This window comes from Camellia sinensis, chromosome 4, assembly GCF_055761805.1.
Source record: "Camellia sinensis isolate YWXY chromosome 4, ASM5576180v1, whole genome shotgun sequence".
In the NCBI taxonomy this organism is placed as follows: Eukaryota; Viridiplantae; Streptophyta; class Magnoliopsida; order Ericales; family Theaceae; genus Camellia; species Camellia sinensis.
The window spans coordinates 153,570,277-153,714,455 of NC_138964.1; the positions used below are offsets into that span (position 1 = coordinate 153,570,277).

The 144,179-nt window shown below is 34.9% G+C and overlaps 7 protein-coding genes and 1 pseudogene across 13 annotated transcripts in view; 3 read left to right on the forward strand and 5 right to left on the reverse strand.

Annotated features, from left to right (window-relative positions):
- Nucleotides 1-1,656, forward strand: part of LOC114271145 (F-box/kelch-repeat protein At1g74510) — a 2,670-nt gene extending 1,014 nt beyond the window's left edge. For both annotated transcript variants that reach the window (XM_028212757.2, XM_028212756.2), the window contains exon 2: nt 1-1,656. This exon is cut by the window's left edge. In XM_028212757.2, the coding sequence (XP_028068558.1) occupies nt 16-1,344 (1,329 nt within the window). In that variant the 5' untranslated portion in view covers nt 1-15 and the 3' untranslated portion in view covers nt 1,345-1,656.
- Nucleotides 1,657-5,066: 3,410 nt separating this feature from the next.
- Nucleotides 5,067-8,961, reverse strand: LOC114271144 (small ribosomal subunit protein uS4y). Its single transcript, XM_028212755.2, has 3 exons — nt 8,747-8,961; nt 7,372-7,753; nt 5,067-5,468 (listed from the first exon to the last, which is right to left on the reverse strand). Exons 1-3 carry the CDS (start codon nt 8,772-8,774, stop codon nt 5,285-5,287), a joined length of 594 nt encoding a protein of 197 aa, XP_028068556.2. The 5' UTR covers nt 8,775-8,961; the 3' UTR covers nt 5,067-5,284.
- An 8,697-nt stretch (nt 8,962-17,658) lies between these two features.
- LOC114271816 (transmembrane 9 superfamily member 3 pseudogene) lies at nt 17,659-24,893 on the reverse strand (annotated as a pseudogene). Its single transcript, XR_014365931.1, has 5 exons — nt 24,876-24,893; nt 21,162-21,230; nt 18,972-20,223; nt 18,747-18,858; nt 17,659-17,816 (listed from the first exon to the last, which is right to left on the reverse strand). The product of XR_014365931.1 is annotated as a transmembrane 9 superfamily member 3 pseudogene (transcript).
- Nucleotides 24,894-32,045: 7,152 nt separating this feature from the next.
- LOC114271143 (microtubule-associated protein RP/EB family member 1A) lies at nt 32,046-36,783 on the forward strand. Of its 2 annotated transcripts, none has more exons than XM_028212754.2 (8): nt 32,046-32,355; nt 33,412-33,480; nt 33,578-33,664; nt 34,960-35,066; nt 35,167-35,297; nt 35,409-35,467; nt 36,163-36,276; nt 36,453-36,783. In XM_028212754.2, exons 1-8 carry the CDS (start codon nt 32,248-32,250, stop codon nt 36,567-36,569), a joined length of 792 nt encoding a protein of 263 aa, XP_028068555.1. In that variant the 5' UTR covers nt 32,046-32,247; the 3' UTR covers nt 36,570-36,783. The 2 variants fall into 2 exon arrangements, with proteins under 2 accessions (XP_028068555.1, XP_028068554.1); XM_028212753.2 differs by having other exon boundaries at nt 32,131-32,355; nt 35,167-35,309.
- A 3,400-nt stretch (nt 36,784-40,183) lies between these two features.
- LOC114271142 (PH, RCC1 and FYVE domains-containing protein 1) lies at nt 40,184-70,366 on the reverse strand. 3 transcript variants are annotated; one of them, XM_082866584.1, is made up of 11 exons: nt 70,041-70,366; nt 69,595-69,747; nt 69,296-69,460; nt 67,984-68,070; nt 67,331-67,420; nt 65,834-65,914; nt 64,554-64,742; nt 62,353-64,446; nt 44,318-44,464; nt 41,315-41,609; nt 40,184-40,541 (listed from the first exon to the last, which is right to left on the reverse strand). In XM_082866584.1, exons 3-10 carry the CDS (start codon nt 69,341-69,343, stop codon nt 41,376-41,378), a joined length of 2,970 nt encoding a protein of 989 aa, XP_082722710.1. In that variant the 5' UTR covers nt 69,344-69,460; nt 69,595-69,747; nt 70,041-70,366; the 3' UTR covers nt 40,184-40,541; nt 41,315-41,375. The 3 variants fall into 3 exon arrangements, with proteins under 3 accessions (XP_082722710.1, XP_082722711.1, XP_028068553.2); XM_028212752.2 differs by lacking the exon at nt 40,184-40,541 and adding an exon at nt 42,708-42,754 and having other exon boundaries at nt 41,492-41,609; XM_082866585.1 differs by lacking the exon at nt 65,834-65,914 and having other exon boundaries at nt 70,041-70,363.
- Nucleotides 70,367-98,634: 28,268 nt separating this feature from the next.
- LOC114271141 (HVA22-like protein a) lies at nt 98,635-102,731 on the reverse strand. The gene is made up of 5 exons (XM_028212751.2): nt 102,443-102,731; nt 101,838-101,864; nt 101,330-101,452; nt 99,765-100,011; nt 98,635-98,906 (listed from the first exon to the last, which is right to left on the reverse strand). Exons 1-5 carry the CDS (start codon nt 102,508-102,510, stop codon nt 98,844-98,846), a joined length of 528 nt encoding a protein of 175 aa, XP_028068552.1. The 5' UTR covers nt 102,511-102,731; the 3' UTR covers nt 98,635-98,843.
- An 8,607-nt stretch (nt 102,732-111,338) lies between these two features.
- LOC114271138 (uncharacterized) lies at nt 111,339-122,165 on the reverse strand. 2 transcript variants are annotated; one of them, XM_028212749.2, is made up of 10 exons: nt 122,032-122,165; nt 119,907-120,073; nt 119,754-119,818; nt 119,478-119,518; nt 119,034-119,122; nt 118,840-118,953; nt 118,421-118,498; nt 117,889-117,954; nt 111,905-111,982; nt 111,339-111,778 (listed from the first exon to the last, which is right to left on the reverse strand). In XM_028212749.2, exons 1-10 carry the CDS (start codon nt 122,153-122,155, stop codon nt 111,671-111,673), a joined length of 930 nt encoding a protein of 309 aa, XP_028068550.2. In that variant the 5' UTR covers nt 122,156-122,165; the 3' UTR covers nt 111,339-111,670. The 2 variants fall into 2 exon arrangements, with proteins under 2 accessions (XP_028068550.2, XP_082722716.1); XM_082866590.1 differs by lacking the exon at nt 117,889-117,954.
- Nucleotides 122,166-140,588: 18,423 nt separating this feature from the next.
- Nucleotides 140,589-141,761, forward strand: LOC145824142 (L10-interacting MYB domain-containing protein-like). The gene is made up of 2 exons (XM_082923745.1): nt 140,589-140,999; nt 141,132-141,761. Exons 1-2 carry the CDS (start codon nt 140,589-140,591, stop codon nt 141,759-141,761), a joined length of 1,041 nt encoding a protein of 346 aa, XP_082779871.1.
- The last annotated feature ends 2,418 nt before the right edge of the window (nt 141,762-144,179 follow it).

The following is a 144,179-nucleotide window of genomic DNA, read 5'->3' on the forward strand; positions in this document are numbered from 1 at the left end:
ACAAAATTGGGTGCCATGTTGGAGGGTCCATCATATCTTATCTCCCGGGACCTGCCGAGTTCCTGCGAGCATGAGAGCAGGTGGATTTACAACACATTCCGCGTGATTGAACTTTCAAATGGTAAGCGCCGTGTGGAAGATGGGGAAGGGGTCTCACTGAGAAAGTCATCCAAGCCATCAGATGTCGTTGAGAGAGAGGAAACAATGCAGAGTCTTCATGATCTTTCACTCTCTCAAGCTGACCAATCAGATAATGGGGATCACAATGGGGATCAATCGGATTCAAGTTCACTCATCCAGCAAATTGGCCGAGACATGTCAATCAATTGTCTAGCTCTCTGCTCAAGATCAGATTATGGCTCGATTGCATCATTGAATCAAAGCTTTCGATCTCTAATTCGGAGCGGCGAGCTATATAGGATGAGACGGAACATGGGTATTACCGAACATTGGGTTTATTTCTCTTGCAATCTTCTTGAATGGGAGGCCTTCGATCCTATTCGCCTTCGTTGGATGCATTTGCCTAGAATGACTTCAAATGAATGCTTCATGTGCTCAGACAAGGAATCATTGGCTGTCGGTACTGAACTTCTTGTATTTGGAAAGGAGATTATGTCCCATGTAATTTACAAATATAGCATATTGACAAACTCATGGTCGTTGGGTACAGAGATGAACGAACCGAGATGCTTGTTTGGGTCTGCAAGCCTTGGGGGAATTGCAATTGTTGCTGGAGGTTGTGACCCAGAGGGCAATATCTTGAGCTCTGCGGAGCTTTATGACTCAGATACTGGTATGTGGATGACCCTTCCAAGCATGAATAAACCGAGGAAAATGTGTTCCGGGGTGTTTATGGATGGGAGATTTTACGTTATTGGGGGAATTGGAGTAGGCAATCCAAACTTGCTTACATGTGGGGAGGTGTATGATTTGGACACAAAGGCATGGCGCGAGATTCCTAACATGTTTCCTGAACACAACGGTGACGCTGTGGCTACTGAGGCACCTGCTACGGCCAAGGCACCTCCCTTGCTTGCAGTTGTGAAAAATCAACTATATGCAGCATATTACGCAGAAAAAGAAGTGAGGAAGTATGACAAGGAGAGGAACATGTGGCTTACGGTGGGGAGGTTGCCTGAGCAAGCAGCGTCCATGAATGGTTGGGGCCTAGCATTTAGGGCATGCGGAGACCGGCTTATTGTTATTGGTGGACCTAGGGCTTTAGGTGGGGGGATCATAGAGGTTAATGGTTGGAATCCCGATGAAGGCCCGCCACAGTGGATCTTACTGGGAAGCAAGCATTCGGGAAGTTTTGTCTATAATTGTGCCGTGATGGGTTGTTGAGGTGTCTGATTTTGATGACGCTGAATGGGATTTACAACAGGAGCTGGGATTCTGGCTAGTGAGCTAGTCTCTGCCTTCCTTTTATAGGGGAAAATTCAGATTTTACTCAAGCTTCATAAATATTTTCTTGAAGGATGTCTGGAGGTTTCTCTGTCTTCTAATTCTATTTGTCCTACTCATCTTCACTCATTTTTAGTTTCTGTGATAGTTTATTTCCAAAGTTTGGCACCATGTAGGACAAGCATAGACTAATAATTGAAGTACCAGTACATTTTTATGTTTTTATAAATATTTGCAAAGCTTTACCTGAAACCATTTTGTTGTTTCATGATCTCAATTACTTGGTTTTTTTCTCTGAAGAATGAAATTGGTCGTTTTCCTTATTTTTGACTGCTCTAATAATGGCTGACATATCTATTATAGAAGCTTATAGGGTGCTAAATCTTTGCTTCACCAACCATGCTATTGCATCATCAATTTTTCTGTGTTGTTTATAATCCTTTAAAAGATCATTAGTGTTAGGCTTGAGCTGTTCTGGTGGAAAATTCTCAGGAAAATTTTTAGGAAAAGAAATTTCCCTTACCATCCTTTACAAGGGCATTAGTGGGAATGTTTCCTTGGGTTCTGTTAGTTTGATGGAAAATTCTTCAGTAAAAAATTCTTTAGGAAAAAAGGAGGGTAAATTAGTAGTGTCAATAGACATTTTCCTCACATGAAGAGACCAGATCAACTTTCTTGAAGCTTTATCCTCCACTGTAGTTCCTTTTCCAACAAATTCACTGAGCAGCATTGGTTTGTTAATAAACTGACACCTTATTCGGACCTCCAACTATGATAATCTCCTGTCTACATTTCCCAATGTTGGTCCCCACTAATTTATGTTTTGTTTTTTTTTTTTTCTTTTTATTTTGTATGTCCTTTTAGATAAATGTTAAAATTGAATTGGTGCTATGGTATCTTTGTTCATTACATTAGGACACTGGTTATTGATTATTTAAGCAGAAACGCACTATTTTGTCACACCTATGGATTGCCACTGCATTAACATTTTGCTAGGATATTGTGTTCTTTTGAGCTAAACAATTTCATCAAACCACATGAAGCTTGGAGTATGGCTTCGGCATCAAACTTGAAACTTAATCTAGGTGCGTTTCATTTCATTCACATAATTTTTTTTAGATGTGATAAAAAAATTAGTTTCCTTCTGTAAGAAAATTGTTAAGGATGTCTATAAATTCAACCGGAATTTGCATTTGAGGGTGGAGTAGAACACAGAATGCTGGTTTTGCTAGTTTATTGATATCCAGAAGGCCGTCTTCCTGAAAGGTAAATCTGGTTTCTTTGGCTCCCACAAAAGATGAATCCAATTTCTGTGTTTGTCAACTTAGTCCTTTTAAGGATACTTTCACATTTAGCCACTATATTTTGTAGTGCACAATCAAGATTGGTTCAGACCTGTGATTTGAGAGTTACAACATATCAATTTTCCTAGTTTTATCATAAATTGTAGGTGGGCATTTGTAAACTTCAATCTCAAAACCAGGGGATCTATTTATCCCAATCAATATTGGATGGTTGGGAATGGTAGATGCTGCTCTTTAGTGAATGTTAACATAACCTTTTTTTTCTGCATACTGATGCAAACCAAACATGAAACATATTGTTATTTGTAGGACTTGTTTTTCTGGGTAAAAAGTTTGTCCTGCATTTTGTAGGTGTGGATCAGCACTTCTATACTGTGTTTGGATTTACGATTTGAGAAAAGAAAAGAACAGGAAACAGAAAGAGAAATACGACAATAGTTTAGCTTCTATTTAATTCATTTTCCCCTTCTTATTTCCTTCCCACCACAAATACTTCATCCAAACATAGCCTAAGATAGCCTTAAGGGATGAGGGTGTTGGACACAGCAATTAATAATTCAGTTGTACTCCTAGAGAACTGAGGACCACCTAGATCATGTGGTTGTTAGTGCATGAGACCTAAATCATGTGGCCATGTGTGCATGAGTTAGGGACAAAAGGCTTTTTAGGTACAAAAGGTCCAGTACATGCATGGCTGCATGAGCTATGGGTGAAACTTAGGCCAGTCTAACTCGAACAACCTTAGCTTGCAAAACTTAAAGCCTTTGGTTAGTATAATTCCAAATTTAGAGCAAAAATTTGTCAATCCAAATTAAATTTGAACATTGCATGGGATCTCTCTAACCCAAGCAACCTGGATTATGTTTCATGTTTGTAATTTCTTAAGACATGTATATATTTAAAAACGAATTGCAATACATTGGTTTAAGATAATTGAGAAGTTTGTTGTATTGAGTTTGGATAACTTAAGCCGAGATGTGCTCAAATTTAGACTGGATGGGTAACTCAAGCCAAAATAAGCTCAAACCTATACTAGATAGGACAGATTTTCTCATCTTGTCTGAATATGCTTTGGTATGAAACTTTTAACTGTAATCGTAAAATTAACTAAGCTATTTCAGCTAAACTCGTGTTTAACTTGTTAAAATTTATATGAGAAAACAATCTATTTGAACTTGACTCATGACCAATTTGATTAAAACTCGTTTAGATTGAATTGAAACATAAAATAAACCAAGTTTCAAATACATTTTTAAAAATTTTCAATTTACTATTGCTCAATTCAATTTCACTTATTTCAATTTGATTCATTTGTATCCTACTATCTATAATAAATATTTGAGCATCCACATAATATGAGCTATGACTAGCAACACCACTTTTTTATTATTATTATTTAATTCCAATATTGTCATTTCTTAATGCTAGCCACCCACTACTCCTGTCTGTCCTTTATCACCAAAAATTCCTCCAAAGAATTGGTGTCTAGTCAGCCTTTTAATGCTTGTTTTTATTATTATTATTTAGCATCACTTTTATGCTATTAAAGTACTCTCTTTTAATCCCTTTTAAGTTTTAATATATTAAATTTTTATGCTCATCACAATCTTGGCCGGCAATTAAGGATTATAAAATGACTCAACCATATTTACTTTTTCAACGTTGTCCTTGTATATGTATTGATCAACTTGGATTATTATATTATGTAATTTTTTATTTGTTTGGTGGTGATTAAATATTGTGCTAAATGTTATCAACTACTGTAGATAAGTACAATCCTGGTGGGTATTGATTGTATGCAAGTAGTCCTGGGAATTTACTCCTCATTTTCCACTATTATCTTATAGAAGTTGCGGGAATTTACTCCTCATTTTTCACTATAATCTTATAGAAATTGCAGTTCCGTTGAGACTAGGATGGTTAATGAGCGGAGCTGCGTTAAGCAGATATTATTCAGTAATTTCAAAATATCTTATGTCATTATTTATGTGGTGCTTCAAATCAACTACGTAACAAAGGAAAAAAAATTACAAATAAGAGATATAATATCACATTTGTTAGATAATTGAAGGATAAAAAATGACTCTTAGTATTGTTGCGGTTTCTCATTAATCGAGAGTAACCGCGTAAACAATGGCACAAAGCTGAGTGGTAAGTTATTATTTAAGTTTTACATGAAAGCTGGAGAGATGGAGGATAATAAAACTCAATGCCTGGAAGTAACCCCGAAAACAATGCCACTTCAAGTTTTACTTGAAAACTAAACTAAACTAGTTTTAAATCAAATGTTGCCAAACAGAAATAAAATTTCAACATAAAACTTGCCTGACTAACCCAAACAGAAAATTAACAACCCACTTTCTGAAAAGAATATTTGTCAAAAAAAACCTGTGATCAAATACAACAAAATGCAAGAAAAACTTCATCCAAATCCCAAAACCAAGTTTGAAGGTCCAGAAACCGGAACAATATCGCAATGATGTAATTAAACCATCCTGATATAGGATTGTGTCAAATACAAGATCAGACACACCCTATTATTACTACTACTACCGAAATTCCATATCAGCAAGCACTCATTCGTCCTCCTCTTCATCTCCATCTCCACCAGAAGCCTTCTTGGCAGCTGCCTTCTGGTTCCTTCTCTTTACCCTACCGGGACGTCCACCTCCCAGTGGACTTGTCAGTGAGAAATCAATGTGCTTCTGAGAGTCAACTCTCACCAAGAAAGACGCGATGTTCACCACCTGCCTTCCAACCCTGCCCATCATAAAGAATCCCAACAGTGTAAAACAAGAAATCATCAGAAGGAAATACACGTGCCCTAAAAACTCTAGCATAATAAACAATCAGAAGACGGATAGTCCTTTAAAACAGGCACAAAACATTGGCAGTCAAAAATAAAGATGACCAGCACTATCGCAAACAGGCACCAAAATAAAATATGTTGGACTGGCTTAACCAACTTTCATGATAGCCAAATCCCAAGCAAAATTAGACCAAATTCTTCATGTGATAAAATGCTACTATTTGATGATTCACGGAGAAACAGACGAGGAAAAGGGTCCCCTTTTCAGCAGTTAAAGTGGACTGTTGGCATTGGTGACACAGATATGGTCTTTCAGGAGGTTAGTTTTTCTGTCCAGCCAAAGTGAATTAATATTCCTTGAAACTGTGCTGCTCACAGAAGCTTCTAATGGAGCGAGTCTGGTTCCATTTTACACTTGCAGCTAGCAAAGATGAGTTTCAATCGAATTTGGCATCAGCATGCCTGAGTAGTGAAACACTAGTGAAAGTCAATTTGAAATAGTTAGAACCATCCAACCTGTCCATTAATTTAAAAGGAGTAGGAAAACTTATGACACAGCCAAGAAGTCCTAGTTTCTTGACAGACAAATTACACAAGAATTGAACAAACCAAATGAGCAGATCTGAAATCCTTTTAATTTAGACTTACAGTACACGACAGTCTAAAGAGCAGGAAGCACAAGGAAGTATTCCGCTACTTTCAGAGAGGCTACTGAACTATCTAAACATGAAGTTTTATGCCAATACTAGAGGATTGGCTGCATGCTTATGTTGTCGTTTTTCTATCAGAGTGACAAATGATAGTGTTTGGTTCACTTATAGATTGACCCAGTGTTTTAAAAGGCTCTAGGCACACCAAGGTAATAAGGTCTCCCATAGCCCAAGTGCGAGGCGTGCGCCTCGCCAAAGCAAAGCACAAGTAGTAGAAGAAGAAAAATTATAAAATAAGCAAACCTTTTAACATAACAAATATATATAGAATTTCAAAAATCATAACCATTTCCGATAATCTATAAACACAACATTCAATTTCTAAAAATTAGAAATATAATATCTAACAAAAGATATAAAACATAACATTCAATCTTTTATCACTTTCTGCTCTCTTTTGATCACATTTGATCATTTTACATTGAAGAATTTTGAATCCCTGTGGGTATGCCCACAAAAAAAGCACTTAATCAATCGTTGGAGTAGAAAAATACGTAAAGCCCATGAAACTCACGCCTCGTGCCTCGAAAAAAAGCCTCACCTTAGCGCTGAAGTTGCGCCTTGCGCCTCGCCTCGACCTGTTCGAAGCACAAGGCCGCACCTCACACTTAGGCACGCGCCATTTAAAACACTGGATTGACCTATTAATACATGTCATAAAGCAAATACAACAATAATAATGTTTTCTACTGAATAGGTCTTGCATCTATAGATCTTTATCAACCAATTACCATAAACAATAATGCCAAGCAATAACCCCATTTAACACTATTCAGATCAGCCCTACATTCAACACTATTCAATACAAAAAGAAAACGACTGTCATTAGGAAACATAACTAAACATCAGTCAGTATTTTTATTTACTCACATTTACAAGGTATCTAAACTTTGGGGGTGTTTGGGAAGAAAAAAAATAGCCCAATTTAGACTAAAATTCACAAAAAGACAAAATAGGCTAAAATAGCTAATAAGACAAAATATCACATCAAACCCATAATCATTTCACTTTTTTTCTCATAAACATCACATCCAACCACAAAAAAATCCAATCATCTTCCCAAACATAAAAATTTTAGCCTACTAAAATATCCAAAAACTAAAATAGCCTACTAAAATAGCCACTTCCCAAACGAGGCCTTTACCTGATATGCCTCTGTCTGATGAGCACCCTGGCATGGTGGATAGACTTTGCCATACCTGTTTTGAACACAAGCGTTTGGAGGCGGCGCTCAAGGAAATTCTCCACAGTTAAGGCCAAGACATAATCGAGCTTATTCTGACTCTCATCCAAAAGCCCATAACGGTTCATCCTTCGGAGAAGAGCTTCACCCTCAAAGATACGGCGGGGGTTCTTCTCATCAAGGGTAAGAAGCATCCTCGCAGCATTACGAATACGGCTCAAAGCATATTGAACCCTCCATAGTTCTCTCTTGCACCGAAGCCCATACTCTCCCACAAGCTTCAGCTCAGCATCCAACCGCTCCTTCTCATAGGGACGGCGGGGCTTCTTAAATGTCTTCCCATCTAATATTATTCAGAATTGGGATTTTTTTTATTAATGGTTATATATAATATAGATATGAAAATCCAAAAGACAGCAAGGGGGTGCCAACTTATGTTACATGAACTCGGGTATGTGTCTAAGTGTCCAATTAATCTACTTCTCATGTCCAAATACAAGGGAGCATGAAAGTATATTCATATAATAGTGCTCTCGGTTATCCAAATGGTGAGTGTTTGACACGGGTGCTGTATACATTTAGAAGACATATACAAAGGATGAAAAAAATAATAATAATAACAACTATGTCATCTTTACATCAATTTTCTCCAAAATCCCTACAAAATTCAATATTCAGTTCAAAGACATTTTGACACCACCTGAGACCCAGCTTTACAAAATAGAAAAAATACAGCTTTTGAATCCATTCAACATTGGGAATTCAGATAAAAAAAATCAAACAATGAATCACTCTGTACATAGATGTCACAGGTTTTCCTTAACTATGCTGCATTTTGTCTCAATAGGGAAAACAAACACTCTAGTAATCTTGAATCCTAATGTCATCATCCAGTTTCTACGAATACAATTATACAACTATAACCCAGCTGATGGAGTTTCCACTCAGCTAGCAACCAAAGCAGCATACCCATGACTACTTTCTTTTCCTCTTATTTCTCAGCAACCAAACAATTGATTGACGAGCAAAAGAAAATGATTGTAACAAAATTAAAGCCCTAAAAATTCTGGGCTAAGTTGAGTAAAATCAATCTCGTTAATCTTGTCACCTATAAAGTTGGGTTTCTCAGCAAACAAACAGAATGACAAAAGGACACAATTTGCCATTACATTGAAAGGTCTAGCAGATCAAGATACGAGTTGAGAATTTAACAAACACGAGTTACAAATCAAGGAACAAAAGCAAAGATACAGTAAAGATTACAATGTGTGTGTATATATAAAGATTTATGGATCGATCGATGTGTAGAATGAATCAAAGAAACGGTAGATCTTACAGTTTCGGTAGAAGGAGACGTGGACCATGGCTCTTCTCTCTCCCCTCTGTCTATCTCTCTAGGGAAGAAGATGGGGAAGAATCAGAAGCAAAAAAACATGTATATGAACCCTAATAAAACCCTAACCAGTTACTGTGGAATTTGCTAAGTGGGTGAAGCCCATAGAATGGCCCATTTATGGGCTTTTAAACTCATGGGACTGAAACTTATGGATCATTATTGGGTCCAGCCTATGGGCTCCAACTTCAAACCCCATGAAGAGACTGTTTGCCTTCAATGACCCCCCCCCTAAAAAAAAGAAAAAAGGATGATCCTTATAATAAAATAAATTTTTAATTTTTTTAATTTAAATTTAAATTTTTTGATTTTTTTTTCAATTTAAATCATCTATCTATTTTTATTAAATAAAACTAAAATTTATCACTGATGGCAAATTTGTCCAAAAATAAATTAGTGTTTGCTTTATTAAAATAACACAGTTATCTTGTAGAAAAATAATATAACAAATTATAATTCAACGCAAGTTTTTAAAAATAATTTCAAATTAATTATGAATATTAATAATTAAAGTCTTAGACTTTTCCGTGAGTTATTAATTATTTTGTGAAAACACAATTCGCTCCAAAATAATAGGGAAATTACATTAAACTAGATTTAAGAGAGAGATAAAAAATGAATAATGTTTGGGACCCCCTTTTGGGGGTCACCCCTCACCCCCCTTTGCCACGTGGCAGGGGGTGATTGGTGGAGTAGGAAAAAAAAGAAAAAGAAAAAAAAAAGGTAACTAATAAGAGAGAGAGAGGGTCAAAGGGGTGGAGAGAAAAGGGAGATGAATCATTACTCATAAAAAATACTGCAAGTTTCACAAGGTTACAATTACAACTGGTTAAAGTTTAAATTTTCATAATATTTTGTCCGTTCACCATCAATCATATCGTTAGTAGTGCGGGTAAAAAATGATGATGTGATACGTTTTATACTGATATTTACATTTGATCTACAATTAGGCATGTGTCTATATATTGCCTACATTAATCACGCTTACTTTATTTTTACTACAAAAGAAGTTAACGTAGTTATATCAAATATATGGCCTTGTTTGCTTTATATTTGAGAAATATGTTTTGTGATAAAAGGTATGAAAATTTATTTGGTTTGATATTTTTTGAAAAGATGTTTTGAAAAATTATTTTGAGAGAGAGTTTTGGAAAAAGTAATTGATTTGATGTGTATGAGAGAGATTTGTTTGGAAAATTTATAAACCAAACAAGTTTTGAAAAAAAAAATTGAAAAAATTTGCTTGGTTTGATTACTTTTGAAAACTTATTTATAGAGAATTTTTCTCAAAATTTTTTAAAAAACACAAACCAAACAAGGTCATGAATTTTTTTATATTTTTTTAAAACTTTTAGAGGAGGTTCGTGTAATATATTAAAAATAAGGGTAAGATAAACGTACATTTTTTTAGGTTTGTTTAAAATATAAATTGATTTTTATGATTTGAAAAATTACAAATATCATTCTATCAAAAACAATTATTTAACTGAATTAATTGAAAAAGTGAAATTTTGAGCTATTTATCTATACAATAATAAAATTATCTAAATTATTAATTGAAATAAAATTTTAATATTATTAAAAACTGTTAATTAACTTTGATGATTTATTAATAAAATAACATATTTATTATGAAATTAAAAATCTTATGAGACATAATGTAATTTCTAAAACTATAAGGGATAATTTATAATTTAAGTAAATCTCAAGAAATGTATTTATAATTTATCCTAAAAATAAAAATATTATATGTTTACAATTTTTCGTCATAATTTATTTGTCATTATATTAATATAATGTATTACCTTTATATTGAAAGCAGAATAGTAAAGTCATTAAGGGGTAGTTTGATATGATCTAAATAAGTGTATTTTTTTACTTTTTATGAAATATGGATTATATATGGGTTGGGTTTAAAATGATGTGGTAGAGAGGTGATGTGATTTTTATGAAATATGAGTTATATATGGATTGAGTTTAAAATGATGTGGTAGAGAGGTAATGTGATTTAAATAAGATGATGTGACTTAAATAGGATAATAACTTTTTAACTTTTTTAAATTATGATAAATAAGGCCCAAATTGATAAAATATGAATATATGAGACGTGAAACAAAATATAATAGATAAATATAGTGGCCATTTGGGAACCAATATTAAGGCTAAGTTTGGCATCTTTAAAAAAAATCAAAAAGTTACTATCCTATTTAAGTCACATCATCTTATTTAAGTCGCATCATCTCTCTACCACATCACATCAAACCCAACCCATATTTCATAAAAAGTCAAAAAATACACTTATTTAGAACATCTCAAACAACCCCTAAAAGCTGCGTTTTGCAGCTTAGGGGTAAAAAGCTAGATTGGCTTTTTTAGCAAGAAGTCATTTGGAGAGCTTCTATTTGTACACACCCATTACACTTCATGCACATCTTTCTCAATAAATAATTTGTTCGGAAGTAGCATTTCGAAAATTATCATTTTTTTCAACAATAGAATGTCGATTTTTTTTTTTTTTTTTGACATTCAACTTCCAAATGTGTTTATTTAAATTGTGTATGATGTCCATAAGAGTAATTTCACTTGGGAATAAAATTGTAATAAAAATAATTATCATTAAATGTGTGCACAGAGTGAAATGGGTGTATGCGAATAGAAGCTCCCAGTGATTTGGAAAGTCCAAAAAAGTTGTATGTGAAATTACCATTATACCTTTGTTTAGGGTTACATATGAGTGAAAATGTAAATTTACTAAATTAGTTGGAGTATTTTAGTCATTTGATTGTGATGTAATATCATAAACAACTATTAATTAAAAAACCAAAAGCATCATTTTACTAACTTTTCAAATTACTTTCTAAAAAAATCAAAAAGTTAAAAAAAATGTCAAAAATTAACTTTTTATCATTTTTCCAAAACACCTCATAGTCATTACATTGTAGTATTATCGATATAATAAAAATAGGTAACTGTAACTAGTGGTAAAGTGTTGAACATTGATAATTGTCAAGTTCTCTTATTACAAGCTCTTAAAAATATCTAGATAAATATTCAAAACAATACATCTTTGAATCACAATCATTCTGGATAGAGTATACATTAAACTAATTTACATCTACACCATGCAACTTATTTACAAATAAATTTTAAAATATATTTTCATGTTTCATGTGGTTTTTATATTAGTACTAGTAGTTGGACACGTGATTTTTCATCGATCACTGTTACTGTAATTAAACGTATTTCTTAAATTGATATGCGATATATATACAAAATATAGAGACTTTTATGGGTAAATTGATCTCTACCCAAAATACAACTGATGGGTCGTTGAACACACCAAAATTAAATACTAAACTATACCAAATTCTATTAGAATAATGGTAAGTCCAGGTATCGATCCACAGGGACTATTGTGAAATTAAACCAATTTAATTGTTAAATTCCTAAATTAATTTTGATATAAAGATTGAATGATCATAACCTAATTTAATTAACAAATAAATTAAACTAAGGAATTAAATTATCAATATTAAATGAAATTGGATTTACTAAATTGGGGAAAAATCCTAGGGTTGAGAATTCACCACTAACCACATAATGAGGGTTTCCAATTGAAATTAATTATGCTATGGTTTGAACGAATTAATGCTTCACAACTACAAGCTCAAAGCATTTAACAAGAAGATCATCACATTCAATGTACGAGCACGAACCATCTCAAGTAATACGAATCGTTCACTCTAAACTAGGGTAGTGATACGACTCGTTCCTCGTAGCATGGTTCGTCCCATACCTTGAATGTGAAGGAATAGAAAACTCATGTATGGATAATATTCAACAATCACATAAAGTTAAATATTTGAAAAGATAATGAAGATCATATATAAAGAATTTCTAAAACACCATACAATGGTTCAAACCTTACATAATATAAAATCAAAAGAGAAAACTACATAATTACATGGCTAGGGTTTCATCAAAACCCTAGAAAAGAAGACTAGCCACTCATGGAGGAGTGGAAGGAAGTAGAAGGAGAAGGAATCACCATGGGAGACATCCTTGAAGCTTTTTGTTTCCTCCTCTTTTGCAAACCCTAGCCTCCCTCTTTAGGTCAAAACAATTTTAGAACCCTAATCCAGCCTTTTTCTCTTCTTTTTATACTTCCAATCTCGTCCAAACAGGTTTAAAACGTCGGTTTGACTTTTCCAGAAAAAGTCAACGCACGTGCGGGAAAGTCAACGCACGTGCGGAAAAAGTCAACGCACGTGCGGGAAAAGTCAACTCTGCCAAATTCTGTCTTTTTGCTCATTTTATGCTCCGATGATGTATAACCTGATTGACACTCAACACACATAAAAATATACGGTTTGACCAGCAAGTGAAGTTAAGAGATTCTAATTAACAGCCTCAATGATGTACATTTCGGCCTTAATCAACAACTAGGTAAGAAATGAATATATATTTGACTGAAAAATTTAAATAATAAATGAGAAATTTTATAGACATAAACTTTAATTTAGAAGTAGATTGTTGAAATTATAATCTTGCCTTAAATAATAAATAATAAACAAGTTCTTTAAACATGTAGTGTTACACAAATATTTTTCTATCAACTTCTCACTTCAATTTTTCATAATCCGTACCTATAATACAATTGAAAGTATGAAATGAATTGCACAATTACACATAATACAAATTTATTGAACTCACTATTGTATGTTATTTGCATATTATTAATTTAAGAATGTATTCATATCAATATTGAATATATTTTTATACATTAAGAGTTGTTGAGTCTCGTTTCATGTGCTACATATATTTTGCATGATGAAAAATAGGAAAATATTTGAGGGCCACAATTTTTGTGGCCACAATGGCTCAAAACTGTCAAACTGTCAAAATTTTGAGCCATTGTAGCCATAAAAATTGTGGCCCTCTAGCATTGTTGTGAAAAATATAATATTAGTTGTTAGTATATTTTCATTTATGTACAAAATGTGAAATAGTTTTTTACAAAAATGAAATGATATTATACCTTAATATTTCAATTGATATAGGAATTTTATAATTATTTTCACTTTCATGAAACTATTAAGTTACATAATTTATTATGTCATCTATTAGTAATCAGCATATAACAAAAATTGACCGAAATTTTTTATTTAATGTACTTACTTTCTGCATTATTGAGTTGTTGCAATAATATTTGGGCATCGTTTGATTTTTTTTCTTTGTAATTTGACTAAAATGTGTGCATGAGAAACATTGTTTTTCTCGAATTTCACAACAGATAAGACAATTCATACTTTAACTTGTCTAACTTTGCTTGGACAATATGTTGTAATAGATCTTCAGTAGTTTTTGTTTCACCATATTCTTGTTTTTTTTCTTACTCAACATTAAAACTCATTGTAATAAAAATGTTTTGATGAGAGAGTTTGAGACGATATTATATTTTTATGAATTTTAAAATTCATTTTTTTTCTCAATAGTGTGATTTTTTTTTTTTTTTATGAAGGGAAAAAAAGTACAATTATTGTTGATGTTCGTTGTAGATATTTGTTTATATGACATGTATGTATATATGCAATGAACATAAGTTGATAGGAGAACAACGCACAATTCCATAATTTTTTCTTAACAAATATAGCTATATTACTAAACGATTCATTTTAGAAAATTACAATATCCGATGGTAATATAGCATTACGGATTAACAATGTATGAATACAATAACATATATAAATTTACATATATATATATTTTTATATATTTATATATGTAGATACTGACATATATTCGATATCACAAAAATAATATGTAAAATCTTTTGTAATAATATAATATAGGAAACAATGAGAAATTAATTATTCATGATTAAATAGTTGGTTATAATGTAGATATTTTGTCACGACCCAAACCCGCCCTATAAGTTTAGCGTCGTAACCGACTAGTAATCATTGGATTACCAAAGATCTCTTAACAGAATAACATATAATTAGGGGTTGCAGAAGCAAATAGCAATTATACAACATCTATTGAGCTATGCAGACCTATATGAGACAGAAAAAATTTTAAACTTTATATACGTACATTTGCACATCATCATATATATATACATACATAAGCTAGACAAAAAAGGACTTAGCCCTATGTCCAAAATACACAAAGACTTGTCTAGCTGAACAGGAAAACAAAACTTCAACCTATGCACTTAGCCATAACCACTAGACATGTCCGGAACCTCCACATGAGGCACATAGATTGGCTGTCAAAAACTGATTCCAGGTGCCTTTAAGCTTGGTCACGCCCTGATCACCTACATACATACATATAAACAGTAAGCTGATGCCCAGTGAATAATAACAGAGTAAAGGAGTTTAATGAATGATGTCCATCATAAAGTTAGAAATCAGATTCTTATCAGAAACAGGGTCTTATGCATATTCAGGTTTCAAATCAGAGACAGATTCATATACATATTCATGATCATTTTCATATTCATATTCAGATTTGCATATAATCGTGCGTGGTACATCTATTTGGGCTAACAAATCCGATGACCCATAAAGAGACGGCCTAAAAGGCATTCCGATGACTCATGTGCACAGAGACGTTTCCGATGACCCATGAAGGGACCTGATGACCTATAAAGGGACGCATATCATATGATGTTAAGGATGCCACGAATAACTTTCAGAATCTTGGACAATCATTCATTCATTCAAAACATAGCGTAGCATTTCAAAAGACTAATCATTTCATGTCATAATGTTCAGAAAATATTTAACAGAACATAACTTTACAAAGTTATTACTCATAGATAGTAATAAAAGCAGATCAGGCAGATTAGGAAGATGAAGTAGACAATACCTACACAAACATATAACATATACACATTGAAGCACAATATTACTTCCTTGATCAAACTTGACTTTCTTGTTTTCTATCTAAATAATTCAAAGGTCCACTACGCTTATTCTTTCTTTAGTCAAATGAATTGGGTTTTCATTTCACAAACCCATTTTATTACTAAATCATTCTTTTCTGAATAAACCAATTCTCCCTTGGCCTCTTAATCAAGTACTACTAAGTTAATGACTTATTCTTTCAATCAACTAATTAATGTTGATTGTTAACTTATTAATCTTTATTGAGCCATAAATTATGTCTACAATGCTTTGGAAAGAGATGAGAATAAAAATGTTAACTAAATGTAATTTTTCAAAATATGCTGAAAATAGGGTCTTTACTCGAGCTCCACTTTGGTCGCTCGAGCGGACTGTAAAATTTGAAAACTTCTGGGAGCTCAATTTTCACGCTCAAGCGAGACTTTCGTCGCTTGAGCGGACAGTGTAAATTCTGAAATTTTTAGAATTGTAATTGAAATTCATATTCGATATTCAAAGCCTTAAAACATATATTTTTGGTACACAAATATGGAGAGCCAATGTATAATTTAGTAAACACTCTCAATTAAAAATTATTTAATCAAAATCATGCTCTAATTATTCAAATTTAGTTTTAACTCATTTCCTCCATATCAAACCAAATTCCAAACCCAAAGTGATTAATCTCCATAAATCGAACATGGCTCCAATTTCTCATTTTCTTTAGTTACATAAAATTGACTTCAAGCTCTTCCTATTTTCCTTCAAAACATGAAATTAAAGTCACAAACTCGTTATAAAATCATTCACTTGTATGAAATGGACATCAAAATTACTAATTTTATATTCTTATAAATTTTTCCAACCAATTTCCATAATCTTAAACTCAACTTAATTTGTAACCTCAACTTAATTCATATCTACAGATATTCCAAAATATGTTTGATTTAAATAAAATCTTAAATTACATTACATGCATGGATTAAAAATCTAATTATAAAATCAAAACTTTATCTATCATTAGGATTAATTCTAAATTTTCATAAACTTGATATTCATAAAACATTTCATTTCTCTCTTCAAAATATGAATTTAAATGGCTCAATTTCTTCAAAATCCATGATGCATGTAAATATAGATTTAAATACTCATAGAATTACCTCATGCATATAACAATGGAACTTAATTTCATATAAGACACTACAACAAGTTGGGCCTTGAATGACGAAATTTTTTTGTCTCCAAAGAGCTAATTTCGTCACTATAGATATTTGTGAGGAAATATTTTCGTCACCGGTTTCGTCATTGAATGTTTGTCACTAAAAACCACTGTGACGAAAAATAATTTCGTCACCAATGAGATTACTTCAGTGACAAAATTTTTTGTCACCAATAAAACAACATTTTGTCCCCAAAAATTCTCATTTTCGTCACCAAATAATTATTCAGTATCATATTTATAACTTTAGTTGACGAATAAATTTGTCACACATGTTGATCAATGATGAGGAAATAATTTCGTCACAGTAAGATATAAAGGTGACGAAATTTTTTGTCTCCAAAAGTCATACATGGGTGACGAAATATATTTCGTCACAAATATATATATACGTGACGAAATTTTTAGTCACCAAACAACAAAAACAATGAAATCTTTCATATATAAATTGCAATAAATTGTCACAAAAAATATTTATTAGTGACAAATAATCACTTAAGTTCAAATGACGAAAAAAATTCATTATTGAACTTGTTCCATATTTTATATTTCAATTTAAATTATTATTTTACAAATATCCCTGCTCATATTCCAATAGCTTTTTAAATGTACTAAGAAATCCACTAGCTATTATACACCAATCCACAAAAAAATTCAATAAACAATTTATATTATAAATGAAAATATATCTATCAAACAAATTTAATATTAATCCATTAAGTAAAATAAATAAAACCATCACAGCAAACAGCAAATTCCAAATGAACTAACGTGAAGTCCACAAGTAAATAAATAACACTCGACTAGGTTTAAAACTAGAACTAAGTATCAGTTCAGGAAAAAAAATTCAACACTTGATCTTGATTTGCAAGTATGCTTCCAAACATTATCAAAAATCAATCTGCAAAAAAAATAAACAAGAAAAATATTAATATATTATGAATTACATCAAAACTCATATATAAATAATTTTATTTTATGAACCAATTTAGTAGAAATGCACATAACAATCCAAAACTTTAAATAATTGAGGTGATCCTTGATGATAAAGCAACACGAATAAAAGAATTCCTTAATTGCTGCAACTGCTGCTTCTTTCCCTACTACTATTGCTTTCTATTCACTAGTCTCCTTCTCTGTTTCGAAGCTTAGTCTTAGACTCAATCTCATCAAGTCAAGACTTAATTAAATAGGTGAGAATATTGTTTAGGTTTGATAGTCATAACAAACAACCAAAGTCTAACAACCTAGGCAATATGTATATACAAACTTTTTCATTTACACTGGGGATTTAAGAATAGGTGGCCTTTCTGTAGAACACATTCTACTAATGGGATTCATCACTAGTGGAGGATTATATAAAAGTCCACATATTTTTTCGATTTTCCATTTACACTGAAGAGTTAAGAACAAGTGGACACTCTATAGAACACATTTTATTGATAGGATTCATCACTACTTCAGTAACTTTGCCAGTATTCATCATCATTCCATATTCTAACATTAGCATAAGCAATGTACATCAGTCAATAGGAGTATTTTCCACCACCAATTCACATCAATAGAATGCAGATGGTCTATCATAACAAATGAGCTCATGATATTACACAGAACAAAGCAAAGTAACCTCAAACCAAAGAAAAGGAACTCAGAAATATCAGTTTCAAAACAAAGAAAGGGGAAAACGTTTCCCATTTAAGACAAGTACATAAACATCCAATCTGTGCACAGGCTATAGCCTTAAATTCATATTCTAAGCATCTGAAGTGGTAGAGGAACAAATTTAACATAAGGTAAAAAAAACCTTACACAAATTTTATGACACACTTACCAAGCTTGGGCAGCATTGCACCAACAAATATACACATACAGATAAAGAGTGGACAAGGCCCAATTTTGAAATTGAGTCTTCCAGTGCATGATCAAATATCCTAGCAACAAAACTGAAAAAAAAAATAAAAATATCAGAACCATTTGGTGGGTTTCTATCCAATTAAAACCAGCAAGAGACCAACAACTAGTTACAAGGAGATATCAAAATCAAAACCCTACAAACCTTGGGCTAGAAAGTTTAGCTGCAAGAGTTGACGAGGCATTACGAGTTATAGCACTTAAAGTCTCTGCTGCATTAGCATGAACTTCAGGATGACCTTGTTCAATTTTAACAAAGTAGTCAACATGATTTGTTGCAAAACAAGAGTGGACAAGGCCCAATTTTGAAATTGAGTCTTCCAGTGCATGATCAAATATCCTAGCAACAAAACTGCAAAAAAATAAAAATATCAGAACCATTTGGTGGGTTTCTAGCCAATTAAAACCAGCAAGAGACCAAAAACTAGTTAGAAGGAGATATCAAAACAAAAACCCTACAAACCTTAGGCTAGAAAGTTTAGCAGCAAGAGTTGACGAGGCATTACGAGTTATATCACTTAAAGTTTTTGCTACATTAGCATGAACTTCAGGAGGACTTTGTTCAATTTTAACAAAGTAGTCAACATGATTTGTTGCAGAACAAGTGACATGGACACCTAATGAATTGAAAAATACTGTTTACATGCAAAAAACTATACCAAGCAACCATTTGAACACAAACACCAAAATCAAACAATAGAGGTGACAATATTTGTAGCTGCAATTGATCATTAGAAAATATGCAATAAAAATGATAATCCCTACAATATAATCACCTATGGAAAAATGATCATCAGAAAAATATACCAGACAAGAAAAAAGCATCACCACTTAACAGAATCTTTCAAAGCATGAGAAATATTTCACTGAGCAGAATAAATAAATAATATAAACCAGGGAACTGCACACATACCTCCACCACCACTCATGGTCTTCAACAAGAAGTTGAAAATATGTCAAAGCCACAGTGATGAAACCAGTAACAATTAGGAGAATGATGAGGACTATAAATAAGATGTTGTATATAGTGTAAATCCTGTGACCCAAACACTCACGAATATGTAATAGAGTTCAATATAGATTGCACTGAAAGGCAAAAACCCAGCCATTGCCATCTGAGGAAGTGCTCCATGATACCAAGGCAATGGCGGGATCTCTCTAGGATATTTTGTGGTGCGAACAGAAGCTTGAAACTCAACTGTGCTATTCTTTCCTGCGATACCACCCAACACTAGCAAAGGTGATGTGACAAAAGTTCATATGAAAACTATCACCACAATGGTAACAAATGGCAGTGCTGCTGTGGCATTGTAAAAAATTACAACAGTGTTGAGGAAACAGAATGTGACATGCAGAGGTCCGCAAAACAGGCTTCCAGTCAAAAACAAATTTCTCACCTACGAAGTCAGGGATTAAAAATTAGATCAGCATTTGATATGCACAAAAGTAGAACAAGGGAAAATAAAAAAATAGCAGAAATCCCAATTGTCTACATCTCTCTGATCATCATGATGGTACTTCCATCATGCACCACATTGATTGGGTGAAGAATATATTATTGTTGTCCCATTTCAAAACAACTCCCAAAAGAAAAAAAGAGAATTGAATTTTGATCATTTCCGACAATTTAAGTTTATTATTAGCTAGACAGTATATGCATGTGATGAATTTCATATTATTCACTCCAACATGAAGTAACCAGACCCCATTTTTAAAAATCAGTAGGAATGGCTACTCTACTTTCATCGTCCCAGGTAATGTTTAAAAGAAACCTACAAAAAAAAAATTACATCTTTCTTAACTAGACAATGCAAAAGTAGATTTCCCTACTAACCATTTTTTTTATAAGCTTTTCCATGGTACCAACTGAAGTTGTACAAAAGTGTATTACAATAAAATTTTTCTTAAATTTTCATTTTTCAAGATATCAAACTTCTCTCTCAGATACACCAATACAAAAATCCAAACTCTCTGCAAGTGTGTGTGAAAGAGAAAAACATCAACCACTTGATTGGTCAAAAAACACAATGTAAGCACATACTTTATAAGAATACAATATTTTCAAATGGCAGAACAGAGGGGAGCACTTTTATTTCATGAAAGCCCTGGTTCTCTAATTCTTTAATTCCAAGTAGAACAGGTTCTATATATTCAAATGTTAAAGAACAAACAACCTTAAAGCCAATATATTATAAAGGTACTAAAACAAGAAACAACTACAAGAAATGAGGCTATACAAAGTCTCCAAAACTTGGAGACAGGAACTCATGAGTCTTGGCACTAAATCTACACAAAATCATAATAAAAGTTAGAAGCAGAATCCAAGGCCACATACCCAATTTATTCCTTCCAGCTGGCAATAGAAAGAGGCTGCAGTATAGCCTGCAATCCCAGATGTAAGAGCCTTTCAAACCATCAAGCACACAGCGTCGACGAAGTTGACATCGATGAACCGATCGGAGATGCAATCAAACGTAGTTTTCAGATCGTTACAGTGAGAAGCTTCGAGGAGGCACTGCGAGACCTCCACTTCGCACCAGAAATTCAGATCATTGCAATCGATCGGTTGAGAGAGATTAGGACCAGAAACTCAGATAATTTCAGATCGTTGCAATCGACCGATCGAGAGAGATCGATTGAGAGAGATTGGGGTTTAGAGAGAAGTGAGAGAGAGTCGATCAATTTCCCTCAGATTCAGCATTTTTTTAGTAGTGGATGAGAGAAAACTGAAGCACCAAAAACGGGAGGGAATTAGTAGGGTTATTTTTTTCATTACGGCAAAATCTCAAAGTTCTTCCTTTAAAAGTGGTGATAAAATCACTAAAAATTTCAAAATATGAAAATTATTGACGATAAAAGTATATTTCTTATCAAATAATTTTAAAATTTTTAAAATTAATTTTTTTTAAAAAAAATATTTAAAATTATTAGTGACGAAAATATACTCATCACTAATAATTTTATAATTGGTGACAAATTTGTTTTGTCACTGAAGGTCTCAAAATTTTGGTGTCACCCAAAAATATTAGGAGGAAAATCTTTGGTGACGAAATTTAATTTTTTTTTCACCTAAAAAGAAGTATTTATTGACAAAAATAAATTTCGTCACCTATTATTTTTATTTTTTTATTATATGTGACAAAAAATTTTAATTCGTCACGAATTATTCTTGTTTAGTGACGAAATTTATTTTATTCATTGTTTTTTGTCACCATAATTACTTAGAGAGCTAATTAACTTGTGTTTTGTTTTGGGAGAGAGAGAGAGAGAGAGAGAGTGGAAAATTGATAAACAAAAATGAAAAGGAAAAAAAAGTTAGTAGTCTATTTTTTTCCATTACCGCCCAATATGTCAAAGTTTTTCCTCCCAAATTAGTGGCAAAATAATTTTTCCTCACTAAAAAGTCTCAAAATATTAAAAATTATTAATGACAAAAATATATTTCTCACCAAATGGTCTTAAAATATTAAAAATCAAGTTTCTAAAAAAAAAAATATATACAAAATTATTGGTGACGAAAATATATTCCTCACTAATAATTTTATAATTTGTGACAAATTTTTTTCTCACCAAAAGTCTCAAAATTTTGGCGCCACCAAAAAAAATTAGTGGGAAAACTTTCAATGACAAAAATTAATTTTTCCTCACCTAAAAATAAATATTTGTTGACAAAAATAAATTTCGTCACCTATTATTTTTATTTTTTTATTATATGTGACAAAATTTTATAATTCGTCACGGATTATTCTTATTTAGTGACGAAATTTATTTTCTTCACTACTTTTCGTCACCATAGGTTACTTTTGTTGTAGTGAGATATGCAAAATCAAACCCAAAATAATTAATTTCTAAGTTGATTTCCATAATCATTAACCTAACTCATTTGCATGGGTCAAATCTTTAATAAACCCTTGTTGCATGTAATTCATAGAATTAATTCAAGAATAATTCTCTAAATTGAACCCAAATTTAACAAATTAAAATAATCATAACTCATGTTTTTCAACCTAACTTGATTTAACATACAAATCCAATTTCTATGAATTTATGATTAAACTTCAAATCTTTATTTTTAATCTTCTCAAAATACACCTTGAATAAATTTTTATCTAGATCAAGTAAACAACACTAGACAGAAGATGAAATTTCTTATGTTATGATGAATTTTTCTTAATTTTTAACTTAAGTTTTGATACCCCACAAGGCTTTCTTCTTCCCTTTTCTTACCTTTTGTCTTTTTGTTCCTTCCAGCAACTCTCTCTCTCTCTCTCTCGGCTACAAAACAGAGGACACTTGTACCACCCTCTTTTGGTTTTTTTTTTTTTTTTTCTCCTCTTCTCTTCTCTTCTTGAGTTGAGTCCCCAACACCAAGGTATAAACAGTCACCCATACCAAGCCATCACACTACACACGTGCACAATCTGGATATTTCTTCAAATTAATTTATGATTAGAATTAACTTATTATACAATTATCTATTAACTTTATTAAACACAATTTAATCTTAATTAATCTTAATTAGTACACAATTTAGTTAATCATGATTAATCACAAACCTTACATAATTTAGGCCAAGTTTGGGAAGACTAAATAGGTGTACTTTTTGTATTTTTGGACTAAAAAATTGAGATTGAAAATATGGATGTTTGGGTTAACTTTTTGACTTTTTATGAAAAAATATGTAATAAAAAATTGTAAAAATTGGTTTGTAGAGGAAAATTTGAATTGGGAGTTGTGCAGCCGTAATTGTTGACTTTTGGTGAATAGTGTTAACTTTTTAACTTTTTGAGTAACTTTTTGACTTTTTGGCTTATTTGGGACTTCCCAAACTTAGCCTTAATTAATCTAATCGACTTCAATTGAGGCCTAATTAATTATATTTAATTTTGTCATTCTGAATCAAATTTTTAACCAAACTCCAAAATGGTCCATATATTAAGTTTATCATATTTCCATTATCAATTTTGATTTCTCAAGCCATTTGGGCTTTCAATTTCTTATCACACTTCAAATTTCCGTCAATAAATTACATATCCAAATTGGACATCCCATAAATAAATTTAATTCATAATAATCACAATTCTCAATCCTCATATTTAATTAACTAAATTTTCTCCAATTCGGACCCAATTAATCGGGTCTCAATGTTACTAAACTTAATCGAATATTTAATTAAACTCCCAAATGAGTTTGTAATTAAAATTAAATTGATTCAACTTTTTAATTCCACTTCCTTAAACCATTTGGACTCTTAATTTCTAATTCCAAAATAAATCCTTGATAGAATCATATACGAGTCAGGTTTCACAATTCTCATAAATCCTAAATTAAATTATAATACTCGGCAACTAAATTTTAAATCTTCTTAATTAATTAAGTACTAATCATTATACGTGGTGGGGTCGTTACATATTTAGTGTTACATTTGTGTATTTTTGTGTGTGTGCACTATTTTTTAATAGATTATTAAATTCACATAAAATTGAAAGGAATTTGTGAATAATTTGTGTAAAATTAGAGATTAGTGAATAAAGATTTAAAAAAAGTTTACAATGTTTGATTTGGTTTTTTTTTTAACTTTTGTTTTGAATTTTTTAGTTTTCATGTTTTTTTATCTTTGACATTATTTTTTTAATAATCATTTTATTTTATTTTTAGATTTACTTATTTTAATAATACTTTTTCATTTTTGAAAAAAATTATTAATATTAAATAATAATAATAACAAAAAATATATATAATAATAAATAATAGTAATTATTTTTTATTTTTCAATCATCATCAATGTAAAAAATAGGATGATGGATTTTTTTTTTTTTTTTTTGATAAGAAGGGAGACCACTTGTAAAAACAGAGTAGGTCATTTTTCAATGACTAACCATTGGGTTGTTCTTGAGTGTTGAACTCAAAAAATAAAGAGATAATTGGTTTATACATGATTTTTCATGACTTTTAGAAATATAGCAAATTTGATATAGTAAAATTGGGATTAAAAAAAAATTAGAAAATATGACAGGCTCTTCATACTTTTAAAATAATAGTAGATTACCCCAATATAATTATACATTAGTGGCTGACACACATGATATATGTGCAATTCAAATAAATAAAAATAAAACAAAAAAAAGTATTATATCTTGTGTGCTAATCAAGCAATGAGTGTGTTTTCAAAAATGTTGCATTGGAGTCTTGTCATTTTATTTTAATTTTAATTTTTTTTAAATTAAAAATATACTCAGCACATAAAAAAGTAAATTTTCAAAGGAAAAATTAGTCTAAGGTCCCTCTCCCATTTTTAGTAATGGAAGAAATCCACAATATTGTTTTATGATGTCTAAGGTCCCTCAACCCTCACACTCATATATCACAGAGAAATTGGACTCTTTCAAATCAAACTTCATTTCTCTCTCTCTACTTCAATACTGTTTAAACCCTAGCTCTCACTAATCTTCTCATTCTCTCTCTACAAAAATGGCAAACAACGGTCGACCACTGGTTGAGATTGTGATTTTTAAAGGTACGATTTAATATATTGCGAAAAAAAGGTCTGATCCACTTGCAGACATGAATGCTTATTATGATTTCATCAAGAAATCATTGCACATTGATGTTAGCAAGACCCAATTGTTTGAAAAAGTGAGGAGGTTGAAGAAGAAGTATGAGAACAATGTTAGCAAGAGTAAAATGGGTGAGGATCGGACTTTTCGAAGGCTCATGAGCAAAAAAACGTATGAATTGTTGAAAAAGATATGGTTTGGTGGAGCTAATTCTGTAGGTGTTGATAGTGCAAAGGTTAATGGGAAAGCAAGGAAGAGAATGGGAATTGGTTCTTGCTTTGTTTTGTTTCTGTGAAATTTTCCTCCCATATTTGGTCATATTGAATCTGAATTAAGTTTGTTTATGTTAGAACTTTTGCCAAATTTGTTTTCTTGTCGGATTGTTCTTCTTTACTCTTTTGAGAATTGTTTATTCCAAGGCATATTTTGAGAAGTGATTTTGTTTTGAAATTTCTTTGGATTCCCAGAATTTCTCTGGAGGAAGATGTTGATGAACAAAGAAGATGATGATGAAGGCTTTAGGAATTTCTCTGGGAAGTCCAGAATTTCTCTGAAGAGAAATTTCTCTAGACTTCTCAGAAATTTCTCTGGACAAAGAAGGTGATGAAGGCTTTAGGAATTTCTTTAAGAAGTCTAGAATTTCTCTAGAGAGAAATTTCTCTAGATTTCTCAGAATTTCTCTGGACAAAGAAGATGATGAAGGCTTTAGAAATTTCTTTGGGAAGTCTAGAATTTCTCTGGGCTTCTCAGAATTTCTCTGCACAAAGAAGATGATGAAGGCTTTAGAAAGAGAAATTTCTCTGAACTTCTCAGAATTTCTCTAGACAAAGAAGATGATGAAGGCTTTAGGAATTTCTCTAGGAAGTCCAGAATTTCTCTAGAGAGAAATTTCTCTGAACTTCTTAGAATTTCTCTGGACAAAGATGAAGGCTTAAGTTAGAAATTTCTCTAGAAAGTTCGGATTTTCTCTGAAGAGTGAAGTCCAGAGAAATTTTCAAATTTCTCTGAATCAGATTTTCTCTGAGCCGAATTTTCTCTGGATCGATGTTAAGGGACCTTAGACATTATGAAAATATTGAGCCTCCGTTTGGGAAGTGGGTTGGCTTTTTGGCTTTTTGGCTTTTTGGCTATTTTAGCCTGGGCTATTTTAGCCTGGTTTGGGAAGGGCTTTTTGGTTTTTTGGCTTTTTTGGCTTTTTTTATGAGAGAGGATTGTAATAATTAGGGGTTGGATTTGATGTTTTGTTTTTTGTGGCTAAAATAGCCTATTTTGTTTTTTGTGGCTATTTTAGCCCCAAACCCACCCAAACTTTCTTGCCAAACATAGAGTGTCTTTTATGCTATAAAATCTTAATATCAAGGACCTTAAAAAAAATCTCCCATTTTCAAAACACCAACTTAAGCATTCACGATAGATTTTTTTTTTTAATTAATTTATTTATTTATTTTGATGATAAGTTATTCACTACCGATATATAGATAGTATAGATAAATAATTTGTAAGTGATTGTAATATTTACTGATGTTATCTTACCTGAAATGTCCTTGTCATTAAAATAATAATAATGATTTTTTTTAGGAATTTTTTTGGGGAGTATTTGTAGTTATCAAGTGATAGTGTAGCTATATCTATTATTATTGTCTAAATTTGCTCATGATGAACGAAGTTATCCTATTTAATTCTAAATAATAATGATAGTTGATCAAATTAAAATTGATTAGTTTGATTGGACATCCTATCTTCAAGAAGGAATCAACATAATAATAATAATAATAATGAACCACACTACACATTCATGCAAAAAAGCTGTAGTTGATGATGAAAGAGACATTGATAAGCATAGAAATGAACAGGTTCATGACCCTTCTCTTTTATGGCCTTATATTTATGGGTTACGGCTTCTGTTCAGTTTGGGATCGAACTGAATCATGCTGTTGGACCTATAGGGGCCTATTATGGGTCTCGTTTTGATAATCTGAACCGTTCAATGTGTAGAACTTGTCGAGTACTACATGCCTGCAAAAAATCACATTGGTCGGATATCAATAGCTATATGATCAAATCAGTTTCGTACTAAAAAAATTAGATGGTGAACAAATTAACGGTTGACAAAAAACTGTTTTGATCACGTAGCTATCGATATCCAATCAACGTGATTTTTTATAGGCATATAGTACTTGACGAGTTCTACACATTGAACAGTTTAGAATATCAAAATCAGACCTGTAGGCCCCATGGACCCAACAGCACGGTCCAGTCCGATCCCGAACTGGATAGAAGCCAATGTAAGATATATATCATATGTATTTACATAAATTCTTATAAATATATATAAATTATTTTATAAAATTATATAAATTCTCATAAGTATATATAAATTGTGATTTTTTAAATTTTTATAAATTAACTTATATATATTTATAAAACTTACACAATTTTTTAAAATAATTTATATATATTTATAAAAATTTACATAAATGTATATAATATGCACTTCCACACCTAAGAATTACCCTTTAAATATAAAACTTGACCTAATACCAAACTTTCACCTTTATAGTTTATATTAGATCCTCTTATCAAATGATGATTCCTCTCCCACTTGGCACTAAACGCACCAATTAAAGAGTCGTTTGGCGAGGAATTATTTTAGTTAAAAAAATTTTAAATTATTTTTTTTAACTTCTTAAAAAAAAAAAAAAAGCTATATTCTATCACATTCATTCTATGAAATTTTAATATTCCTTTTTTCATTCATGTTATTTTTTGCATATATATATATATATATTGTAAAAAAATCTAAAAATTCTTCATAAATAAATTAATTTTTTACCTCATAAGTTAGCAAAGAAGTCACTCCTCAATTAAGGATTAAACATTAAAATTATAAACAAACTACAAAACTAAAGTAAACAAACAAAACAAAAATTATTTCTAAAAATATATAAGCTTGGCTTGTTTATTAATTTACAATATATAGTGGAGAAATTCTAATATACACTCCTTTAAAAAAGGTGTACCATATGTATTCATAGTTATGTCATTTTCATTTTAATTATGATTAATTTTCTTCTTTAGTTATGACATTATTTTAGTTATGACCCATAGTTATCCTTCATGTTGTATTTAGGCCAAGTTTGACATGTCCAGGAAAAGTCAAAAAGTCAAAAAATTACTCGAAAAATTAAAAAGTTAACACTATTCACCAAAAGTCAATAATTACGGCTGCACAACTCCTAATCCTAATTTTCTCTTACAAACCAATTTTTACAATTTTTTATTACACATTTTTTCATAAAAAGTCAAAAAGTTAACCCAAACATCTATATTTTCTTCCTCAATTTTTTAGTTCAAAAAGACAAAAAGTGCACTTATTTGAGACACTCCAAACAACCCCTTAGTTTGACAAAAAAATTTTTTTTTTAATTATGACTCAAAAAATTACTATTATGACGTCTTTTTTATTTTAATTATAAAATATATATATGATGCACTTCATTTAAAGGGCATGCACCACAGTACTTCCCTATATAGTATAGTATGATAAAACAAATTATTTTTTAGAGAAGGTATTGTGTGAGTGGCTGAGGGTTAATAATGAATAAATGTAATATTTATATATGTTGGGTCTTTTAGACTTTAATAAGTACTGTATATTGAGTCCTGAATTCAATAGGGAGTTTGGAGGGCTTCTCACAAGGAAAGGAGGGTCAAGGGGAATTACCATCGGCTCGAATTTTTTTGGATACTTTAATAATTTTTTGTTACTTTTGTGTTATCCTAATTTTTATACTTATAAAAATAATGAGGGAGCGCCGCTTGTATTGTAGAGAATTGTATCATTTGTTAATCATAACAAAAATTGCAATAATCATAGACGTAGCCCTATGCAAGGATGAATCATGCAAATCTTTATATTTTAATGTGTGCGATTTATTTGATTCGTTTTATCTTTGTTATTTGCAATTTTATGTCGTATTGATCCTAGTTAGGAAGATACAATTTCATAACAATAAAATATTAAAATATTTTATGTAGCATAGTTGAGAGTTAAAATTAAAAAAACTTAACAATTATTTATTTATTTATTTGTTTTTGAATAATGAAGTGGCTCAAGTACAAACAATTTCACTAGTACAAAATATATTACATATGGGAAGGCTTTTCTCCAATTTAAATCGAGCTAGAGGCTATTGTTGAGTTGTTGTAGATCCACCACAGAATTCGTATCGATAATCTAAACAATTTAAGTTGTAGGGCTCGTCGAGTACTCTATCCCTACAAGGTCTATCGGATATAGATAGCCACTTGATCAGATCATACTTGTGTTAACGATAAGTACGATTTTTAAAATAAATTATTTATATAAATGTGATATGATCAAGTGACTATCGATATCTAACCAATATGATTTTTACAAAGATGATGTACTTGACAAAACTTACATATTGAACGATTCAAATTATCGATACAAATTCTGTATAAGCCTACAGAGACCTAACAACCCTCTCCAGTTGGGATCCCAACTGGAGAAAAATCTCTCCCAATACATATATAGTAGTTGACTAAAAAATAAATAGCATTGCAATGGTGTTATTAATTAATAAATATTTACAAATAAAATTAAGCAAACACACTTTATCTTTCGCTAATTTAAATAATTTAAATATTACACAGTCCAGGTATCTCAATATGAGATTTCTCCTTCCTTAAATTCTCTCTCCATAAGTTGTGGTATCACCGTCGACTGAATTTTGATTTTTGATTTTATAATTTTGAATTATAAGTTAAACAATAATAATTAAAAGAAGTCAACTAAAAAATAATCCATTTTTTTAGGATAAATTACACTTGTACCCCTGAGTTTTGGGTTTAATATATATCACCTCCGACATTTGAAAAATTACATTAATCCCATGTCATTATAATTATTTAGAATGAATAAAAATATTGAACTCATATATTTATTTATTTTTCTTACTTTACTTTACTTCCTTATTTATTTTTTATTTTTTCCTTTGTTTTTTTTTTTTCAATGTAACTTTTTCTATTTTTTTATAAGAATTATGGCCTTTTATATAAGTAGGAATTTGTGAAATGAGACTATTAACCACAGAGTGAGAATTTAAATTTTAGAACATCAGAAAATAAAATGTAACTAAATCAAATCTTAAAAGATGCCAGCATAATTTGTCCCTTTTTTTTTAATACTTAGAGAGGCTTTTAGATTTGAAGCCCTAAAACTTGAAAAAATAAAAAAAATGTACAAGAAGTCCACTGAAAATTTGAAATAAAAAAAAACAGATGCCAAACGTGGCTTAAGAAATTTTCCATTGGTCAGGCCGGCCAAACCCTTCCCAATCGTCTGTTTCTGTTATTACAATAAACATATTTAAATTTTCAAAATAATTATTTTAACGGTTCATCGTTATCTTCCTATTTATTAGTATTATTAATCTCTCTTTTAAAATCCTTATTAATATTATTAGTTGGAGGAGGTGGACTGGATCATGTTCTTTGAGACCGTGGGCTCACTTCACTATTAGTCTCATATTGATAATTTGATTTGTTTATTTTTTAGAGAATAATGTATTAATTATTCATAAAAAAATAAATAAAATCAATTCGATAATAGTAGATAATCATAATCACGCTAAGTTATGACATTTATTTGTAAAAGAATGAATGACAAATATTATTTAAAAATTAAATAAACTATTTTTTAAAAGATAAATGTAATAAAATAACATAGATATGCTTATCAAATATATTTGATTTTTGTTTATTATAAATGATCAATACATTATAATGTAAAAAATAATCAATTCAAATTATTGAAATGAAATTCGTGAGAAGTCTTGCAGACTTAAATACTACGGTCCAATTTATTTTGCTAATTCGAGACAATTTACCTTCTTATTAATTAGTTAATTAATATAGAAGCAAATTTTAAACCTAAAATAAAACCCAAATTGTGCGCCTCAAATGGTTCAACAGCCCTATTGCCAGGACCAAAACAAGAGGCTTTATCCAGAAAAACATACTACACTCAAATGCAAGAAACAGGCGTACAATTGTCTGTCAATAGCAAGAGGCGGTTAACACCCCTCCCCTAATGTTGAAAAAAATAGGAAGAGATTTGTAAAGAAAAGTAAAAAATATAGGTGAAAAATAATATATATTTATATTTTACATAATTTTATATAATTTTTTTTTCCAAATATCTTCTTAAATTTCTTAATCAAATATAACGAAAGATTATTTTGAAAAATTAATTAAAATTTGACTTTTTAATTTTATTTTTTTGAAAAAACATGTAAAAACAAGGGTGATGGGATGAAAAACAACTTCAAAGTCAAAATTGAACTTTCAGTTCTGTTCTCAAATTGGCTCTAAAGAGAAGTTATTGGTTGATCTTCGATCATGGTCCGATATTGTAATTGATAGGAGGGATACGATTTACAAATTTATATTAATTAGTAAGGAATTATTTGTGATGATCTAAATAATTATATTTTTTATTTTTTTATAAAAGAATGTACCGAAAAAATAAAAAAGAATATGATAAAAAAAAATAAAAATATAAAAAGATGTATTATTTTAAAAATGTCAAACTTAGCACAAGTATGATAAATTATAATGAATGAGGGGGCATGATTACGTGACATGACGAATCAATAATTTGTCCTGAGCCACACGCCACATATTTTCACACATTTCTGACACATTCCCCCCCTCTTTCTCAATCTAAAAATGCATATATGTATAACGTCTCCTCTTGGCTTTCTCTCTCTAAAAGTTGTTTGAAATCTCATCTCTATCTTTGATCTGCACACACACACAGAGAGAGAGAGAGAAAGAGAAATGGCTTCGAATATAGGGATGATGGACAGTGCGTACTTTGTGGGGAGGAATGAGATTCTTCAATGGATCAATGCCAGGCTTCAGCTCAATCTGTCTCGCATTGAAGAGGTATACTACATTTAGGGTTTCATGATCACACAAATATATCTATATATCTATATATACACAAAATATACCTTCTTTTTTTTTTTTTTTGTATTCATTTTTTCTTCTTCTTTTGATTCAATCAAATATATACATGTATGTGCAATATATGTGTATCTCTCTGTAGTCGCGGATAAATGTATCCAATGTTAATTTTGTGAAATATCAGATATTTTTCGGAAAGTTTTGGTCACTATTAAAGTAAAATTATAATAAATTTTGCATACTATTAGAGTATAATCATTAAAATAAATTCAAGAATATTATTCGGAAAGTCTTGGTATCCTATTTGTTTTTTTTTTTTTTGATTTTGTCGTAGTATCGCCTTATCTGTATCTCATATTTGTATCCATGCTTCATAGTAAGCAAGGAAGGCTCTGACGCTACTGTAATTTTTGTTTACAATAATGTTATAGTGACCAACTTTCATAGTTATTAGGTCTGTGTTGTTTTAAGCAAATTGGAAGAGTATTGGGCCTGTATTGTTTGTTACCAATGCAATTATTATTATCTTAATAAAAGGTCAAATTTCATGGTAATGGTTTGCGTTTATTGCTTATCAATTGAATGAGAGATGATGTGGCTATTTGGGGAATTATAGCAAGAATATTGGTTGACCAATGAGAAAGTCCCCACATGACGTGTTAACATGTCCAAGGAACTGCAGGGATAATCTCCTCATTCAATCTATATGATTTCTGAATTTAGTTGGAGATTGGCAACAACCCTGCCAATATTTATTTCTATAGATACTGAGTTTTGAAAGTCAAAATAAATTTAGAGAAAAAATAAAAGAGAAATGGAGATGGACTTTCAAGCCTTATCTAGGATTTGGTTTCCCATCAAAGATTTATTTGACATAATTTGAACAGACTCCAAAAACTGGTTTAGAAACCTTGATACTCATTTAAAATGGTGGTTTCACTTGATGTAATAATGTAAAATGTGCCATTCTGGTCTCATCATTTTTGCATGGAAATATTAACTTTTCATTTGTATAATCATTCTATTTTGTGTTAGGGTGCTTCCGGTGCTGTGCAATGTCAGATGATGGACATGACCTATCCAGGAGTTGTTCCAATGCACAAGGTGACTACTGTACTTTTGTTTCGTTATGTTCCATTTATCTGATTCTTTGATGTTGTTCGTTGAATAAAAATCTCTAATCTAATGTGATTTATTGTAGGTGAATTTTGACGCAAAATCAGAATATGATATGATCCAGAATTACAAAGTGCTGCAAGAAGTATTTAATAAACTGAAAATTGACAAGGTAAATCCCTATTTAGAGACATTCCAAACTCGTGTAGTAGCTTAATGATTATTATTATTATTTTTAATAAATAAATATTATTAAAGGCGCCAAAAGGGGTTCAACATCTCCAAAATACTCTTAATGAGAGTAAGTTGGGTAATTATTCAGTATTCCCAGAGTATGGACACGTGGTGCTCTATAAAGTTTTGATTGGTAGATAGGGGTAGGGGCCCACTATTTATGTTGGGGATGGGGAACAACATGGAGGCTAAGTAATTGATGATTGGTTTGGAGTATGACCACGTGGTGTTTCGGGATTATTAAATAATTTCCCGAGTAAGTTTGCCTTCCTTAAAGAGACACTATCGCTTCCATCCAACTAGCCAAATTGCAAACCTTTTTACCACACCATCCCACACAGATGTAGCTTTAAACAAAAATCCTAGAGGAAGGACCAAATAAGTTGTGGGGGAAGAGCTAACCTTTAAACATTTGTCAAGCCTAGTACATTTCGCATCTCACCCACATGAATAATCTTGCTCTTTTCTAATTCTCACTTTCATTTTGGACACCATCTCCAAGAAAATAAGAAATCATCGTAAATATCTCGGGTGCTCCTCATCTCACCTACAAATGGATGTTGAAGTATTGAAACTAAATTTCCACCGCCAACTCTTTTTGGGTGGATAACCACCGCCAACTCTGCCGACATCTAAACCCCTAATCATGCTTCCTTGGACCACCCAGCCAATCGTATGCTGCAAAAAATTGTCCTTATTTATGGTACCATTCTCCTAAATGTCCCTGCATGCCATAGTTACATTGGAATATTTTACAAAGGATAATTTGCCAAATTCAAATTTTATTGATTGATTGTCTCAGTTTTGAGGTAATTGTGGGTGGAAAAAAATGAGATTTTTTTTTTTTTGGGTAAATCTGGTGATGCAATGCTAGCTATGCCTTTGTCACAAGCACAACCATGATGCCATATAAATGACTTAAAAAGCATGCATTCACATTGAGCATCATTCTCTTTGCAGTTTACGACTTCAAATGAATTGAAGCTACTCTTTTATTTTATTTTATTTTATTTGTTCTCGTTGCTGTGTTAAATGCCCTTGTGGAAGCCAAACAATTGAGGATAAGCATTCTAATCACCAATGCACATAGAGCAAAAGCTTCACAATTTTGGTATTGCTCTTACTCTCACTAACAATGACTTAGACATGCATAGGCAAAGTCGGTTATACAGGTGTTTGAATGTGGTTGCAAATTTTATTTGCATGAACTAATTTAATTTTTTTTGATTGCAGCATATTGAAGTCAATAGACTAGTTAAGGGTCGACCTTTGGACAACTTGGAATTTTTACAATGGCTAAAACGCTATTGTGATTCTGTAAATGGTGGCATTATGAATGAGTATGATGCTTATTCCATAATTCTTTGTACATGATTCATATGACAAGTGACAACCAGAATTTATTATACTTTTTCTGACATGTTTATTGGTTTCTTCCAGGAACTATGATCCTGTGGAGCGCAGAAGCAAGGGTGGTAAAGAACGATATCCGAAGGGTTCTTACAAGAACTCAAAATCACTGCAAGCAAACAATTTGCATAATTCTGGCTCTGGTTGTGGAATAGGTCTTGGTGAGACTTTTGGTCAGCCTGTACCACAAAATTTCTTCTTCCAAATTTTCGTTTATTTTTAATTTATAGGTTCAATCCTTATCATTGTTGTTTGGTAATCAATTGATATAGGGACTAAGCAAGGTAAAACAGGTGCTACTTCGGGAGAGATTCAAGCTCTGAACAAGGAGGTATTGGCATTAGAATTTCTTGGGTGCCTTCATTTTTTGGTTTAGATTTTGAATTGCATGCAAGTTTAATTCTCCAAGCTGCTGTGGTTGAGCATATCTAATTGATGGAAAAAGTCTTATTCAATTTCGGAGGATATGTGCTTTGGACAACATGCCACGGGTAGGGTTATAAAACAAATCAAGCTACTCGTGTTTGGCTTGTTAAAAGCTCGTTCACGATTGGCTTGCAATGTAAACAAGCCAAGCTTGAGCTTCCAAACCAAGTTTGAACAACCTATTGCTCAGCTCAATAAGTACATATACACTATAAAAAACCAAGCTACTTGAGCTCGATTAATATTCGGCTCATTAACAGCTCATTCGAGATTGAAAACAAGTCAAGCTTAAACATATGTTCAAAAACTTGTTATCAAACCAAGCTTAAACAACCTATTATTTGGCTCGACTCAGCTCGTTTACCAGCCCTAGCCACGAGTTTACCTGCTTAAAGATGGCTTTATAGATATGGTTCTGTCTTGCAGTTAATATATGTTGCCTGCAAATCTTTATTGAACTGCTCAATGATGTTCATTTTTACATTGCTCTTTTTTAATGGATGTCCTGTAAATTTGAAAGATATTATCTTAGTCTGTTTTGTCTAACTCCAATGAACAATGCTAAGTTGTAATGAGATTTGTTTTGTGCTCTCCATCCAGATCACTGATCTTCAGCTATCTGTGGATGTCTTGGAAAAAGAAAGAGATTTCTATTTTGCAAAGTTACGAGATATTGAAATACTCTGTCAGACTCCCGAGCTAGAACATATTCCGGTAAGATTTTCTCTATGTTTTTTTGTTTGTGCTTCTACAATGCCTTTACGACTCATATTTCCATATACATCAATCTCCATGATTGTTCTGCGTGGTTTTGACTCTGATATGCTTTATTGTCTTATCAATCTTCACGGTTTCTTTACTCTGGATGGCCGTGTTCAAATCACTGGCAGATGGCTGTGGCAATCAAGAAGATTCTGTACGCTGCCGATGAGAAGGAGTCGGCACTTGAAGAAGCTCAAGAAATCATTGGCGAATCCATCGATGAAGTTGACCCAAGCACTGACTGAAATAATAGAAATTCTTGCCTATGAAGGACACCGAGGGGCATTCTGGTAAACAAATCCTTGGTGTTCTTCGATTTCGTTATACCAGTGATCATTCATTCACCGTCTCTAGATTTTGGACAGATTTTAGAGTTAAATTTTGGACTTTCTTTTCGTGTATGTGTTGCCCGGATGATTGATTGACCATTGGAATGAAAAATTGCAAATTGTAGAAAAATACTTTCCATGGTTACAACTACCTTTCTTGGTGCTTGTGAAATCTTCATGTTGGAAATGGTTCCTTGTTAACTCACTATTCATTTAAATCACAGCGAAGGTGGTTTAGAATTTACAGTTGGTTTGATAAGAATATGATTTCTCACTATTTTGTTTACACTTCAAAAATTATCTGGTAAAATATAATAATTTTTTAAATTACAAATTGAAGATGTTAAGTGAAATCACAATTATATATATATATATATATGTATATATATTCTAAGACTTATTTCGTTACAGATTTTATGCGGAGTTGATCATATCACCTTTGCTATGTAGCTAATGTGGCTAACACAGTGTCACCTTAACTATGTAGCCAATGTGACTATTATGTTGAAGTTACATGAAACGACAAATTTAATGTGTGATTTCACTTAGTAAACCAAGTTGACTCATTTAGTTTCAATCCATTTTGTCGTTTTTCTCCATTTTTCTCTCTACTCATTGACTGTCGTGAATCCAGCTAATTTTATGAGGTAAACTCTTACCTTATATTTAGTTGAGAGATTTAAGAAGGAATTTGAAAAAAAAAAAAAAAAATGTATGAAATTAGATGAAATATAGATATATTTTATTTATATTTTACCAATCTTTTTTTTTTCTTTTTTAAATTCCTTTTCAAATCTCCTATGTAAAGCAATTCTAGGCATAATAAAGAGCTCTTTTTCAATCTTTTGCTATGAAAAGCAATGAATGACTTTACTTAAAGCAGACCATTGTCTACGAACATTAAACACTTCTATCTTGTGTAAATAACACTTTTGCACCATTGATGGGTCATTCTAGTTAGTAAGAAAATTTGTTCTTTTTTTCACAGATTAAGATTCGAATTCTTTACTATTTAAGTGAATCCCTTTCTATTTAAGTAAAAATTTGACGATTTGGGTAGATTGACTAGCTTTTTTCCAGTTTAGTTTGTAAGAGTGAATCTTAAGAGTCCTACATTGAGAGTTTTCTAGGCATTAAAAAAATGATAAAAAAATAACACTTTCGCAAGCCATAGTTGTCATTTACACCAAGACACAGTTGTCATTACATCCAATAGAGTTCATAACTACCTTAATTTTAAGGGAAAATTTCAAGGATCAAAAAAACAAACAAAACAAAAAATAAAAATAGACCAATTAGAGACCACTGGGCCCTGGCGGTCACCCCAGTGGGGTACAGACCATTTTCCTTAAAAATAATACAAATAAGAAAAATGATTTGAACCTCTAAAAAAACACCTCTAATGCACCTCTAATTTGTCTTTTTCTTCTCCTATTTTTGTCTTTTACTTCACTGTTTTTTTTTTTTTAATTCCCGAACAGCTCATTAGAGCTGTACGGAATGACCTCTAATTAGAGGTCTGTAGCAAGATTGTACAAATAAATGATAAATTTTATAAGTATTAATGATTAAAGACAAACTTTTTCACTAATCTATAATAACTTTTTGACAAATGCACTGATTAATAATTTTCAGGGCAAATTACATATACCTCCCTTGAGGTTTGGCTAAATTACAGATACCCTTGAGGTTTTGAAAATTACACCCCGCCCCCTAGGTTTGTATTTTCATAACAATTTACCCCCTGAGGTTTAAATTTCATAACAAATTACCCCCTAATTTGTTATGCAAATATAGCATTCAGGAGGAATTTATAATTTCTCAAACCTCAAGGGGTATTTGTAATTTAACCAAACCTCGAGGGGTATATGTAATTTGCCCTAATTTTCACTTGGAGATTACAAATAATGTTTTCTTTTCAAAAAGTGGTTTCAGAATATTTTGAGCAAATTAGGTCAATAATTCATGTACTTTGCCCTCTGTGATTTTGATCTTTTCCATTTGCTCCATTTTGATTTTAAATTTTACATTAATTTAATCCAAGTGATAACTTAATTTTAATTGAAAATTGGTTACGTGTGAATGACATGCGATCGTTTTTTAAGAGCAAAAAATATATTTTACTTGAGAAAATAGCAGTTTGTCCCCTAAACTTTCATGCATTTTTTAATTTGATCTCCAGACTTCAATTAATATCAATTTTACATCTAAACTTTCAAATTTTTGATTAGTTTGACTCATGCCGTCATATTCCGTCTACAATTGGATGAAATGTGCTGATGTGAGGGGCAAATTAATTTTTAAGGCATAGTTTAAGAGGCAAATTGATTTTTAATTTGGGGGCAAATTGATTTTTTTTGATATAGTTTAAAGGATAAAATAAAATTTCAATTGAACTTTAGTGTCATACTAGCACATATAGTCTGATTGAAGACGGAATGTGTCGGCATGAGCTAAATTGATTAAAATTTTGAAAGTTTGAATGTAAAATTAATATTAATCAAAATCTAAGAGTCAAATTAAAAAAATTCGAAAGTTTGAATGTAAAATTAATATTAATCAAAATCTAAGAGTCAAATTAAAAAAATTCAAAAATTTGAATGTAAAATTAATATTAATCAAAATTTAAGAGTCAAATTAAAAAATACGTGAAAATTTAGAGGTGAAAATGGTATTTCCTCATTTTACATTTCTCTTTCATCTCCTTCACCCCCTTTGCAATAGACATCCACATCCATCACCACTGCCACCACAGCACAGCGCAACCCACCATTCACACTACAAAAACATTTATCTGCCTATCACTTTACCACCACTCCACACCATCTCTCTGCCAAACAAATACCACACAAAATCATAAAAATTAAAAAAACTCGAAATTGAAACTTTGGATCACTAAACTCGCCAACTGAAACTATCCGAAAAACCCTGCTTGGTATATTGGGAAATAGAAAGAAGGAACGAGTTTGTATTGGGATGGTTCTTTGAAGAGAGTCAGCATTGCTCTCTAAGATGGGTCTCTGCCATACAAGCGTAATTTGCCTGAAAATTCATACCTACTCCAAACACACATCTCATTTTTTATTATGCAAAATTTTTATTTAATTGAAATAATTATTTTAATAAATATATTTAAAATTAGTCTCATTCTAAATGCAACATACATATTTTTTAATGATACTAATTTTATAAAATTCAAATCCAATGATTAAAAATACTTTTTTTTATCCAAATATAAGTATAAAAAGAGATTTTTAGTTGTTTAGAGAGAGAGAGAGTGTGTAAGAGAGAGACGAGAGAAGAGAGACAGATATCAAGATTGAGTCAGAGAGATGAGTGAGGAGCATTTTTGTTCTAGAATTCCTAGATTTCATGAGATTGTAATTATTTTAGACATTTCCACTCTTGTTGACCTATGAATATCACCTGTTCCAAAGTTCTGATGGCACTACCATCATGGCTCACTATAAATAATTAGTGATAATAATAATTAAAAAAACAAACAAGCGAAAAAAAAAAAAAAAAAGAGATATTGAAACAGCTTAAAGCATAACATTTTGGAACCAAAATTTGTACAACACTGCAGAGCTCACTCTAATAGGTAGCAGAAATATGTACACATGATTTACAATTTTTCTATCTACCACTTACTTCATTTCTCTCTTTACCAGCTAACCTCTCTTGGCTTTTTGTTGGTCCCGGATCCTTCGGGTAATTCTAGATCCATCAAGTGATCAAAATTCTTTTTCAAACAAGAATTACCTATTTATCAGCTTCCATTTTTCTGATGACATTGCTGTATGCAACGGATGTCCTTTGCACATATCTTGATCTTGTTCACAGCCCACCATCTGTCTCAAGCTTTGATCCTCGTCAAATTGGTTCCAACTGTCAATGTTAATAAAAGATTCGAGTGTAAGCATGAAATATATGGTAATGGCAGAGCTGTACAAACAAGTATAACCAAGGTTCTCATTAAAAAACAAAACAAAAAAAAGAAAGTATAACCAAGGTTCCTCTTGTTTCTATAGAAAATGGAATCATGGACAAAAGTAGTTTAATTGTGACCAATCACCACCCAATGTGGGCATTTCAATCAGTACCTTTTTCCACCACTGGGAGGAAAGTAATTAAATGTTATAGAATGTATCAAACTTCTTGTGTGGCAACTACAACGGTTACAAGAATCTTCTAGAAGCATATCCAAGAGGAAGAAAAGGGGAGCTTACGAGTTAGGATTGCCCTGGCTAAGGTAGTCTATCCATGTTTAATATTGGTCGTGGATAATAAGATTGTTTATAATCAAAGCCTTGTTGGTCTTTGCATGTCCACAAAACAGATAGAATTCGAGAAGCAACACTATACTGGATATTAACAGGAACAATTTGGTGATCAGCAAGCTTATCAGATAACATCAAAATTATAAATAGGATATTCAAAAGGTCGCATGTCCAACTATTCTTTAGAAAGAAAATGACAGCACAATTTTTATTTTTTATTTTTTATTTTTAAGAAGTCTAGCAAAAGTATCAAAATTACTTCAAAATTATGTTTTAGGTTAATATATTCCAGTTTGAATGGTCAAAGGCTACTTTTTGTCATAGATATTATTCTCAAAGCAAGTAATGAGTAAGTTTATAGAAGACAAAAGTTTGCAATACCTGAAGCAAACCCATCTGAGATCGTACTAGTGGAGGGAAACAAGTTGTGTATGCACTTGCACTACGCACCACTTTCATGTATATCCCACTCTGATTTTTCAGATTGTCCCACGGATCCATTGGACAACATTGGAATTAAAATGTGGCCATCAAAGGAAGGCTCAAGATGTGCATTGCTTGTCATATGGCTCCCAGTAGAAGATTGACTCGGAGTACTTGAGGTGGTTCCAACAAGCGAACTTGATTTTATGCCAAGAGAAGAATCTTGAGGCACTTTTTCAGCCATATCTTTCAGCTGTAAAAAAAGTTGAATTTTGACATAGTTAATATCATTTGTTGACCTTGAAATACAAGAAAAGGAATAAATTCTAAAAAACATGCATTCCCGACTTACACTATACCAAGTATCATCCTTTATTAGCATTTCATTTGGCTGCACTGACACTATACCAAGTATGCGATTTCATATTATTTTGGTACCCTGCATTGCAGCTAGTTTTGTTTTGAGGTTGCTGCATTGGCAATTCATCTCTGTGCAAATACTAGCACTTTTTGTTATATAAAAATTTAGTTACTTTAAGGGAAACATTAGATTAACCTGAATGACCATTTTTTAAATTTCATTACTGTGGGACTAACCAAGTATCATGCTAGCTTTGAAGGAAGCCACAATATGAGTCTGGTTCTCACTTAATGTAGTCTCTAATTTCTTGAGTTGAAAACAACTAAATTTTTTTCAGCAGATAAGGATGCATGAATAGCTTAAGCACGAGTATAGTTGACTAACAAATGAAACCTGTTAAGTGGATCATATACTATTTAAGGGGCCAAAAAAAAAAAATAGTAAACTAATTTGGTCCTTTCCCCTTCACCTAATACAATGTAGGCCCCGTTTGGTAGAGCTGTTGGAAAGTGATTATAGATTATAACTTAACAGATTATAGTTTATAGCTGTGAGTATAAGCTGGTAACCTGTTTGATGTAACTGTGGGATTATAGATTTAAGCAGTAGAGTAGTGTTTGGTAAATAAGCTGTAAAATAGCTTTTTGCTGTATAATTGTCCTTTTTGCCCTTATGAACAGAAAATTTTTAATTGTCATTTTCTTTTCTTTAAATTGTGAAAAAGTTATTTCATTAATGGAAGTTGATTAATTAGTACCTAATTTTGTACATTTCATGACCTCAAATTTATTTTCTTACTTTTTTTTTATTTTTTAAATGTTTTTTGTAATAATATTGAGTTGAAAAGGAAACAAAAAAATGTTTATTGCAATAAAAATACAAGAAATTACTATTAAAATAAGCCATAATCTATCCCCATAATCTGTACCAAACACACCAATCTAACTTAATTTAAGCTAAAAGCTGCTTTAAGCTGAATTTAAGTTTTACCAAACGGCCCTGTAGAAGAATTGCATCATGGTATGGATTGTCGGATGCTGCAAAATTTTTAATAATACATCATCACACCTAACAAAATATTTAAGGAGACATATTGGTATAGAGTGTGCAAAAAAATGTATGCACTTGTAGTTCAAAGATGGATCACCTATTCAAGAATGCATCTGATTTAGCAAGCATATAATGATAGAACAAATAAAAATGAAAAGGATAAAAGAAAAGGAACTATCGAAGTTGAATTTTGTAATAAGGCAATAAAGTTGAATATGGATAGAAAAGAGAAAAGAAAGAACACAAATGTTTAATGTGGTTCGGCCAATATTGGCCTAAATGCACACACACAAAGCCCTAGGGGGCTACATCTTTCATTCACTCAATTTTTATTTTTATTTTTATTTTTTGATAAATATTTCATTCACTCAACTTGATACCCTTTTTTCCATGATACACCATATATATAGAGTGGGAGACACAATCAAATCATTTCACTTTAGGGACTGAAATAAATCAAAGATACAAAATTCATGATAAGCACAAATCATGAGAAATCCACATATTCTGATATTTTTAACAATTTAATCTTTCTTCAACAGGAAGGGGAGATTGATATGGGGTTGGTGATCTGTTCAAATAATGAGTTTTTTAGTTTGAACAGCCATTTTTATGAAATGCATGAAAGTTTTTAAGGTCTAAAACTAGTGGAATTAAAAAGGTTGTACTCAATGCACAAGGCTCTCCCCTATAGCAGTTAACAGGGTGAAGGGAGGTAGTAGGTATGCAGCCTTACCGCCACTTTTTGGAATCTGGGTCTTCTAAAAGTTAAATTGTGCATTTATAAAGTAAGTAGTTAATTGGTTCACGTAATGGTTTAGACAATAACAAAATGCAAGTGTATGTATAACCATGTATTTCCTTGTTCCAAATCTTATGCCTACTCATGTTCATAATTAATTGATCAATAAAAAACTTGCTTTATGATTTACTGCAGAAATTAACCATAGAGGAGTCAGACTCCACTTTTTGTGGAGAGGCTGATTCTCTTGACTCTAATAATTCCTGTGACTCAAACCTGTGCCACAATGTTGGGGACAGATAACACTTGCCATTGTCCTGACTCGCGACCTCTTTTCAGTACTGATGGAACTCTTTCCATAATATGAGAAATTATGAGAAGTCAAAAGATTGGCTGGATATTTATTTATCAAAAAAAAAAAAAAGATTGGCTGGATACACCCATTTGAAGTGAAACTCCTCATATGATGTAACGAACATATCAGTTACTATTGATCAGTTATTAGTTGATTTGTGCAATTATGTTTTTTTAACACCTTGGCCTTATGGACACAACGTTGCAACACACTGCCTAATACATGCAGTTTCCGTAGACATTTGCATGTGCTCTGACACATGAGACTTCAGAAATGACTAGTTTAGCAGTTTACAACTCCAAATCCTGAAAGTTAAACCTACTTTAGCTGTCAATCTATCAAGTTCACATAATTATAAAGGAGATAGTTCTTATGAAAACCTCAACTTGACGGATCATGTAAAGCTCAAAGTTCAAACAAAGACACATTTATTGAATCGCAATATTCTTTCACCTGCTTGGTTAGAGATTTGATTACTTCATCTGCAACTCTGTTTTTGTCCGCTTCCTCCCTGGCTAGCATAGTTGCTTCTTTCAACTGCCGTGATGTTCTTTCAAGTTCTGCTTCTAGATGTTGAGATTTGTGAGTAAGATCTTCCACCTACATGAATATTTCAGCATGAAAGAAATTTTGTTGAAGATGTAGATTTTTCTCAATCCATTTTGAGTTGAAGGGATATATTTAATATACAGAGTGAGATAAGTTCTTGCAAGAGTAGAACGAAATTCCATTAATTTAATAGTTGGCTCTGGTCCAAGGGTGCATGTGAGCCACTTTGGGTGCTAGACAAAATCATTGCTTTATCATGACATTTACCATGATGGCCCTTAGCATATATTTAGCTCATTTGAGTTGATTCAGCTACTCAAATTACAAGGATCATTTCTTCACAGATGAGCTACTTGCAAGTGGAGTTCGGTCTTGCATGCTTAAAGGGGAAGACATCAAAGCTAACAAATCCAAGGTTGGGTTGTCGTTTACTTGACTGTTTGTATTAAATCATTGATCTAGTAGATTTTTTGCTCGGCAAGGGTGCTGTGGTAATTGAAAAGCCCAGCTTACACTTCTCCTTAAAATCCAAGTATTAAGGAGAGAGAAACTGGAGCCTTATAACCATCATAGATGGGGCAACTTCAGGTGATGTGAGACGCATTCCAATACACCCTCCTGGACCAAAACATATAGTAGCCGGACAAATGACACACCAGTCATAGGCCCAACCAAGCTCTGATACCAAATTGAAAAACTCAGCCCACACTTCTCCTTAAAACCCATGTATTAAGGAAAAGGAAACTGGAGTCTTATAACCTGCACAGATGAGGCAACTCCAAGCGATGTGGGACACATTCCAATAGTGGTTTTTTACCCAAAGAGATTGTTCCCCCACATATATAGCTGGGTTTATTATCTTGATTTATTTACCACGATACTTCGTGGATGGCTTATGCATAGTTGATCTATCTTGAGATTGACTAACTGAATTAATAATTCAATAGGTAAATTTTAATTGGTAATTTGTTTGAGTTTGGACTATTTTCCTCCTCTAGGCACAAATGTGTCCACCTCCATGATTTCAGTAGGAATGGACAAGTTAGTGAGATAATAGCAATAGCAGCTGTTAGAGATAAAATGAAAGAAATATTTACTAGGATTGGTCAAGCCTAGGTGGAACAAAAACCAATAACTCTACCCTACAAGGTACAATGATCTTTCTTACATTGAAAATAATGCTAGGGGAGGAGAAGACCAAAACTGAATGGGCATTTAGATAGTAAGGAAGGGCATTACAGTATCTAGTCTAATTGAAGTGGTCTTTGATAGAGCAAAATAACAAAGCAAGATTCATGTCCCAACACCATGCAATACAACAAGACAAGGCTTTGTTTCAATTGAGCTCCCCTGAGATAACTAGTAGCACCAGCATTGAGGTAGTTATAAGAGAATCTTTATAAAACAGTATTAGCTCCTGATGCAGAGTATAAAAAGTTCAAGGAAGGCTAAATTCAGAGAAGTGATGATACTTGGACATTGGCATAATTTCATACAAAAACTGATAGGAATTTTATATAATTATGTTTTTAGCATTATAAGAGTATTATTTTATGGTTATTTTTATGTTTTCTAGGATTTTTAGGTCAAGGGTATTTTGGTAATTTCTGGACATGGGTTATACAGGTCGCCATGGGTCGTTGTGTTGGTCAAGTTATTTAATTATGTTTTATTTATATTTCTTATTTGGTCTTAAATTAGTTTTGAAAGTCTAAAATATTATAATAGTTTTCTATTTTTTTGTTCTAGTTGGTTTAAGAAATCTCTTAGTCCTATATAAAGCCATGTAATGCAATTAATTCAATAGACTTGATATGTTAGAGAATTTTAGAGCTTTTAAAGTTTCTTTATGGATTGTGTGATGCAATCAAACCCTAGGTGTGATGCCTAAGGAATTCTAGGAGTGATTCCTAGACTTATCTCCTTCCCCTTTCCCTCTTTTATTTTCTGCACTTTAACAGCCCAAACTCTATTCACGGGTACTTTCACTGCCGCAGAACAGCTCTTACAGCGCTGTCCTGCATTAATTTTGGTATCAGAGCAAAAGATCCTATTGTTTTGTGGAAGTTCCGAAACATGTCTACACATCCTAGAACATCTCGGACGGGGAATATTTTTTGAAAACCAAAGAGATCAAATTCTTTTTAAAATTGTGGAGCAGTTAGATAGTTTTCAAGTTCGGCTTAATTCTTCAGAAAGACGAGCAGCCCAACAAAAGTTCGTAAATAGTCAGATTATAAGAGGAAAAAATAATCTGATTGATGAACCAAAAACACCCCAAGGGACACCAACTTTGAAGAAATTCGTCAATCCAAATCCTATGTGTTCCAAAATAGATTTTGTGAATGACAAGCAAACTTTTTCCATGGGGAAAGATGACCAAATTTTGAAGAATGAAAAAGCAGTTATTGATGATTCAGAAGAAATCCAACAATCACCTATAAAAATTGTTGTTCAAGAGTCTCAAGAACAAGTTGTTGGTCCAAAACCAAATTTGTCTTTAGATGTTAATAAGTTACTGGCTGAGCCCAATTTAGAGCCAAGAGAGTTGTCTTTGGAGCCTAGAGTTCTGGATATTGTCCAAATAGAAGATTCGGAGGCCACACAAAATGTAGGGATTGAAGAATTACAGCAACAAGTTGTTGATGCTGACCCTAATAAGGCCTTACAAGTCACCAATTTGCTGCTTAACTTCTCTCCAACAGAGCCAAACAAGAACAAAATGCACAGAATGAATTTTGCAGCCCAAGATTTTGATCAATTCAAGAATGTTTCAATTCCTTCTATTGATTTTGTCATTCCTAACATATTTAGTATTATGAAGGATAATATCAATTTCTCAAAATTTTTGTTCCTATCTCCAACAAAGAAAAGCCGGCAACAACTTAAAGATTTTAATATGAAGTTGTGGATGCAATTTTGAAGCTTGTGGATGCTTATACTTCAACACTTCAAAACTCTAGGTCAAGTTTTATCCAACCAAGGGAGAATGCTGCAGAGTATAAGAAGCTCAAGGAAAGCTAAATTCAGAGAAGTGATGATACTTGGACATTGGCATGATTTCATACAGAAACTGATAGGAATTTTATATAATTATGTTTCTAGTATAATTAGAGTATTATTTTATGATTATTTTTATGTTTTGTAGGATTTTTAGGTTAAGGGTATTTTGGTAATTTCTAGGCATGGGTTATACGGGTCGCCATGGGTTGTCGTGTGGGTCAAGTTATTTAATTAGGTTTTATTTATATTTCTTATTTGGACTTAAATTAGTTTTGGAAGTCTAAAATATTATAATAGTTTTCTTTTTTTTGTTCTAGTTGGTTTAGGAAGTCTCTTAGTTCTATAAAAAGTCATGTAATGCAATTAATTCAATAGACTTGATATGTTAGAGAATTTTAGAACTTTTAAAGTTTCTTTATGGATTGTGTGATGTCTAAGGAATTCTAGGAGTGATTCCTAGACTTATCTTCGCATTCTCCTTCTTTCCCTCTTTTATTTTCTGCACTTTAACAGCCCAAACACTACTCACGGGTACTTTCACTGCCCCAGAACAGCTCTTACAGCGCTGTCCTGCATCACATACTCAATATGGCAGCACTACTATCTAACTAATGCATACTTATTAATGTGCCTTCAGGTTACATAATCTTCACTGTGTCTCTTGTGTTATCATGCAATAACTTTCAAGCATTGACATTAACATGCATTTAAATAGTCACTAAAAGCATGTAAACGTAGATTTTTTTTCTATTAGGGCCAGGACAGCACATTAATTTAGACAGGATGAAATGATAGTTCCGTGATTTTCATGATTACATTCATGTTGTAAGATCATTTGAACAATTTAACCATCCTAGTAAAGATCATGCACCAGTTGAAGATAACTATCTTTCAAAATGAATCAGATAATCAAAAAGATTTTCTTCAAACACTTAATAAAGTTAGATATTGTCAACACATTGTCAAGCAGTCATACTCTTCAATAATACATCAAACAGTGAACAACAAAAAACTACAAAGGAGAGGCCTATTAGAATATTATAAAAGGAGGGTGACCTACCGATAATGTTGTAGTCTTTGTAACTAGATTGATGACTATTCTCAGGCAACAAAAAAGTAAAAGGATTAATAGATGGTTGAGAAGTGGTCTTTATGCATGTTAGAATTTACCTACACCTACCACCACCTACTACCACACCTACTACACCTACCACCAATTTACCCTCACCTACTCCTCACCTACTACCCAAATCCTCTTCTATATAATAGGACTCCTTGTAATATCAATAACACAACAATATATATCAATCAATAATACATGAATTTTCACATGGTATCAGAGCAAGGTTAAAGATCTTGGTGTTCTTCGCCTTCCGGCGGGCGGCAACCTTGCCTTGACCGCCCGCCGGATCTCAACCAATTCAACCCACCCCAGAACTCAAACCCACATTAAACTCTGCTCTATCCAACATTTCCCTACGTCACCGCACATTCTTCTTCCTCGTCATCCTCTTCCAAGTCTTCCTAGTACTCTACATCACCGGAGCTCCTCATGTTTGTCTCTCTACCCATCAATTCTCGCCGGTCTTTCACGCCGGCGATTGCGAGTCCCGTAAAATCTACGTATACGACCTCCCGTCCATCCATCAAGCACGATTTCCGAGGCCTTTTACAGACCGTTTGCCGCCACGTGGACTGCGCTCGGGAAAACTGTCTCGACGGCACGACGGCGATCATGGAAGCGTTCCTCGACTCCGACTTCTGTCTCCAGCCGAGAGGCAGATCTCAGCCGATCTCATCTTCTGCCGGACATTATGGCAAACCAGGCCCCCCCGAGAGTCAGATCTCATCGCAGCGTACCACCACCACTTTCTGGCCGTTGCGGATCGACGCCCGTCGTCCCAGCATGTGGGGCCGAGCATCCACCACCACCCGCCGAGCGCATTTTCCCGATCCAGACACCATTGCTTCGGCTCTCTCTCCCTCTCTCTGGACAAAACAGCGTGTAACTCTTCGGTGGACAAGCTTTGTACAACTCCATAAACTTTTTTTTTTTTTTTAATTCCAATTCTCTCTCTCATCTCACCGCCCACTTTCTGAATATAATATAACCCAATATGTTTGTCCTCCACAATGGACAACCACCCACATGCCTTCTCTCTCTCATCTTTTCACTTTTCAACCCACTTTGCATCCACCGTCACTTTCCCCACTTTCTATATTTTATATATATATATATATATATATATCTCTTTTTTATTATATATTAAAAAAAAAAAAAAAAAAAAAAAAAACAAACATCATCTCTCCTCCGTTTGATTTCACACTCCATTATTTTTATTTTCTCCAACCCACTTTCCTTATTTTCCCCATCTTTCATTTTTGATTTCAAATATATTTTTATTATTTCTTTTCTTTATTTTTCTTTCCCATTATTTTTAATCTCTTTCCAATTCCATTCATCCCATCTAGCTTTGCACACCAACCATATTTTATTCATCTCCGGGATCAACCCCGATCACAATTTTACACAAAAAAAAACAAAAAAAACAAAAAAAAAAACGACCACACAAAAAAAAAAAAAAAGGAAACAAACCAAACAACCACATCCACATGCGGGATTTTTCTCTACTCTGCCGCCGGTCTTTTCTTCTTGCCTCCGTCTTGGACGGCCCTTGACGGTGTTGCCTCCGTGCTTCCTAGACCACCAAGCAAGTTGCCTCCTCCCTGCTCCTCCACTACAGCGTATGGCGGACCTCCAAATCGGAACATCACGGTGGCCTTCCGCTTCAGCTCCTTGTTTTCTGCCCTTAGCACGCTTATCTCTGCTCGCGCATCCTTATACATGCGTTGGAGCAGAGCCAGCTGGGAGTTTAAATGCTGCACCTCATTTGTCCTACTCTGCAGCCGGTTCGATAAGTTTGTGACCGCCGTCATGCTTTCCACACATGCCTTCAGAGTATACTGATTGGCCTCCACATCCGACTGCCCTGCCATTCTTTGCTCCACAGACCGCATCGAAAAGTTCAACGGAGCAAACTCCGGGGCACTTGGTTGAGGTTCCAGTGCCACCGCACCAGTTCTCTCTCTTGTTGACTCGTTGAGGTCGGGAAAGAGGGTGAGCAGCCCGCGGGAAGACGATGAAGCCATTTTCTAGGCACCAGAGTGTTACACAGTATCTCTCTCAGAAATCTCTCTCAGAATATCTCTCGCAGGTTTTTTGCCTCAGCCTCAGCCTCTGTCTTATAGCCGAGGCAGCCACGCGCATCGCGCGCCTCTTACCACCAGCCGACAACACGGGCGCGCAAGCCAAGGCGCCCACGTGCCTCGCCATCATGTCCGGCACACCTTTTTATGAATTGGGCACGCCTTTTGATGGCACGCCTTTTGACAGATTGGGCACACCTTTTGAGGGTGCACCTTTTTCAACGGTCCGACATGACCCCATAAACTGTCCCGACATTGATTCCGGTTAGCATCTCCAACGGTCCGACATGACCCTATAAACTGTCCCGACATTTGATTCCGGTTAGCATCTCCAACGGTCCGACATGACCCCATAAACTGTCCCGACATTTGATTCCGGTTAGCATCTCCAACGGTCCGACATGACCCCATAAACTGTCCCGACATTGATTCCGGTTAGCATACAGTGTCCTCTACAACGTTATGAATCCACCATCCAGTGTCCTCTACCACGTTATGACACCACCATCCAGTGTCCTCTACCACGTTATGACACCACCATCCAGTATCCTCTACCACGTTATGACACCACCTTTCAGTGTCTTCACCAACGGTCTGACACGACCATACAGTGTCTCCTATCTTTTTTTATTTTTATGTATTTTCTTGTTTTGTTCCTCTCTTCAAACTCAAGTTGGTTAGTTTCTACAAACTCAAGTTGGTTAGTTTCTATCCTCCTTGAGTTTGCGGGGGGCTGTTAGAATTTACCTACACCTACCACCACCTACTACCACACCTACTACACCTACCACCAATTTACCCTCACCTACTCCTCACCTACTACCCAAATCCTCTTCTATATAATAGGACTCCTTGTAATATCAATAACACAACAATATATATCAATCAATAATACATGAATTTTCACAATGCACATTAGATATATCGAAAATATCAGTAAAATAAAAAATCATAAAAAATTTCCTTGGGGTTTCTTGTAACTTTTAGAACATTTTCATAATATATTTACATATATTTAAATATATAATATAGTTATATGAATGATTAAAGGGATGCGACTTATGGGTTTAAACCAAATGGTGTAACCATTGAGTTTAAACCATGGCCATTGAATTTAAACCAAAAGACATGACTCTTGGATTTAAAGGGTGTCACTTTTGAATCTAAAGGACACGACCATTGGTCTAAGGGATACAAACCCATGCCTATATAAAGACGGAATGGGTTAGCAATTATAGAAATCATCCATATGAAGTCCATGAAAATTCTCTCAATGATTCATATTGTTATTTTGCTCTTTACTTGGTGGATTAGAAAAATCCAAAGGTATTCAGGGATCTAATTTCATCCGTGCATAACGTAGTTGGACTTCAATCTTTAGACTAGGCTTCTTTGTATCCTGGAGGCGGATTCACGAGTAACCCGGTGCACACCATATTGGACAATATTGGTGGGAGGGCGAATATCGTCTTAAGGAAAGCAATGTTGTAATACGCCTTGAAACAATACTAATTATTTTATGTTTTATCTCTTTCCATCTCATTTACCAAATTTGCACCAACAATCTTAAGACGATATTCCCTAAGAGATGGAAGAAAATAAATGAAAATACGATTAACAACAAAGGCCTTGTTTGTCATAACTTAAAAAAGTCAAAAAATCACTATCCTATTTAAATTGCATCATCTTATTTAAGTCACATTACCTTTCTACCACATCGCTTCAAACCCAATCTATATTTCATAAAAAGTCAAAAAGTACACTATTTAAATCATCCCAAACCACTCCAAAGTATTGATCTAATTTCAATATTGGTGAGGTGTTAATTAAGGAATCGGTTCGGATACGGAAATGCTCTTTAAGTCACTAAGGAATCGGATATGGAATCGGTTCGCCTCAGGATGGTTCTGATGTTGTGATCAAAAGGTTTGAATTGTTCACTCATTCAAAAAGGTCACTCAATAAATGGTTTAAGGTATTTGTATCCTCTTTTACTAGAAAGGTACGCATTTATTTATGCAAATCTACATTTGTGCATGGTCATATATATAGATAAGTTTGTGCCAATAAATTTGTGATCTTTATGCTACTGGAAATTTATGTTCCTTTTTTATACTGAATACATGGGCATAAATATTGATTGGCAATTTTAGTGGCCAATATCATCTTTTATTTTTATTTTCTGTTTGTCATTAAAATGTTAGTTTGACTTTCTTGTCTACACAATCAAATTTATATTTGAACCAATTGGAGTTTCCAACTAGGCACTTGTGTGTATCTCTCGATCTTCATGTCTTGTCCTTAGTGTAAGAGGAGGTTGCTGTTTGTTTTTGTAACCGTCAGTGGTGAGGGGGTTTGACTTGGTGATTTAATATAAAAGCATTAAATTCTAATCAACATGAAACAAGATATATATGTATACATTTGATGAAAGTCAAATTGTAAGATATTAGTATTTCATATTCCGTTTTGAAATTAGTTTGTTATTGATCAATTTTGAATTTATGCCATAAAAGAAACTGTTATGAATATTTAAGTTTTGCTTTCTCTATTGCATAATAGATATAATTTTTGTTGGTATATGTTTACAATCAATGAGTAATTCAGAAAGTAAAATCTTTGTGGCTTTCAGTATTCAGTGATAGAACTTGGGTCAACTTTATTTCTGCAACATTTTATATGTTACTTGTGAAACACGTGATTTTATTATTTTATTTACATATTATCAATTTGCATGAAACTTCTAAGTTTTGTAAGATATTGTTAATATGACTTGTTTTAAAGTTTTATTAAACTATTTATATAGTTAGTCTATATGTTCGTTTATACATTTGGAAGGTGATATGTATGATCCTTTCATAAAATGACTCAGAACTTGGAAAAAGAAAGGCACAAATATTTGAAAAATATTTTGTGGGAGTTTTCGAGAATGTGTTTTTAAAATCAGGTTATGATTTTAATTATTAAGATCAAGGTATGATTTTTGCATTGTGATTTCTTGAAACTTGAGAAAATATAGAGTATTTGTTATATACTTGGTAAATTTTCTGAATAAATAATTTAGAATTTCTAATTTATGTGACTTCTGTTTGAATGAAAATTTTATATTGATTGGTCAATTTATGATTCAAAACAAATACAAGCACAAAAGTATTAGTTCCAAATATCTTTACTATTGATTGCTTAAGTCGTACAATTTAATTTTCTCAAAGTTATTGAGAATGGTTAATTTATATGTTAAAGTAGGTATCCGATTATTTGAAAGGATACATAGGTGCCTGTTTAAATATTTAGCATTAAAACTATGGCTTAGAGTAAATAAAGATTACTCTTGGTCGGGATTTATCTCTTAGAATTGAAGAGATGATTCTTAGTCTCTTGTAACAAAAGAGATGGAGTGACAAGGTATTTTTATCATGGATTTTTCTTGAATTTTTCAGGATGCAAACTCATCATTAATATGAGTTGATAGTTATGATAGTGATTGTTAGTCCAAACATGTTGATCACGTCATAAAATGTGGTAATACATAACTATGTAAGAATTTTGTCCACATGACTGTAAATTATCTTAAGAAATACTTGCAAGAGATTTGATGTGAGATAATCAAATGGGATGAATCTTAAGCCCAATTAATATATAACTCCTGGTGAAAACTTGACTCAACGCTTGAAGAAACATCAAGTCCTTGAGTTCAATGAGCCCAAGTACACCATGTGTCGTGATTGCAAGCACTTAAATTTTTATTTTTATAACCATCCCAAGGTATAAAGTGCTTAGGACCTGTAATGCAAAAAAGGAGGTTGAGCTACTTAGCTCTTAATAAGTTTACAACGGTGAGTTAGGGTACTTTCTTTACAAGAGTACTCTCAGTAAACTTACCTATATGAGTGTAGGAGGTGGTATCGCTTCCTATGAGTTCAAGGGCTTGATTCTAGAGCGCTTATGAAACAGGATATAGAGACAAGGCCAATCCATGTGTCGGCTTTTTGAATTACCCAAGGAGAAGAAAATTTGTGTGTAAGACGTGTCCGATTAATTGTATAAGATTGAAGCTTTGAATCATGGTATCAGAGCTAAACCTATAGGGTTTCGGCTCACCCTCGTTGGCAGACCTATTCACCAACAATACTCTAGGGTTCGAAGCTTACCTGGGTGATCTGCCTTAGCCGTCTTCCTCAGTCGCTCTTCCTCCGTCGATCTCCTCAACCGTCTTCCTCAGTCAATCTCCTCATCTCCTCAGCTCTCTCTCTCTCTGTCGCCATCGTCGCCCATCATCGACCATCGCTAGCTCATCGTCCCCGTCGCCAGCTCATCGTCACCATCGTCGGCCGTCAACTCTCTCTCTCTGTTCGTCCTCAGCTCGTCTTCCTCAGCCGTCTTCCTCGTCGACCTCCTCTGTCGATCGTCACTCGACCGACAGCTGGGCATGAGAGATATCTTCGCACCAGCTTGAGGGGGAGTGTTGGCATATTATAATCACCGAAAGTCTTAGTATTTTATTAGCCGAAAGGCTTGGGTCTGTAATCATTGTGATACCCTCAGGGATCATCTTGTAATTGACTTTGTTTGTAAACCCTAATCTTCATGTATAAATAGGGTATGATGAGATATCACCCCTTATTTATACATGAAGATTAGGGTTTACAAACAAAGTCAATTACAAGATGATCCCTGAGGGTATCACAATGATTACAGACCCAAGCCTTTCGGCTAATAAAATACTAAGACTTTCGGTGATTATAATATGCCAACACTCCCCCTCAAGCTGGTGCGAAGATATCTCTCATGCCCAGCTTGCCTAATATGTCATGAAACGGTTTATTCCCAATTCCCTTGGTGAGAATGTCAGCAAGTTGTTCACCAGACTGAACAAAAGGAGTACAAATGGTACCACTAGTGAGTTTTTCCTTAATGAAGTGGCGATCAATCTCAACATGTTTTGTCCTGTCATGTTGAACGGGATTGTGAGCAATGTTGATGGCGGCCTTATTATCACAATATAACCGCATGGAGTCCGTCTGAGCAATACCTAGATCACTCAACAATAATTTGATCCATAAAAGTTCACACACACCTTGTGCCATAGCTCTAAACTCAGCTTCTGCACTTGACCTGGCAACCACATTTTGTTTCTTACTCCTCCAAGTAACTAGGTTGCCGCCGACAAATGTGCAATACCCTGACGTTGATCTCCGATCAGTTACTGACCCGGCCCAGTCAGCATCTGTATAGGCTTCTACACGAAGATGGTCATACTTTGAAAAATACAGACCCTTACCAGGAGCAGACTTCAGATACCTCAAGATTCTCATGACAGCCTCAAAGTGAATCTGATGAGGAGCATGCATAAACTGACTAACTACACTGACAGCAACAGCAATATCAGGACGGGAGTGAGATAGGTAAATGAGCTTACCCACTAATCGTTGATAGCTCCCCCTATCCACAACTTCTCCTCCTGCATCATCTCCCAATTTTTGATTGGGTTCCAGTGGGGTGGCACATGCCTTGCAGCCAAGCATCCCAGTTTCCTTCAACAGGTCAAGCACATATTTTCTCTGTGAGATAAATATCCCATCCTTAGAGCGAGCAACTTCAATTCCCAGAAAATACTTCAAGCTTCCCAAGTCTTTGATTTCAAATTCTTTGGCTAAGTATTTCTTCAACAGAGGTATTTCCTCACTATCATTGCCTGTAAGAACTATGTCATCTACATAAACAATAAGCGCTGTAGTCTGACCGCATGAGGAATGTTTCACAAACAATGTGTGATCTGCCTGACTTTGTTTGAAACCATATTTAAACATAGCCTGAGTGAATCTTTCAAACCAAGCCCTTGGAGATTGTTTGAGACCATATAATGACTTCCGAAGTTTGCATACTTTCCCTTCTGTTTGATGATCCTCAAAACCCGGAGGAATGTCCATATATACTTCTTCTTCGAGGTCACCATGGAGAAAAGCATTCTTGACATCAAACTGATAAAGCGGCCAATCTAGATTAGCTGCGAGAGAGAGAAGTACTCTGACTGAATTCATTTTAGCCACGGGTGCGAAGGTCTCCTGATAATCAATGCCATATGTCTGAGTAAACCCTTTTGCCACAAGTCTTGCCTTGTAACGCTCAATAGACCCATCTGCTTTGTGTTTTACAGTATATACCCATTTACAGCCCACAGGTCGTTTGCCCGTAGGTAACTCAGTCAATTCCCAAGTGCCATTCTTTCTAAGTGCTTTCATTTCCTCAATCATGGCGAGTTTCCACTCAGAGATAGCAAGAGCATCCTGAAAATGGTTAGGAATGCTAACAGAGGAAATATTGGACACAAACGCTCTATATGAGGATGACAAATGAGAGTATGATACAAACTGTGAGATAGGATGTTGAGTACAAGATCTCACACCCTTCCTTTTGGCAATAGGAACATCAAGATCAATGGACTCACGAGATTCAAAGTTACCTAGACTCTCATCAGAAGCAGGAGATGGCAGTGGAGTAGCAGAAACAGTCCCTTGTATCCAGTTAACTTGTTTTCTGTCGATGTCCCGGACATAAACATGCCCATCCTTATTCTTGGTGACAGTGGGTTCTATAGTTCCAGTAGAAGAGGGGGGTGCAAGAATAACTGGTTCTACTATAGGAGGCACAGGACTCACTTCTACCAGAGGAGACACAGGACTCACTTCACACCAAGGCTCCCCCGGAAATGAGGACGGGGACACCGGAGAGGACAAGAAATAGGACTGGGATTCAAAGAAAGTGACATCCATGGACACAAACCACTTACGGGAGGAAGGGTGGTAACATTTATACCCCTTTTGAGTAGGAGAATAACCAAGGAAAACACACTTGAGGGAGCGAGGGTCCAACTTACCACGAGAGGGAGAGTGATTATGGACAAAACAGACACAACCAAATATTTTGGGAGGAATAGAAAACAAGGACTGAGAACCGAGGAGGACGTGAAGCGGAGCCTGTTTGTCCAAGACCTGGGTAGGGAGACGATTAATAAGATGGGCAGCGGTGAGAACAGCGTCGCCCCAATAGGATTGAGGCACGTTCATAAAAAAACACATGCACCGAGCCATGTCAAGAAGATGCCGATTCTTGCGTTCGGCCACCCCATTTTGTTGAGGGGTATTGGTGCAAGAGGTCTGATGGATAATGCCATGAGTAGAGAAATAGTTTCCTAACCCAGAATCTATGTATTCCCCGCCATTATCAGAACGAAAGATTTTGATAGTGGCCCCAAACTGAGTACAAATCATCTTATGAAAAGTGCGAAACACAGAGAAAACTTCACTCTTATCTTTCATGAGATACACCCAAGTAGCACGAGAAAAATCATCAATAAATGTAACAAACCAGCGATGACCTTTCACAGACAGAACACGAGAGGGACCCCAAACATCAGAATGTATTAATGAAAAAGGAACTAAGCTTTTATTCAAACTGGGAGCAAAAGAAGCTCTATGTTGTTTTCCAAGTTGACAAGACTCACAAAGAAAGTCAGACACATGATGATTTGCGAAACTAGAAGGAAATAAATGCTTAAGTAAATGAAATGAGGGATGCCCAAGACGCCGATGCCACAACCATACATCAGCGGGGGTAGTAGAAGACGCGGTGGAAGAATAAGCAAGTTTGTCCGGTTGATCTAGGAAGTAGAGACCATTTTCTGCACTACCACTGCCAATCGTCCTCCCCGTGACAAGGTCCTGAAAAAGACAATGATCAGGAAAAAACGTCACACAACAATTCAAATCCTGGGTAAGACGACTTAAGGATAACAGATTAACAGAAAACTTGGGAACATGGAGAACAGAAGATAGATGCATAGTGGGAGTGACTTGGACTAAACCTTTTCCAGAAATGGAAGAAACAGTTCCATCGGCAATCCTAACTTTGTCCTGACCTGAAGAGGGCTTATAGGCAGAAAAAAGATCAGGGGAGCCAGACATATGATCTGAGGCACCAGAATCAATAATCCAAGGCAAAGATGTATGACACAGGAAAGCACAAGGAACAGATGCTAAGTTACCTGAGCGGGCAAAGGACGAGGAAGCGGTACTGAGAGCAGTAGAAGATCGGCGGTCCAACAATTGGCGCAAAGCATCCTCCAACTCAGTATCAGAAGCTTGGGTAACAGAAGTGGAATTAGAATCAAGGGTATCCACGGCACTAGACTGATGAGCCCGGGAATAGGAACCACGTCCTCGAGAGTGGCCTGACCGACCTCCTCGAGAACCTGACCGATCACCTCGACCCCCAGATGGAGTCCCATGAAGCTTCCAACATGTCTCACGAGTATGCCGCGGCTTCTTGCAATAATCACAGAATACAGACTCCTTAGCAGCAGACGGAGGAGGCAGGCTGAGGCCATCTCGAGGAGTAGACAGTAATGCGGAACGGTCAGTAGAGACAGGGGACATCATAGCTGACCGACGACTTTCCTCATTTTGTACATAGGCAAATGCCTCCTGTAGTGAAGGAAGGGTGTCCATACTCAGAACTCGACCCCTAACTGGATCATACTCCATATTTAGGCCGGCCAAAAATTTAAAGACCCGTTCCCGAGCAATGAACTTCTTGTACCCGACAGAATCAGTAGGGCAAACGGGCTTATAGTCTTCCAGGTGGTCAAGGCGTTTCCAGCCGTTGGTGAGGAAAGTGAAGTACTGAAGAACAGTCTGCTCCCCCTGAAGTGTGCTTTCAATAGAGCGACGCAACTCAAAGGCCTGTGAAAAATTTCCTTTGCGGGAATAGGTAACAGCCACAGCCTCCCAAATGTCCTGGGCAGTCTCCATAGATAAGTAGCCCTCACCAAGTTCTGGAACCATCGAATGGATAAGCCAACTCATAATCAAAGAGTTAGTAATCTCCCATTGGTCATAACCTGAGTCAGTGGTACTAGGTGCCTGTATCCTGCCATCAACATACCCCATCTTTCCTCTGCTTTTCAAAAACAAAGTCAAACTTTGAGACCATGCTAGGTAGTTCTGACCATTAAATAGAGAGGTGGTGATTTTCAGACTAGGGTTGGGATTCTCAGTCATGGTAGTAGGTAGAATGAGACTCTCACTCTTTGGTGTTTGAGACGAAGAGGACACACTAGTGGAATCTGTCATGGATACAATACAATACTACCAAACCCACAACAAACTAGTAGAAATCACAAACCCGGAAGGTGGTAGTGAGATAACAGGCACAATGACCACTATAAAGTCATAACAAAAAAATTAAGAAATGATGAATTTTTTTTTTTTTTTTTTTTTTTTAATCTATATATATATATTTTTTATTTCATTTTAATTTATTTTATTTATTTATTTATTTATTTTTTCTTTTTCTTTTTTTTTTTTTTTTTTTTTTTTTTTTTTTTTTTGTAAATTGATTTATTTATACATGTCTTTATATATATATATAACTATATATCCTGATATATATAAACAGAGCCGGATATATATATATAGTTATAGATATATATATATATATATTTATAGACCACAGTGATCAGAGGACGAACAGAGAACAGAGAAGACGAGCAGAGAAGACGAACAGAGAAGACGAGCGACGAAATGGCTGGAGGAGGTCGCCAAGCTGCTGTGCTGTCGGTCGAGTGACGATCGACAGAGGAGGTCGACGAGGAAGACGGCTGAGGAAGACGAGCTGAGGACGAACAGAGAGAGAGTTGACGGCCGACGATGGTGACGATGAGCTGGCGACGGGGACGATGAGCTAGCGATGGTCGATGATGGGCGACGATGGCGACAGAGAGAGAGAGAGCTGAGGAGATGAGGAGATTGACTGAGGAAGACGGTTGAGGAGATCGACGGAAGAAGAGCGACTGAGGAAGACGGCTAAGGCAGATCACCCAGGTAAGCTTCGAACCCTAGAGTATTGTTGGTGAATAGGTCTGCCAACGAGGGTGAGCCGAAACCCTATAGGTTTAGCTCTGATACCATGAAGCTTTGAATAATCAGCTTAGGGTATGATGAGATATCACCCCTTATTTATACATGAAGATTAGGGTTTACAAACAAAGTCAATTACAAGATGATCCCTGAGGGTATCACAATGATTACAGACCCAAGCCTTTCGGCTAATAAAATACTAAGACTTTCGGTGATTATAATATGCCAACAAAGATCACTAATTCAAAGACAAGTCTACTATGTCATCTTGATTAACTTTGATGTGTTGTCACTATGTGAATGATTCAAATTGAAAGATATCTACATTTATGCATAAATTTTCCTAATCTATCCAAGTTGTTATTTTCATATATTTTGAAAATGGTAATGGAATGTTGGAACATTTTCATAATATATTTAAATATATAATATAGTTATATGAATGATTAAAGAGATGTGACTTTTGGGTTTAATCAAATGGTGTAACTATTGAGTTTAAACAAAAAAGTGTGTCTTTTGAATTTAAACCATGGGGTGTAATCATTGGATTTAAATCAAAAGACATGACTCTTGGATTTAAAGGTGTCACTTTTGAATTTAAAGGACACAGCCTTTGGTCTAAAGGACACAAACCCATGCTTATATAAAGGTAGAACGGGTTGGACATTATACAGAAATCATCCATATAAAATCCATGAGATTTCTCTCTAACATTCATATCGTTATTTTCCTCTATACTTGGTGGATTAGAAAAATCCAAAAGTATTCGGGATCTAATTTCGTTCGTGCATAACACAGTCGGACATCAATCTTTAGAGTGGGCTTCATTGTATCCTAGAGGCGGATTCGCAGGTAACCCGGTGCACACCATGTTCGACAAAATTGGTGAAGGCGAATATCGTCTTAAGGAAAGCGACATTATAATACGTCTTGAAGCAATACTAATTATTTTCTGTTTTATCTCTTTCCATCTCATTTACCAAATTTGCACCAACAGTAACATCCTCTAATCAACTAGGTGGGGCTACATGAAGTTGTCTATAAAGAGGTGGACTGGTCTCTAGTCCCACACTGGTGAGGCAATCAATCTAGGTTTGCACAGGAGAGTTAGAGAGTTTTACCCATGGTGCAGGAGCACTTACCATAGAAGTTCACTTTGTTGGGGAAGTGTGGATTCTTAATAAACAAGTATCAGACACTAATAAGTTGGCATGACGTTACAGGTGCCCCCTTGCTTGAAGGTGGGGGTTCGGAGGGCTTGCCCCCCTACCCAAATTTGTAGTAATAGTATTTTTGATATTTCTACACTTGTGACCTGTTGTCCTAATTCTATGGATATGTTGTTGGAGGCAGCAATCTCTCTATCTCTTATAACTTTTCTGATCATAGTGGAACCGCAACGACGGTGGACGTAGCCCTAGTTTTGGGGTGAACTATGTATTATGAAGCTATTCATCACATAGAACATGTTAGGAGGGTTCAAGAAGTGTTGGCAAAGTGTCAATAAAGTGTTTGATATTGAGTTTGAATTTTTTTTACTTAAGACATGTTGAAAAGGTGTTGAACACACGTTTAGGAGTGTCCAAAGAGTGTCGGCGTTGGACACGACACACTTCTTATATAGAGTATCTACGTTTCTAAGTTGATCTTGATAGGTGTTATGGATTCCTAACACACTTCAAATATATATATCAAAAACTAGTACTTCCACAATTTTTTCATGTATAGTAATAAAAAGCACACTTAATCTTGACAGGCTGTGACTGACATTATAACAACAGACATGCACATGCAGTGAAACCACAAACTTACCTGTGAGCTTAATATTGCCATTTCTTCCTTGAGGCCATCATTTTTTTGCTTTGAATCATCAATAATGATTTCAGGATATGAAAAGGCAGCAAATGCTGATGCGATTGACACGGAATGACAGGGGCTTGAATTTATAGAGACTGGAGATACTGTTCGAGAACTAGGAAGAGAAGCAGTGGATTCAAATATATTTGATGTACAAGAGCTTCCACATTGGACACTTCCAGTGCTAAATGGAGAGGTATGACCATTATTTGAGTCTGATTTTCTGTTCTTCTTGAAATTTTGGCTACTAGCTTGTTTGAATGAATCAAATGAGGAGAGCGTAGAAAGTAGGCTGAGTGATTTAGAATCCAGGGTCTCCTTCTCTTCTACCTCCCTAGAATTTTGATATATTCCACTTGGTATTCTGGGAATTCTACAAGTTGATCCAGATTCCATGGCCACCTTTAGCTTTGTAAAGCAACCATCACAAACACGATAAGGTTTTTTTGTATTGGGAGCCAAAGAAGCCTTTAGAGATTTCCGACTACTACAAGCTTTGCAAAAAACTAGCCCACAGTTGTAGCAATTATGACGCTTTCGTCTGAAATTAAATGGACTGTGGCAAGCAGAACATACGGAATTGTCAACATGGCACACCCATTTATGAAGACAAATAGCAGCAGTGAAATTAGATCCGCAAACCACATTCTTTACTTGCTTGTCTCTTAGAGCTTCAATGAGTGTGGGAGTATTTCTGTCATTATTGTCTCCGTGCCCTAATTGACCATTTGCTCCCTTTCCCCAAGTGTAAACCTCAGATTTGGAACTCAAAACTGCAACATGATGAGAACCACATGATATCTCTTCAATGTAATTGTATCTGATTTTACCTTCGACACAAGTGGGAAGCATATCAGCACTTCCGGGATACCCACGTTGTCCATAATCAGCACTACCCATTGTATATACTCGTCCTGAGGTTGTAAGAACAATAGTGATGCTATGACCACAGGCCACTTGACAGAAGTTTTTGTTATCCAAAAATGCTACACAAGATGGAACGAGTCTAGCGTCACTATCGCCATGTCCAAGTTGGCCTTTATCCCCATCCCCCCAGGTGAATAGCTTTTTAGTTGAGCTACCTGAACTTGTTGGTTCAGTGATGACCTCCACAACTGCAGCTGTGTGCCAAAAACCACAAGATACCTTGACAGTCCGTAGTCCTTTAAGAGTTTCAACTTCTCTGGGCACACTTGTGCTATTGTGATCTCCATGACCCAGGGCACCAAATGTTCCATCTCCAAATGTAAACAACTGACCCACCATTGTAACGGCAGCTATATGCCAAGGTCCACAAGAGACAGATGATACATGCATACCCTTCATTTGACCACATAATTTTCTAGGGGTCCAGCGACCGACTTCACTCCCATGTCCTAGAAGACCAAAATTGTGGGAAGCATCACCCCAAGTATAAAGATCTCCAGATATTGTAACAGCACAAGTATGATATTCTCCACAGGCTACTAATTCAGTGTTCAATCCACTGAGAGTGCTAATGAGTTTTGGGTTAGAAACATCAATTTCTATTCCATGCCCAAGCCTGCCACCCAACCCCTCTCCCCAACTAAAGATCTGCCCCTGTTTGGTAACCAACACTGCATGTTTGCTTCCACAAGCAACATTTTGGGCATTAAGCATTGTTGCTGATTCCAGAACCTTCGGTAAAAGTGCATCCATTCGAGCAGCAGGTGACTTTCCAACTCTATGCACACCTCCACCCAGCAGCCCATCACCAGTTCCTTCTCCCCAAATGAAAACATCAGATAGAGCATCAAGATCATCAAGAGAAGATCCCTGGCTTGATGAACTTATGGCACTGGATAAACTGATTCGAAGACTATCAGCAGAGCACCGGCCATCAATATTATCTAAACCTACAGATGATAGTGAACTGAGAGAACTGCCAATAGAATCTGTCTGAGGGTAACACTGCGCAGAAGCACTATATGTTACAACATCAGAAAATGCTCTTCCCAATAATTTCTGCGGGGGATTAGCAAAAGGAACTGGAATTTTTTGACCTTCTTTTTCAGTAGTCCCTTGATCCTGTATAATAAAATTAAATGAAAAAAAAAAAAAAAGAAAAGAAAAACCTCAAAAATCTGAAGACTTTAAATGAAGTGGTGGATTATTTGATTCCATTAGTACCATACCTTAAAAACTATGTTGCTGCTGCTACATGAGGAAAGTGATGGAGAGTTTCTTTGTGTATGGACACTTGAACCATCAGATGATAAACTACCACTTCTTGATTCACTTCTCCACTTTTGATAGTGATCCCGTGAAATTAATGCCCTAAGGGCAACAAACCAGATTTCAGCTTCGTCCTTATCTTTGCAAATCTGTCCAGTGTCCAATCATTAATGGCAGTCATATATACAAATATCAGATTACCCTACAACAGGAGTACCAATGACCCCAAAAGCTTAAGCTATTAGGAAATGTGCCCAACAATGTATATCAAGCTATTGAACATTACATATAGATAGATCTAAAGGAGAAAAATAGGACTGAATTATGCATAACTTCAAAATTTATAGTCTTTCCAAATAATGCAAAAAGATCTACAATTAATTTGAAATTTAAAAGAAAAAGAAAAGAAAACGAAATTCAGTTATCTGAGAGCTAAGTGAAATCAATTACTACATACACTTTACAAACAAGAAATTATTAAAAGAGTGGTAAAATCATCCCCTTAACATCCTTAAGCACCAAGGACCTTCCCCTTCCTCCATTTCACATGGACATGGAAATATCTTATGAAATTACATATCAAAAAAATTCATGGAATATCTAATTTATCCACCATCATATCTTAAAATTCCAGGACAGGAAACCTCTTTTTTGCTTATGTGCTGCTGAGCAACAAAACATTTCTTTAATTGAAATTACTAGACATGTAATACAGTCAAATATAAGTCCCAGCCCAGGTGAAAGCTTTCCCTTCAATTCCAGGATTAGATGAATAATACATCAATTCAAATTTTTCCACTTCATTGATCGTACTTTGACATAATTGGCCAACATTCTATCCAATCTATCACCTTTATATAGTCAAGCTTAGATAAAGAAAATCGTTGGTCTTCTATCTAACCTTTTTTTTTTTTTTTTTCTTTTGATCGGCGAAAGTCAGTTGTTAGTTGTTAAATTAACACCACTGGAAGTTAGCCTCCCCACCCTTGCAAAGCACAAAGTGTTTACCTCCTAATTCAACTCCCCCTTAAGGAGAGTTGAACCCATGACCTCCCCCTTGGGAATAATCCCTTAAAAGAGTCATGGTGGCCAAATAGGCTAGGCCTAGTTGGTTCTCTTGTCTAACAATATTTGCTAGGATAATGAGTAGTGGAAAAAATTAGATAAAAGTACATACATAAGCAAATATTTACAAGAAAAAAGTATGGTGCTTTAAAGTAAAACCAAATGATCAACCCACCAAATCCAATGATCTATTGCTGTATACAAGAGAAAATGATTGATATTCCTTCTCAGGTCGAGGATACCGTTGAAATATAACCTGCAAAACCACGTCCAGTAACATCCTTCTTATTTCAGATCTATGCAGCCAAACAAAAAATGAGGTACACTCGCATGAACTTTATCATTGGTTGCCTATGCTTTTGAAGAAAGTTCACTTAAATAGTCATTTGATTTGACTATAAATTGCTCTCTTTGAAAAGAAGAAAAGCTTTAAAAGATAGCAGCTTTTGGGTGCAGTTAGTTCGAAGGACACAACTTAAACCTGACACTAAAAAAGTGGTGTTTTTTGCAATCACCTTTTTTCGAAATATTTCTTGCCAACACATACTCGGAAAGAAATCCAGAGAATCATGCAATTTAAGAGCAGGGTGATGACCATTAGCATTCCATGAGTATGCTCTAAAACATTGCTTGAAATGTATCAGTTGTGAAACGAAATACTAAAATCACGTATTACTTTCACATCAGTATCATCAGGTCCAACTCTAGTTTTGTAAAAATAAAGTAGGACAGAACACCAAGGAGAGTAATGACTGTGTCAGAGACTCAGGTACGTTTCAAACATGACACTAGTGAAACAAACTAAGAGATGCCAAACAAAACCCTTGGTAATCCAAAACTAGAGTAGGGCTTTAGAGTTTCTAAGTTAAGGACTCACGTTATTCCGAAACAGTTCTCTGTTTGTCACTTTGTTGAGATACTGCACAAGGTAATTGAATAGATAGTTGACAAAAGAAATTTCTGATCTAAAGGAAAAGGATGAGTTTCGGTCATTAAGTTTGTTGGGTACTTCTTGAAGCAGATACTGAATTTTCACACAACTTATATGGTGCTGTTTCAGGCCCATTCATTGTTCCAGCAGATGTTTCGTTTTGTTACTCTCCATTTTTAGTTATATTTGTTTCTTATGAATTTTTACCATTTTTGCATGTAAGAATGTCAAGACCAATGCCAACTTGTATGGCTAGTGGTGCCATTTCAAACTAGGTACCATGAAGCATGAACTGTGGTCCTTTGCAAGAAATCATTCTTCGAATTTAATGACAGTGTTAAAATGTTGTAATGCAGAATTGAATTCACTCCAACTCCTTTTTCCCCTCTATTTTTGCTACCATCCCCCCACTATATGGTGTGGAAAGTAACAAGGTGTTTCGTAAACTAGAGAAGCAAAAGAAATGATGGACTCCAGTTGTAACTGCATTCTAAGTTCGTTTGCAGTTAGAACACATCCCCCAACTCCCCCATACTTGCCTGTATACCCAAGCCTGCTCCCTCCCATGCATGAACTCAAATACATAAAGAAAGATGAAGAACCCCCAAACCCAAACTAATCTCAATTAACTAAAGGGATGGGCAACATTGTTGAAAATGAAACTCTTAGGAATCAAAGTACAGAATTGTGCAAACTTACAATACCACAAAAGATTGAAAGCGCAATATAGAGCAAACTTACAGTTCGCTGTCCAGGTATAATCCTTGAAACATGACTTAGTTTAAGCTGCTTCTCCTCTTTGCCATCATACCATATCAATACTGTTTCATCCTGAAATACAAAAAGAATTTGTTATATTTACACATGTAGGGAACCATATCTTGGCTCAATTTCCAAAAGTAAGCTTTCATTACCAATGGTTTAATTAATATGAATATGCTTTTATTTGATGTAATACCCCAATTTTTCAAAACTAAAGGGAAATACTTTTCAAAATCACAAAATGACTTCTGATTCATATTTTGTGAACACTAATTGGATTTCTTTTATCACATAATTTAAAGCATTTACTGTCATTGATATTTTACATATTTATGTGACTTGCATATATATTGGGAGAAACTGTCAGGTTGCTTGGGATGTCTGTCTGTAAGAGGCATGGGCCACCACATGGCCTTTGCCAGGTGATGTCCTGGAAGCACTGAATAACTTCTCCCAAAGCAGAGCCCAACTGTAGGCCTTTTATCCACTTTTAAAAACATATTTATTTTTATCACAGCACAAACCAGATACACATTTGAATAACATAATATACCATGCAATCAGCGTAACTGGAAAACATGCAGAAAGAAATGTAGACCTGATCCATACTTATATCAATGCAAATAACTTACAGTAGAAAGCCGGAATGGACAGAACTTCGGCTTCCCTCTGCGTCCATACTTTAGCAGATATGCCCCCCTCTTTAAGGCTGCAATAGACTACATTTAAAAATAAGATACAGAAAAAATTATCAGATCACTCATGGATAATTTAGCAAAAGCATATAGCATATTGAAGTACCCTAAGAGGAAACAGGGAGAATATTAAGAAAATTAGCATATGTGAAGATAAATAAAAACTTTATGATATCACAAGAAATTCCCAATCATGGGCTTCCTGCACCAAAAATGGAGTTTAATCATGGGCATCCATCCCATGTCTAGGCCCAAAGCAAAGATAGAAGCATAGGAACCACTGGACCACAAGCAACAAAATCACTTGATGCACTGCTGGATTACTCTACACAATAAATACTCGATCAAAATGAGGAATCACTCAACTCCAAAGCAAGAACACTTGCAAACTTGATCAAAAGGCCAGCCTTCCTATCATATTCTCAGTGACACCTATAGATTACAATGTAAGAAGAGGGACCATTCGACTCAAAGAGGAAGCCAAAAGAATTAACCATGTAACTAATATTCAAAACTAGGATACTACTTGTTCACAATTCAAAATGGCGCATAAGCATTTTAATTGTTCCTAGGCAGTCAAAATGTAAAACTGGAATGGAGACTTGCACCTTAAAGTGAAAAATATTTCATATGACTTCTTGTTGGTTTTTTTTTTTTTTTTTTTTCTTCTATTCTTTTTTCTTCTTTGTTTATGTTTAAGAACTCCAGCAAGACTCATTTCCATCAGTTGCAGATACCAACAGCCATCTTAGTTCTCTCAGAGAAAAGAAAACTGAAAGCACTTAAAGCAGACTTTCAAATGGGAAATTCAATGCAATTGGATATCAAGTCAACACAGAAGCCACGCTTTCAAATCCTGGCAATTAAAGGAAAGAACAAAATTTCTAAAGTCTTAATTTGTAAATTGAAGTAAATTTTTGGCAACTATGTATATTTGAGCGGGCATTGTGCCCCTCCATTGTTTGATTTTGTAGTCTTGTGAGTGTGTAGTATTTTTCCGATTGAGAAAGAAATTGTGTCAGACATAACAGATTCAATGTGGCCCAATAAATTGGTTTATGATTTTTTTACATTTGCTTCTTCTCCTAAAAAGTTGTGAAAATGGCTTCTACAATATTTAATAGTCAAAGCTGTCCCCAGCATATAGCTATGGAAACAACCTCAGATAGGAAACAAAAGCAAAACAATTCTAATTGGCAATAAAATTATGAAAGAAAAGAAAAGGAAAAAGATAGAGAAGTTACATCACCTGCTCGACATCCCTCTCATCAAAACTAGTCCTCTGTATATGAGCCATTCACACTGCAATATCAGGTATAGCCCTTGTGCAGTGTAAATTCCATTCGGACAACACAAAATCTCTAGAAGATGCGTCGAAATTCGCCCCATAAAAAACCTAACAGCACGCTCGGCACTAAAGACAGAAATACAATTCCCATAACTCCATCAAAAGAGTACCAGTATCCTCGGCTTGGTTCTAATCAAGATAGAGAGGACACAGAAACAGAAACATATTAAAATATCAATTCATTCATAATAAAAGCTCACCATTTTCTTCCCTCAGACTTTCTGAGAACCTACTGAATGGCTAATGAAACTCCATGTAAACCATAAACTGAAAAGACTAACAACTCGCTGGCATTAATCTACCAAAGCACTTCAATCTTCAAATCCATCAGAATCTCGATCAATCACAACAACCTATAAGAACACATCAAGAACAACGATCATACACTTGGCGTTTGGCTTCTCTTAACCACAACAAATCAATCACATTATTATCATAACAAAGACAAATTTGAATCAACATCATCAGTTTTGTCAAATTCATGCATTCTCACTGAATAAAACAATTAGTGAGCTTCAAAAAGGTAGGGTTTGGCACAATGTGGATCAATTACGCAGAGTGCCCCCAATTTTCACGAACAAAAACATCACACCGCCTCTAAAAGTCAGAAAAATAGAGAAAACAAAGCAATGATTGTCTTGTTTACCTAGGCTGCGATCAAAATTTTGTTATAGGTCATTCGTGAAGCCATTTTGTGACGAATCTGAGGTCGATTTGTTCCGAATGCGAAGAAAACGAGCCGATTGAAGAACTCAGCAGCACCGAATCCGAAGTATTGATTCGTCGAATTTTGATCTCGACTAGCTCTCGAAAGGAACAGAAAGAGAATTGCAGAGTTTTTTCTGAGAATTTAGCTTGTGAGCGTGCCTCCTCTCTCTCTCTCTCTCTCTCTCTCCTTACATGTACATATTTTCTCTCTCTACATCTATATCGATCTCGCGCGCGCTCTCTCTCTCTCCCCTTCTTTTTCCCTCGCAGATTTTGTTTTTATTAGTATTTATCTATTGGGTGTACTTGTGGGAGATTACCACGTCAGCAACTGATTCTGTTTGATGGGATGGTTGGTTTTGTCATTTTGGCAGCACTACTCAACTGGTTTCCCGCCTAAACTCCGTATGTTCATTTAACGTGTTCATACGCCAAACAATATTCCAAATAACTGTTATAGTATTGGGGTAAGGCCTTGGGATTTAAGGCCTAATTTGAGAAGATTAAATAAGTGTATTTTTTTATTTTTTATGAAATTTGAGTTGAGTTTGAAGTGATGTGTTAGAGAGGTGATGTGATTTAAATAAGACGATGTGACTTAAATAGGATAGTGACTTTTTGACTTTTTATCTTTTTTCAATCATGCCAAACTTGGTCTAAGTCTTAAGGTCACAAGTTTAATTCTTCTTTGAGCAATGTTATAGACCACTAATTTATTATCACTAACCCCACCACTAGTGAAGTGGCAATTGAAAAAAAAAAAAACAAGGCACAAAACACATGTGGCACCACTAATTAGTGGTCTAAAGCATTTTTGTTCTTCTTTTGGGTCAATTTCTTGAGCAAAGTACTATTGGTTAGGAGGTTGGATCTCAAGTTATCTAGTCAGGTTGTGTTTGGAAATATGGTAAAAAGTGACTTTTTGGCTTTTAACTAAGTTTTTGGCTCTTTTAGACAAATGATTTGAGAAATTGATAAAAAGTGACTTTTGACTTTTTTTATTAATATTTGTTTATGATGTCAAATCATAATAAAATGACCAAACTACCCCCATTTATTTAAAATATTTACAACTTCACCTATGTAACACATTTTGACCCATGAGGGTAAAATTGTAATTTCACCGTTGCCTAAAAACCAACTTTCCAAATAAAAAAAAAAAAAGACAAAAAAATCAACTTTTGACTTTTGCTACAAACCAAAAAAAGTGGCTAAAAGCCAACTTCCCAAAATAGCCCATAGTCTCGGGCAAGTTCCCAGGTTATAGTCTCCTCGCTCGAAACGGCTAACAGGACACCTTGGTGATCTCTGTAAGGGGCGCTGCCTTGGACCTGCGGGAGTGTAGGGAGGATTTTCCTGTAACAAAAAAAAAAATCCAAATAAAAAATTATGGTGGCATATGTATTAATTAGTGTATTAAGATTAGTGATGAGATTAATATTGACCCTATTTATTATACAAACAATAAATATTAAAAGTCTCTTAAATTATATCAAATCAATAATTAATATATATAGTATTATTCAATAAAAAAAATGGTAGAATATAGTGTAAGGGGTTGTTTGGAATATTCTAAATAAGTGTACTTTTTAAATTTTTATGAAATATGAATTGAATTTGAAGTGATGTAGTAGAGAAGTGATATAACTTAAATAATATGATATAATTTAAATAAAATAGTAACTTTTCTATGGGATGCAAATAAGGCCTAAATTACAGTCACCTCCCTTGAGGTGACTAACGATTACACCAATCTCTCATTTTTATCCTGAAATTATACGCCTGTGACGAATAGCATTAATGGAATGAATAGTTTAGTAATTTTAATATTAGAAATTTTTTGTTGATAACTATAAATGGTTCAATTGAGATGATCTAAATAAGAAGTATTTTGGCAACAATAGTAGAAAGTCAATTTTTTGATTTTTTAGTTTTTTTAGTCAAAAAAATCAGAGTTTTTACCCAAAACAATCTAGTTTTTTGCCAAAAAAATCACTAAAAAAATTAAAAATTTAACTTTTTACCAACTTTCCAAAACAATCCTAAGTGTATTTTTTGACTTTTTGTGAAATATGAGTTGGGTATGGGTTGAGTTTGAGACTTTTTGACTTTTTTATAATACCCCAAACAAGGCCTAAATGTTCTTTTATTATTTTGGTTATATTTAGGTTCATTTGGGAATAATTTTTTTAGTCTAAATTTTCAATTTTTTGACTAATTTAGCTGGGCTAGATTAGCTCATTCTGAGAAATTTTTTTGACTTTATTATTTTTTTTTTAGAGAAAAAGTAAAATGATTATGTTTGGAAGTGACATTTTTATTTTATTGACTTATTTAGCCTATTTTGTCTTTTTTTTTATTTTTTTTTATCCAAACTCACTTCCAACCATATTGCCACACAGTAGCTTTGTATGATGTTTGGTTATACCTCAATTTTTTTTTAATTATGACTACAAAAGTTTAGCTATGATATTTATGTTAATCAACACCATAAAATGTTACAAAAATACTTTAGAATTCTAATTCAAGACCCTTATTAGACCTCTAATGACGTGGAACTAGGAATGGCAACGGGGCGGGCCGAGGCCGGGGATCATACTCCCCGTCCTCAATCCCCGATGGAGAAAATTTCCCCGGCCCTGATCCCCGACGGGGAATCTATCGCCATCCCCACCCCCGTCCCTATCAGGGATCGGGTTTCCCCGACCCCGAAAATTTCCCGCACATAAAATAAAAAAAAAAAAATCCCATCGGATCGACATCAACATCATCATCAACAACTAATCAATATCATCAACAACATCTACAACTACAATCGGATCATCATCAACATCAACATCAATAACAAACAGAGATTAACAACATCAACACAATAACTACAAAACTCAGATCTAGAGAGAGATAAAGACATCAAACAGTGGCGGTAGATATCTCGGATCGATCTGCTCCGCCTTCACCTTTTCTGAGAATGATCGGAACTGAGAGAAAGAGAGGCAGCAATGGGGATGGATGGTGCGATCGAGATCTAGAGCTTAACAGAGTAAAAGACGGAGTCGTCGAAGACATCACAGTGGAGATGGATGGTACGATCGAGATGAGAGAGAGGAGATAGTTCCAGAGAGTAGAGGAGAATGAGAGAGAGAGACTGTGGGTGTGGTGCGACGAGCGAGTGAAGAGATAAGAAAGAGAGAAGACAGTTCAGTTTCAGAGACGAGAGTGAGAGAGAATGAGAAAGAGAGAGAGCTGAGATAGATTAGATAGATAGATATAATATTAATATAACCTAAACACATATATATACATACGGGGAAATTTCAGGGCGGGCCCGAGCTTGGGAAATCTATCACCGTCCCCGGCCCGAAATTGATCGGGAATTTAATTTTAAATACCATCATCGTCCCTACGGAGGTATTTTTCGGGGAATAACCATTCTAATCGGGGTCGGGGGTCGGGTCTCCGTCGGGCCGGGTTCAAATTGTCATCCCTACGAGGAACACATTATGTAAGTGAGAGGGAGATTTATGATCTGGATTGGGCTGTGGAATTGGGCCGGACAGATTTGGGCCGGACAGAGTTGTGCCGGACAGATTTGGGCCGGACAGAGTTGTGCCAGACAGATTTGGGCCGAACAGGTGTTGGGCCAAGTTGTGTGGCCCAGCCTTGAAGGAAGCTGCTCGGTTAAGGCAGCGCGTGGATTGACCGAGCTGCAAGGATCCGCGGTTACGAAGCCGGTCAGGTGAAAGGTCCAGCGCTAGGAAAGGCAAGGTTGGACCGAGGTACCTTTTTGCTCGGCAGGAAGGTCGACCGCAGACAAGCGTGAGTTGTCCCGAGCTCGGCTTTGCCGAGATGCCGCCGAGTCCGGTCCTCATCTGAGCTTAGCTGTTGGAGTACTTGGGCTTGAAGCGCAGCATGGCAGACGATGGCCGAGATGGTACTGCCCGGCTGCCGAGCTCCTAGGAGAATGGGCAGGCAGTTGGGTTAGGTGGTGCTCAGCAAGGTTTATACTGACAGATGGGATAGTAGTGCCACGTGTTGAGAGGACACTGGGAGTAGATTTGGGGCGCAGAAGGTATATAAACACGTCTGCGCCCCCCATACGCGGACAGATGAACATTTGGTGAGACATACACTAAACACTAAACACTCTCCCTTCTCTCTATCTATCCCCTGTGTGTGTTCTAACTTGATCGTTGGAGGGGTTTTCCGGCCACACACCGCCGGGTAGCTCACCGCTATTGTGCTCGCAGGTGATCGGACAGAAACGGAGCTTGGAATAAAGGAGTACGGGCTTGCCGGAATATTTGCTCCCCGTACAGTAAGAAAACAACCCACACTCTCTCTGATCCTCTTTGCTCTCTCTCTCTCTCTCTCTCTCTCTCTCTCTCTCTTATCTTTCTCTTTCATCTTTGCCACGACAAATCTCCTCTCTCTCGTCATCCTCTTTTTCTCTCACCGACCACCAATGGCCTCTCCATCGATGACGACAATATTTGGCCATCTCCTCTGGCCCTCATCTCTATTTCCTCTCACCGACAACCAATCTTCCTTCTCTCTCATCTATCTTCTATCTAAAAACTGTCAAATCCACCACTATTGCCGACAGCAGTAACCCATTTTCTTCTTTCTCCTATCACTAGTCGACTGTGCCCTGTCAAGCCCTCTATACCTCTCCCTCCTCCCTCACTATCCGCTATCCCTTCTCTCATTCTTTCTCATTTTTCCTCATTGCTTTATATTTATAATCTAATAGACTTATTCACATTCTAGGCCTTGGAATCTTGAGAACTTGAATTCAATAAGTAACAGAGATTGAGCAACAAAAGGGGAAAAAAAATAAAAAATCCAAAGGTTTTCGTTCGAAAACAAGTCAAAAATTTTCATATCTATTTTTCTTTTCTTTTTTGCGCCGGTGGATTGCTTCCGATGGTGGTCGCCGGAGGTGGTCCTTACTTTTGTTCTTTTTTTTTTTCTTTTTTTTTCTTTTCTAGAAAGGGGAGAGGATGGAGGGGTTTTTGTGTTGTTCTTGATGAGTAGTGGGTTGCTGAAGAATTGTGTTGTGGGAGATGAGGTAAGAGGTGAAGAAATAACAAAAGAGAGAAAACCAGAGAAGCCATTTGAGGTACCTGTAGCAATATTACGCCGGTCAGTGGGTTTGTTTTGTATTTTTTTTTTCCTTTTCTAGACGTCGGACGGTAGGGGAGAGGGACGGTAGATGAGAGAACTATAAGAGGAAGTGCCGATTTTTGTTTTTCTTTTTTTCCACAATGCGTGAAACACATGCACTGTATATACAAAATGGACTTCCCCATCTTTTTTTGGCTGCCACCTCAGTAGAGCTCCATTTAGAGCTCTTCAATTAAAGCTCTGTACCATCTCTGTAAATGTTATAACTTGCATACGTTACACATAAAATGATGTGTATTCTAGAATAACTTATTGTTATGACAAAAGTCATCGAACAAATTATAAAAATTAATTACAAAATATAAGATTAGTTAATTGGTAATTTTTAATTAATTCTTAACATCATACAATTCATTTTTTTTTTCCGTAAAAAATAAGATAAAATTGAAAAGTCTCGCTATTTAAAGTAATAAAAATCAAATTAAGACACTACATGTATTTATATGAGTAGTATTGAATAATATTTCTAAATACTCACCTAATTTGATTATATATATAATTTATTGCTTTACGTATATACAAGTTTTTATATTTTTTATTTGGTTTCAATAATTCATTCTAATTTGTTTACATAAAAAATGATTAATTGATTTTTTTTAATTCTTAATTTATAGATAATCAATTCAAATATCATACAAACCAAACTGAAATCCTTTTATTTGTTAATCTAATAACTAACCACTAATTTTTGTAAAAATAAATAAATTAATAAAATAGAACAGTTAGCCAAACTAACGATCAACTAACAGAATTGAGGAGTATACAAATCAAAAGTAAATTTCAAGAAAAGCTAGTGTACTTTCATAAAAAGAATGGGAAGCCAGTGTAATTGTTAGAAATCTCAAGAAAGATGGGTGTAATTTACTCTAAATTATATGATCTCCTAAAAGATTTCAAATTATAATAATAAATTACTGTTTGATTTGGATTTTTCAAAAATAATCTTTTGAATTTTGAATTGGTATTATTTATTTTTAGTACATTTTTTAAAATATTTTAATTAATTTTTAAATTCACTTAATTTATATAGGCTTAAAAAGTATAAAATTTGTGTAAATATTTTTTAAATTTTATTTAATACAAAAAATATTTAAAATATATATAAATTCAGTATATTTTTGTATTTTGTTGTATTCAATAATTTTTTAAAGTTTTTTTTACAAATTTTATACATTTTAAGTGTATCTAAATTAAATGAATGTAAAAAGTAAAAAAAAATGGTTAAAATGTTTAAACAAATCAATAAAAACTCAAAAAAATAATTTAAAAAACTAAAAAAAATATTTTTAAAAATTCCAAACCAAACAGATTTTTTTGATTAGATAGTATAATTGATGGAGTTAACTGTATAAATAAAATTACATGTTTACTATTACTTGTTAGAAGTATAAAATCATAAATAAATAAAAAAATAGTAAAATAAAATTTGTGACTAATAAATTACTCCTAATATTTAAATCTTGGCAGGTATGTCTTTATGCATGTAACACTCTAAACTCGTGATTTTCATAATCAATTTTCATTTTCACAATCAATTGCTCGTACTCAAATTGTATCATATTTGTCATTATATCCATCATTTTTAATAAATCTTAATCATTTTGTAAATCAACTCATTTTTTAGTAATATTAATAAGGGAAAATTAGTCTAGGGTCCCTCTTCCACTTTTCATAATGGAAGAGATCCACAAAATTATTTTTTGATGTCTAAGATCCCTAAACATACAACAGAGAAATTTCAGTCCTTTATACTATCTTCATCATTTGACCCACTGCCACCCCCAACAACCCGACTCTCAGTCCTCCTCATCTTCCAACACTTCCCAAAGCTTTACCCAGTGGAGATTCCCAGCCTCGTTCTCCTTCTCTCCTTTCCTCTCATCGCAATCGCATACATCTTCGTCTCCGAAGCCCTCGCGATCCAAGCGCTCATCTTCATCTCCTACGCCGGACTGAAGATCCGTGACATCGAGCTACTTCATCGGCTCTGGACATGTGTTTTGGTGCAGCGTTGATCCAGGTTCGCTTCCGACGGTGCTGGGTTATACTCTGTGATATTTTTGATCGGCACTAGTTGCGTCAATAGTATTTCACTTAAGTTCACTTATGAAGATTCTTCTAGGTGAAGTCGTCTTTGTTGAAGATTACAGTTTATATCTAACACAGTAATTATTTTGTTTGATGAACTTCCAATAAAGATGGATACCCGTATGGAGTCAAGTACTTGGTGTGGTTCTACTTTGTTCTAAGTTATACATACAGTTCTGCATATTTGTTCTCTTTTAGCATTTCCAATTATGTTTTGACAAAAAACAATACATTGACTATTGAAATGTTGGTGTGCTGTTGTACTGGAGGATCTGAATCCTATATTCTTAAGTTCACAAAAATAGAAATTGATGCCAAGTGTAGATTAATGAGAAAAGTGATCTTCTGGTTGAAACTAGAGAAATTCTCTGTTTTTTTTACTGAATTTTCTCTGGGTTGAAACCAGAGAAATTCTCTGGTTTTTGAACTCAATCACCAAGTTCTGTTCATAAAAATACAACTTTACTGTAAATAGAGAGAATTTCTCTGGTTTGTCTGGTTTGAAGAGGACCAGAGAAATTTGTGGGTTTGTGGGTTTGTTAGACATGGGTTTAATTGTAGTTAATAGAGCCAGAGAAATTTGCGAAGTCAAAGAAATTTCCTGGATAGCCATACAAATTTCCTTTCCACAATTTTCTCTGGATTTATTTGGTACTCAGAGAAATTTCAATTTTCTCTGGAGAGAATTTCTTTGGAACTGAAATTTCTCTGGATTTCAATTTTCTCTGGAGAGAATTTCTCTGTGACTGAAATTTCTCTGGGTCCTGTTAAGGGACCTTAGACATCATGAAAATATTTGATGTCCTTTATACTATAAAATCATAATATAGGGACCTTAAAAAAATACTCCTATTAATAATTTATCCATGTCAATCCAAATTCGTCCAAATGAGACTTTTTTTTTTTTTTAGAAAGAGTCTCCCACAAGTTTCAAAAAAAAAAAAAATCTTACCGGAAAGAGTTACGAATTCAAACTAAACAATTTCAATAAATGTAGCAATACTATTGTAGTAAACCAACGAGCTTGTCTGTCCTCTCTCTTCTTTCTTCACAAAGCAAAGCCACCAAATCACCACCTTATCTTCGTCGCCATCCCAACCAACTCATTTTACCTACGCCTACTTAAAAAAATTATTTGATGTCAAATATCACATTAATTTTTTTATGAAAAATTTATTTAGAAATCCCATCCTATAAAAGTATACATGGGAAAGTTTTATGAATTTTTATATAAACTATTAATTCTATTGAATTTAAAAAGGTATACTGTGAAATCCTTTTACTATATTTTCTAAAGACAACAAATGTTGATATACTTTATTTGTACACTATTGTCTTTAATCTTTTGCCAAATTTGTAATTCTTAAAATGTGATAATGTGATATCATTGTAATGTATGCACCATTTTCTTATTAAATTTTTGTCAAGTGTGACAATAGGTCTATTGTCATATTAAACTTTTGTTAAATGTATCATTCTTACAATGTGACAATGGGATATCATTGTAGGAGTGTTTTGGGAAGATAGTTAAAAGTGATTTTTTGACTTTTTTTTTGACTTTTTTGTAAAAGTGGGAAGTGGGTTAAAAGTTAGGAAGTAACTTTTAATCCACTTCTGAAAATAGGCTATAGTGTGTGTACTAATATCTTATTAAACTTTTGCCAAATGTATTATTTTTCTTTGCCAAATGTGTTATTCTTAAAATATGACAATGCGACATTTGTGCACTATTATCTTATTAAACTTTTGCCAAATATATTAATTCTTAAAATATGACAATGGGACATTATTTTAATGTGTACTAATATCTTATTAAACTTTTGTTGAATGTGTCATTCTTCTTAAAATGTGACCATAAGGCATTTGTATACTATTGTCTTATTAAACTTTTATCAAATGTGACAATGGGATATCATGTACACTATTGTCTTATTACATTTCCTAATGTGAGTATGTTTTTTTTGAAAAATTTTAATATGAGATAGGGCTTATGGGTTCATAAGATTATTCATGATAAATGATTTATGAGTCATTAGTATAGAATTTATTAGTAAATGCTCATTTTCTTATTTTAAAAAAAAAAATATATATATATATATATGTATTTTTTATATAAATTTCCAAACATATTGTGGGTGTTTGAGAAGTTGTTATTTTAGTAGGTTTTTTTAGTTCTTGATTATTTTAAGAGGTTAAAATTTTTGTGTTTGGAAAAATAATTGGATTTTTTTTTATAGTTATATGTGATATTTGTGAGAGAAAAGTGAAATGATTATGGGTTTGATGTGATATTTTGTCTGGTTTTATTTTTTTTGGGTTTTTTAACCAATTTTGTCTTTTAACAAAAAACTAACAAAAAAATCAAAAAAAAAACTTTTCCCAAACACTGTCATTGGGTGTGTTTGGTTTTTGTTTTGAGATAAATTTTAAAAAAAAAATTAGGGAGAAAGTTTAGAAATTTTTTTGGTTTGTTTGGTTTTGAAAATAGTTTTGGAGTTTGGGATGATTTGATATTTTGTTATACTTGAGTAGACGTGTGTGAAAGAAAAAGTGATTGAGATGGAGAGAGGAGAAATAAAAAATGATTGATGGATGTGTAAGAGAGAGAAAATGATTTTAGAATTTTTTTTTTAAAAAAAATTTAAAACCAAACAAAATTTTAAATTTTTTTTTCAAAAATTATGTTTTCAAAATTAAACCAAACAAGGCCATTAACTTTTTGAACTTCTAAAAAGCCTATAAAATCACTAAAAAAACCCAACCTCAAACACCCTCCTATGATAATTGTAAGAATTCTAAGAGAATGATACATAGAAAACCATAAGACCACTAAAGAAAAAAGGATAAATTATAAATACACTTCTGAGATCCCATGTGATTTGAAAAATTATCAATATCTCTTTGTCAAAATTTTTTATTTAATATAATTAATTAAAAAAGTGAAATTTCAAACAATTCACTTATACAATAATAAAATTATCTAAATTATTAATTGAAATAAAATTTTAACATTATTAAAAACTGTTAATTAACTTGATAATTTATTAATAAAATTTGTTATAAAATTAAAAACTTTAGAAGGCATAATATAATTTCTAGAACTATAGAGATAAATTATAATTTAAATAAATCTCAAGAGATGTGTTTGTAATTTACCTTAAAAAAAAACAATCTCAAACACCCTCCCAAGGCAATTGTAAGTGTGGGGACATAATTTTTGAATGACAACACGTGGCCGAGGTATCACTGAAGTGCCATCCGAGGTGCCACGTGTCTTGATCATGATGCCGAGATGATCTCGGTTAGGCCGAGGTTATCAACGAGAATACTAGAATCTGAGAAAAGCGGATAAAGAACAAGAGTCCTAGAAAGGGAGGAGACTTCAGTTTGGGTAAAGATGAGACTCTTTATCCTGATCCTATTGGGAGTCCAAGATTAGCAATAATCTTATGTCCATTGGAGTTAGGCTTCCATTGGGACTAGGATTGAGTTGGCTATAAAAAAGAGGCACCCCTATGGGTCTAAGGTAGGCTTTTGATGCTCAAGCTAGTGAGTTTAGCACTATTGATTATCTTTGAGAGATATTGAGTACTGACTTGATCGTCGGAGTACCCCCGGGTGGCGAACTACCACCGGAGTCTTCTCTTTTTGTTGCAGGTTAGTCAAGTGCCATCTATTCTACTGATGCTCTCCAGCTGGATACTAAGATTGCAGTGTGGTCAGATTTTCACCCACATAGTAAGAATTCTAAGTGAGTGATATAGAGAGAAGAGAGTATTTTGTATTCTTTGGCTAATGTATATTTTAACACATAAAGATGGGTTCAATTGAAATTTTACACCCAATTATTTTTCTTATTGTAGCCCATGTATCCATAAAATATTAATATTTATTATTAATTACACAATAAACTATTTATACTTATATATCTATATATATATACAAGGACCGTTATAGTTGCTTAAAATTCTTCTTCTTTTTTTTTTTTTTTTTTTTGATTTTGGCTTTTTTTTTTCACAACCCAAACCCGCCCCTAAGGGTTTAGTATCGCAACCGATCAGTAATCCGTGATTACCAAAGGTCTGCTTAATAGTAATAACAATAATACAGAGTAAGGGGCTGGCAGAAGCCAAACAGTAAATAAAAGATGTCCAATGAGCTGTGAAAATCTGAATTGAAAAGGACTTTTATGGACTAGTCCACGTCATAACCATAAACATATATATATATATATATATCGGAAACACATAACATACAGGTTAGGGATCCAATCCTTTTGCCATAACTGTACAGTCAAAAGTTATAAACATTCATTACAAAACAAAGACAAAAGGGTGAATCTGAACCACCCCAAAATAGCCTTGGCTTGAACGGACTCAGAACCTCAAAGTGAGGCACAATGGTTGGCTTGACAAAACGAGAGCTTAACTTGACATTTCTAGCTTCGGTCCGGTGCTTGGCCACCTACATACATATATAAACTGTGAGCTAAAGCCCAGTGAATGACAACTGTGTAAAGGGGTTAAGAATTAATGTCATTTCAGTGATTAAAACAGTCATTTGCATCAGTAGATCAGTTATTCAATCAGTGGCTCATATTTCATGCCACACCAGTCAATTAGAAATCATAGCAGTCATACGTAGTACATCTAATAGCGGAACAGTACAATAAGTCTTAGAAGACCGAACAGTTAATTGATGCCCATCAAACAGTGAGCAGTAGTTCCAAAAATTGGAACAGACAGAGATCTCAGTAACAGTAACAGTAAGTTGCTATGGATGCCACGACCACAGTTTACAAATAGGACAAACATTCATTCAGTAAACGGTGTCATTTCAGAAAAGCAGTACAGTCAATCATTCAGAAATAATTATAATTGAACGTATCTTTACAACGTTATTACTCACAGATTACTGGGCTATAGACAGGCTAATTAGCATCATCGGGTGTCAACCCTACACAGTTGCAGAATGAACACACACTAATTTACACACTTGGGATTAATAACATAGCCCATATCTTGACTTGGTGTGGTTCTGTAACATTATCCTCATTAAGATGCCTTAAACATGACCTAGGAATGCCTAGGATGGAATGAGGATGCAAAAAGGTACTTTAAAACACTTTTCAAAATTTGCTAAAAACAGGGGTCTCGCTCGAGCGTGGCTTTCTCCGCTCGAGCGAGCTTACCAAAACAGAGGGGTCGCTCGAGCGTAGACTCCCTCGCTCAAGCGGTCTATAAAAATACAAAAAATACTGGTTGCTGAAATTCTCCGTTCGATGCTCGCTCGAGCGTGAGACACAGTTCTTCGCTCGAACATAGGTCTCGTCGCTCAAGCGTGCGTCTACACACGCAAAAACCTGAGAGCTTGCATTCTACGCTCAAACCAGCATTCCGTCCCTCGAGCGGAGCTCTGAACACAAAGCTGGTCGCTCGAGCAAGGAATCCTTCGCTCGAGCGTGGAAGCCAAAATATGGGTTTTCCAGATTTGCCTCCAAAGCTCAAACCAAGAATCAAACATGCCAAAACTCCATCTTTTGGGCCAATTTTCTGAAAAACACTTAGAAACTCATAATACTTTCAAAGATCATTTTGCAAAATCCAAGCCCAAAAGTATGCCAATTGAGCACAATTTCAACTAAAAATTGCAGAACAATGCAAGAACATAACATGCATGAGTTCCTAAGAACTCTAATGCTCCAAAGCATGATCAAATGCAAGATTGAGCTCAAAAACATGATGAATTTCTAGAGTACAACCACAATATATGGGCATGCATGGAAGAATTTCATGAAAACAACCTCAAAATTCTATGATATGGACATGCAAGCATGAATTCACTCTCATATCAACACTTTGAGTTAATTCTAGACTCTAATCTCCAATTTTCAATTTTCCATGAACCATGCATGAAACAACTTAAATTCATAGTTGATGGGATGAATTTCCTACTTTAAGTCTTGGATTCCAAGTATGGTAGCCTAATTTTGCAAGTCCTCTTCAATTCCTCTAAATCCAAGCAAAGCATGATTTCAACTAAAAATTGCAGAACAATGCAAGAACATAACATGCATGAGTTCCTAAGAACTCTAATGCTCCAAAGCATGATCAAATGCAAGATTGAGCTCAAAAACATGATGAATTTCTAGAGTACAACCACAATATATGGGCATGCATGGAAGAATTTCATGAAAACAACCTCAAAATTCTATGATATGGACATGCAAGCATGAATTCACTCTCATATCAACACTTTGAGTTAATTCTAGACTCTAATCTCCAATTTTCAATTTTCCATGAACCATGCATGAAACAACTTAAATTCATAGTTGATGGGATGAATTTCCTACTTTAAGTCTTGGATTCCAAGTATGGTAGCCTAATTTTGCAAGTCCTCTTCAATTCCTCTAAATCCAAGCAAAATTTCTAGATGAATTCAATTTTCTCCCACTCTCTCTCTCACTTACGGTTTTGCCTAGAAAATGGATGAAGAATGGTGTGTCAAATGTGTGAATTAAGCTCCAAACAAGGTTTGTAAAGGTGGCCCACTCAATGGCAATTGTGTAATAATTCAAGCTAATGTAATTTAACATTATTTATTTTAATTTAGTCATTCCAAATTGAATTTTAATTAAACCTATCATAAAATCACATAAATCCTAAATGGCATATAACACTAATCAATTTCTGAATCGGTCGCCGATAAAACTTTCAATTCGCAGTTCGAAATTAAAACATAAACAGATCATTCAGTAACAAGCAGATAGAAATGCATTCTAAACAACACACTCACACAACAATTTAGGATTTCGTCTCAATCAATTACTTATCATGCTTAATCACAATTTAACGCTAATCAGAAGTGAGGGTTGTCACAATTTTGAATAATTTACTAATGGTGACCTATGTGTTGAATGAAGATTTTTTTGTAATTACGCAAACATTCTTGATCAATTATGAAACAGTTTTTTCCATAATTACGCAAACATTATTGGTCAATTATGCAACAGGTCTTTTTGTAATTACGTGAACATTTTTAATCAATCGTGAAACATGTTTTCTCATAATTACACAAATATTCTTGGTTAATTATGAAACATAAATCTTTTATTTCTTAACAAATTACAAATACACCCATAATGTTTGTTTAAAATATGAATCGATCTTATAATATTAAAAATTACAACTACTGTTTGTTATAAATTTTCATTTGACACAATACTCAGAAAAAAGGAAAAAGAAAAAAAAAACTAATTATCCTATATAGTAATAAATTATCAAAATTGTTTATTGAAAAATATTTCTCATATAATTAAAAATTGTTAATTGATTTAATGATTTATTTTTAAACAAAATGATTAATTAAAAAATATTTTTCATATCATTAAAAATTATTAATTTACTTAATGATTTACTTATTAATAAAATCGGTCATTTGCTATGTGAATATGATTTCTTTATTAATACAATTAGCTATTTGTATATATATATATATGTGTGTGTGTGTATTTTATTTTGCTTCTTTATTAACTCAGTGAATTATCTTAATAATCTTTTATTTTTTTTTAGATAGGAAAAAATGTTAGACTCATAAATTCACTCAAAATGATATAGTAATAGAATTGGAGTCTACATCATCAGGTGTGGTGTATAACAAATTAAAAAATGATACATAATTCTATTATATATCCTAATGATTTATTCAATTCAATTTCATAGAACAATATTTTAAGAGACACTTTTTCATAAATCCATTTTTCCCTACTTATGTTCATCCACATTATTTTCTTATATTTCAATAAGTCCTATGAATGACATAGTTACCAAAATACCTCTAATAATATTCACATTTGCAGTGCGAATGTTCTGTGATGTGAATGCTCACACCATCAATATGAATGTTAACATGTCAATGTGAATATTTACATTGTAAAATATAAATGTTTACATCACCAAATTGTTAACCGTTTAAAAAAATATTTGTAAGGGTAGAAATGTCCATAAAATATCTTAAATATGAGAATTAGGATTTGATAGATCAAATGTTCAAATAATAGGACTTATTGAAATACAATCTTATGGACTAATTGGAATACAAATACTTAAAAAAAGATTTTTTAATAAATCTCCCAAATTTTAATTTTTAAAAAATTATCAAACTATAAAATTTAAATATATTGTAATAATAATCCGTGCTTTACATGAGCCTTCTTAAACTAATATATATATATATATATATATGCTTCTTCCTAACACGCACACACTCAAATTCAAATTTCCTAAAAAGACCCAAATTAAATATAATTAGATTTTACTATTGGTACAAATTTGAACAATAACTAAAAGGATCAAATTTATCTAATAACTCATATAAAGACCAAAAACAAAAATCAATAGACCATAATAATATGTTAGGCGGGCAAACTTAGATTTAAAAGTTCTATTGCCTTGCATGAATGTGTCACACTAGATTTGTACAAGACATGAATAGCGAAGCCCACAAACCATTGCATTGATAACACCTAAAAAATAAAATCTAAATTTAATCACCAAATCAAATCAAGCTTTAAATCCTATCAAATGAGATCGCCTGCATAAATCAATCTTCTCCATTCAACTCTATCCAAGACTATTTCGTTAGTCAAATTAAGGAAGTGCACATCTCTATTTACTACACTAGCCCGCGCCAATCTAAGTTTGTCACTTCCCTTAACACTTCTTGTAGCGATTCTGGTTTATACCTGACCCATTTTGTATTATGGACTCAAGTTTCATGGTTTTGTATTGTTGTTTATGTCTTACTTCCCTTATATTTCCTTGAGTTTGGCTATTGGATTGTATTGGTTGTATTTGGAACAAGTTGGTAGCTTGGTTTTCAAACTTTTATTGTCTAGAATTTCACTCCTCCGCTCGAGCGTCACTTCTTGCGTTCGAGCGGGCTTTGTGAATTCTCAATACTTTTGCAGGTCTGTAAAACTACTAGGAGAATGTATTCTATGCTCGAGCGGTACTTTCTGCGCTCAAGCGGTTTCTACTAAAGCGGCTTTTCTTGCGCTCAAGCGGTGGTCTTCTGTTTGCGAAACTATTAGGAGTGTGTATTCTACGCTCGAGTGGCGGCGCCTTTTTCATTGTGTCTTGGCACTCGAGCGTCACTTCTTGCACTCGAGCGAACTGTGCGTATATCAGTCCGTAAGAATCACTTTTTACATCACTTTTTCTTATCTCTTTCTCTAAACTTTTTTAAAACCCTATATCTAGAGCTTATCTCTCTAAAACTCACTCTCTCTATATTTTCACCTATATTTGGTGGTTTCTCTACCGTGTCCCTTTGTTAAAAAGATAGAGCATCTCAAGGGCTACGTTTTCATCCGAATAGAGTTGGGTTTTGACTTTATTCGAGTTTCTTCTTTGCTTTGTTCGTCTTCTAGTTTTGAAGTGGAGATTTTCTACGCTCTTTTATGATTTTTAACTTAACTATTTGTTTTTCATAAACAATATTGTGATTTTGGAGGATTTTGAACAAACTTAGGATTTGGGTTAAAATCAAAAGAGGAATTTACAAATGAATGTATTGAAAATGGTTATGGCAAGAAATATGAGGTTGTGTTGTAATGAAATTGTTGATTTTGATACTTGGGTTGAATTTTGAAAGCAAAGGGAGTTTGTCCTAAAATGTCTCAAACATTTATTTTGTATAAATAAATGAAATTGGTATTGAAAATGTGAAATTGGATGGATGTCTATATAAATGGTGGAGTGAGATATGTATTATCACTCACCTATAGAATTTGAATAATTTATCTGTCTTGGAGATTGTATATCTGTTTAGAAATATCTGTTTTGGGCTATCAGTAGAGAATAACTATGATTGTTGTAAAAATTGCATGAGAAATAGATGAATTAAAACTAATTTTTCATCGATTTGCATTGAGTGTTGTCATATCTTTAATACATTGTAAATGCATAATGTTTGGGAGAAGAAATGAGTTTTACTCCATGTTTGTGAGAAGAAAGCAGATGTACTCCATTAAATTGAGTTGGCTGGAGTGTCCAAGGTGAAAGTCTCAAAAAACACAAGTATACATGGGTGCCGATTCCCGCGAACGAAATATCCGTAAAATGGCAAATAGAAATGTTTGTATGATGGTTGTATTGGTTAGAGATCCACTAAGTTGTATCCTCAATTTAGTCGTTTGACTAAAATGGAAATAACTCATGAATGGAGATAAAACGGATCAAGATATAAGTTCAATATTGTATGATTTTGCAAAAGAGTTATAAATGATTATATTACAGACATTGTATGTGCATATCATAGTTATATCTTTGTTAAGATTAATATATTGTGTTAGATTATTTCTACTAGACTTTGGCTCACCCTATTTGAGAAAAATATTTTCAGGTGCTGGTGATATGCCTCTACCAAGGACTTAGCTTGAGAGGATTTTGGAGCTAAAGACTCAGTTTTTGTTATTTTATATTTAACGTTTATACAAGTCTAGGGCTTTATTTGTATTGAACTTACAACTCACTTTTAATGTAACCAAGCCTTGACTAGGAAAGATGTAAGCCCTTAGGACATATGATTACCTATTTAGCTTTTATCACATCTTTACTGTTTGGTAACACATGTTGTAGATTCAGGGTGTTCTATTTATAAATGTATATCGCATGTGTCACCCTTTTGTACAATCGAATCTCATGTAATAGAAGAATATTATATTCTGATTCATAATGCTATTTACTTATCGTTTTGGATGGTATATTACATTTATTTTGGGGCGTTACAGTTCCATTTACCGTCACTGTATCACATCTCTTCACTACTGCCTCTGTTGGTCTCTGTTGTATATGACCAAACCATCTCAATCTATTCTCTCTCAACTTATCTTCTATCAGTACTACTCTTACCCACTCTCGAATATATTAATTCCTAACTCTTATCATTTCTAATTTTGTCACACATCCACCTTAGCATTCTTATCTTAACAACGCTTATCTTATCTATATGTTGTTGATCAATGTATCCGCAAAATATTTCCTTCATTTGCTAATAGGTTACTAGATTCCATAAATTTATTCAGGCCACATTTGAGAAGCGAACATTTTAGCCAAAAAGTCAAAAAGTTACTAAAAAAGCCAATAAGCCTATAAATTTCACCCTACAAATCTATGTACAGTATCTTCACGTGATGTGTGGCAGATGCAGTGCAAAAAGACCGTTTTGCCCCTCTTTGATTTTCTTTATTTCGTTTTCACCCCCGCTTTATGTCAAACACTGATGGGAATATTTTTAGAGCTATTATCACACATGGTGAGCTATTCAGCTACATGAAGATGAAAAAGGTCCCTCGTTTAATGCCAGAACATAGTAGAAGCTCTGATCTGAAGAGAAAGAAAAACGAATCAACGATGACAGTCCGCAAAGACCAACGGAAAAACAGTCCATCCTCCGACGATCTCCCCAACCGCAGGTATGCTCTTCTGCGCGCTCTCTCTCTCTCTCTCTCTCTCTCTCTCTTCAGCCTCTCTTCTTTCTATTTCACTATGTAACCATGAGTCGTATGTTCTGTTTGTGATATATGTATGAACTCTCTCTCGTGTTGTGTGTGTGTGTGTGTGTGTGTGTCGCGCTTTGTCTGACCACTTTTCTATTTGAATTTGTCTTCAAAATTTAGACTTGGGTAATATTTTCAAAAAGTCCCCTACATACTGCCATGTTCGGGGTTTTAGGTCTTCCTTTCAACTACCGAGAGCAGTTTACAAATAAGCGGTTTGTTTGGTGGTGGGGGGTTGTGGATCTGATAACCATGACCTGTATGCTCTGTTTTTTGTATATGTATGAACTCTCTCTTCCTCCCTGTGTGTGTGTCTCACCACTTACCAATTTCAATTTGTCTTGTAAAAATAAACTACTTTTTGTTTGGGTAATTAAAAAAAAAGTCCCCTAAATAGAAGAGCACAATTTGCACCAGAAATGAAGTTATTGATTTATAGAATTCATGAATGGTTGATCCACACATATGTTTCAATACAGATCCTTGACATACAAAAAAAAAAAAAAAAAAAAAAGCAGACCACATGTAGCAGCACAAGGAAACCTTTATATCTTGTGCTTAGGCTCGCCATAAAACTTGGCAAATTAAGGGTGTAGGAATAGGGATTCTGAAATTGTGCAGTAAGGAAAGAGGGAAAAAAAAAAAAAAAAAAAAAGGAGAAGGAAAATGAGTTTCACTTTTACAATTAAACTACAGGGTCGTGTACTAGAGCATCTCCAAATCCTTATTTTGCTAACAGTGAGCTGCTGCTTAGAATATGATTTGGTCAGCCCTTTATCCAATATATATATATATATATTATGGAGCATTTTCTTAAACAAATATACTTCTAAACTTTATGTCCAATATTTGTGCCATAGTTTATTTTCATGATTGAACAAAGCTATTCTTTTATTATTTTATTTTTTTATTTGGTCTTTGGTAAGTGTTTGGTCTTCTGCTAATGTTTCATGGCTTACCTTTTCTATTAGAGATATAAACTGAAATGTAGAAACCCCCTTTTTTAGTTGGTGTGTATTTTTCTTTGACATTATCTTTTTCTAATTTTTCTAAAATGTGGTATTCTGGGATTTAAATGTTCTGTGGAGGAGGGGTTGTTTTATTTTCTTACCCATTTTCGTATAACAAAATTATGTCCATAACAAAAGTGTCACACCCATTCACCTATTCTTGTTGTGCTTGTCATGTCCTGAAACAAGTCACGAAAGAAACCATGGCCTCATTTATGTCAACTACCACATCAACACAACCAGCTCGTACGTGTGTGTGTGGCTACAGGCACTGTGTTGTAAAGATTTCCCGTTCTGCAAGAAACCTTGGTCGTGCGTACTACCAATGCCCTCGTGGAGTGGTGAGTACAAGTACGTACACTTTTACATTTCCTTGTGAAACTGTCACTAATATATTTTTTAACCTCAGCCATGTGTCAGTTGGATTGGGTGGTGTAACGAATATGGGCGCCAAAGGGCTACTGAAAATGACACAGAGAATGTCGCTCGTTTTGAGGGTCGTTTCAGTGACATTGAACAAACTCTGCGTGTGCTTACAGTAGTGACATGTGTGTTGTGCATCGTCGTCATTATTTTACTGTCTCGGATGTGATATATGTAACCGTGTTGCGACCTTACCCTATTGTTATTAAAGGCATTATTTTTTGTCGCCCTAAAAAAATTATTAAATTATGTTTTGTTCGTAAACATGTATTTGTTATATATTTCCGCAACCGTTAGTTTTGGTTTCAAATACTAATGTCGTTAAATGAATCTATTGCGCTATGTTTTGTTTCAAATACCACATTTCTGACATAAAAGGTGTTCATGATATTGCTAATACTTGTATTGTGAGTGTATAAATATTTTTACGTTGGTTCCCGGTACACGTTGTTATTATAGTCGCATGGCGTCACATCGATCTGCGCCTCGTACCCCTTCCGGCAAAGGGAAACGACAACAACCCTATCATAAAGCAACTTGGGATGGGGAGTCGACACGGATTTTCTTAGAACTAGTCGTGAAGGAAATTGAAGCAGGAAACAGGCCACACATGTCAATCACTCTGAACGGGTACCGTTCGTTGTCTAAGACATTTGAGGCAGCAACTAGGAGGCTGCATTCACTGAAACAACTTAAAAACAAGTACAATTTATTGAAGAGCGAGTGGCAGGCGTGGTGTAAGCTAATGGATTACCGGAAAGGCCCAATTGGAATTGGCTTTGACCAAGTTACTGGGTTGTTCACTGTGTTGGCTGATTGGTGGGCTAAAATGGAGAAGGTAACGCTTTACATTTTGTTTCCCCTGTTCGTTATTACAGAACTAATATCTCAATTTTTGTATGTATACCATGCTTTCCTATGTAGTTTAAAACGTCGTATGTTTATGACTTTAAAGAATTTGGGATGGTGTGGTCACGATTACGAAATATTTTTGGGATGGTGAAAAAAGGTGAACAACATTTATTTATCAAAACACTTGTGTAAAATTCATGTGCTTCTTTCTTAACTTCTTTGAATCCCCATACAATATAGCAACTTGTGTCAACAATTGGGTACCCAAATTCATAAACCTTTTCTAATTAGTCCTCCTCTAAAAAATGTACAATGAAGGTTATGGGTGGATAAAAGTGGCCAATAGTGTTTGAAAGTATGTACAAGGTTTTGGGTCCAAATTAAGGATGTAATTGAAATTAATTTTACTGTGAAAAGTTGGCCATGCTTTTGCATGGTTGCCATTTGTAGGCACCATATGTGTCGATATTATAAAGAAGGAAATTAACATTTTTAGTTATGGGCAGAACATGGGCATTAGATTAGTGCTATTAACATATCACACTTGTCACGCAAAAATATAAAAGAAAAAAAGAAAAACAAAGAAAAAGAAATTTAACATATGAAAAGTGAAAGTGATGATAATCCAAGAAGGAAAATGAACATGGATTTATTCTAAGGTGTTCTTGCTCGTCTTCCGAACTCCTTTGCAATATCATCACTAGTTGTTGGACTTCACCAATAACATGTTTACATTTTTGTTTAGGGGAAACATTAGAGGAAACACAGTACCTGTACTGCATGGTTCAAAGATGGGTGATATGCAGGTCGATTTTAGAGTTAGCTTATACACATTAGGGGAAACACAGTTACTGAAATGTGTTTTTTCTCTATATTTCAGAAAGAGTACATACCAATAGTGCATTACATATGATTTTTTTTTTTTTTAACTATTTTTCTCCAATTAGGTGTATCTCTCCAGAACCTAACATAAACTGTAATTGAGGTGAGTTTAGTTGGTTTTTAATTTCTTCATTAAAATAGGATATGAAAAAAAATATATATTATATGTGAAAACTAATCTGCGTGTAGAGTATCTTTTTCGAGTATATTTGAGATGAAAATGTATTTTTACCTAAATGCTTTGCTGTTATACTTTTTTTGAGCTAACAAATATTATATTTCTGTTTGTAGCTATTATACTTTCTTCAAAAGTTGTCAAATGCATGTTAACAATTAACTTCATTGTGAAATACATCTAACATCTTCATTACACAACCCATATGTGGCTATCTTACAGATTTGGTTGAGAAATTATGGTCAAGTAAACACCAATGCAACTGGTGTTGACTGTGTTATGGTAACACCAGACATGGCATTGCATAGTTGAGCTGCTCATGTGGCAATGTTCCTTGATTTATGAGAGTGAGGTCTGGTGATGACGTGAGAGCTTGGCCTGAATTGGGGAATGAGGGTAGGTTGAGTAGAAGCACTAACACAAAGCTTAATATATGATGCTATCCTCTTAATCGTAAGTGAGCAGGACACCAAAACAGTAAGGCTTATATTGGATAAAGATCAATTTAACTATTTCAAATGATTGGGAGTAACCTATGTAGCAAGGATACAGGTAATGGTATGGGTACCTTAACGGAAAAAAACCTTTTAAAAAATAGGATTGCGGTCTAAACTTTTTTTTTTTTTTTTTTGAAAATTAAAGGAAAGATAAAAAGAAATTAAGGAACCCCAAGTTTGAGTACAAAGGGATCATCCAGTGGCAGCATAGTGGCTTGGTAGGTGGAAATTGGAATGCAGTGAGTGCTCCTAAAATACCTATTTAACATGTTTTTGTTGATCATAGTTTGTAGAAATCTGAGATCAAAATCAGTGGTTGAGATGAGACAAACAAAAGATCCCATCCTGTATAGTATTATCTTAGTTATAGTATAATGCATGCTGTTAGACCAGCAAGCTCTGGAACATATGAGTTATTGGCTGGCTCATATGACAATGTTGCTTATAAAAAAGAAAAAAATGGTGATAATTTGAGCTTAGGGCCAAATGCAGTGATTGCTAGATTGAACAGAAGTAGTACAAAATCAACCTAACGTGTGAAATTGTTCTATGCTTCTAACACTATAACTAAAATTAGCATGGATCAATTCCATAGCTCTAATAAAGTTTGTTGCATTATGATTTGTATGTCTTACCAACACAGTTGATTGCTAGATTTCAACTGACCAATCCAACTGATTGCTAGATTCCAACTGACCAATCCAAACAATAACCAACTCAGTTTGTCTTACCAACACAATTGTTTGTCTTACCAGATGCAAAACTGATTTGTTCAGTGTAACATAACTGATTTGTTCAGTGTAGCATAACTGATTTGTTCAATGTACCACATGCAAAACTGAAAGCAGGAACTTGTTTGTCTTACCAACACAGTTGCATTGATTTGTTCAGTGTAGCATACTTTACCTCGTTCAATATTTTAGCATTTCATCCTTTATTCAGATTTTAATTTTGCTATTTCTGCACCAACTGGAATTGAATTTATTCCATGTCAATACAATAATGCTATTTACATTGTGTTGATTTACAGATTGACAATGTATGTTGTAAGTTCAGAGCCAAAACCTTGGACCATCCGGATTTGATGGAGCGCGTCTTCATTGGCGCTGCGACTACGGGGAAAAATGCATGGACACCCGACGAGACTCATAACCCAATGGAGTTGGACAGAGAGTCTGGCAGTTTAGAAATTTCCAGTGATAGCAATGAATTAGGCTCATCGGAAATGGCTGACATGATGAACTCCGCCAACATCAATGTCACGGGTAGTAGAAGCAAGAGGAAGCATTCCTTGGCCAACACATTGCAAAACAAGCGCATTATCGAGGATGCAGCGTTGGCAAGCAGCACAGACAACTTGGTAAATTCTGTGAAGACTCAGATCAAGAAACTAATTGTCAACCACGTTGTTGGGGCGCACAATTACACTATGGGCCAGGCTGTTGGACGGCTGTATGAAATACAGGAACTAGACCTTGTCGATCCACTTCTCCATTTTGAAGTCGTTCTCATGGAGGTTCCGAACAATCGGGAAATGGTTATGAGTATTCCCGCGGACCAAGGCATAATTGGGTGGCTACAAGCGAAGAAACAAGACAAAGAAAGGAATGGGGGTATCACTCTTGCGAGTCTGCTGCGCAATGAAGGAATTCCGTTTTAAATCCGCATGGGAAACAACTCTGAAATTTGTTTAATTTCAGTTGAATTGTGAACTTTTTTTTTTTTTTTCTTGTGTTTAATTTCAGTTGAATTGTGGTTTGACAATGGATTGGGCAGGGGTCATGGCTGTGGACCCATTGTCCTTAACTTGACTTGTGATATGTTTGTCTTTACATTTTGTTTTGTTATGCTATAAATGCTGCAGGGTTGGAGTAAATGTGGTAATCCATTTTTTACGCCATTTTTCGGATTTCCAATGTGTTTGCGCAGGTTGTTCATGTAAAATTATGTACAATGTGGTATTCCATTAAAATATGTACAAGGTGGTTTTTGTGTGTTGCACTTATGAAATTAATTATTTATTCAAAGTAATGAAATTATGAAATGATTAAAATTATGAAAAATGCATGTTGGTTTAAGACATGTTTGTAACTGTTTGTGATTGATTGGTAGGGGTTTCAACATAAAAGTTCATTATTTACAAAATTTGCTTTACATTCACATTTTTCATATGAAATTTCATGCTCCCAACATGTGCTTACTACTGCCATCACTACTAGTTGATAATGTTTTGTGGTTATCGTTGTAGGTATGAACAACGACATTGACGACACTGCATAGATGAATCAAATGTTAGACGATGTCGCAGCTCTCGCAATACAATGGCAGCATGAAATGAATTGTGCATGTGTTAAAGCCTACAGAATTGCCACTGACTACTACAAGACGTACGTCCTTAAAGTCCCATGCCGCACTTCCATATTTTCTGGGAGGGCATGGATTACGGAATTATACAATGGTCACAGTGGCCGCTTCCGGTACGAATTGTGCATGCCCAAACATGTGTTCATTTGGTTATGTACAACATTGGTAAACGACTTCCAGTTGCGTGTACCCGAGCGTTCGCACGGCTTGCACGTCGAGGAGAGTGTTGCAATATTCATTCACGTGCTTAAAAACTTGCCAAACCGAGAGTTACAAGAACGATTCCAATATTCCGGGAAACTATTTCATGCCATTTTGATAACGTTTTGAAAGCAATGAAAAAACTCACTATCGTTCACTGCAGGCCCCCTGCTAATTTCCAGACGCACAGGCATCCCCATCTGCAGTCTCAACCACAATATATGCCGTTCAAAATGTGGAAAAATATTTTGTAATGTTTTGAAAAATGCTCGGTATGAACATGATCGGTAATCTTATCATTGCATTTGTTTTATTAATATATAGGATTGCTTAGGCGCATTGGATGGGACACATGTGCCGACATGCATAAAGGAGTCAGAAGCAGCCACATACTTCAACCGAAATGCGTGTCACACCTAGAATATTTTGGCGGTCTGTGATTTCAATATGTGCTTTGTGTTTGTCTTGTGCGGGTGGGAAGGCAGCATGCACGACAGCCGGGTTTTAAGCAATGTAATGGAGGATCCATAGTACAATTTTCCAACTGCAACTGACAGTACGTACACCCGAATCCACAATACAATTTTTTATTTATATATATTTTTAACATATGTATATAAATAAATTTTTTAAAAATACTAATATTTAGAATAAAATGTCAAGGGAATTTTTAAGTTACAGAAAGTAATAGTGATTTTGTTTTGAAAATGAAGTGACTACAACAAATTATATTTTTATGTATGAAAATTTTATGAAACAATCTCAATATGAAGGTAATATCCATCATTATTGATATGCCAATATAATTAATCTCACTAATATATATGTAAAAATGTATCAGACTTAAATATATCACTGTTTTTACATTATATAATTTGATTTATCTTACCATTATAAATAACTTTAAATTTGATTTATCTTACCATTATATAATTTATTTTAAGACTACAATATATGACTGTTTTTACATTGTCCATGATAAACTAGTTACACGTAATATTTTGTGTTCGATTTTACTCGGAATTAATTATAAAATATTATGTGAAATACTTTTATAATAATTTAGGGTACTTTTTGGATATATTATTTAAAAAATTATTGTTAGCTTCTTATTGTTGGTTATGGAAAGAAAAAAAAAAAGTTGTAATCAAGAAATGCCCTTTCTAAGTTAGTTTCCTGGCTCCGCCACTCCTTGTCAATACATAATTCAATTATGGAGATACAATTGTTGTGAAATAAATGTATGCAACTATGGATAAGTTATAATTTATATTGTATGCGAAGTGAACATAGGTCATGAGTATTACGTAATTTACATGTGCACTTTCACATGTCGCTATTGCCTTGTGGATAGTGGATACAACAACTAGAAGGGCTTTCTGACACCATACAAAGGCAACAGGTACCACCAACTGGAATTTCAAGGGCACAACGGAACCGTGATGAGTTGTTCAACCGCGCGCACTCATCTTTGCGGAGTGTGATTGAGCGTACCTTCGGCGCTTGGAAGTCACGGTGGAGATTTCTTAAAGACATGCCTCTATTTGATTTTCGTAAAGTGCAGGTGCCATTGATTGCAGCGTCCATGGCTTTACATAATTTCATACGCAGAAATAGTGTGGACGACAAGATTGTTGTTGCTGTCAGCAGTGCGGTCGAGTACAGATACGCGGACATGCTTGACCGAGACGATTTGGTTGCCCTTGACGATGCAATGATGCCTGGAGACGATGACGTTGAGACGATGACGTTGTTGCTGTCAGCAGTGCGGTCGAGTACAGATACGCGGACATGCTTGACCGAGACGATTTGGTTGCCCTTGACGATGCAATGATGCCTGGAGACGATGACGTTGAGACGATGACGTTGTTGCTGTCAGCAGTGCGGTCGAGTACAGATACGCGGACATGCTTGACCGAGACGATTTGGTTGCCCTTGACGATGCAATGATGCCTGGAGACGATGACGTTGAGATGACGCAGTTGCGGGCGTGTATCAGGGCGGAGGTAGTTGCAATTTGGCGAAATGCTCGTTAGGTAGACATGTTTTGTAATGCATGTCATCACTGTGTTGTGTTCAAATTAATTAGAGAGGACTATTTGTGTATATTGCTTACCAATTATGTACGAGCATGTATGTCATTGTTTTTGTACAACTATGGAATAGAGACTTGGTTATGATTTCAGGTTGCTTACCAATTATGTAAAGGGTTTCGTCAACTCATAAATTTCAGGTTGGTTATGAATTCCCGAAAACAAAAAATTTCCCAAATAAAAACATTTACGTACTCAAGTTTTGTATAGAGTTAGGCTATGATTTGTTTATGACTTTGGAATAGAGACTTGTAAAAATTATTTTCCTATTTTATCTATATTTTTGTACTGTTCACAATTACATCACATAAATTACAATCCATATGACTAGTCGTTTGAGAATATACTATTTTACTATTCCTCATTTTTGGACTATATTAACAAGTAAAAAAAATTAGTATGTCTGGCTGCCTTTGCTGTAATTTTTTTTGAAAAGCTCTACAAAAAGTAGATCTTTAGAGAATTACAGGACTTCTCTATAGCCTTTGTTGGATTTTTTGATTTTTTTTTTTAAATTGATTTTTAACGTAAAATGTAATGTTTCATAAAAAAATATTATTACATCACACAAAGTACAATCCATATCTCATATTTATGAAATTTTAAAGTATATTATGTAAATATTATGTACATAATATTACATCACACAAATATATTTAAATAAATTTTTATATTACTTAAACATATTTAAATATATTTTTGTAGTACACAAATATATTTTTATATTATTTAAATATATTTTTAAATATTATTCAGAGTACACAAATATACTTTCATATATTTAAATACATTTTTATTACATCACACAATTTGACCGTTGTGCTATATATTTTTATATATTTGTGACTCTTGCAGAAGCCATCAAGTCTGACGCATCACAGGTACTACGCACGCTATAAGGCCATTTCGGTCATTTTACCCACTGGATATTATTTATTTTATTTCAGTCTTTTCGTAAAAAGTTAAAAAATTTATCCCAAACCAATTAAAATTTTTTTTTCTCATACTTTTATAAAAAAAAATCAAAAAATTACTAAAATAGTCGGTTTCCAAACAGACCTCAATCTAATTTAATAGGAAATCTTGAGCCAAGACATTTCCCAAAGATGATTGAAACTAAGTACCTAAAAATAGATGATTGAAACCATAATACAATCTGAATCTAATGGTTCTCCTAGTTAGGATGCAAAGACAAGAAAAAGATAGATAATCAACACCTTTAAACCCTTTCAACAAAGTGCTATGTACTGGGCAGAACCAACAAGCAACAATAATTACATGGAATCACAAAGGACACAGAAATTTGCAAAACTAAAAGACCAAGTAGACAACATACAGCAAAACAAGGTCTCCACCCGAAAGATACTCCTAACAGCAGCAGAAAAAAGGTGTTTCCCTCAGCCAAACAAAGCTCAATAGCTGTGGTCCTCATCAAAATACGTGTAATTGCTACTCCTGAACTTGGTTTCCCTATCCTGCACAGCCGGAGAAGGGGGGAAAAAAAATGAACCAGGTCAGAAGAGAAAGCATGAACTTATACCCAGCGACACCAATACATTCAAATGCATGCTATAGATTATCAAGAGTACAATATCTTAACCAGTGAAGCTAATACAAGCTCATTTCTCTTTCAGTCCAGCAATTTCTAGATCATAATAGCTCCCCTGGGTATGTAGAAGGGTAAATTTTCCAATAGAAAACGTATCATATCATGTTATGAAAACAAATGCAACCTTATTGTCTTGCTCATCACTTTTCCTCAATTTCCATCATTACCAAAGCAGATGACAAAAATTTAAAATGCCAACTCGAATCATAGAATTCCGAATCCAAATATTCAGGCCCACTTGCTGTTGTTTCATTATTTAGCTGTTATTCTCATTTTTAGTTTTGTTCATTTTGCGGCCTTTTCAGAAAAGTCTAGCATATTTAGACTTCTTCAAATCCATTTTTCTTAGAACTATTTGTTCTTGAAACGAAAGAAAATAGGAAGCAGTGCAGAAATGTAGTTTTCAAACAGTTTTTAACAATTATTTTCTACAAAAAATCTGTTTAAAAAATTTGATTGTCGGAATATAGTTATAAAATTGTCTTTGCATTTTATAAAATAGTAATAATAAATTCATTGTACAAAATAAAAACAACATAAAACAGTAATTTTTTGAACTTTTCTTCTTTTTTTTCATTCCACAAAACATGAAAATGAAAAGAAAAGAGAGTGAAAATGCAACAAAAAATTGTAATAATTTCTTCATGTTTTTTGGTTTTTATATGAATACTCCAACTGAAAGACATTGTTGTTGGGGATAAGTTAGAATGTCAATTAGACAGACCTTGCTAACGAGCTTCTCAAATGCTTCCGGGCCATGTTCTTCTATGTACTTCTCAGCAGCAGTTAGAATGTCATCTGGCTTACTGAAGATGTCCTTCTTCCTTGGGACATACCAGACGTTAACAGTCTGCTGTGGGTTAAGAAAGAAAGGCCTCAAATAATGCTCATAAACATATGCAGCACCACTGAAGTACGGTATGACCAACCAGCAGGTTACTAGCAGCTTTGTATATGACCAGAAAGGGATCCTGCCACACAACAAAAGACAAAAGAGGTTAGAGATTTTTACATGTGTGAAGCAAAGTCCCATGTTGCTTAGGTTCACTACACATATCTTCTTCTCTCTCTTTTTAATTTGGAGCCCTAGTCAGAGTCGCACATTCTAATTTATCATGCCACCACATTTCTCTCTTCCTGCCTGAACACAAGTTTTAGCCTTCAATTTGTTCTAGGAATCAAATCTCCACTTCTTGTGGATACAACAGTTGGTACTCATTGGATAGGATAAAATCATCTTAAATAACATCTAATCATTTATTCATTAATAATTGGTGCAATCACTAGTTTCCAAAGAATGCACTAATCTATCCTTTCTGCATTGCCACTCGCCCATCACTTCTTATTACAACTACAATTAATTTAACACATTGTTTCTTACTGCCCAGCGGTTATATTATGAAGCATAATTGGCTTAGAAGTTGTTTTTTAGAAGTCTAATTCCCAATATTTAGGAATTCTACAGTCACAAAACATTTGAAAAGCTTTTTCTTATAGGAAATTGTGTCCCATTCTTCTAGGATAATTGGTCCATTTAGAAAATAAAAAGGTCGCTTCTGGTATATCTTGACCATGAATTTCAATTGTATTCAATTCTACTATTTTAAAGAGTTATGTTCCATATTTTCTATGTAACCAATTCTGAAGCCTTCCAAGTAAAGAACGGTCTCTACCAGTTTTTCTCTATCTAATACCTAACCACTGCACGCCCCTCTCAAGGGTCCAACTTGGACTTACACCCTGCTCCTACCCCCTTTGAGAGTGAATAGCCACCAAATATTGCATTTCCATGATGCTGCTAGACAATTCATCACCAAAAAAGGTCACTAGCAAAATGCAAACTCATTAATTAATATAAGAGCATCTTCCTCAACTATTTTTTTTCATCAAATTTAAATGATAAAAAAAGTGCTCGGAAACTATCTCCAATCCATTCATCAAATGGTCATCAAATCAAAGGAGAAACATTTTTTTTCCCCCGTCAAATTGAGAATTTATCAAATCCTTCATCAAATATTTAAAAAGATGAAACATTGGAAATGATTTTTTTTCATCAAATTTGATGAAAAGAGAAGTTTGGGAAGAGGGGAATTTTTAAAAAGATTTTGACAAAAATTCGCTGAAAGGGTCGGAGTAGTTCATATCAAATCAAGCTTTTTACTAAATTTTGGAATCAAATTAGATGAAAAAAAATTGATGAAGGGTTGGAGATGCTCTAACGAAGAAGATTTAGTGCAGCAAATTATATATATAACCCAGAAAAGAAAACACAAACAAACAACAAATTACCATTCAATGAGTTTGGCAAAGGTAAGCTCAAAGAGGGTGATCATAGAATACAGGATCCAGTAAGTAAGCCATTGCCTATCGTCTTCGGGTGACTTGGTCTCAATCGCCCTAATTGAGGCATACCTGTGAAGAAAAAAAAACTCGGACAACACGATTTTTAAGTATATCCACAACTCCAATGCATTCTAAGAAGCCCAACAAACAAAACGAACACTATAATTTTTTCCATCGCAATCCATTGTATACCAAGTATAAGTCTTTTGCAAGTGCTGAATTAGACCTTGGGTTTAGCCCACACCTTAGGATTTGGTGAGAGGAAGGTCGGGGTTCGAGCTCATGGAGCAGCGACGACCGGCAACTCCTTTAGTTGTAATTTAACTTTACTAACCAACTAATATCCTACTTTACTAACAAACTAATATCCCACGAACTTGGCAAAAATAAAAAGTGCTGAAATTAGACATTCATCACCAAAAAGGAGGAAAAGAAAATGAAGGTAAAAACTTACAGAGGATAAACAAGGCTAACCACGGGCCTGCAAAAAAAAATTTTGAAAAAAAAAAAAAAAAAACACAGAATCAAATTCAGAGTAAGAAATAGCAACCATTCCTACATAATTGGCACCAGCTTATTATTAGCTCTTTTTCATCTAATCTTCGAAATTTTGCTAGGACAGGTTAAAAAAAATTACTTTATATAGGTACAACGAGCTTGAAATTTTAAAAACAAAAATAAATAGAGGAAAGACGAGAATGAGTCGAATTTTATCACAAAAAATATAGAAATTAGCTAATTTTTGTACTTGCAATTTTTTTTATTTTTTTTCAAACTTGTTCCAGTTTTTCTTTTAAATTTTTAGGATGTAGACCTAGAAAGCATACTATTTTTTACTCAAAATTGGAAAAAATTTAAAATAAAATAAAATAAAATCACGTATTTAGGGTTGGTTTGAGTAAAGTGTAGAAAATTCATATTTGAGAAAACAAAAAAGAGAACAAGAGCATAGCTGTGAAGCAAAGAACAAGAGAGAAGGGCATTGAAATTGATTTCTGTCCGACTGTCTCTGCATCAATAGAATTTGGGTAAAGTAGATAGAGAGATAGAGAGAGATACCCAGCGAGAACATCGAAGTTGTTAGCAACGACCTTGAGGAAGCTTCCAGCTCCTGATCCAGATCCCATCTCCACCACTCCACGATCTCACTCTTTCTGAATCAGAAGAAGAAGATAGAAACTGTTAAGAGTGAGTGAGGGTTTCGATCGTCGGTTTGTGTTTGTGAAGGTGGTTCTTTTCTGATTGATTATGAAAAAAGAAAATGATATTCATAAAGTTTACTTTTTAAATTTAACAATGTGTAAGCGATATTTTAGAATTCTTTTTTAAAATTATTACGTTTTGTCATAATTAACATATATATTTTTTCTAACCTCTAATAAATATTAAAATAAAAATAAGTTTAAAAAATATTAAAATATAAAATTTATTACAAATTAATAATTATATATATGAAAGATATTATATAAAATTAATTTGTATTATATATATAAAAAATATTTTATAAATTAATATTATATATTATATAAATATTTGATAATTGATTAGAATATTGGGAGTTTTTTTTTTAAGGTCCCTCGTATTAAGATTTTATAGCATAAAGGGTATCTTATATTTTCATAATGTCTAAGGTCCTTCAAGTTGATCTAGAGAAAATTGGTCCAGATAAAATTTACGTTACAGAGAAAATTGGTCCAGAGAAATTCTGGACTTTCTCCAAACAATGTAGCAACCCTTTCTTCAAGCAACCTTTGCTCTTGCTGGAAATCCAGAGAAAGTTGGAAAAGAAGAGGTTGCCAAATTTCTGAAATAGATAACTAATCAAAACATAAATATAGTTGGGTTATAAACAGAAATACTCACTCATTTACATCGAGCAAGTTAAGAAGGAAAGAGAAGAGCTTCTCAAATACTACCAGAAGCACCGTTTCAATTAGCAAAGGCTCTTTCTGTTGTGTCTTGGAGAGACTCGCTTCACTTTTTGTGCCTTCTCCAGCCTCGGTAGATGGATATGTTGATGAGCTGTGCTTTTTTAGCAGTGTGCTCTCTGCTCTCTACAAGCAATACAAAAGGTCAAACAAGGAACACAACGATTATGCACATTTAGAATCATAAACACTTGTGTTCGATATTTTTTTTTACTTTAATTTAATGATTTTCGATTTATATTGACATTAGTACCAAAATTGTACACTACTTGTGCCCCTTTGTGTGAATGAATTAGTAAACCTCGTATATGTTTAATCCAAATCAGAGAATTTCTGTAGATCAATCCAAAGAAATTTCAATTCAAACCATAGAATTTCTCTGGACCAATCCAGAGAAAATTTAGTTTAAACCCGAGAATTTCTCTGGACCAACCCAGAGAAATTTCAGTTCAAACAATAAAATTTCTCTTTACCAATCCAGAGAAATTTCAGTTCAAAGCAGAGAGAGAAGATCATTTCATTGAGTGAATAAGTAACAATATCAACCTATATATATATATATATATTACAGAAACCACATCAACTATCTTCGTCTTCAACGCCACAGCAAAAATGGGTATTCCAAAGAAGCTCATAATCTGCCTCTTCCTGGCAACAACAATGGCAATCCAAACCACCACAGCTCTCATGCCTGACACACAAACCTCCCTCTGGGACCTAATGCTCCCATCAGATGACCCATTTCGCATCCTCGAACAAACCCCTCTCTCCTCCCCCAAATCAATCGAACCCCTAGCTCTCGCTCGCTGCGATTGGAAAGGAACCCCCACACCTACGTGATCACGCTCAAGGGAAGAAGATGAATTGGGTATGTTAATAGCAGCTGATTGACTCGTTCTAGACTCCGAAATGACTCTCAATTTTCGAACAAGCGAGGAAACTCCACCCAAATTGGGAATCTCCACAGACCCACCATCAGATTGAGTCGGAGAACTCTCTCTCTGGTCTTCCTCGCGAACCCAGACATCTACATTGCTAGAATTCTCAACAGGGGATGAACTCGAAATACAGGAAACCAAATCTTTAAGGTTTTGCTGAAAATAGGGGGATTGGGTTTTGGTTTCTCTGTTCCATCGATTCCTCAAAACACAACCAAAAGGCGTGGATGAGGCGATTTCGACCTGAGAAGATGCCATTTTTGAACAAGGAAGTCAATGTTTTTCTAAGCAGAGCATTAAGAAGACGAAGAAATTGATTCGATTGAAATGGGTAGAGAGAGTGAGAATGAATAGAAAAGCCATTGGAAGCTAAAGAGAAGAGAGAAAGAAACATAATCTTTCTCTTCCGGGGCTAACAAATGAAGATATCAAAATCGAGGTGGAGGGGAACAGGGTGTTGAGGATCGGAGAAGAGAGGAAGGAAGAGAAGGAGATTGAGAATGAGAGGTGGCACAGGTTTGAGAGGAAGTGTCAAATTTCTCTGATATATGTTTAGGGACTTTAAACATTAAAAAATAATTTTATGAATCTCTTCCATTACAAAAAGTGAGAGAGGGACTATAGACTAATTTTTCCTAGAATATTCACTAATCCATTAATTCATTTAAAACCCTTCAAATCACAATTTATCAATCTATCAATAAGCCATTCAATTTGTAATTTTACTATCAAACTGTACAAATCACATCACCCATACTCATAGAATATTAGAAAGAATACTAATTTAAATATTATAATTCACTATCGCAACTTTAAATGTTGATCTAATTTTTAAATTTATACAATAGTCCCCGTGAAAAAGGAGGAGAATAAAAAATATGTGGACACGTGTACTGTGTGATTAGTAGCCGACGCAGAGGACTATAAGTCAGTGCTGTCTGGAGCAGTGTGGTCCCCCAGAATCTATCTACAGACATAAAAAATCGAAGAATATGTGACAGATGTTATTTAAATAATTTGCTACTTATTAAAGAGATGAATGACATTGGAGGAGTATGATTGTTTCGATGTAGCGCGAAGCACTGAGTAATTTTACAAGGCATTGGGTTCGGTTGATGACAGGCCAACAAATTCTCCCTAATTTCCGTCCAAAAAGCAACCTCTCAGCTAATCGAACAATTACTTTAGGCGAAATTATACTCGTGCCTCTATATTTTACCTCTTTTATTTTATTTTAGTTCATACATTTTTAATGGATTCAATTTTAATAATTAATTTTAAATTTTATATAATTTAGTCTAACTTATAACATCATTAAGAAAATCATTACTAAATTAGTTGAAATTAATAATTTTGTTCTTAAAAATATAACATTTTTGTACATATTTTTTATAAAAATATGTTAAGAGTTGTAATTAGGTCTCGTTTGTCAATTGTGTATTTTAGTTAAAAAGTCAAAAAGTTACTATAAATTGTCACATCACTCTTTTTATTTTTTTTGCATATTTTTTTTTTCATAAAAAGTCAAAAAGTTATTAAAATAGTATATTCTTAAACGAGACCTAATTAAACCAAAGACAAAATCATAAATTTGTGAACAAAATCGAATCAATTGAAATTACAGAGATCAAAATAAGAAAACTCGTTCCAAAAAAATATATATATAAAGACCAAAGTATATGAACTACTATTGTAATTTATCCATTATTTTATGATCTGGTGTAGTTGTAGCATTTAATTCTCTTATTTTTAAATTGGTAACATTTTTAATAAATTTAAGTTTGAAAAAAAAGAGTTGGATTCATAGTTGATTTTTGTTTTAATAAGTTAAACCGTTCGTTTTATAGAGTCTTACATGTATATTATTTATAAAAAGATTTAAATTAATTTAATAATTGTAATTTTTTTATTTTGTTACATTTGTCTAAAAATATATATTTGGAGTAACGCGATAAAATAAAAAAGTTAAAATTATTAGATTGATCTAATTTTTTTTATGTATAATATATGTAAAGTATTTCATAAAATGAACGATTTAAATTATCAAAACAAAATTTATAATAAGCTCCATAAGCCCAAACAATTCTATGAACTTGATAACAACTCTTCTAAATGAGATTTATAAATAAATCTCCCTTTTAAAATTAGCATAAAAAGATAAGTTCGCTCTCTAAATCCCCAAAAAAAAATAAAAATAAAAAAATTAATTAAATTGAGGCACTATGTCTATGAAAACTTAAATATACAAAATTTTGGAGAAATTAAAAATTAATGGGATAGTAAAAATATATTTGTATTTTTGTGATGGTGCAAATTTTCGATGGTATAACTCCGTCGTGTGTAACCACAAGGTGGTTGGCCTAGTGGATAATGATTGGGGTTTGGAGGTTTGCTCTCTCTCAAGTTTCAAGTTCGAATCCTCTAGCTAGCAAATACATATCTTAGGGTCACAGACCGCAGGGCGTAAGCCCTATTTAGGAAGAATTATTTAGGCTGTAAAAATTTAATTTGGTGCGCATAAATTAGCCCAACATACTCTACATTAAAAAAAAAAAAAAAAAATCTCCTTCGTGTGCTTGATACAAGTGCTTCATGAGTGTTGATTTGCAATTTTCTCCAAATTTTTCACAAAATAAACCCATATGTGAGACAAAAGTAGGCTCTACATATGGACCCCTTATATGAGTCACACATTTTTATCTCATATTTCTATTTTATTCTGTAAAAATATTTGGACTAGGCTTCTCTCCAATCCATCATTTGGACTGGAGGGTGTTTGTCCAGGTCTGTAGGGCCTATCACAGGTCATGTTTCGATAATTCGAACCGTTCATTTAATTAAGTATTATGTATAAGGATGGCCATGAGGCAAGTTTGGACTGGACTTGTGCTTCCCTGTCCTGCGAATAAAATTGCACCCCCACCCAACGTCCCAATCCCACTACGAGTGAAATTTTTCAATCTTACCTCGTCTCCACAAATATTTAATCACATTTTAAATTGTTAAAAAAATTGGGAACAGTTTGGAAAAAAATTCAAACATCCTACAGAAAGGGAACCAAAAAAAAAAATAAAAATAAAATAAAGTATAACCACATTTCAAATTGCAATTTCTTATACATATTCTATAATCCAAACATGAACATGTACAAAATCATACATTACTTTTAGATTTATCTACTTTTAAGGTTTTCTTATGTCTAATTATATATATTATCTATTTATATTATTAATTATATCGGGTTGGGCTTGAATTGAGAAAGGCGATACCCGCCCTCGCTGTAGGGGATCAAAATGTAATCTACCTCTGTCTTGTACAAGTTTCAGGCCGGGGAGCAGGTGGATGGGCTAAAATGGCCATCCCTAATTGTGTGTTTATCATTTATGAAAAAAAATTAGATCGATTAAATATTTATAACCTACTTATTTTAGGGGAAATTGTGAATTAGTTGAAAAACCACAAAAAATTTAAAAGCGATGAAAAAGTTTATAATTTTAATAATTAAAGTTGATAAATTTTATTATTGATTTGAAATTTATTTTGAAAATATCGGTTGAATTGTTTTTTTTTTCCTTCATTTTATTGCATTTGTATTAAAAAAAAAATGGATGGTCTATTTTTTAAAACAAGCGTAAATTACACTTACACCCCTGGAGATTTGAGTTTAGTACACATATCACCTCCTGATATTTAGGATATTATACTAACCCCTTGTCATTGTAATTATTTAGACAGAATGAAAACATTAAATGCATGCACTCTCTTTTTTCTTACTTTGCTTTACTCTTTTTTCTTTCTTTTTTTCCTTTCCTTTGCTTTACTTTTTTTTTTTTCAATATAATTTATTTTGTTTTTATACTAAAAGTTGTTACATTTTATATAAGTAGGGGTATGTGAAATAAGACTATTAATCACAGGTGTGGGAATGTAATTTCTAAAACGACAGGGGATGAGATGTAATTGGACCAAATCTTAGGAGGTGTCAGTGTAATTTACCCTAAAATCAAATTGACCTTTAATTTTTTTTGGAGACATACTCAATAAAATGTAGGAGTTATGAATATTGGATCGACTTAATTTTTTATATGAATGATATACACAGGACCCTATAAAATGAACGGTTCGGATCATCGAACTCTAACTCGTGGTGGACCCCACTAGACCGAATAACACCCTCTATTTTAGTTTTGTATTGAAGGAAGCTCAGCCCAAATATTTTTATTGTAAACATACCTGATACTTAAATTAATACAAAGGGAAAATTACACATCAATATTATCAAAAAAAAAAATATTTACAAAAAAAAAAAAACAGTAAACATTATTGTAGGGATGTTCGAGTTTAGAGAGACAAAATTATGCTAATGGTCCAATAATGGTGGAAGGGGCTGGATAATGAGTAGCAGTAACTATTTGGGAGTTGGAGAGTGTGTAGCTAGGTGAGGGTGAAACAAGTAACTCAAGAAAAAGTGTATGGCAGTGCCAAAATGGGCAGTATCTTTCCTAAATCCCCAAAATTCCTCTTCTTGAACCTTGGGAAATAGGTCCTATTTATAGGCTTTTCATTGGTACCAAGAGGACACCAAGTGACCAAATAGAGAGAGGACATGTGTCTCAGAGGATCACATGGAATATTCTGCCTTGAGCCACCAAGTTGAATGTTCTACGTGTCCTTCTGCATGTACTGTGTATTATCTGTTTGCTTCTGCAATTACCTTTTTTGAGCCTCAACAAGTGTAGTTACGACGGGAGTATTTGGCGCTACAACTCCCTTTTGAGCCTCAGTAAGTGTAATTGCGGTGAGAGTGTTTGCCGCTACACTTGCCTTCCCAGCTTGAACCTCAGCAAGTGTACTTGCAGTAGTGAACTTTGCCGCTGCACTTGCTTTCTTAGTTCTATTTGGCCAGTACATGCATTTGCAGGACTCCATTAGTCTGCTATCGACTACGTTCGTGTTCACCTCAGCGAAGCTTTCACCCTTAGCTACCTAACCACAAACTCCCCAGTTTCCTAAGGTGAAGGCCACAGCCAAGCCTGCTATCAGTCATGTTGTGCCTTAGTACTAAGCCTAAAGGGGCTTCGTTAGTCCTGCCTATGCGACTAAAATAGGTCCATGACCTGGGTAATGGAAAGGGAGTCCTTTATGTTCGGGCTACCCTGCTCCCATCTTCGTGGGATCGCCGTGGTAAATTGGTATATCTGGGCTTGCTATCAGCTCCAACCAGTAAGTCTTGGGGCTTGCTATCGGCGCCAAGTTAAATGAGCTTTGGGGGCCTGCTATCAGTCCTAGGTTAGTAATGCCTTGGGGCCTACTATTAGCACCAAACATTAGCTTCTACTTGCAGAGGGGGGCCTATTTCAATGGTTGCTATCACCTTGGCAGGATATTCCCTCTGCAACTTAGTTGCTGCGATAGTAGTTGTTGCGGTAGTTATTTCCCGCGGCGAGTTTAGACGGCAGAACTGAAGATATTAGAGTTGGCGACGCCGACAAAATGCCTCTGTAACTTGGTTGCTGCAAGTGTTGCCTCTGCAACTTAGTTGCTTCGATTTTTTCTTTCCCTTAGCAACTTTAGATGGCAGCGGAACCGACAATACTTGGAATGACGGCGCTATCGAAGATACTTGGAATGGCGGCGCTGAGACAAAGTGCTTCGGCAACTTGGCCGTCGCAAGTGTTGCCTTTGCAACTTGGTTGCATTGGCTTTCTCTTTCCTTCAGCAACTTCAGATGGCGGCGGAATTGAAGATATTAGGAATGGCGGCACTGAGACAAAGTGCCTCAACAACTTTCCCGCAGCATATGTTCCCTCTACAACTTCACCGCTGCAGGTGTTGCCTTTGCAACTTGATTTAGGCATTTTCCTTCGTGGAGTCCATTTGGACCCCTGGTAGGTTGGACCTGCTTTGGCCCATTATTGGCCCACTTCCCTTGGGCTTTTGCCCACGCTTCTTTTTCATTCTTAATCGTCTCTTTGGGGCGACCTTAGTGCTTAGGCCCATACTTAGTTTGGGGCTTAATTTCTGACACTCTACAATTATAAATATTAATAACCACAATTATAAACTTTTTTACTAATTTGTAATAATTTTTAAAAACTCCTCCTGGATAGTAATTTCCCTTAATAAAAATCAAATTTAAACACCCCCACAAACAATTTATAATTTTTTCAAATAATCAATCAAGCTTGACTTGAGTGGGAATAATTTCCAATAATTATATCTTTTCTCTTTTGGCACACTTTATTTGGATAAAGTCGGCTAGTTAAAATTTTAAAGTAATTTTTTTGATTTTTGTATAAATTAAAAAGAAAAATTACTGTGCTTGAAATGATTTTTTTTAATTGAATAGATAGTTCTTATGCATGTAATGTGATATTTTGATTTAAATTAGCTGCCAAATGAGACCGACCTTAATTTACATGTTAAATTACTCTACACTCGCATATAATTTTTCTGTCATGTCATCACCTCCAAGCCTACAAAATTATTAGCATGAACAATCTCTAGATCTCACGTCCCAAAGTACTTCGCACACACGAGGACCATCGTCTACCATAAGCAATTATGCACCTTGCAAGTGCTAGCATGCATCCCGAGTAAGACGACATCATAGGTTCACAGCCACAAGGAGCAGTACACCCTCTCATAAGCCAAGCACACAATGCGCGACAAATAACAAGGCTTAATGCAACAACCAATAACCCACAAGTGTCACAGCCACAAGGAGCAGTACACCCTCTCATAAGCCAAGCACACAATGCGCGACAAATAACAAGGCTTAATGCAACAACCAATAAGGGTCATGCTCCGGAGCTCTAATTAGAGCTGCAAAAGGACAGCTCTAATGAGCTGTCAACCAATAAAAAAAAAAAAAAAAAAAAACAGTGAAGTAAAAGACAAAAAAGAGGGAAGAAAAAGACAAATTAATGCTCTATTAGAGCTCTTCTTTTAGAGGTCTAAATCATTTTTGATTCGCAGAATGAGTAATGTATTTAGCGTTTAAGCGTTAACCAATATATTCTGGCCCTGGGCATTAAGAAATTCAAAAGAGTACCCAGAAAATTAGCAACATTTATGCTTCGTGTAATATTGAAGAGGAATGAATTTCTCATAATTAACATATATAACTTATGAAGTATCAACCTATTATAATGTAACATCATCAAATTACATACAAATGATAATAACTCGGATATGTATAACTAGACAATTTCATGAACACTCCTGGAATTCTATGATAGTACTCCTTTTATATGGTACAACATGAATAATACACGTGAAAAAAATAAATAGGTTACATGCTGGAGTTTCGACTTATCTGATCACACACACCGGGACACCAGAAAATTATTTGAAAAGCTCATCTTGGTGGAGAAGCAAGTTCTGGTATATTTATGTTTTTGTGTAAAGATTTGGATTCCTCAGGTTTTCGAGCAGCCAAGTTGGAACTTGCGAACCTTTATTTTTCCATCCAATGCAAGTGCCAAAACATCAAATTCCTCTACATACCATAGCTCAGTGACTGTTGCCTAAAAAAGTCAAAAAAATAAAACAAAATGATGAGTCAGAAAATCTCAGCAATGGAACTGCTGATTAAAAAGAAGAAAATTTAGTGTGCTGCTGAAGAAAAATAGTCTCAGCCATCAAAGAAATACCTCAAACCCTTGGATTTGGTTGTTTAGTTGCGTGACTAGGTCATGAAAAATTTGAATTTCTGAAGTTTTATCTGCCTCCTGAACAAGACATTAAAATGTGTCAAAATCATAGAGATGTACATTTAAAGAAAGAATTTTCAAATCATGAAACCTAGACACTACCAGAAGACCACCAAAAAACAAAAAAATAATGCCAAAAAACATTGGCTAAGAAATTTCTTATTAAGAAAACTTTAGTTTTCAAAATAGATCTGTTTCAGTTATTTTTACTTACTTCATCCCTTACCAATTAGAATTTCAGCCTATAGTTTACCAAAACTTAGTTTCCCTGAATTTCTCTAATATTACTTGCAACCTCTACATGCACGATGAACTCAGGCATCTATCAGTATCTGTAACAGTGGTGGCTGAAAGATTAGTTTGAGAGAGTGAGAGAAGCTATAGAGTGAGAGAGAGACTCTGAAATGTTTGTATTATGTTGTGTGATTTACAAAGATATGAAGGCTCTCTTTATAGAGAGAGAAAGGGGCATTGGATACCACCATTATCACCGAAAGCAAACACTATACAATTAATAATATAAAGTTAAAGCTAGTCTATCATAAAGCTATACAAATAATAATGAAGTCTGCTAAAGCTATGCTAAAGCTATTCTAACAGCCCCCCGCAAACTCAAGGAGGGAAAGCATCAACCAAGTTGAGTTTGGAAACAAGATCATTGAAGCGGCCAGGAGGATGAGCCTTAGTGAAGATATCAGCGGGTTGATCGACTGAAGCAATAGGAAGAAGATGAACAGTTCCACAGGTGACATGCTGGCGAATAAAATGACAATCAATCTCAATATGTTTGGTGCGATCATGAAAAACATCATTGTGAGCAATCTGAATGGCACTCTGATTGTCACAGTAGAGAGGCGTAGGAGCAGATGAAGAAACACCCATATCAGCAAGGAGCCAGCGAAGCCAGAGAAGTTCTTGAGTAGTATCCGCAAGAGCTCGGTATTCAGCTTCGGTGCTAGAGCGGGCAGTGAGGGATTGTTTTTTGCTACGCCAAGCAAGAAGAGAATCCCCTAAGAAGAAACAGAAGCCCGTGGTGGAGCGTCGATCCGTAGGATCCCCAGCCCAATCAGCATCAGAAAAGGCACGTAGGTCAAGAGAGGAAGAAGCCGAGAAGTGAAGACCATGGAACATAGTGCCTTTGAGGTAGCGAAGGATACGGAGTAGAGCAGTATAGTGGGGAGTGCGAGGAGCCGACATGTACTGACTGACAATGTGAACAGCATAGGCAATGTCAGGACGAGTGACTGTGAGATAGACAAGACTGCCGACGAGCTGGCGATAAAGAGTAGCATCAGAGAGAAGAGTCCCATCGAGAGGAGTGAGACGAATCTGGGGATCAACCGGAGTAGAGGCAGTTTTGCAATCAGTAAGACCAGCTCGAGCCAGAAGATCGGATGCATATTTGGCCTGGGACAAATAGGAACCAGTAGAATCATGAGAGACTTCAAGGCCTAAGAAGTAGTTAAGAGTACCAAGGTCCTTCATCTCAAACTGTTGGTGGAGAAATTGTTTGAGGTGGAGAATACCAGCTTGATCATCACCAGTGATAATCATATCATCCACATACAGAAGAAGAAGAGTAGTACCATGAGAAGTAGTCCGTATAAAAAGAGCAGAGTCATAGGAGCTAGAGGTGAATCCGAAGTCATGAATGGTAGAACTGAACTTAGCAAACCAAGCACGAGGCGCTTGCTTGAGACCATAGAGAGCACGCTGTAGTTTGCAAACCTGATGAGGTTGAAAAGTGGACCCAGGTGGGGGTTGCATGTAGACCTCTTCAAGAAGATGACCATTGAGGAAAGCATTTTTGACATCCATCTGAAAGAGCCCCCAGTGGCGAGCAGTAGCAACAGCAAGTAAACTGCGAACAGAGGTAAGCCGAGCAACATGAGAGAATGTCTCCTCATAATCAATGCCATATTCTTGGTTGAAACCCTTGGCAACAAGACGAGCTTTGTAGCGTTCAATAGAGCCATCAGAATGTGTTTTGATTTTGTAAACCCATTTGCAGCCAATCGCAGTCTTGCCAGGAGGAAGATCAACAAGATCCCAAGTATGAGCTTTGTCCAAGGCATGGAGTTCATCAGTCATAGCTTGCTGCCAAAGAGGATTAGTACAAGCCTCACGATAGGAGGTAGGTTCATAAGTAGAGAAGGCAGCAGATCCAACAATATAATCACGAAGATGAATAGGAGGTTGAGTTACCCGGCGGGGTCGACCCGTAGGAGGATCGGTGGGAGGAAGAGTCGGTGGAGAAGGAGGTGTGGCAACCAGAGGTAGACCTTCAGGTAGAGCAGGCTGGACAGGATCAGGGGTGAGCAAGGGCGTCTCGATGGAGGAGGAACCTGTATCAAATTCAGCAGAGAAAAGATCGATGGAAGGATTAGTAAACAGTGCAGTAGTGGAAAGTCCGGGTAAGTGAAAGGAGGATAGCGAGGAAAACATTTGGTGTTCCCAGAAAACGACATGGCGGGAGATACGAAGACGTTTAGAGAGAGGATCCCAACAGCGAAAACCTTTATGTTCAATTCCATACCCAAGAAAGCAACAAAGACGAGAGCGAGGTTCAAGCTTGGTGTGTTCATGGGAGTGAAGTAAAACAAAACAAGCAGAGCCAAAAACCCGGAGATTGGCGTAAGGAGGGGGAGTGCCATGCAGACGTTCAAAGGGAGTTTGATTATGGATGACAGGGGTAGGAGCACAGTTGATAGTGTAAACAGCAGTGAGAGCAGCTTCTCCCCAAAAGTTTTCAGGACAGGAAGAAGAGAGAAGGAGAGCGCGAGTAGTGTCAAGAATATGCCTATGTTTCCGTTCAGCGCGGCCATTTTGCTGGGACGTGCCAGCACAGGAACGATGAGGCAGTGTACCATGATGCTGAAGAAAGGAAAGGAAATCTGAATCCCGATATTCCATAGCATTGTCAGAGCGAAAAATTTTGATGGTTTTGGAGAATTGGGTGTGAACCATTTGTGCAAATCGATAATAAATGTGTTTAAGTTCAGACCTATTTTTCATGAGAAAAAGCCAAGTAAACCGGGAAAAATCATCAATAAAAACAACAAAATAGCGGGATCCCCCCATAGTAGTAGTAGGGGAGGGCCCCCAAATATCCGAATGTATAAGATCAAAAGGGGCAAGAGAAACAGAAGTACTCTTATTAAATGATAAAGCAGGTTGTTTGGCAAGTTGACAGGGTATACAATCGAAATTATCGGGAATTACATGACCCAACTGTCCACTAGAAACCAAAGACCTTAAACGAGTAACAGAAATATGCCCTAAGCGACAATGCCAAAGATGAAAGGGAGATAATAAGGAAGTAGATGTAGGAGCAGCAATCTGAGGAGAGGCAGGAACATGAAGGTGAATGAGTTCATAGAGACGTCCACGCTTACGGCCGATCCCAATAGTCTGCCCTGTCTGAGGGTCCTGTACCAAACAATCAGTAGCAGAAAAGGTGACAGTTAGACCAAGTTCACATAATTGACCAATGGAAATAAGGTTTAAGGTAAGAGCAGGGATATGATAAACGTGAGGTAGAGATAAAGCAGAGGTGGAAACAGTACCAACATGACGAACAGACATGAGGGAACCATCAGCAGTATGTATTGAGGGAATATGAGGAGATGAAGATAAGGAAGAAAAGATAGTAGAACTGGAGGTCATATGATTACAACAGGCAGAGTCAAAATACCAAGAAGAGTTACCTGGGATGACAGACAAAGCAGTAGGAGGAGGTGTACCAGATGAGGAGAGAAGTTGTTTGAGCATGGCCTCTACATCCGTTGGAGAAAAGTGAGGGGTAGATGGAGCAAGTGACTCAGAGAACCCTACAGAGGGGGCAGTGTCAGGGTGATGAGACTGATTCCCGGAAGCAGCAGCAGCAGTGTGATAAGACTGATTCCCGGAAGCAGAAGTAGCAGTGTGATGAGACTGGTTGCCGGAACGATGAAAACTTCCCCGGGAAGAGCCACCGCGAGAGGAGTGGCTATTGGAGGATGAGCGAGATGGATTGCGAAAACAATCCTGTTGCAGATGACCAGGACCAAGTTTGTTGCAGTAGCGGCAGGATCTGACGGGGCAATTGACCAGGAGATGGGTTGAAGGAAGGCCCCGATTCTGACAATAGAGGCAAGCAGTTGTTCGCTGGGTAAATGATGGCCGGGACGGAGGAGTGGCAAGAACAGAGTCCACATGATGAGTTTGAAGAGTACCTAGACGAGTCTCCTCTGATAGCAACTCAGAAATGGCTTGTTCAAGAGTGGGCAAGGGATGGCGATGAAGCAGAGAGGCACGTACGGGCTCAAAAGAGGGGGTAAGAGCCATGAGAAATTGCACCAACCTCTGCTGGTTGCGATGGTTAGTAAATAAAACTGCATCTTCGGGGTCATGCCAGGTTGGTTCTGAAAGAGCAAGCTGATCCCAAACAGAGTATATTTGAGAAAGGAAGTCATTAATGGACTGAGTGGATTCTTGACGCATGCGGTGAAGTTGGTTCTGAAGTTGATATTGATGGGCAAGACCAGTAGTCTGGTATCGTTCTTTCAAAAAATCCCAGATGTCTTTCGCAGGAGTAGTTACAGAGTCAAGCTGAAACCGGCCAAATTGAAGACTGATAGAGGTAACAGAGGTATTACGAAACCAGGTAATGATTTGGTAATTCTTACTGTCCCATTCCTCAAGTCGGTCTTCATATGTAGCAGTAAGAACAGGAGTTTCAGTAGTGGCACTGTCTTTGACTGGTTTAGTCACATCCCCGGTGACAATTCGCCAGAGCTTCTTGCCTTTAAGAAAGGAAGACATGGCTTGGGCCCACAGAACATAGTTTGAACCATTCAGAATAACGGAAATGGGATGGGAGGTGTCAAGACGATCCATAATACTAGTTAAGTAGGATTAAAGCAACAGGAAGAGACCTGTAGGAGCAAAATTTGGTAAAACAGAGTATACCAGTGAGTCCGGAAGGTCGAAAATAGCCAGAAAAGGCTGCTGGACAGAGATGATGTCAGCGATGATGTCAGCGGCGCACGTTAGCTGAGTGCAGGGAGGAGCACGTTAGCAGAAAGGCGGCGGCGCACGGTAGCGAAACAGGCGCAGGCACGGCGCACAATAGCCGTTTCGGCGCACGCGGGTGCAATGTAGTGAAGCGGCGCACGAAAGGCGCACGATAGCAGGCGCGGCGTACGGGAGTGGCAGGGCTGACGTCAGCCGCGGTTGTGTGGGCGCGTGGAGGCGCGTGGCGGAGGTGAGTGGCAACAGATGGCGCGTGCGGGCGCGTGTGAGAGTGGTGGCGGAGCTGGTGACGCGCAGAAGGTAAAGGCGGCGCGTGTGGGCGCGTGGAGGGTGTTCTGAGAACGGGCTAGGTGCCGTTGGAATCGTGAGAAAATTCCGAGCGTTTTGACGTATGCCACTGTGTACGGGACTAAACACAAAAATTGAAAATTGCCAGAAATGTAACACTGGGCTCTGATACCATGAAAGATTAGTTTGAGAGAGTGAGAGAAGCTATAGAGTGAGAGAGAGACTCTGAAATGTTTGTATTATGTTGTGTGATTTACAAAGATATGAAGGCTCTCTTTATAGAGAGAGAAAGGGGCATTGGATACCACCATTATCACCGAAAGCAAACACTATACAATTAATAATATAAAGTTAAAGCTAGTCTATCATAAAGCTATACAAATAATAATGAAGTCTGCTAAAGCTATGCTAAAGCTATTCTAACAGTGGCAAGCATTTTTTTCACAAGCTACTTAACGAGCTACTTTCAATACTCATAATAACATGACTATTGGCTACACAAACCACCACAAAACATTTTTTTCCCCTCTTGGTTGAAACAGCAGCTATAACACGTATGCAATGCAAAGAGGTAAATAGTGATGGATGACCAGGCCAACAAATTAAACACTACTTCTAATTACCGAAGATGAAGCATTAGGATGACCGAGAAGCCTTGCAAATGAGGTATGAAGAATAGCAGCATCATACTGCAGCAGAAAAATGACTTGAGTATTAGTGAGAAGGTAGAAACCTGAACAATCACTATTCGAGAAATTATAGCAAACCCCATACTTATCATTTTCATATCATTGTGGATGGGAGAGGCAGAGTTGGCTGGCGACAGTATATTGATATCCTTAGACGAGGCACCGAGGAAAGTAACAAGATGATGGGACCTAACATTCAACAGCATTGATTTCTTTTGGTGGCTTGAAAGATAGGGTCCCGTGAATATGGAGAAAGTAAGTGCACTCAAAGGAATAATTATGGTTAAAAAGAACTCAGGGTACATTTTCAGGTCCGTCATTTGTATGTAAGGTCCCACAACAATTTTAAATGCCACTCATATCATAGAGCCACTAATATATTCTTTTTGGCTTACACAACAAAAGGTGTAGTCTAAAACATCCTCCTGCAATTGAACATGAGCTAAGAGGTTCATATGATTCTTACAAGCTGTTTTTCAGGGGCACGAGGAAGAGCAGCTCTCAATTTAGCACGAATGATTACAGGATCTGTTCCAGAGAGAACCTACAAATAAACATAATATAGTCAGATAAAGGATAAAAAATTTGTGTCTCTAATATTGGTTTTTTATACAGATTTTGAATATGTTGATTCACAGTATATTCTTAAGCAAACTTGCATTTTAGGAATTATAGATACAGAGCTGTCTCCAGAACTGATGTCAAAAGACACGAAACAAAGTTGCTATCCCTAAGGTACAAAACCTATATACATATAATATGGTGATTTTCATTAGGCTATTGTACACAGAAATATACACGAAAATAAACAATTATATAGATATATTATATACATGTATTTAAATGTAAATATATGTAGCACAAGTGTAAATTAATGGAAGTAACCTGCCAGCACCCCACAAGCACACCGGTTGAAGTCAAAACCACCCTATCTAAGACAATTGTTAACGGGCAAAGATCCTCTGCAACCGCTTTGACAGCATTCACTTCAGCTTTGATCTGATAGAGCGTGATGTACTTCAATTAGAATAAAATCATGATAAGAAGAAGAAGATATTGATGGCTCCAAAAGGTACTACCTCCTCTTCTGTGGCAGGAACAGGTGTAATGTTGTGCGAGGCATGGAACATGCTAAAATGGTACAGAGTTGAGTTCTGAAACCAGATCACTGAACAAGAAACATAAAGGCATGCCAACACATGAAAGCCAAAATACACACAAGTAAACAATTCTTGGCTATGTTTGGATCACAGATTTGGATAGGGATTTGGAAAGGAAAAGGAAAAAGTGCGGGAAACGTAAATAAAATATAAGCAATTTTTTTTCCTCCATTTCCCTCATCTTTTCCTTTCCCTTTCCAAATTCCTAATGAATACATGATCCAAAAACAACCTCAATATATGTGATATTGTTCAATCACTGATGTTTCAAGCAAAAACTACAAAGCTAGTCCTGCCTCAAGAATTTAAACTTCAAACAATAACCCTAACATCAAAAGTTTGACAAATAAGAATGCATCTTACTTTTCTCAAAGTGGGGAAGAAATATACTCCTTACAGCCTCCCTGCAGCAAGCCAACAATGCTTATATAACTTAAGCTTCCAGCTTGTTAAGACAAGAGAAAACGAAAAGAAAATGACTTCTGACAAGGTCCCAAATTTTGCAGAATGTGCAATGTAGTGTTCATGCAACTGAAGTACAACAACTTCCATATACAAGTGCATTAAAGATTTAAAAAAAAGCCCATACATATAAAGTTAGAACAAAAAGTAAATGTCAAAAATATAATTAATTCTTACGAGATAGGAACTGAGTACTCTGGACTGAGATATAAAACAGTAGCTCGCACAGGAGGGATGGCAGCCTGACAACAAAAGTAAGTTAAGCATCAGTGGCACGATGAAGAGAAATCAAATACAGTAGGAATCAGATTTAACTTGCTCACATTTTACCTTGAGGATAGGTGTTACAGATCCATCCTTTAGAGTGAAGAGATCCGAAAGTGACAATGACTGAGAAGTTTCTCCACGGTTAAGAAAAGCTGCCCCATTCTCATCCAAATCCCTTGACATCTTATCATACAGTCTAGACCTTTGTTCCGCATATGAAATTGGAGTATCTGTTCCAAGCCCTTTCACAAGTCATCAAACCACTCAAGTAGTCCATTGTATATATGAGTAAGCTTTTCAACTTGACATCATCAATATTTGTAAACAAGGCTTCCAAAATGGTATCCACATTAATCCAGACAACATGAGCAAAGAAATGTCTATTCTACTCTTTGTTGGAATCTAAAATCACAGCAACTCTGTTTTTCAAGGTCTAAACTCCTGCATTAAAGTTTTAACATACTTCCCCAAGTCCCATTTTGTTTGTCCAACATGGAAAAATCCAGCTTTTCAAGAAGACAAGCAGTTAATGTGCACAGATCCACCTAATAGAGTTTTAATTTAGTAAACTCTTCCTCTATTTCACACTATTACATGCATTCACAATTATTTAAATTGGAAAATATTATAAAATCATAAGATTTACTTACCTTGACTTCTCAAAAGGACATAAGTTTGAGACATCCCAAATAGAAATAGAGTAATGCTACACAAACTTTTCTTACTTATTGATGTGACACACATCATATCGTTAAAGTGGGTCCTGTTTCAGTTTTCAAAGTTTTATTATTGCATGATATATCAGTTACAAATAAAATTTTATAAGATTTGTTAGTGTGTATGGCATTTCTACATATAAATAATGGACCAAAAATGTGAGATGAGGGGTGTAATATTAAAGGACTTGTCTTTAATTACTTCATAAAATTTGAAATTTTAAAACAACATTTATAATGACTGAGATCCAACATTTGATTCAGCCCACTAAATAACTCACGCTTACTAAACATCCACTTTATTTGATCATTCGTAACATTTCAATTTTGATCAGTTCAATTGATGGTAGAGACCTTCTGTTCTAATAACAACTCCGATAAAGTTGGCTTCAAATTGGCAAGGGACAAAATGCATCAAAATGCTTTAATCATTGTGTAACTTATGTGTATGTATTTTAATGAGAAAGATAAAACGGGGGACTCTGATCTGAGCCCTTTTGATCTTGTGGATTCTGAGTCATCCCAAATGGAAATACTGAACAAAAAATGGGGGATGGAAGGAGAATTATGAAAGGGCTTGCTTTGTATTACTTCCAAAAGTAAGAAATTTTAAAATATCATTTATGATGAATGATATCCACAATTTGATTCATCCCACTCTGTAACTTAAATCTTACTAAAAATCAACTACATTTGATTATTTGTAACATTTCAATTTTGATCAGTTCAATTAACGGTAAACAACTTCTAACACCTCCGACCAAGTTAGCTTCAAATTGGAAAGGACAAAATGCATCAAAGTGCTGTAACTATTGTGTATTGTATGTATTTTATTGGGAAAGATAAAATGGTGGACCCTGTTCCGAACCCTTTTGATATTGTGGATCTTGAGACATCCCAAATAGAAATAATGGGGAAAAAAAAAAATTGTGGGATGGTTTATTTATGATGATTGATATTTATTCACCATTTGATTCATCCCACTAAGTACCTCAAGCTTACTAAAAATCAATTTTAGTTTATGATTTGTGATATATGCACAATCAGTTAGGAAAATGGTGGATTCTAAAAATCAGAAAAAGACAAAATTCATCAAAATACTTTAATCATTGTGTAACGAATGGAAGGACAAAATGGTGGACTCTAATCAAAAGAGCTAATAATTAAATAAAACTCTAGTCAAAAGTTAAGATCACTTAAAAAAATAAAAACATTATAATATGGAACAAACTCACTCCCAAGATTACCATAATCACAATCCCAAAACCGTTAATTTACTAAAATAAAATTCTACAGATGGGTTATTCATAGTTTAACATTGCGTTTCTTTCACGCAACATATACATATCATTGACGAGTAAGAGATAGAGGAATTAGCTCCACAAAACCATCAGAAGCAACATTTTACCCAGTTTTCTGCAACCCGTTTGGCGGTGGGAAACTGAACAGAAAAAGGAAAGAATCGAGAATACCTGAGCAAGATGAGGAATTTTGAAGAGCCATTTGGAAAGAGTGTGAAAGAGAATTGCAGAAACAACCCAGATCAGCGAAGCTGCTTTTGAATGACTCCAACAATTTCTGACCCTTGGAGATCATCAACGATTGACGAATTGCAGAGTCAACATCAGGTAATTGCTTTATCAAGTTAGCTTAAGAGTGAAGAAAATTTGTCATCAAATCAAAAAATACCCAAACACTTCATCAAACTTTAAATTTAGTTTTCATATTTTTAAAATTGAAAAATGAGTGTAAGATAAATTGATAGAAAGATAATTAATTGTATGTATTATTGATTGATATCAGTTTTGATGTATCGTATGTACATTATATAGGAGATGGAGATGTGAAGTGGAGGTGGAGTGGTGGAGTAGGTGAAGTGGAGTGTGTAGTGGAGTAGGTGAAGTGGAGGTGGAGTGGTGTAGTGGGTTAGGTTTAGTGGAGTAGGTTTAGGTGTACATTAACAGCCCCCCTCAAACTCAAGGAGGATAGGAACTAACCAACTTGAGTTTGAAGAGAGTAACAAAACAGGAAAGTAAACTGATAAATAAAATAAAACAGGATAGGAGACACGGTATGGTCGTGTCAGATCGATGTAGCAGACAGTTTATGGGGTCATGTCGGACCGTTGTAGCAGACAGTTTACAGGGTCATGTCGGACCGTTGTAGCAGACACTGTGTGGTCGTGTCAGACCGATGTAGAAGACAGTTTATGGGGTCATGTCGGACCGATGTAGAAGACAGTTTACGGGGTCATGTCGGACCGTTGTAGCAGACACTGTGTGGTCGTGTCAGACCGATGTAGAAGACAGTTTATGGGGTCATGTCGGACCGTTGTAGAAGATTGTGGTGGTGCACCAAGGGGGCGACTTAGGGAGTGCGCCATAAGCGACTTATACATGATACTGTGTATAACCCCCCCTCAAACTCAAATAGGTGTGAAGATAGAAACCTATTTGAGGTTGAAACAAAGGGATTGATAAAGCTGACCGGTGTAGAAGACACTGTATGAGTGTGTATATAGGTTGCCCAAAAGATATACATGGATATAGATATCGAGCCCTCAAAAGTCATGCCCTCAAAAGGTGTGTCCAATCTTTCAAAAGGCGTGCCATCAAAAGACGTGCCCAATCCATAAAAAGGTGTGCCAGACATGATGGCGAGGCGCGTGACTACCTTGGCTTGCGCGCCCATTTTGTCGTCGGGCGTCAAGTGGCGCGTGATACGCGTGTCTGCCTCGGCTATTTAACCAAGACGGAGGCTGAGGCCGAGGCAGAGGCTGAGACAAAAAACCTGCGAAAATCCTTTGAAAAACTCGTCTGTTTCTGAGAGAGAAACTCTGTAACACTCTGTTGCCCAGAAAATGGCCTCTTCTTCCTCTTCTTCCCGTGGTCTGCTCACTCTCTTTCCCGACCTCAACGAGTCAACAAGAGAGATAACTGGTACGGTGGCCCGTGAACCTCAACCAAACACTACTGGTTTTGCTCCGTTGAACTTTCCGATGCGGTCTGTGGAGCAAAAAATGGCGGTACAAACTGATATTGAGGCCAATCAGTATACTTTGAAGTCATGTGTGGAGACCATGACGGCGGTCACAAACTTGTCGCACCGGCTGCAGAGTAGGACAAATGAGGTGCAGCAGTTAAACGCCAAGCTGGCTCTGCTCCAGCGCATGTATAAGGATGCGCGAGCAGAGATAAGTGTGTTAAAGGCGGAAAACAATGAGCTGAAGCGGAAGGCCACCGTGATGTTCCGATTTGGAGGGCCACCATATGCTGTAGTGGAGGAGCAGGAGGGAGTGAATGTGCTCGGCGGTGTGGGAAACACAGAGGCAACACCGGCAAGGGCCGTCCAGGACGGAGGTAAGAAAAAAAGACCGGCGGAAGAGGCGAAGAAGTGAGATCGGTGGATGGCCGTCTGCAGAAAAGAAAACAAATCTGTTGTTTGTGGGTGTCTTGTTTTTTTTTTTTTTTTTTTTTTTTTTTTTTTTTTTTTTGGTTGTGGTATAAAATGGTGATCGGGGTTGATCCCGGAGATGAATAAAATATGAGTTGTTGTGCAAATTTGTAATTGTTTTTTTTATTTTTTATTTTTTATTTTTTTTTATGAGCACGGTGATGATGAATAGATAATGATGAATAAAAATAATAAATTTGGGAGTGGGGAACAGGGCGAATCAAGAGCACCAATTAAGCTTGATAATAAAAAAATAAAGTTTGAGCGGTGGATGGTTTTTTTTTTTTTTTGTTTTTTTGAAGAATAATAAGAATAATAAAAATAATAAAAAGGTATTAATGGGGAAAGTATGTGCGCTGGTGAGTGGAATAAATGAAGGCACATGATGGATATGATGAAAGTGGGTCTGATGGAGAGGAAAAGGGACCAGAGAGAGAGGGTCGAAAAATGTGAGTGGTGTGGGTCGGTGTCGGGCTGTCTGTATTGAAAATGCACTCATTCCAACGGGATGGGAGCCGCGGAGATGAGGATTGAGAAGAGAGCTAAGGCGGCTGAGAAGGCTTGGAGAGCCGATGTGGTGGAATCGGGTTGTTTTTGTGTGATATCCAAGAGAGAGGTTTGTCCGAGAGGCCAAGAAGATGATCCAAGGTGGTGTGGCGGTGATGTGGTGTTTGTCGACGGTGGGGACACCGGAGCCGGAGATGAGGACATTCTCTCTCTCTCTCTCTCTCTATATATATAGATGTGTGTGTATTTACAGAGAGAGAGAGAGTTTTTTTTTTTTGATGTGTGTGTCTTGTATCAGTGTGCCGATGGAGAGAGCCGAGAGGGAGAGCCCGAGTTAGCCCATGTCTGTTTTGTGAGTATGTTGAGTGTATCAATGTTTAGAGCCATGGGCCACGGTGGCATGGCTGTGCAGCCGCAGCGGTGATGGTCCTTGGTTCTTTTTTTCTCACGCTCGTGGCAGAGAGAGGGAGATTGGTTTCAGCTGCTACTGCTGTGTATCTTTGTCATGCATGGAGAGAGAGTGCATGTGTGAGAGTTGTGCTGTGTGTGTCATGCTGTATGAGTGTGGGGGTATGATAGGAAAGGTTGATGCCGAGAGGGAATATTGAGCGTGTGTGTGATCCCTGTGCTTTGCCTCCTCCGTGCATGTGTGTGATATGTGTGTTGTGCATCAGTGCATGGTGTGTTGGGTCTGTTGAACATAAGACCAGCGAGAGAGAGGAAGAGCTGCAGAAAGAGAGCAGAGGAGCTCGGCGAGCTTGAGCATGGAGTTTACATGGCCTTGTGCTGGGAGGGGAAGATGAGTACATGTGGTGGTGTGAGTGTTTGTCGCCGGCGTAGCAGCGGTGAGCACAGAATGGGAGGCGGTCGACAACTGGGTTGGACAGGTGGATTTGGGCAATGATGGGAAGGTATGTGTTGGAGGTTTCAATTGGTTGAGGTCCGGCAGGCAGTCAAGGCAAGGTTGCCGCCCGCCGGAAGGCGAAGAACACCAAGATCTTTAACCTATAGCTCTGATACCATGTAAGATAAATTGATAGAAAGAGAATTAATTGTATGTATTATTGATTGATATCAGTTTTGATGTATTGTATGTACATTATATAGGAGATAGAGATGTGAAGTGGAAGTGGAGTGGTGGAGTAGGTGAAGTGGAGTGTGTAGTGGAGTAGGTGAAGTGGAGGTGGAGTGGTGTAGTGGGTTAGGTTTAGTGGAATAGGTTTAGGTGTACATTAACAATGAGTAAGTTCGGTTTGAATTTTTTGAATTACGTTTTTTTGAAAACTGAATTGTTTAATTTTCGTTTTTTTTTGTTTTTTTTGTTTTTAGTGGATATTTTTAAAATTTTAAATATTTTTTTCTTATTTTTTTAGATGTACTTTATTTAGATGTATCTAAAAAGTAAAAAATTTATAAAAAAATATTTTTAAAAATTAATAAATATATAAAAATATAAAAAATATATTGAATTCTCGTATTTTTTTTTATATTTTTGATATTTAGTGAATTTTTTTAAAAAAAATTATTTATTTTTTATTTTTTAAGTATATTTATGTTAGGCATGTCTAAAAATTAAAAAAATTGCTAAAAATATTTTAAAAATTCAGTAAAAATAAAAAAATATAAAAAATAAGAAAATAAAATTTTCTGAAAAGTATTTTTGAAAAATGATAACCAAGCATTGTGGATGATTTTTTAAAATTAAAATAAGGTCGCAATTTTTTTTTTCTTTCAAAAAATAGTTATATCTGGTTTTCTTTTGTTTTCTTTATTTTCATTTTTGGTTTTATTTTTTTGTATTTTTTGAAGCCAAAATAGTGAAAAATTACTAATTGATAATTATATTATTCAATTAGTGAAATAAATTTTTATTTTTATTTTACTTTAATGCACTTTGTTTAAGAATAATTTTTTCAACTGAACAGAGTAATGGTTTTGTTTTGTTCTCTTTGTTTTCATTTTATGTTTTATATGTTTTGTATTTTTTGAAGCCAAAATAGTGAAAAATTACTAATTGATAATTATATTATTCAATTAGTGAAATAAATTTTTATTTTTATTTTACTTTAATGCACTTTGTTTAAGAATAATTTTTTCAACTGAACAGAGTAATGGTTTTGTTTTGTTTTCTTTGTTTTCATTTTATGTTTTATATTTTTTTTACTTTTGTAAGCCAAAATTGTGTAAATAACTAATTGATAATTCTATTATTCAATTAGTGAAAATAATTTTTTTTATATTAATTTAATACGTTTTAAAAATAACAATTTTTTACACCTTCATGAGTCTATTGTTTTCATGATGAGTAATAAATGATGGGAAAGATGGAAGAAAATGATATAATTTTATATTTTTTAAATCATAATTATATATAAAAAAATTAAAACTAAATACAAAAAAGTCATAATTAAGTATTTTAAAATAATTTTATAGTTAAAAAAATAATAATAATAATTGAAGAATAAAATAACGTAATAGTATAGAATGTTAGAATTCTCCATAATTGATAGACTATAGTAACGAATTGATTCTATTCCTATAACAATTACTATTTCAAATTTAATTTTCTATAATAATTAATATTTTTTTAATGATCTAGCTTTGTTCCATAGTGAATAATTAATAATTCTATTATTCAATAATTAAATTGTTTTTGATAAGAAAAAATTGTTGAAAAGTCCAATCTATTATAACACATTAGGTTAAATTGTTAAATTCTATTATAACACATTAGGTTCTATGAGTATTTTTTCTTAGTAAGAAGTCCACTCTTTGTAAAATATTGTGGTGAAAAGTCTATCTTATTATTTTGAATGACATTTTATTTTTAATTTTATCCCTTAATATATTTGTTAATTTTTTTTATATGTTCAATTTTTTCAAACTTTTCTGTTTAAATTTGTATCTATCTATTCAATTTTTTCCCTATTCGTTCAGTTTTTTTTTTCTTTCTCTTATATATTGAAATTATCTGTTAAAATTATATTTGTTGAAATTGCTAATTTTTTTCTATCTGTTGAAATTTACAAAGTGTATTTTTGAATTTCACTCCTTTCTAGATCTCTCATTTTCTCAACCAACATTGCTCATGCCTTTTTCTATTTTTCTTGTCTGTCAAATTTAAACAAAAACAAATCGAATCTAATTTTCTTTTCTTTTTTTGTTGGTTCAATACAACAATAGTGATTCAAGAAAAGAGGAAATTTGAATTATCATCGAGCTTCAATCTATCCGTCAAAATTGAAAGCACAACTGCATTTGTGAAATAATTGAGAATCCATAAATCCAACAACAACAAGAGATTTGAATAATTTATCTGTTTTTTATCTTATTGTACGAGTTATTTGTTCAAACAAGATAGACATAAGAGCCACAAAGAGGGAGAGAAATAGAGTTCGGCAGTGGGAGTCGGTGGTAGTGGTGTTTCAGATTCGTGCTCGATCGCTGCAGCCAGATCTCTATCATGCTTGATCGTCTCGACCAGATCTTCGTCATGCTTGACCGCTACCTAACCAGATCTCCAAAGAAGCCGAGGAAATTGTCAATCGAGTCGCCTAACCAGATCTCCAACTTGATCTAAGCATTGAAATTGTTGAGCCTTAGAATTCCATCGTCGTACCGCTTGAACGCAAATGAGACGTGTGTGCCGAAGAAGCCAACCGTGCCGGTGACCAGCATAGAAAGGCTGGTTCGAGAGTGAAAGTGAGCCGAGAAACGAACGCGCAGGGCCAGCCCTGAGATTGTTGAGGCCTAAGGTGATCTATGAAAATGGGGCCCCTCTAATATAATTTTTTTTACTATAATGCTTGGTTGCCCGAATTTAAGTGGCTCGAATGACTCGAATGTATCAAAACGACGTCGTTTAGGGGATAAAATGACGTCGTTTTGATACATTCGAGTCGTTCAGGCTACACACATTCGGGCCACCAAGCATTTTTTTTTTAATAAAAAATTTATGCATAAAATGATAAGTATACTTCCTAATTTTATGCATAATTTTTTTGTTCTACTTTTCATCTTCTTCTTTCTCTTTTCATTTCCAGAACTATACTTCTTAGGAAACATGACTATAATCACATTTCAATCCGCAAATACAATCCACTAATTACCTCATATCTGATAGCAAAGAAATTATAAAAAATAATTTAATGAAACAAAATTAGGAAAAAATTATTCAATTAAAACTGATAAAGACCTAGGTAAACAAATTAGGGCAAAATTATTTATTTCACTAAAATCTAATAGATAAAGAAGGTAAAAAAAAATTAGGGCAAATTTATTATTTCACTAACTGATAAAGAAAGAATGTAGAAAAAAATTAGGGTAACTTTATTTTATAAAATCTAATAGTGAGAGAGAGGACTTACTATGAGAGAGAGTGTGTGTGAGAAAGAGAGTGAGTGAGTCAACAGAGGAGTGTGTGCGTGTGTGTGAGAGAGAGAGAGGGAGAGAGAGTGAATTGTTAACTCGCTTAGTGCTCTCTACGTCTGCCTTGCTTTATGCTTGCTTGGTATATGCTTCAGTTTTCATCACTTCGTGAGAGAAAGAGAGAGAAAGAGCACTGAGCAATGTATTGCATGTATTGTTCTTCTTGGATTGAGAGCACTGAGCAATGTATTGTATGTATTGTTCTTCTTGGGCCCCAAACATTATTATTATTTTTTAAATATATATTCATTTTAATAAATATGTGTCAAACCACACTAATAAATAAATATGGTCTAAACTATACTTATAAATATAGGCCCAATAAAATATTTTGAGGCCCTTTAAATTGGTCCTAAAAAAAATAAAATAAAAATTGGGCCTATAACATTTTACTAAATTTGGGGCCCCTATTTTGGGCTAAAATTTTGAGGCCTCACTCGCTTTAGGCCAGGGCCGATCTTGTGAATGCGCCGCTACCAGATTTGGGGTCGATGATGATGGTTCCAAGAACGATGATTAGAGAGATGATATATACAGAGATGTATATGGATGCACAGAGAAAGTAGAAAAAGAAGAAAGAGAAATTGATCGTTGATATTTGTTTGTTGCATTAGGGTTTGGAGTCGTATAGGTATGAGTAAGAGAGAGAGAGAGAGAGAGAGAGAGATGAGGAGAGGAGTGAGAAAAATAGGTTCGAAGAAATGAGGTTGGTGAGAGAGAGAGAGAGAGAGAGATGTATATAGTGTGGGTATTTAAGGCTTTTTTGTCTAAAATAGCCACAAAAAACAAAATAGACTTTTTAGCCCAATAAGACAAAACATCACATCAAACCCATAATCATTACATTCATTCTCTCACAAAAAAGTCAAAAAAATTAAAAAAGCCAAAAGCCATTCCCAGACTAGGCTTTTTAGCCCCACGCCAAAAATTCAAAAAGCCAAGCCACTTCCCAAACGAAGCCTTAGTCATTTTGCAAGAACTTGTCATTCTAGACATAATAATTTTGAGTACGAACCTTTGAGTAAAGAAAATCTAAATTTAAATTTATGAATGGGTGCCTTTTTGATAAAATCTTATTGTATTATTAATTCTTAGAATGAAAAAAATACACATGTACATGTGTATATATATAAAAGGAATAATTAGTAGTATCAATCCATGACCCATTAAAAGATGATTATCAGTATATAATTTTTTAGATGAGATTTCTTATCTTTTTTATGGTACATAGTGTTGGAACAATCTTCTGTGTACAATAAATAAATTGAAACAAATCAAACAAGTAAAAATAAATTACTTACAGAATTTATTTTACCGAAATGTAAAAGTACAAAAAGATCAAGTCGAGTGTGTGACACTCTGTCCTTAAGACAGATTCGCGCCGTTACGGTGCTTACGGATAAAAGGCGTCTATCTCTCAGGATACAATAATCTTTATAAATTCTAGTAGCACTCCAAACAATTTGAACGGCGAACCAAACCTGTGTTCTATACTTTCAATTTTTTTCATAAAATAATATGATGAATAAATTATGCAAGAGAGCAAAAATTGGAAGGAAACTTGATGAATTTTGGATCCCCAAGACTGCTGGAAATGACTGGTATTTATAGGCAAATAAAGGCTGTCCGAACAGGTTCAATTTCAAATGAATAGATCTATTTTCAAACAGAACAGGTACAAACAGATAACTGCTAGGCAGTTCAGAAACTGCTGGCAAATTTGAATCTGTCTGGGTAGTTTAAATCTGTTTTGTGCAGAAACTGTATCTGTCCGGGTGCAACATATTTGAAAAACTATTTGGACAGTTTAATCTGTTTGGAAAAATTGGACTGGATGAGGCAACATTTGGACAGGAAATTAAATTCAAGTATGAATTAATTTCAGTTAAGAAAAATACATTTTTCTGCAAGAATTATTGAAAAAATTCAAATAAATTTTATCTAAAAAATTAATGTTAGAACCGACCCGACCTACAATCCACACCCCGGCTCGGCTCGGCCAATTGGACGGACGGCTGCGGCGGCGGCGGCGGTAGTGTGTGCAAGTGCTCGTGATGGTTTGAGCTAAGGTTCACTTTATCCATATCTTCTCCTTTCTACAAACTTGGGTGCCCTTGGGATCCAACCCAAGTGTTGCCACCTAGAACTTATATACACATAAATTCTCTTAAGTTTCTAATGTGGAATAACCATTTCAAGGAAACCTACATTTTACTTTTTTAATTTCCTATTCCACGAATCCAAAAACGATGTAAACTTCCCATCCACTCATAAATCGTTTTGACGAACCGTCTTTACTGTATGACTTACCATGCGGTAAAGAACACATCACCTCTTTAGACCTATCCCAAAAGACGTGCGGGACCCACTTAATTTTGGGCTCACAGTTTACCCAAAATAAGCCTAAAAAAACCATAATTCCAACAATCCCCCACATGAATGGAATTTGACAGAGAGAAAATGTCACAACATGACCTAATTACGGAGAATACAGAAATTGAGAATATTCTGCAAAAGATGGGTAACTTTTGGCTTTCAACATGTCATTGTAAAACACTATCAGATTTACTAGCTAACAAGTGAACATGATGTCTTGAATTGTTCTATCATTTGTGTAAACCAAGACAACAGAACTCACACAGTATATCACCAGACACAGTTTAGTTCTCACAATTGTGTTCATTTTTTGCCCTGAACAACCTGGTCTTTCATGAGTGCTCTAGAGAATTGTAGCCATTCACAAATCTCATAGAACCAGCCTAGTTCACACTCATATATGTGATTCTTATGAAGAGTATCCTGCCATACTCCACTAGGTATTCTTAGATATAAGAATCATTAAAAGTTTTACTTAACTTAAAACGCTGTAGACATCACTATTTCATCATAGAAATGTGCAGGAGTTTGGCTCCCCAGTGATCCTTCTAAGTCATACACAACTCGGTTGTCCCTTTGAACTTAGATCTTGGGATCTCTAGTCAACTAGGTTGGGTTGTCGTTGTGGTAACTCTTATTTAATAGACTTAAGTTCCATTTCCCTCGATAAATTATCAACTAACTCTCTTGCTAACCCTTTGGTTAGTGGATCCACTATGTTGTCTTTAGACTTCACATATTCAATGAAAATACTTCCATTAGAGAGCAGTTGTCTCACGGTGTTATGTCGACTTACCATTATACATATGACTTTGTGCTCTACCAATTGCTGATTAACTATTACAATGTATGCATATAGCAAGCACCAGTTTTGGGCACATTGGAATATCTTCAAGGAAGTGCCGAAACCATTCTGCTTCTTTCCCAACTTTATCTAAAGTTATAAATTTTGATTCCATAGTAGACCTAGCAATGCAAGTCTGTTTGGAAGATTTCCAAGATACAGCCGCCCCACCTAGAGTAAAGACATACCTACTGGTGGATTTTGAGTCTCTAGTATCCGATATCCAATTTGCATCACAATATCCTTCAAATACTGCTGGATATCTAGTATAATTAAGCCCAATATTACGAATAAATCGAAGATATCTTAGAATCCTTATAATTGCTTTCCAGTGTTCTACTCCTGAGTTACTCGTATATCTACTTAATTTACTTACTGCATAAGTTATATCTAGGCGAGTGCAGTTCATCAAATACATTAAGCTTCCAATAATTTGGATATATTCTAATTGAGAAATACTTTCCTGTACATTCTTAGAAATAAACAAATTAATATTCACAGGTGTTCTAGCAAGATGATCATCATCTTTGCTGAATTTGTCAAGTATTTTCTCAATGTAATGAGATTGTGACAAAACATAACCTTCTGATGTTTTGGTAATTTTCATACCAAGTATTACATTAACAATCCCCATGTCCTTTATGTCAAAATATTTATTCAACATTTTCTTGGTAGTTTTAATCATGTCATTATTATTACCTATGATGAACATATCATCCATATAAAGACATTCTATAACATAACCCTTGCTTATGTTTTTAATATAAACACATTTGTCACATTCATTAATTTTAAAATCGTTTGACATCATTGCCTTGTCAAATTTCTTATGCCATTGCTTTGGCACTTATTTTAAACCATATAATGGTTTAACCAATTTACACACTTTCTTTTCTTTTCTTCTTTTCTTGGAACAGAAAATCCTTCTGGTTGTTCCATGTAAATTTCTTCATCTAACTTACCACTTAAGAACGCAGTTTTCACATCTATTTGATGAATTTCTAGATTGTACAACGATGCAATAGCAATTAGCATTCTAATGGATGCTATTTTAGTAACTGGTGAGTATGTGTCAAAGTAATCAAGACATTTTTTTTGTCTAAAACCTTTGACCACAAGTCTTGCCTTGTATTTGTCAATTGATCCATCCGCTTTCATTTTCCTTTTGAAAATCCACTTGTACCAAAGAGGTTTACAACTTGGTGATAAGTTCACTAATCCCCAAGTGTGATTTTTGCAAGATGGATTCAACTTCGCTGTTTACAGTTTCTTTCCATAAAAGGAGCTTCAGGACTGGACATAGCTTATTTGGAAGTTAAAAGCTCATTTTCTAACAAAAATGTTAGAAAATCTACACCAAAAGATTTTGAGGTTCTAGCACGTTTACTACGCCTAGGTTCCTCTTCCTCATTGTGATCTATCTCTTGCTCTTGTTCTTGATCATAGTTAGTAATAGCATCAAAAGATCTTTTGTTAGTACTAGTCTCTCGTCTAGTCTTGTTTGGAAATATATGTTCAAAGAACGATGCGTTCCGAGATTCAATTATAGTATTTATATGCATTTCGGAATGTTCTGACTTATAAATCAAAAACCGATATGCACTACTATTGTTGGCATAACCAATGAAAATGCAATCAACAGTCTTAGGACCTATTTTAGTCTTTTTAGGACTAAGAATAGTCACTTTAGCCAAATACCCCCACACTTTTAAGTAATTGTAGGATTGTACTCTCTCATGCCACAATTCATAAGGTATTTGATTCACTTTCTTTCGGGATGCTTTATTAAGTATATAATTAGCAGAAAGTATTGCTTCCCCCCTACAAGTTCTAAGGTAATCCAGAACTGATTAACATGGCATTAATCATTTATTTTAAAGTCCTATTTTTCCTTTCAGCAATTCCATGTTGCTGAGGTGAGTAAGGAGCGGTGGTTTGATGAATTATTCCATGTTCTTTACAAAACTCACCAAAAGGTGATTCATATTCACCTCTATCACTTCTAAGTTTTTTAATTTTCTTACCAAGTTGATTTTCAACTTCATTTTTGTATTGATTGAAAGTTTCCAAAGTTTCATCATTGGTTCGAATGAAATAAACATAATTATATCTAGTATAGTCATTTATGAAAGTGATAAAATATTTTTTCCCACCTCTAGTTTGAATTGATTTAAAATTGCAAATGTCACTATGAATTGATTCAAGTGATTCCGTATTTCTTTCAATTGAATTAAAATGAGCTTTGGATAATTTTGCTTCAACACAAATTTCACATTTATGATTTAAATCAATGTCAAATTTAGGTAAACATTCCATATTAATTAATCTACGCAAAGATCCATAATTAACATGCCCAAGTCTACTATGCCATAAATTTGAAGACTCAAGCAAGTAAGAAGGAGATGTATTTTTATTAATAACAGAGGGTACAACAATCATTACATTTATTTTGAAAAGGCCATCAGACACGTAACCTTTTCCTAAATACATCCTGTTTTTGGTAAGTACAAACTTATCACTTTAAAAAATTAACCCAAACCCATTTTTACTCAACAAAGATCTGGAAACAAGGTTCTTGTGAATATCCGGTACATGCAGCACATTGTTGAGAGTGAGTTCCTTTCCAGATGTCATCTTCAGAATAATCTTTCATTGTCATTCAACTTTAGAAGTCGAGGAGCTGCCCATAAAAAGTTGTTTACCGTTGTCCCCTATAGAGTAAGATGTGAACATCTTTTTGTCGGCACAAATATGACGAGTAGCACCAGTGTCCACTTATCATTCTTTAGGATTTTCGACAAGATTTTCCTCGAAAACAACTGCAGAAAGATTTATGTCATCTACACCATTGGAAATTTTGTCCACTTTGGTCATATTGGCTTGAGCATGCTTCTTACTTATTCTTCTTTTGCTTTTACCTTTGCTATGACAATCTTTAGCCCGATGTCCCTCTTTGTCACAGATATAATATTTGCCATTAAACTTGTACTTCTTGAGGAACTTTCTCCAGAAAATTTCCGTTTTTTTGGTTTTAGGGCATGTTTCACCACATTTGCTTTAGACTCCATTGGATGCTTATGTGACAACCTTCACCACTGTTTACTAATAAACCACTGATCACTGTTAAACTGAGACTGATTATGATAATTGACTGAATTAACTGAAATCACTAAACTGATTGATTGATTCCGCTAGCTTGAATGCATATCTATCTGTTGACTGTTAAGTTATCTGTTCATGTTTTATGCTTTAAACTGCAAATTGAAGGCCTTATCGGCAGCCGAATCTGAAATTGGTTAGTGATATGTGTTAATCATAATTTATGTGATTTTATGGTGTATTTATCTGAAATGTAATTTGGTATGATTAAATTAGATTAAAATAAGCTAAATCCCACAAGTTGCATTATTTACCATTTTGCCCTATTAGTGGGCCACTACACCAAACATTTTGAGGCTTGTTTTATTCCATCTTGTGCATCATCTTGTTCATTCTTCTTGAGCTCCTGGTCGACCAAGAGAGAGAGAGTGAGAGAGTTGAGTTCAACTTGTTGATTGCTTGGAAATTAGAAGAATTGTTAGAGAATTTGCCAAAATTGAGCCTCTAGACTTGTGATTGGAAACCAAAGGTAGAGATTCTATCCCTTGGTTTATGTATTTAAGTTGTATCTTCATGAATCATGGAAATTTAGTGAGTTAAAGTCTAGAATTGATTCTATATGTTGAATTGAAGCTTATTTCATGCATGTATGCCTATATTGATGAGTTTAAAGTTGTTTTCATGGAAAATTGTCACATGCATGTTCATATTTTTGCTAAGGACCATGAATTTACCTTGTTTTGAAAAGAATTGGTTCAGTTGAGCTAGCATTTGAAGCCTTGAAGTGTTTAAATTCATGCATGTACATGTTTATCATGTTCTTGAAAGTTTGGTTTGAAATTGGATTTAATTGAACTACCTTTGGGCTTTGATTTATCAAATTAACCTTTGAAACATGTTATATTATGAGTTTTGAAGTGTTTTCCAGAAAATTAGCCCAAAAGGATCGAATTTGGTACATTGAAACTTGGTTTTGAGCTTGAGGTTCAAATCTGGAATTTCCAGAATTTAGACTTCCGCTCGAGCGGGATTACTGGCGCTTGAGCGGGAAAATCGTGCTTCCAGCACTTTGCACTGTTTTACAGTCCGCTCGAGCGGGGTATTGGACGCTCGAGCGAGGACTTGTTTCACACGCTCGAGCGGGTATCGAGCGCCCAATCGAGCGTGATTTTCACACATCTAGTACTTTTTCAGTACGCTTGAGCGGGAAAGTTTACGCTCGAGCGGAGTCTTTTGTTTGCATGTCCGCTCGAGCGGGGGATCCCACGCTCGAGCGAGACCCCTGTTTTCTAAAAACTCTGAAAATATTTTCTAAGTGCATCTTTGCATCCTCATTTCATTCTAGGCATTCTTAGGCCTAGTTTAAGACATCTTAATGAGGAAATTGATGTAGAACCACACCGAGTCAAGATAGGGGTTAAGTTACTATTTTTCCCAACTGTGTAGTTTAGTGTGTGTTCACTCTGTAACTATGTAGGGTTGGCATTCGGAGACGCGCTCTAGCTTATCTGTAGCCCAGAACTCTGTGAGTAACAATGTTGTAAAGATATGTTTGAAAATGAATATTTTCTGAATGATTAATTGAACTGTTTTCTGAACTGTTTACTGTTAACTGAATAAATGTTGTCCTCTATTCTGAACTGTATTGTGACATTCTTAGCAACTACTGTTACTGTTACTGCTACTGTTACTACTACTGCTACTGTTACAGAGATCTCTGTCGGTTCCCATGTTTGGAACCATTACTGATGGCCATCATTGACTGTTCGGTCTTTCAAGACCTACTGTTTACTGTACTGTTCTGCTATTGGATGTACCACATATGACTGTTATGACTGGATGATTGATATACTGAATCAATTGACTGTTTTCAATACTGAAAGGACATTCATTCTTAACCTCTTTATGCATTATGTTATTCACTGGGTTTTAGCTCACTGCTTATATATATATATATGTAGGTGTACAGGCACCAGACCGGAGCTAGGAGCGTGGGTTAGACTTCCTTTTGTCAAAGCCAACCACTATGCCTCACTACGAGGTTCCGAGCCTGTCAAGCTAGGGCTTCGGGGGTGTTTTAGCGTCTGTTTGGGAAGACAATTCAGGCTAAATTAGCCAAGTCACGACAAAAAAGGCTAATTAGCCAAGTGACGACAAAATGGAATTGAGCGGGTGTTGGGCGAGGCTGTCTCGTGCGAAATTACCGAATTGCCCCGAGAGGCTAAAGTCTGTCCCTCTGCAAACAGAAGCTCACATTAGAGCTCATACACACCCATTTCGGAGCAGAGGAGAAGAAGAACGGAGGTACTGGAGGCGGTCGGACCGACCTTGGCAGACGAAATCGCAACCGGAGATTGAAACCGCGGCCGCGAACAACAACCATCTCTTGCACACTCAAACCGATCTGCAGGTGACAATCTATGGCCTATTTGATTTGTTGTTTCTTCTTCCCATCTGCGTAGTGTATGTTCATAACAGCATCGGTTCATGGCCGATCTGTTGGCTCACGGTCGTTATTGGGTTGATTACACTGATATTATACACAGACCGGCCACCGATCTGTCTCATCCCTAAATCTCCTCTTTGAGATCTGTTCTGATGTTCGAAATCTGTTCGCATCCACCAAATTTGGGGCAGATTTGTATATATACATATATATATATATATATATATATAATATATGATCTGATTAACAAATTAATGGTCTGATATATATATATAATATATGATCTGATTCTCAAATAGTTGATCTGATTTGTATATATACAAGTTAGGAAATGCAAATCTGGTGTTGAATTCGAAATATCTGTTCGGATAGTTTGAAATGCAGATCTTCCATTTTTTTTTTGTTTTTTTGTTTTTTTGTTTTTTTTAATAAGAAATGCTGTTCCCATTTCTGAGTGGCTCCCATTTGTGCTTAACAGAAATTAGGAATTCCCATTTGTGAAATGCTCTATTGCCCTGATTGTTGCGTAATGCTCAAATTCCATTTGTGAAATTTTTTGTAATTACATAAAAAAAATAATTCCAACTCTGGGTTACAAGTTACAGATATTAACAACAACTTGTGAAAAAATATATATCACTTGTGGTCCAAAAAGAAAAAAATTGAAAATCGGGATCAATTAAGCAATATATTAAAAATATATTACGAAGATATTAAAAAAATATATGTCAAATGTTTATTACAAATTTTGATTTACAAGGTAAACACTGTAAAAATTTTATTACACATATATGTAAAAATTTAATTATGAAAAACTTTATCATGAATATATGAATAAATGTTTTGAAAAGAGACAAAAAATATATTGAACATATATGTGTAATTAGATGTATTAATTTGCGTATATTTTTTACTGAAGACGAAATGGTCAATTCTCAATTCAAGAAAATCAATTAATTACATAAAAATTATTTTCCAACTAAATTTGGGAAGGAAGGTTCATATATTATCTACAGATATTAACACCAAATTACAAAATTTATTATATTTATATTACAAATATATTAAACAAACAGTTTATTAAAAATACATTACAGTTAAAAAAAATGCGTGTAAAACTTTTATTACATAGATATGACAAAATTTAATTATGAAAAACTATATCATAAATATATTCAAAAAATATTTTCAAAATATGAAAAAAAAAATTGTTGAAAATAAATTACAAATTAGATGTCTTAATTTGCATATATGTTTTACTCAGGACGAACTGCTCATTTCTCATTTCTAAAAAATAAATTAATTAGCACCGTAAATATTTTTATTACTACATTTGGGAAGGAAGGTAGATATATGTACATATATTAACAACAAATTACAAAAAATATGAAATTTATGTTAGAAATATAGAAAAATAACAGTTGACTAAAAATATATTACGAAAATGTTTAACAGATATTAATAATGTATTAATATTATATATTACAAATTTAGAGGTCAACAATAAAGCGTGTAAAAGTTTTATTAAACAGATATGACTACATTTAATTATGAAAAACTATATCGTTAATATATTCCAAAATGTTTTCTAAATAAAGAAAATATATATATTGAAAATATATTACAGATTAGATGTATTAATTTGCGTTTATTTTTTAACTGAACATGAAAGGGTCAATTCTCATTTCCTAAAAATAAATTAATTAGCACCATAACTATTTTCGAACTACATTTGGTACGTAAGCTACATACATTATGTACATATATTACCAACAAATTACAAAATATATATAAAATTTATATTAAAAATATATTAAATAAATAGTTTATTTCCAATATATCTTAAACAAATGTTAGACAGATATTACTAATGTATTAATATTATATATTACAAATTTAGAGGAAAACAATAAAGAGTGTAAAAGTTTTATTAAACAGATATGACTACATGTAAGTATAAAAAAATTTATCATAAATATATTCAAAAACGTAAATATAGTACAAATATATGCTCACCAATCCATTTTGCTGCCTAGCATAAAAAATATTATCAAAATATATTACAACATAGATTTATTAATTTGAGTACGTAATCGTGTTCATGTTCATTCATGTCAATTTACTTTATATTAAATCGTAGCATGGCGTCGTTCACCTCAACTGCAACTTCCAGTACATGGCCAGGACGAATGTGTGCCTGTGGATATGGCCCGTGTATTGTTAGGATTTCCAGGTCCACCAAGAATCCAGGGCGTTCGTACTTTGTATGTCCCCGCCCTGTGGTGAGTGACCCAATCTTTACCGGTCAAAACTTAATGAACATTAACAACCCATGAAACTAATAGTTGCATACTTTTCACTCATCAGCCTTGTGTCAGTTGGATTGGTTGGTGTGAAGAACGAAGCCATGAGAACCAAGGCTATGCGTCACCCGGAGATGAAATTGCCATGCAATTGCGGGCTGATGTCATAGACATTCAACAATCCTTGCGCGTGCTTAAGACCATTGTGTATGTGCTCTGCATTGTCGTTGTTATTTTTTTGTGCCGTATGTAAGCACCGTTACCATGTTCTTAGTATGTACAAAGACATTAGTATGTCTTGAATATGTTGTTAGTATGTAGTTAGTATGTTTGTAGTACGATGGTATTATGTTGTCGCATATGGGAGCCGTAATACTAACTATCATGTTTCTGTCCACTACTAACTCCCATGGAACCTCTGTACGTACGTAAAAAATGTTTTCAATGGGTATATGCAAATTTCATCTTCAGCATCATATATCTGCGTTTGTTGTTTTTAATGTGTCATCTGTTGTGTGTGTGTATGTAACAACAAAATTTGTGATGTATATCTTTTGTAACCGTACATTAGTAATGGCTTCCACACGTACTTCGCCTCGTAACCACTCGAAAAGCAAAGGCGTTGTCAGTGACAAGTCAACCAGTCTTGAAGAGACACAAACTCAGCTAAGCCACAAGGCCTCATGGGACAGTAAGTCAGTCCGAGTTTTCCTCCAGTTGATTGCAAATGAGATTAGTAAAGGAAATCGGCCATTCTTAGTCCTCAGCCAGGCAGGGTACAAGTCCTTGTCAAGGAAATTTCAGAGAAAAACAGGAAAAAAACATGGACTTAAACAGTTGAAGAATAAGTACATGAGCTTGAAGAAAGAGTGGCAAGCGTGGATGAAGTTGATGGATTCCAGCAAGGGAGTGTCCGGGATAGGCTTTGACTATGACACCGGTTTGTTTCAGGCACCTGACGAGTGGTGGGACAAGATGGAATCAGTAAGTACATGTACCAACAAGTTTTATATTTCTCATTTACCAGTACATTTTTTACTTCTTAGTTCAACTTGAATAAAATGTATTAATATGAAATATAACGTCAACCTCTTTTACACATGTACATGTCTGCAGATCAACAAGGTGTGTGCGAAGTTCAGGAAGAAAACGTTGGAACACCGTGACTTGCTGGAGACGGTTTTCATGGGGGCAGCAGCTACTGGGAAGCACCATTGGACCCCGGGAGAGAACATTCCTGAAGCTGCTACGGACTCATCTGATTCAGTGCGTAGTTTGGGAGCCCAGCCATTCGCTGATCCGATACCCACAGGAGTACAGGACGTGGATTCCGATTCTTCACTGGAGCATGTGTCGATTGAAAAGGCAAAACGGAGAAAGACGCCATCAACAAGTGTTTCAAAGTCGAAGAAGGCAACAAGTGGTGCGTCTATTATTGCGGAGAGCATGAACAGAATGACAGATGTGGTCCGTTCGAAGAATCAGCAGGTCACGGTCAGGCACCTGACAGGCAACGAAGCACTGTACACTATTTCCGAGTGCATGCATAAACTGAGCAGTATTCCGTCTCTGATTGGTACACCGTTATTCCACTTCGCCTCCACACTTATGGATAACGCTGATTACCGGGAGGTCATGATGTGCCAGCCTGATGACGACCACATCATTGGCTGGCTTACACAGAAGCAGCTCCAGTGTACTGCGTCGGGGCCATTTGCAAACCTGTTTGGGGGTAGGCGGATGTGATGCTACGGTCTTACGAGTGTTGCAGATGCATGTCTTGTTCTTCCTTTTTAAAACTTAGACTTATGGTACTGTTTGTTATGTACTAAAACAGGATGGTGGTGTGTGCATGTTTTGCATTATGTCTTTTTTTTTTTTTCTTCTTGCTAGCTACGGGCAGTGACAAGTTGTAGGTAAGTCCATGGGTTGACGGACCGGAAGCATGGTTGTGCTTCGTTTTTGGGAAATGAATGGGATGTTTACGGTCTAATATTTTGTGGCGCTACGTTTAAGACAGGGAAATACGTTTTCGATGCATGCTTCTGAATGCCTATATGTCGCAAGTTATTTTCTTAGTTTTGTGGTTGTTACAACCATGGCCCCCCTGTGAAGCATACGTTGAACAGCTTTTTTTTTTTTTTGCAAATCATATGATCATGCCTTCCAAAGGACATTGGTGACAGCATTGCGTTCATTACAAACAATGTCGACATTGTACAATTGCAAAATTCAATATAATTTAACTCAATGAATAACGTGCAAACTAATTGAAAGCCTGCCACTTTTGTAGGTTTTGCATCAACGAAAACGCGATGAATCCCTGGGATGGAAGCAACCATGATGAAATAATGGAAATGCTGAATCAAATGGCGGTCCAGCTGCAACAAGAACAGAACTGCACATTTCTACAAGCATGCCACTTGGCGACAGAATGGTACCAAAAACACATGCATAAAACGCCATGTCGCACTTCTATACTAACCGGGAATACATGGATATGCGAACTATATGCGGGCCATATGGGTCGCTTTGAGGAAAATGTTTGCATGCCGAAGGAAGTGTTTGCCGCCTTGTGTGAGACATTAGTAAATGATTTTGGGTTACAAGTCCCGCAACGTCCACATGGGTTAGCTGTTGAAGAAAGCGTTGCGATGTTTATCCATGTCTTGAAAGGGAAGCAAAATCGGGAAATCTAGGAACGCTTCCAACATTCTGGGGAGACTGTATCGAGGCACGTGCATAACGTATTAAATTCCATGAAAGAGTTCACTGTTGTCCATTGCCGGCCCACATACAGTCAGCATCGTATACATCCATACGTGAGGTCTAGACGGAAATACCTACCGTTCAAGGTACTTCAACAAAACATGATTGACATATAAGTGAAGAAAATACATATGTTTTTTGTTATTAACTGCACGTGACAAATGTGAAACACTTGTTACAAAGTTACGACTGAAAACATATGATCCATGTTGACAGGACTGCATTGGCGCAATAGACGGAACACATGTCAGTGCATGGGTTACGGGGCCAGATGCGGCAACATATTTCGGTAGGAAATACTGTCACACACAAAATATAATGGCCGCTGTCGATTTTGACATGTGTTTCATATTCATTTCTTGCGGATGGGAAGGAAGTATGCATGATAGTCGCATATTCAACGAGATACTAACAAATGACAACGTCCCCTTCCCACATCCTGACGAAGGTAACACATGGCCATGTTATTAGATTTGTTAACAAATATTTATTTGCTAACAAAGCGTTATATGAAAATGACGCAGAATGTTGGTTTTGGTGTCATACATTGTCGTCATGTCTGCAGGCAAATATTATCTTGTCGATTCTGGCTATGCAAACCGGATTGGTTACTTAGCACCATTCAAAGGCCACCGTTACCACCAACAAGAATTCCGGCGTATTGCAAGAAACGCGATGGCAAACACGCCAAGGGAATTATTTAACAAAGTCCACTCGTCCTTACGCAGTGTCGTGGAACGCACTTTCGGTATATGGAAAAATCGATGGGGGTTTATTCGAGACATGCCTCGGTATGACTTTGCAAATGTGCAAGTTCAGTTAGTAGGTGCGTCAATGGCATTACATAATTATATACGGCGAAACACAGGTAACCCAACAAATGTTCAGCCAATCTGTGACGAGGAAGAGGCTATGACAATAGTAAATGCCATACCAGAAGTTGAACATGACGAGGATGGTTTAATGGTTGGAGATGAGGACCCCCATATGGCATTGGTCCGCCTTCACATACGTGACAAATTATGTTACATGCGTAATAACGGAATGTTAGGAAATATATAGTACTCGAAATAATGTTCGTATGGTCGTCACGTAATGACACACGTGGAACAGACTGTATTCAAATATATTATTATGTATAATATGTATGAGTTGCCAGGGGAATGTAACCCCTTCCAGTTGCTGACGTGCCTAACTTAAAAAAACAACAATCCATACGAATTTTGCTTTTGGAAAAATAAAAAGAAGGTGAAACAAATAAAAACAAATTAAAAAGAAAACTAATACACAAATTGTAAAGTGCGACGTGAATTAAAAATAAATGAAACACATAAATATATTAAAAAAAAGTTATTGTATACCAATTAAAAAAAACAAGACTTAGTTCAAAATAAA

What these genes read in the sequence shown, in the direction of transcription:
- LOC114271144 (XM_028212755.2), bottom strand. Translation starts at nt 8,774, where the DNA reads ATGGTCCACGTCTCCTTCTACCGAAACT. An exon ending in CGTCTCCTTCTACCGAAACT is followed by an intron (nt 7,754 to 8,746) that starts GTAAGATCTACC and finishes GAATAATATTAG; the next exon opens with ATGGGAAGACATTTAAGAAG. An exon ending in ATCAGACAGAGGCATATCAG is followed by an intron (nt 5,469 to 7,371) that starts GTAAAGGCCTCG and finishes TATGATGGGCAG; the next exon opens with GGTTGGAAGGCAGGTGGTGA.
- LOC114271143 (XM_028212753.2), top strand. Translation starts at nt 32,248, where the DNA reads ATGGCTTCGAATATAGGGATGATGGACAGTGCGTACTTTGTGGGGAGG. An exon ending in ATAAACTGAAAATTGACAAG is followed by an intron (nt 33,665 to 34,959) that starts GTAAATCCCTAT and finishes TTTTGATTGCAG; the next exon opens with CATATTGAAGTCAATAGACT. An exon ending in CCGAGCTAGAACATATTCCG is followed by an intron (nt 36,277 to 36,452) that starts GTAAGATTTTCT and finishes AATCACTGGCAG; the next exon opens with ATGGCTGTGGCAATCAAGAA.
- LOC114271142 (XM_082866584.1), bottom strand. Translation starts at nt 69,343, where the DNA reads ATGGCTCATATACAGAGGACTAGTTTTGATGAGAGGGATGTCGAGCAG. An exon ending in ATGAGAGGGATGTCGAGCAG is followed by an intron (nt 68,071 to 69,295) that starts GTGATGTAACTT and finishes TTTTAAATGTAG; the next exon opens with TCTATTGCAGCCTTAAAGAG. An exon ending in TCAAATCTCTAACCAAGCAG is followed by an intron (nt 41,610 to 44,317) that starts GTGAAAGAATAT and finishes CTTTTTTTACAG; the next exon opens with CTGAAAGATATGGCTGAAAA.
- LOC114271141 (XM_028212751.2), bottom strand. Translation starts at nt 102,510, where the DNA reads ATGGGATCTGGATCAGGAGCTGGAAGCTTCCTCAAGGTCGTTGCTAAC. An exon ending in AACTTCGATGTTCTCGCTGG is followed by an intron (nt 101,865 to 102,442) that starts GTATCTCTCTCT and finishes TTTTTTTTGCAG; the next exon opens with GCCCGTGGTTAGCCTTGTTT. An exon ending in GTTAGCCTTGTTTATCCTCT is followed by an intron (nt 101,453 to 101,837) that starts GTAAGTTTTTAC and finishes TTTTCTTCACAG; the next exon opens with GTATGCCTCAATTAGGGCGA.
- LOC114271138 (XM_028212749.2), bottom strand. Translation starts at nt 122,155, where the DNA reads ATGATCTCCAAGGGTCAGAAATTGTTGGAGTCATTCAAAAGCAGCTTC. An exon ending in CTGTAACACCTATCCTCAAG is followed by an intron (nt 119,819 to 119,906) that starts GTAAAATGTGAG and finishes TTTTGTTGTCAG; the next exon opens with GCTGCCATCCCTCCTGTGCG. An exon ending in TCTTCCCCACTTTGAGAAAA is followed by an intron (nt 119,123 to 119,477) that starts GTAAGATGCATT and finishes TTTCTTGTTCAG; the next exon opens with TGATCTGGTTTCAGAACTCA.
- LOC145824142 (XM_082923745.1), top strand. Translation starts at nt 140,589, where the DNA reads ATGGCTTCCACACGTACTTCGCCTCGTAACCACTCGAAAAGCAAAGGC. An exon ending in GGTGGGACAAGATGGAATCA is followed by an intron (nt 141,000 to 141,131) that starts GTAAGTACATGT and finishes ACATGTCTGCAG; the next exon opens with ATCAACAAGGTGTGTGCGAA.